This window comes from Notamacropus eugenii, chromosome 3 (assembly GCF_028372415.1).
Source record: "Notamacropus eugenii isolate mMacEug1 chromosome 3, mMacEug1.pri_v2, whole genome shotgun sequence".
NCBI classification, from domain to species: Eukaryota; Metazoa; Chordata; class Mammalia; order Diprotodontia; family Macropodidae; genus Notamacropus; species Notamacropus eugenii.
The window spans coordinates 417,314,089-417,458,267 of NC_092874.1; the positions used below are offsets into that span (position 1 = coordinate 417,314,089).

A 144,179-nucleotide genomic window follows, 5' to 3' on the forward strand; every position below is an offset into this window, starting at 1 on the left:
AACACCTAGCAAGCTGTTCATTAAATTACAGAAAACAGGATAGCTTTATTTAAAAGTCTAAGAACATTCAAAGAAAGGAGTCAAAGGCCAAATAGCATATAAATAAATTTATTTCTAGAGAAACTATTGCATTTTGATTATGGACAAGGACATTTTTTTCTTTGAATTTATGGATAAGCATTCGCATATAAATACAGTTGCATTTGTGTATATAACATGACAAAATGCATATATGCACAGAATGAATATATGTAAATTTATATGTGTGTATAAATACATAGAGACATACATACACATATGTATGTATGCGCATGTACCCAAATATGCATAATAGTCCAAAAACCTAATTGGCTTAACTTGATTTGTTCTAAAAGAATATAGGTGCATCAGATCTTAGAACGCTGTCTCTTTGTCACTTGAATATTTTCTCTGTTTCATTTTGATAAAATATCTGCATTTGATTCTGTGTAGCCATGGAATCTGAACTAATTTCTCTGAAGGCAAAAATTTCTTTCCTTAGTGTTCAAGGAGGCCTCTGAGTTTTCAGTGATCCATAGAAGATGACAGCTTCTGCATTATGTACCTTTCTCTTTGATTGAATACCAAGAGAACCCCTGGGTTGCACAAGACTCTGTAAGTAGAATTCTGTCAAAAGGAATATTCCAATTGGCACAGGGATATTTGAAGTAAGTCCACTAAAGACTGAGAGAGTTCTATTTTCTGGTATTCTCAAGCACAACACTAGATAATTATTTTTTTTCCTTTCTGACTGCTCAGGAGTGTTGCATGTAATCTTACTTTATAAAGGTGTTCAAAAGAATGAAGTAATTTGATGTTTTTATTCTTTGTTACACTGTGGTTTGTGGTATTTATTTTGCTTTCTATGAGCTGATGTTTGTAAGACATGAGTTAAAGAAAATTATTCAATGGAACGGCTGCTAGAGCAATATAAGTGACAGCTTCCAGGGCCCCCAAAGGACTATTTTCTGCAAGCCTCACTCTATCCTCCTTCACTAGTGCTGCTTGAGAAAATACACTGACCTCCACACTGTGACAAATTCGTATGAACACAATTCTTTCAGACTTGAAGAGAATTTCACTTAACAAAATACATACTTTCATGTGATGCAAAATGAATGCTTTCTGTTAATAGAACAGACCCTTTTACAATAGATAGTACATTTAAAAGAAGTATATTTTAAAATAAAACACTATGAATAATAACATAAGTTAAACTTATAAATTCTCTACTGAAACTGAGAAGGGATAACAGATACTGTTTGTTCTCAGGGCGAAATCCATGACTCCGAAATATTTTCCCTGGACATGTAGGATATCTAGCACAGAGGTCTAAAGGAAGAAGTGATTCTCTATTAATTATAAGGTTGTTCCACGCTCCTGTTTGCAAGATGTCATTTTATTGATGACAAAAGTTCAAGAACATTGAACTAAGTGGTACTCCTAAAATGATACTCCTAAGTGGTCCTCCTAAAGAATATTATGTAACTATCCACTTTGGAAGCCAAGTAGATGAAAAATGTCTATACTTTACACAATGACAGGAAATTGCATGTGTAAACCATAGAGCTCATCCATTAGCACTTCTCTACGTTGAACACATGCAGCAAATAAATTAAGAGAACCACTGGGTTGCACAGGACTCAGTAAGTAGAATTTTTTCAAAAAGGAATATTCCAATTTAACAGAAAAGAAGAGCAGAACTGAAGGAGATGCCTTTCTAGAAGTAACAAATGTTTGTTTGTCCATTTCTTTGTATTTTAACAACCTTGTGGTTCTGTGTACAACAATTGCTTTTTAGCAGCACGTCTTTTGGTCTTGCTGAATTGCCGTGTGTCATGGATTGTCACAGTCTCTGAAAAATTAAGACTGCAGACATTGCAAAGAATAATGGAGACAGTTTAATAGATATTAGCAGTCACAACATATTACAAATAAATAATTTTGTGGGATAAATATCATGAAGTATTAAATTAATGAGATTCAAGAGCAAAAGCAAAAAAAAAAGCATGTGCTTGTCTGGTCATATAGTGAGAGCAAGTAATAACTAAGAAAGAGCCTTTGAGCTCATATTGAAGGAGTCCAAGGAAGTAATCTAGAAATATAGCAACTTAATGTGTGGACGCTCATGGAAAAATTTTAGGAGAAATTGACAACGTTAGCATAGGTCAGAAAAATATGAGATCCATATCACTGGAAGGAGTACCCACATAAATGACATCATAGATACATTAAAGTAAAATAGGACCACTGGGAAAGGAGAAAAAAAAAACAACTTCTGAAGCTTGTCTAGCCATTTGAAATAAAATCTGTATTGAACCAAAAGTTCAGCTTAAGTTTGGGGTAATAAGATCATTTGATCATTTTAGGTCTACTTGAGCTATTAAATGAGGATTTTCAGATGAAAAAGTTAATTACAACAAATTTAGAATTACCAATTTGTTGATTATCTGACCTTTTTGTAACATCTTGTTATTTCAATATAAATCATAGGATTCATGTTCATCATTCAGATCCAAATTTCTTGGTGCTTTCAATATAGCTAAGTCTTAACTGTATATCATAAGACCTATAACTGCTAGAAAATTTGTATAATTTTTGAAGTGTTGAAGGGAAGAGGAATTAAACTTTACCTAGCACCTACTATGTATCAGGTACTCTGCTAGAGACAACTACAAATATCTCATTTTAGCTTCAGAGAAACCCAAGAATTAGGTGTCATTATTATTTCCATTTCAGGAAACTATGGCAAACAGAGGTTGAGCAACTCACCTAGGGTCAGGCAGCCAGTCTGTGTTCAAGGCTAGATTTGAACTCAGGTCTTCCTGTTTCCCAACTCAGTGCTTCCAGATGCCTTATGTTTAGAGTTAGAGTTAATTCCCTTATATACTTGCTAAGAGAAATAGAAATATGTTTTATTATTAGAACTTCATGGATAAAATACATATACAATGCAAATAAATTTCAATGTGATAAAAAAGGTCTTTGAAGAGTGTTGTTAGTCATATATACTTCATTATCAAGGAGCACTGTGCCCTGACATGAGATACTCTAGGAAGTCTGTTGAATATTTTTTCAATGAATGGAATTCTTATTAAGGGAAAGTAGAAAGCAATGAAGAATGCTGAGTGTCTGAAGGGAAATTTGGTGGTAGCGATCGAAAAAGGAGAAAAAAGAGTAAGAGGGAGATCAAGAAAGCCATTTTTAACTACTTTGTAGTTTTTTATTATGTCTGTCACCTTTATACTGATATGGATAGTTTACAAATATTTATTATAGTAGAAAATTTCAATGTGGCAAAATTGGTTGCTGTATTGCAAATCTCAATATTAATGACTGTTTTAGTCATTTATTTTCCCCTAACACCTCATATCTTGCTTGTGAACATAGTAGATCCTTAAAATACATTTAGAAGAAAGGATCATTAATATACTGCTAGAATTTAAGAATTTTTCTTTGAATTATTTGACTTGTGATTACATTCTATCTTTTATTCATTTCACCTTAGAATATAGTGGCAACTAACACAAACTCTGTATTCATATCTTAGATGTGATTTCTTAATCGCTTTCCTATCCCCCTCTAACATAAAAAGGTCCTGCCACTGAATATGACCTCAAGCAAATCACTTAACTGTTCTGAGTCTTACTTAAAAATTAGAGAGATAGATTAAATGATTCATGTACTGTATAACCCTAAAATTCTGAGAAGTGAAATTTTGATATCATGTAATATTACAATTCAAAGAAATTCCAGTATGATTAAATAAATTTGTGCATATATATATACATAAATTATATATATATATATAAACAGGACATGTAATTTGTTACTACAACTGTTTTTTGAACATATGGAGAATCACTAAAGAAGCTATTGATTTATATATTAATATTATGAGTTATTTATAAATATTTGAGTAACCATTGATAAACCCAAAACTTTAGGATGTGTTTTGCTATAAGATTTAATTAAACAATGATGACAATTTATATTAGATTTATTAAGATGCCAGGAAAACAAATTGCAGATGACACATAAGGCAATATAAATGATTATATGAGGCTGCATCTAAATACAAATGGATTTAAGTGACATTAATCAAGACAATACCTAATCACTGAAATTCTACTAATTTTTGTGGACTTTGTAGAGTACTACTCCATTGTGTTATGAGTTCTGGCAACTTTTGCTTCTCAAAAAATATATCCTTAGGCTAGGTAAGGCAAGAATGATGAAACTGCTTTGAGTACAGACCATGAGGAGAAACTTATTCCATTCAAATCAACAAACATGAATTAAGCTTAAGATTCATCCTCAGGTTCACCTCAGTATGATGAATTTTTCAGGTACACTGTGTTATAAAGACCTTCAACAAATTTATAGAGAATGCTCATGATCCATATCAGTAGTGAAGGGAGTACACACCGATAAAATCATGGATCCACTGCCATAGAGATGCCCTGAAGTGGAGACATAAGATAAATCTTTTTTTTTTTTTGGTTGTATTCAAATTATATTTCATTACCTAATTCTAGGAGTTCTATTTACTGCTGTACATCTCAAATGAAGCCTTACCTACTGAAGAGAGGGCTTACCATGACATCAGGAAGACCAAGGTTCAAATCCTGCCTATGACGTATCAGTTCTGTCATCAAAAGCAAAACAATTTAACCTTTCAGTACTACAAGTCATTCTCCAAAACTGGGTCAAAGGATATAGGTAATATAACAATTTGTTGAACATAATTCCAGACTGCTCTCCAAAATGGTTGGATCATTTCACAGTTCCACCAATGATGAACTAATTCTCCAATTTTTCTATATACTCTCCAACATTTGATACTTTCCCTTCTATCATTTTAGTGAGTCTGATAGGTGCAAAATGAGATCTAATGGTTGTTTTCATTTGCATTTCTCTAATCAATAATGATTTAGAGTATTTTTTTCATTACTATACACTGTTTTAATTTCATTATCCAAAACCTCCCTGTTTATTCTTTGACAATTTATCAGTTGGGGAATGACTTGTGTTCTTATAGATTTCACAAAGTTCTAATTACTATTTGTGAATTTCACTTTCTTTCCCCCTTGCTCTCTTATTTTTTTCATATTTTATTCACATTAGTAAAATGACTGGCCTTTGGAAATATTTATGTTATCTACTTTTGTCTATAGTATCTAATTAATATGTAGAGTGTTCAAATGATTTCTCAAACCAGTTAGGGCTCAAAAGTTTTTGAACAAGAACACCCAAACCGGACTGTTTGTAACTTGCACCATTTGACAGAAATATATGAGTGGATGAGATCAGGAATTCATTAAATTGCTGGAATTGTCTTTATTCCTCATTCTCACTCAATAGAATATGAATTAGAACTAAAAGAAGTATTAAAGATGTTACAGTCCTAGACATTCACTTTATAAATAAGAAAATTGAAGTGAAGAGATCATAACACATTGTAATTTGTTACCTTTTTTTGTGAAACAGAAAAAATATCTTGAGTTTTGGCATCTTAAGAGCAGTGCATTGTCTCCTTGGAAAAGCATTTGTTGTTCAGCATGTGATCTTATACTTTTTGGAGTGAACTAGGCAGTGCACTTAATCCTTTGCAAAGTGGTCAGTTTATTATATTAGGAATGTGAGTCTGAAGAAAGTGGAAGGCATTATAGCTATTAGGTTGTGAAATTAAGTCAAATGGAGAGTAGATATAATTATAAAAAGATATCAACCCCAGGCCCCTCACTGATAGAGAGGGTAGAAAAATATGTCAACTATCCAGATATAGTTTCCATTTCTGTTAATAACATCAGATAATTTTTAATCCTCTATTCTCTTTTATCTACATAAACACTGAAAGGAGATTAAGGTTCCCTGTGTGGTCTACAATAAGATGAGATTGCCACAAATTTCCAAACCTAATATGACAATTATTTTTATCTTGTACAATTATAACTTACCCAAGAATTTCCAAACATAAAATAAAACAAAGGCAACAAGTATTTTGATTGTCATTTTAATTTTCTGATTAGAAATATCAGTCTTCATAAGCACTTATTTAATTTATTTTAGTATTTAACAATTAAATGCCCTCAAAGGCAAAAGTTTGACCTAGAGGCAGCATGAGGCTTAATATTATTTAGTGACAAATCTCTCTGGTGAAGTCTTAAATACTGAAATTTTTATCTTACTTATTATATAAGAAGATGGCATTTTATCCCTCAAGACAATTGACAAAAAGGCTATGTAATTACCCTACTCCCTTGGCACAGTTACTCTTTCTGATGCCTATAAAAAAGGTTCACCTGTGATTTCTGATTCATATCTCCTTCTATTGCCACAGATAAATTCGTTTACTGTAACCAGAGCAATTTCAGCAGCTATATTTTTTTTAAAGAAAACAAAAAATCAAAAAACAAAAAGAAAGAAATAGATTATAGCAAAGCTTACCTTTCTTCCTGGAGTATTCTGAAGATAAATACAAAGGTAGAGTGATTTTAGGATTTGCAGACGATTGTATAGATAAATATGAACGCTTAGGAAGGAACTCTAATGAGGAGACATGGGTTTTAACTTTACCTTAAGCATTGAACTGCTTTGGGATTGATGGGGTACAGACTCTGGGAACCTCCTTGAACTCTTCTTGAATATTTCTACTTAACTGGTTTTCATACCCAAATCTGTTACCCTTAACCTAGCTTGATCCTCCATTATCTGTTACCTCAGGACTGTCCCACTGACTTACCACCCCAACCCTCAGTTGTCAGATACCTCTGATTGCCTCCAACTGTTTTTCCACCTTTGATCAGTTACCCCAGTCCCATTGAGAACCTCCTGGGACTCCTCATCAAGATCCTCCTTAAATCCCTCCTCCCATCACCTCAGACTACTAGATCACCCATATATACCTCCCACAGTCTTTCTGTATATAAATTCCATCTTGTCTCCATGAAGGTATTCAGATTCAATCCAGCTCTAATTCTGTCTAGCTGAGATTCCATCTGACTGGTTTGTCCATACAACTGACACAAATGCTTAGGCTCCTTGAGAGTCAATCTAATATGGCAAATCTTTGATACACTATGTTGTTTTTTGGCTGAAAGAAGACTTGGGTTAAATTCATTAGGGTAGGAACTGGGATTTCAGTATTTCGGGGTCCAAGTACCCCAAATCTCAATATTATAGTTCCCTGACCTCAACAGGATCATGTGCAAATTGCTTCCTCTCACATGTGGTCTGTGATGAGTAAAACAAATTATCTCTCAGTGTTGTTAGTAAAATACTTTTCATATCTTTTTCCATATGGAAGAAGAGAAATTCGGTTCCCCTATTCCCCTCCTGCTTTTCCTTCCCTTCTTCCCTCTCCTCCTTCTTCTCATTGTCTTTCTCCTCCTCACCATGGCTGAAGTCATAATATTTTCTGTCCTATTCTTACTTTTATGCTACCTTTTATTCTTTAGGGGGAGGGGCTGCAACTAAACCTAATGCCTAATTCTCCCACTTTTGCAGATGCCAAGAACAATCAGTAGATTAAGGGAAAGAAGTAATAGTAGATGCCTTTTTGTTTTTGTTTTGTTTTGTTTCCTTGGGGATGGGGGAATAAAGAATAAGAACTTATAGAGATTCCTACAGGAACTAGGTAATGGAACACCACTGGATTTGAGGCCAGAAGACTTATGGCAGTTCTGCCAGATAGGTGATCTTGGGCAAAATGTTTCATCTCTCTGGATCTCAGTTTCCTAGTTGATAAAATAAGGTAATTAAATTATGTTGTTTCTAATTTCTGGCATCTGTGAAGAGCATGCTCTAGTGGTAAGAACTGGCTTAGGAGGCAGGGAAATAAATCCCACTCAGCTCTACCACTTGTTAGTGGTTCCTTTCCTATTCTAGTCCTCAGTTTCAATTTATAAATTACACAAGGAAATTGGACTAGATGACCTTAGTACCTTTTCCAGCCTAATATTCTTTGATTGCACTATATTTGTAGTTAAAGTTACTGGGTGAAAAAAAATAATATAAATCCAGCCACTACCAGTGTTTTAACTTGGGATAAGCCATTCCAAATTGAAGTTGGACATGTTTGGTTGTTGTTTCTTCATTTCCACTACATTCACAGGGGGCTTTGAAGCCAATGCATTTCCTTGCTAGACATTTTTAAAAGTGTCATGTTTGTTCCTCAGAGATACTGTCTTTGCATCAAAAAAGAAAAAAAATGAAAGAAAAAAGAGATTGCATTTTACCCCAATACTTATAAAGATTTTGTTGGGAATCTCTTAAGGATATAGAACTAAAACAGAATTAGATCACCTGTCAAACAAAGAATTATTTGATTCATTTATCCTTGGTATCAAAGTAACGTAAGTAGTTTTATTTATGAGATTGATATTACCAGGCACTGAGGCTTGAGAATGAAAGGAAGGTCCCTTATGCCACCAAAATGTCTGTTAACTGCAGTGGGGGTTGGTTATTAAGTGGTAGTATACTCTCAATAGACTTTTAGAGGATGAGAAAGCTGGCCTTGGAGTTAGGAAACCTGGAGTCAACTCTGATCTCTGACACTTATTGACTAGGTGATCCTGGGATGTCACATTAAGTTTCCATGCCTCAGGCAGCTCTTCAAGATTGCAAATTGGAGAAGAGTTATTGGTCAGTGTAGGTAGATGGAGATTTTTCACCACAAATTCCCTGTGGAATTTCACATTCCACAAATTCATACCGTTGAAATTATAGGTCTAAACAACACTAAATTACTTGAAGAAAGAAAACCTACAGAAGAAAAGAAATAAAGAAAAACAAACCAAAACTTGTTAGAGGACAGAGAGAGAGAGAGAGACAGAGAGAGAGAGAAACAGAGAGAGAGACAGAGAGAGAGAGAGACAGAGAGAGAGAGAGAGACAGAGAGACAGAGACAGAGAGACAGAGAGAGACAGACAGAGACAGACAGAGAGAGAGACAGAGACAGACAGACAGACAGACAGAGACAGAGAGAGAGAGACAGAGAGACAGAAACAGAGAGAGAGAAAGGGATTTCAAATGACAATTGTAATTAACTTCAAAAATTTATAAAGGTGGACTTTATTTAAATGTATTTCTCTCCGAGACCTCAAAGACATAATGTTTGGTTTTAAAAAAGAAGACAGCCTTTTTTTTAACTTATCCTTATTGGAAGACAAAAGGAAAACTGAAATAATTTCTGAAGAATCTAAAGATACACTGAATTTTCTGTATTACTTCATGCTAATTCTATACAATAAAAGAGGAATTTGAGATAAAGAGGTGATAAAGAGAGAATAGAAAAGCAAGCCCAACATTTTACAATAAAATTTGTTCTTAATTTCATTAGATAAATACATTTTGCTTTTTGCTGTATGTAGAGGAGCCAAAAGGCCATGACAAAAGTTAAGGTTGAATTTCAGTTATGGTTGTTGATAATCCCTTTAGGCTAATTCATTCATGAAGTTGATACTGTCCAATAAGGTAATAATTTTAATAATTTCATCAAGAAAGTTAAAAAGTTTACACAACTGAGGCAGAAACATTTCTGTGTGAATAACATATATATTTATTATGTATTATATGTATATAGTGTTATCTATTATATTAAACACATATATAAGTTTTATATAACCTATATTACATACAGGATATGTTTGTGTGTATATGTGTGTGTGTATCACAACAATTTTCAAAGATCATATACAAAGTCATTGAGAGGTTGCAATCTCTGTGGGTAGAAGAAATACCTGCACTGAAGAAATACACAAGGATCTCTAATGTATTGGAGCATTGAAATGGTATTTGGGGAAGATGGGAGAGTAAGTCAAAATTTTCCAAGTTCTTCAAATTTCCTCTACAAACAGACAGAAAATCACCATGAAATGAATGTAGAGCAGCAAAAATAAAGGGGGTAAAGCAGTTGTATTTCTAGGACAAGTTGAAAGGACCTCAGAGAAGACTGTAGGGGTTGAGGTTTGGTCTGAATGAAATGTAATTACCTCCAAGCACACTCCACTGAATCAACAAATAGCAGGCCCTGAAAAAAGCAGTCAAGACCTGCCTCAGTAACAGACTGCAAGAAATTTCACCTCAGGAACTTTTCCTCAAAGCCTCAGGAATTTTTCTTTATAAACAGCAGATGACTCAAGGATCCCCTGCTGTTTCTAGATGTCAGGTCTAGCCTTGCTGATCAGATTTTATCCAATGTTGTGATTGGACACAAGCCTGGTGAATGTGGCAATACAGGGAGGAAGAACATTTTTGGGACAATGTGGTTGGGCTGGGGCTTAGGAAAGAAAGAGAGTCATCCCTGAGGTTGAATACCTGGACATAATTCAGAAAATAACAGATAGGACCCAAAGCTGAGGACAACACTATCCACAACTTGGGATTAAAACTTAACAATAATAATAATGTTAAGAAGCTGAAAAATTATAAGACAAAAGAAAAATGAGTAAGCAAAGGAAAAAGAAACTGACCATTCAAGGCTATTTTGATGTAAAAGAAGATATGGGGTCATATTCAGAGGAAGATAGTGAGGTTAAAAAAAAGTCACTCCTTCCCTAAAGACTAACATCAATTTATGGAGAATAGAAGAATTTATGACCAAAAAAAAGACAGAGAACATTATAACATGCAAAGTGGATAATTTTGATTACTTTAAATTGAAAAGTTTCTGCACAAACAAAGCCAATGCAACCAAGATTGGAAGGAAAGCAGAAAGGTGGGAAACAATTTTTACAGTCAGTGTCTAAGATAAAGGCCTCATTTCTAAAATAATTAGAGAACTGAGTCATATTTATAAGAATACAAGTCATTTCCCAATTGATAAATGGTCAAAGGATACAAAAAGGCAGTTTTCAGAGGAAGAAATTAAAGCTATCTATAGTTACATGAAAAAATGCTCTAAATCGTTATTGATTAGAGAAAAGCAAATCAAAACAACTCTCAGGTACCACATCACACATATCAGATTGGCTAACATGACAAAAAAAAAAAGGAAAATGATAGATGTTGGAGAAGATGTGGGAAAACTAGAACATTAATGCATTGTTGGTGGAGTTGTAAACTGATCCAACCATTCTAGAGAGCAATTTGAAACTATGGTCAAAGGGCTGTATAACTATGCATACCTTGGACCCAGCAATAACACTTCCAGGTCTATATTCCATAGAGACCACAAAAATAGGGTAAAAGACTCACACATCCAAAAATATTTGTAGTAGCTTTTTTGTGGTGCCTAAGATTAGGAAAATGAGGGAATGCCCATCAACTGGCCAATGGCCAAACAAGTTGGGGTATATGAATGTAATGGAATACTATTGTGCTATAAGAAATGATGAACAGGCAGATTTCAGACAAACCTAGAAAGAATTATATGAACTGATGCTGAGTGAAGTGAGAAGAACCTGGAAAACATTGTACACAGTAAGAGTCATATTGTGCAATAACCAACTTTAATAGACTTACTTCTTCTTAATAATGCAAGGGTATATGACAACTCCTAAAGACTCATGATAGAAAATACCATCCAGATCCAGAAAAAACTATGGTTTCTAAGTGCAGATCAAAACATATTATTTGCCCTGTCTCTCTCTATCTCTCTTTGTTCTTTCTTGTGCTTCCTCCAATTAGTTCTAATTCTTCTTTACAACATGACTAATGTGAAAATGTGTTTAATATGAAAAAAAGAATAGTTGAATCAGTTCCAAACTCCACCAGCAGTGCATTAATCTCTCTTTTTCCCCACTTCCCCTCTACTGTTGGTCATTTTCCTTTTCTCTCTTTTTAGTCAATTTAGTACTATGAGGTTTTAATGTATATTTTTCCCATCAATAGTGATTTAGACAGTTTTTTATCTATCAATAATTTTAATTACTTCATCTGAAAACTGATATCTTTTATCATATATCAATTGGGAAATGGCTCTTATTTTTATAAAATTGACTCAGTTCTCTGTATGTTTGAGAAATGAGGTCTTTATCAGAGAAACTTGCTTCAATTTTTTTTTCAGTTACTAATATTAACTGTATTTCCCTCCTTCCTATTTAATATCCCTCCAACTTATTCTATTTTCTCTCTCTTGTCACCCTCTCCTTCCTCAAAAGTATTTTGTTTCTTACTGCCCACCCTCTCCCCCAATCTGCCCACCCTTCTATTACCCCCCATCCCTTTTTCTTTTCCCCTTTTCTCCTACTTTTCTGTAGGTAAGATAGATTTGTATACCCAATTGTGTATGTATGTTAATTGGCTTTTTGAGACAATTCTGATGAGACTAAGGTTCACTCCTTCCCCCTAAGTTCCCCTCCCCCTACTCCCACTGTATTAGATTCTTCCTGCCTCTTTTATATGAGATAATTTGCTCCATTCTACCTCTTCCTTTCCATTTTTTCCCAATACATTCCTTTCTCATCCCCCCTTAATTTCATTTTTTAGATATCATCCCTTCATATTTAACTTATACCTGTGTTCTCTGTCTACTATATATATTCCTTCTAAGTACCTTAATAATGAGAAAGCCTTAGCAGTTAAAAGTATCATCTTCCCATGCAGGAATGTAAACAGGTTAACCTTTTAAATCCCTTATGATTTTATTTTCCTGTTTACCTTTTTACAATTCTTTTGAGTCTTGTATATGAAAGTCCATTTGGAGGTAGTCTTTTCATCAAGAATGCTTGGAAGTCCTGTATTTCATTGAATTTCCACTTTTCTCAGAATCTTGGGTATAATCCCAGTTCATTTACTTTCCAGAATGTCATATTCCAAGACCTCTGATATTTTAATGTAGAAGCTGCTAAATTTTGTGTCATCTTGACTGTGACTCCACAATACTTGAATTGTTTCTTTCTGGCTGTTTGCAATATTTTCTCCTTGACCTGGGAGCTCAAGAGTTAGGCCATAATATTCCTGGCAGTTTTCATTTTGGGATTGCTTTGAGGAGGTGATTTGCTGATTTTTCAATTTGCTTTACCCTCTGGTTCTAGAATTTTCATAAGGTTAGTTTTCCTTGACAATTTCTTGAAAGATGATATGTAGGCTCTTTTTTTTTTTTAATCATGGATTTCAGGTAGTCCAATAATCTTTAAATATTCTTTCATGAATCTGTTTTCTGGATCAGTTGTTTTTCGAATAAGGTATTTCATATTTTCTTCTTTTTTCATTCTTTGGGCTTTATTTTATTGTTTCTTCATGTCTCATAAAGTTTTTAATTTCCATTTACTCAATTCTAATTTTTAAGGAATTATTTTCTTCAGTGATCTATTATACCTCCATTTGTATTTGATCAGTTCTACTTATATGTAGTTTTCAATTTTCTTTAGTGAACTTTTGTGTCTCTTTTTCCATTTGGCCAATTCTGCTTTTTAAAGAGTTCTTCTCCTCATTGGCTTTTTGGACCTCTTTTTAACATTTGGCCTACTCTGCTTTTTAAGTTGTTATTCTTCTCAGCATTGTGTGTGTGTGTGTTGTGTGTGTGTGTGTTTGTCTTTTTTTCCAAACTGTTGCCTTGTTTTCCATGGTTTTCTTGCAGCACCCTCATTTCCCCATTTTTCCTCTCCCTCTCATGCTTGATTTTCAAAATCCTTTTTCTGCTCTTCCAGGAAATGAGTTCACTTCATATTATGCTCGGAGGTTTTGGATGTGGGAGATTTTGCTTTGTTATCTTTTTCTGAGTTTGTGTTCTGATCTTCCTTGTCAACAGAGTGACTTTCTTTGGTTAGATTTTTTTTTCTCTTGTTTGCCTATTTTCCCAACTTATTACATTATTATTAACTCTTTATTAAAGTAGAGTTTTGCTTCCAGGGTGGAGAGTGCACTGTCCCAAGCTTTAAAAATTTTGTGTAGCTATTTTCAGAAATACTTCCAGAGACCTGTAAGTTTTCAATTTTTCCAAGGTGGTATGATCCAAGGAGAGGTGTTTACTAGTCTCCTGGAATGTGATCTCATCTGTGAGAGACCACAAGCACTCTTTTCTACACTGGAACTGTGTGAATGGTCCCCCCTTCACTGTGTCCACAAACTTTGGTGGGCTAGTTTTCCTCCTCACCCTGAGTCTGCCATCCAGGACTGTGATCTACATCTGAGTATGGGCAAAGCAACTAAGTCCTGCCTCAGTGCTAGGAAAGAGATGTCTGTAATATCCTTCTGACCAGTTGTTCTGACCCTTACTGTCTGTAATGTGAGAGCTCCAGGAGCAGCTGTTACCACAGTTCATTCAATGGCTTCCAAGGCCTACTCCTCATTGACCTGGTGTGAGCTATGTTCCATTCTCACCTAAGTGTGACAGACCTTTCCTGCTGACCTTTCAGTTCTTCTTGGGTATCTGTGGGCTGAGAGGTCTGGAAACCACCACTGCTGTCACTGATTCAGTCTCCCAAAGGACAGCTTCAGGTTTGCTGGGGCCAGCACTATGTTAAGTTGTCTCAGGCTGTAAAATCTGTTTGATCTGTCTTTTTTGAGTTCTGCCACTCTAGAATTTGTTTAGAGTCACTATTTAAAGGTATTTAGAGGAGTTTGTGGGAGAGCTCAAATGAGTCCCTGCTTTTACTCTTCTATCTTGGTCCACCTACTAGAAAGGCATTTTGAAAGAAAGATTGTAGCTAAGTTGTGTATGATCAGGTGATTCTAAAAATAATTGAGTAGGGAAAGGTAAAAAGAAGCTATTATTTCATAAAAACAGGGCATAAAAAAGAACTAATACAGAGGAAAATGTTGGACTGAAGGCTAGTAGTGTTGGAGTCTTGCTCTGATCTGGGTTGAAGTGTCAGCAAAGTGAACATCTGAAAAAGTTGAGAAGTCTTCTGAACTTCTAGGGAGGTAAGAAAATTGAGGGATAAGATGAAAGAGGGACTTTCAAAAGCATGCATAGACTAAGATTAGGAGGGTGGGAGGAGAAGATAAGGGAGGGAATTTTAGAGAGGTAGGTAAAATAAGGAATAAGAGTGTAAGGAGAAAATATTACATAACAGAATGGATAAAAAGAGAGGGTGAGAAGGAAAATAGTGAGTAAAATAATATGGAGAGAAATTCACAAATAGTAATTAGAACTTTATCAAATCTACAAGAATATGAGTCATTTCCCAACTGATAAATGATAAAAGAACATGAACATGCAGTTTTCCAATGAAGAAATCTAAGCACTTTTTGTCATATAAAATGTTGCAAACCACTATTGATAGATAAATATGTGTTAAAACAACCTTGAGATAACATTTTACATCTACCAAATTGACTAAAATGACAGAAGGGGAAAGTTGGAGAGGATATGGAAATATTGATAAACTTTCATTGCGTATGGAATTTTAAAATGACCCAACTCTTTTGGAGAGCAACTTGGAATGATGCCCAAAAAGTTATTAAACCACCTATACCTTTTAACCCAACCACCACTTGGTCTATTGTCAAAGATGATTAGGGAAAAAATGAAAAGAATCTATATGTTCTAAAATATTTATAGCAGCTCTTTTTGCTTTGACAAAGAAATGGAAATTGCAGGTGTGTTTATTTATTTGGGAATGTCTGAACAAATTGTGGTCTGTGATTGTGATGGAATATCATTGTGCTATAAGAAATGAGGAGCTCAAATATTTTAGAAAAAAAAAAAATGTGGAAAGGCTTCCATGAAGTAATGAAGAGCAAAAGGTGAAGAATCAAGAATGTCTTGCAGTGAATAAGTCGTTTTGTCTATTATAAATACCCAAATGACCTATAAGATACATATGAAGAAATGCACCCAGAGAAAGAACTGATAAATAGATATATGTATGGATTAATTTTACATGTATGTATGCATATGTGTGTGTGTTTGTGTGTGTGTGGCCTCCACATGTTGTCTAACCTCATGCTTTCTAAAGAAGAAAAAAGAAAAGGACAACTAGCTTTGGTTTACAATTAGAGCAGAAGAGGTATTATCCCTTTCTATTCTCAAAAAATTTAGCTGAGAAACCACTAAATAGAATTAGTTTCACCCTGATAGGTCTGACATTTTAACAAAGTGCCAAAACAAAGTTCTCCTGCTGAGAAATATCAATTAATTTGAGTACAAGCACTTATAGGAACTCCCCCCCATCACCACCACCCCCAAACTCACACAACTTTATGCAACAGGAAAATGGAAATATTTGGCATCTCTACCTGCTTTAGGTGTTTAGAAGACTGGTGGATACTAAGGACTGCATTATCCGGGAAGTAGAAAAGATCATTAATATGCCCTTGATTCACTAGGTCCTTCCAAAAATCCTAATAATGCTTTACATGCAGATAGATAAAGCATCTGTCTTTCTAATTCTGTCTTCTAAAATATATCATCTATTTATCTATGGATCTATTAACTACTTACCTACCTATCTATTTATGTATTCATTGCGTCTCAGCATACCCTAACAATCATAATGCCTTCCAGGTCATGGCACTCTTCAGATTTCAAAGCACTTTCATTTCCATTACTTTATTTTATGGCCTAGATGTTTACAATGCATTTCTTATTCCTTTCTCACTAGTGAAAAGCTTTAAACTGTGACAGATCACATAATTACAAAGACAAAGGTCACACAGGTAGGAAGTAGAATCAGTTTTATATATTTTTTTTTTTATCTTCTCTTTGACTTTTCTCTCTCCCTTGCCTTTCATAGCCTGTACTGTTACGGAGTTCTGTCTAAAATGCACCATCTCTGATATCAATCTTGTCTGTATTTCCACTGTTCCCATTCTAATTCAGTCCTGGATTTGCTTCTGCCTGAGCAATTTTGGCAGCTCCCCAACAGTTGTTACAATTTCTATTTTTTCTCTCCTCTTATCCCTACTTTAGACCATTCTATCTTTCCTTTTGCATAGATCTACTTATTCCTCCCCTCCTCAAAATTGTAATGTTATTTTTTAGTGATTACTGTGTAAACTTGAAACCCGTTTTGCTTGGCCAAGGACCTTCATGATTGCTCCTAGACTACCATTCTAATCCAATGATGTTCGTTGTGTATTTATATCCAGTAAAGAGGCTATTCTCTCCATTCTGAACATATCCTGTGTTTTTGCACCTTCAGACCAATTACTGACACTATTGGTCATGCCTGGAATAGTCTCTCTGCTTTGAGTTGTCTATTGAAATCTTACCACTTTCAATTCAGGGATTCTGAAACTTTTCAGAATAGCAGGATAAAATGTATAAAATTAAATACACATATTATATCTGAAGACAGCTTAGTGAAAATAAAGCTATGTTTTTGCTTCCATTCAAATTCACGGTCACCATGAAATATACTCACAGGCTTCTTTAGGGTTTAAGAAATCTTAAAAGAAAAAATGGTCAAACAACAAGTTCTCATTAGGGAGTTAAACATCGTAGTGGAGAAAGTGATGAGTTTGACATCAGGATTATCTGAATTTAAATCCAACCTCAAATACGTATTAGCTATGTGATGCTGGACAAGTAGTTTAATATCTCTCATCAATTTTCTCATTTAATAATAGTGCCTTCCTCATAGGATTGTTATAATTATCTGATGAATATTTTATTCGTTCACCTCATCTTGTAAAGCTCTTTACAAATCTTACAATCCTATAAAAATGTTTGCTGTTATTTTTATTATTAGGCATCTATTATGTTGCAGGTGCTGTACTAGCTATTAATGATACAAATTCCACCTCTCCATGGAGTCCTCTCTAAACCCTAATGCAGATAACATCTTTCTATCTCTTTCCTCTTCCCCTCTTTTCCCATTGTAGTATGTTTGCATGTCTCTAATACACTTAAAAAGTGTTTGAGTGGTAATGCTTGTTTATGTATGTGTCCTTTCAGTAAAGTTTATCTCTGTTCCCAAATATATATGAGTCTGTGTTCTTGAATGTTCAATTCCAGTAATACATAAACTCCACAAGTTTTTTGGTTTTTTTTTTTTTTTTCAGGCTAGAAAAGGATTTAAATATAGGTCTGTCTTCTAAAGACTTGTCTAGCTATGTTCGGTCAAGGGCAAGCAAAACAAGGGTTGAAACTATCAAAAGTTTACTATAAACTGTGTGTGTGTGTGTGTGTGTGTACACATATACCTACATATATACATAGTATATGTATATATATATGTATGTATATAGATATGTATAGACAGAGACTGTATATATGCAGACTGTATACACATAACACACATACACACACATATACACACATATACAGAAAGTGAGTGTATATTTCATATATATATGTATATATATATATATATATATATATATATATAGACATAGAGAGAGAGAGAGACAGATGTAGACTCTGTGTGTGTGCATCTGTGTAGATAGCTAAAAAGATCTTCCTTCAATACTAAGAACATTCAAAGGGACAAAATCATTCATATCTTAAGTTGAAGTTGAGCAAGTACATGTTTTATTCCATTGTTGTTCAATGATTTAAGTCATGACCAATCCTTGGTGACTCCATTTTTGAAACTTTCTTGGCAAAGATCCTGGAATGGTTATGTCACTTCTTTTCCAATTCATTTTATAGATGATAAAACTGAAGCAAACAGGGTTAAGTGACTTGCCCAGAGACAAATAGGAAGTGTCTGAGGCCAGATTTGAACTCAGAAAGATAAGTTTTCTTGATTCTAGGATTGGTATTCTATTCATTGTTCCATCTAGCCAAAAGTCATTAAGTTATGTAATGATTTCCATTGTGTTTTACCTAGACTTTCAATCATCCCCAGTAGTATAGCAGAGTTCACTTCAATTTAACTTAATACAACAAACATTTATTAAAATCCTACTGTACTGAGATAATGGCTGGATGCAAATGTAACAAAAAATAAGGCTCCTGCCTCCAAGGACTATATACCATGATAAAAGTTACTGTGACATAAGCATGAGTAAAGAGAATTCAAGGCAGCATATAATATTAGCCAAGGAGAAAAAAAAGAAAACCTGTTCTTGTAGAAATTTGGAAATCTAAGAGGTGTCTGTGTGTGTGTCTGCATGTGTATAAGAGTGAGAGAAGAGAGAGAGAGAGAGAGAGAGAGAGAGAGAGAGAGAGAGAGAGAGAGAGAGAGAGAGAGAGAGAGAGAGACAGGGACAGGGACAGAGACAGAGACAGAGACAGAGACAGAGACAGAGACAGAGAGAGATCTCAGGATTCAGAAGTGAAAGAAAAAAAGCCAGGATATTTTATGGAAGGGTCTTGCCCTGGAACTGAAAAAAGACTGTATTCCCTGTCTGTAGATATTCTACACCAATGTATAACAATGGAAGAAGGCAGCGTGTAGGACAATATCTGTCCAATTTACCTAGAATACAAAGTATAAGGTAAAGTTAAGTTGGGAGAAAAGCTTGATTGGAGCCAAGGAATAGAGAATCTACATTTTATTTTATGATCACTAGAGAGTCATCCGATTTTTTAGCAGGACAACAGAGTGATGAAAATCATCTAATAGGAAGATTATTTTTGGCATCTCTGGGAGGGAAGGATTAGAGGGGAAAAAGATGATGATGAGATCAATTGGAGGCTATTAAAATAAAAGGTGGTGGGAGCCTGACCTAGGGTAGTGGCAGTATAAGTAGAGATAAGATGAAAAATAAGCAATATGAGAGATATTGTGTAAGTAGGGTCAAAGGGGTTTAGGCAATGGATAGAATGGAGGAAGTGAGGAGGAGTGCAGAATCAAAATCCTGAAATTTTGAGTCTAAGTGACTAGGAGCATAGGCTGATTTGGGAAGGATAGGTCTAGGTAGGGGCTGAAGATCTGAGTTCATATTTAAATCCAGCATTGTGTTTGAGATGCTGGTAGAATAGTTAAATAGGGATCTCTAGGTGATTATGAGAAAGGAAGGCTTGGAGCTATTGATAAAGATTGAAACTACATAGTTTTAGGATTAATATATAGAAATATGTGTAGCGTCAATGCAATAACTACAGTAGCCACTATGGATATACAGGTGTATTTCCAGGGTAAATTCACAAAATATAAACTCTCTTCCTCAAAGATGAAACCATGACATTTACCCAAACACCAAAAAGCCAAATCCATCAGAGTAACAAAGAAATTCATCATAGTAACCAAGAAGTCTATATACATTATCAGGCTTTCCCATAAACCAACTTCCTCAAGCAAAATCACTCCTTCTCTTGCTCCCAGCCAGCTGCTTCCTTCATCTCTTTTTCCCAGCTCTGTCTTACTTCCTCTCAGCTCTGCTCCACCCATTCAGTAAATTCCTCCTACTTCAGGCTTCATGTGACTCAAACTCGTGTGACTTAGGTTTCCCTGTGACTTAAACAGGTCCCACAGGCCTGTTAATGGATGGGCAAGATCTTCCCATTCCATTGACAATACAATATGGTAACTGCATTCATGGGAGTTAAGATCATTAAGGAAGGAGCTCTAAGAAAAAAGACTAAGTACAGTTATGAGAGGGATCAAGATTTAAAGTAAGATGAACCAAGAGATCATTTCATTAAAAGGAAAAAGGCTAGGAGAGAGTTTTGTCATAGCAACCAGTTCTCTGTACACAATAATTTGTTTACCAAATTGTTTACCAAATTTAATTTTTCAAAGCAGAGATGAAAATCAAGATATTCTTAGCCTTTCTATTTCCATCCAGTAACTTTCTTTTGATTATTTAATGGTGCTTTTTTTGGGGGGAGACATGTGAGTTTAGGGTTTATCTTGTCATCATTGTGGATAACATGGGGTGATCGACTGATAGTCCTTATGGAAAGGATTGATAATTTTGTAATAAGACTGATAGTGCAATTGAAATACTTTAAGGTTAACCAAGTCACTTCCTTAAGACTTACCTATCCTATGATGCTGGTGGTACAAATCTTTTGATTGTTCCCATTTTATAGATGAGAAAACTAACTCAGAAAAAGTAACCTCCCCCAGGTCATGTGGCTATTGTATACTCCAAGGAGATAAACAGAGATGAATGAATAAAAATAATTGTTTTGGAATTTATTTCCTAATTGTTTCTAATAAGGCTTATTCTCATTAAGGTCAATACATCAATATATATTTAATGTGGGAATTCCCTCTTTCAACAAGTATTCTAACCATCTGTCAGAAGTAGTTCACAATATGAGGCCTAAGGGTAAGTTAGAGTATGACTTATAAAGTCAGAACTGGGAATTTGGGAGCATTAGTACAGAATGTAACCCATCATTGGGAGAAAAAAATTCAGTGTGTTACCCTTACTCTCCCCTGCCCTCCACCCACTCTAGAAATCAGTTAGTATAGGGAAAAATTACCATAGTTTTTATGAGTTAAAGCCCTGATTACTTGTTCAGGTTTCATATCTAGTAAATATCAGAGGCTGGATTTAAACTCAAATCTTCATGTCTCAAATTCCAACACTGTATTCACTTTGCTATGGTGCCTCTTTACTTTTACTTTAGGTAGGTTTAAAAAAAAGAATAGTGTTAAGAGAAGATAACCTTAATAATGTATCCTAAGTTACAACTGTTAAAAATGTTCCTTTTATCATAAAAATATGAACAATTGATTACAGGTTCAGGATTGACCTGTTTTTCGGTTGCATTCAAGGGCACTTGAAAATAAGGGGATGCTTCCTTATCTTTACTTGCACATAAAAATCATGGCATGTATTATAAAGTTATATGCTGAAAAAAATACCAACCTGCTGAAAAATTGTAGCTATTACACTCTTAAACAGGATAACAAAACTCTACAATGTTATTGTATTCCAATGACAAGGCTACGAAAGGTAATACTGAAGGGATTTAATGATAAGAACTGATATGTTGGCAGAGAAACTATCTTGTAAACATATTGTTGATTTGTGCAAGCTATCAAATGACCATGCCTTATGTTTCAATCTCTGAGCATTTTCAGACTCACTTTGCTTTTATCTGTAAAATTCACATGTACATTTGCTATGGCAATTCAAACTATTAAGCATCCTACTATCAAATCATCCATGAAGGGTTTCTTGGAGAGACGTTTTTTTTTTTTGTTTGTTTGTTTTGTTTTGTTTTTTAACAGCTTCTTACCATTTAGATAAACAGTAAGTTGATCTTCAGGCTTTGTCCTCAAAGTACATCCCATGAAAGGTTCATAGTAAGAATAGCATTTACAAATGGTATCATACAAGTTTTTCATCCAGATGTATTTTCCTTTGGTCTCACTCCAACACTAGAAACACTATTAGAATACTTACTATTCAAAACGGCCCTTTTGTTCCTGAACTAGTCTGAGTTATGATACATTTCAAAAGCTCAGAGAGCTGCAATGAGCCTTAGAAATGTTTAGATTCATATATTCTCTATAGCCCCATTTTACAAATAACACCAATACCTTCATCAGAAATATATAACAACGATAACAGCAATAAGAAGTGTGTCTGTGATACCTTAAAGCTTGTAAAGGACTTTACATATATTGTGGTCCTCAAAACTATGTCAGGTAGGTGATATTGCATGTTACAGAGGAGGAAATTGAGGTCGAAAGAGGCTTGGTGATTTTTCCAAGATCTGATGGTTAGTAAGTGTTTGATGGAGGATCCTAACCCAGATCTTACTGACTTCTGATCTAAAACCTATTTCTATATCTCCTAGGATATCAATTGGCAACATACTTCTATTTGTCGGAACACAACCATACTCTCAGTCTATAGCTATATGCCTCCAACAGGGAGCTAGAATTCCTCATGGCTTTGGCACTCAGGCAATCAGGAAGACCTGCAACCAAACTGAGTCACCCACCTTAGCCAATCAATTCTAAAAGAATCTACAGTTAAAACCTCTTTAGGAAAAGAATAACCCTTATCCTCCTCAGGTTGGGCCTTAGCTAAAGCTAGTTCACCTTCACGGCAGGGCTCTATGAAGCATTATTCCTCCAGAAGATGAGGGAAAATCTTGGGACAGCAGTGCCAGACCACAGATAGAAAGGGTACTATATGGGGTCCATGTCCTAGCTGTTCTTCTGGTAATTTTAGACTTGAAGTAATCATTCCTTTATTATTTCTATATTGTTGAAATAATACAAGTGCTACAAGTACACTCTAAATGTGATGGCTTAGAAGGAAGCTGTTTAGAGATCTTCCATACCAACTATCATTCAGATCATGAACTGTGTCCATTTGAAAACCTTTTACAAGTAGTCATCTCGCATCTGTTTCAAGAGCATGAATAATGGGAAACAGTGGCTAGCAGTGACAGTGCTGTAAGTAACTGGCAGCTTTTCCTGATGTTGGTTGAAGTCCACTTTCCTGTTTCACCCACTGTTCATGTCTCTTCCCTCAGGGACCCAGCAAAACAAGCCCATTCATTCCCTTTTCAAACTGGCAGTCCATCAGATATTGGAATCCTATTATGACTCGACTAAATCTTTTCTGCTCTAGGTTATGCACTTCTGTATCATTTACCCTGTCCTCCTATGGCATAGGTAGAAGGGGCTTCTTCACTTAGGTTAGTCTCATCAGGATACATGTTCGTCAATGTTATTCCTTCTTAAATGTGACTTCCTTAACTTTACACAGAAGGAAGTTTTTGTAGCATTGTTGTTGTTTAATCACTTCAGCCATGTCCAACACTTCATGACTCTATTTTGGGTTATCTTGGCAAAGATACTGGAATGATTTGATATTTCCTTCTTCAGCTGATTTTACAGAAGAAGAAACTGAGGCAAACAGGGTGAAGTGACTTGCCCAGAGTCTCATAGCTAGTAAGTGTCTGAGACGAGATTTTAACTTGCATCTTCCCGTCTCCAGGCTCAGGGATCTATCCACTGCACTACCTAGTTCCCCTTTAGTTACATTATATGGGCTTAATAATCCAAGAGGTTATTTAGAAATTTATATGAAGGATATGGAAATAGAAATATCATAGTATATCAGTTGGGGGTACTTGTAGAACTGTGAAAGATAAGAGAAAATCAATGAAGTACTGAAAATTGAATTTCTTCTGAATACATAACAGATTTATAGATTATATGGAAAAATAAGATTGTGATATTCTTTTCATAAATGTGATGTCCTTTTGATAAAATATTATGTATAAAACCCCCAGTTGGCTTCAAAGGCAACTAAATTGATTTTATTTAGCATTTTTAAACACCTGCTGTGTGCTCAACAGTGCAAAAGCCACCATTAACTGCAAAATGGCTGATCATATGACTTATTACCGTTAAATTACAACCATGAAGCCTGAATAAAAGTAATGAGATATAGTGTATTGTGTAGGATATAAGAACCAGTATCATTTTATTAAGGCAGGGATTACTAACCTGTTTTTTAAATCAAGAATCCTTTTTTATTTATTTTGAAAAAGTTTACTGGCCCCTTCTCAGGACAATGTTCATTTACTGACATTTATAATCATAGGAAAAGCTAAATTTCAGTTAAAATTTATTGCAAATAAATGTGTATTTTTCCCATCCAAAATCATTGACATCCTGAAGTTATGGACCTGAATTTAAGAAACCTTGATTTAGTAGCATCCTGGAATAGTGGATAGAATGCTGGATTACAAAAGGTTTCAAATATTATACCTAATGTAACAAATTTGTAAGTGATTTAACTTCATGGAGTCTTGATTTGCTTATGTGTAGAATGAGAATATTAACTTTTTCACCTACCTTATAGGCAGAATTGTGTTAGTAAATGTTTATCAAATGGTTATGTGTGTATACATATATGCACATATATAAATATACACATATATCCACATGAAATATATTTAAATCTTCATTGCTAACATTTTCCACATCATTTTCTTCACTGTAGACAATCAAAAAATACTAAATCAAATACTGATTTTTAGTGTTTGCTCATTTCTGAGGTGTAAATACACTGAAAATTGTGCTTTTGTCACTCTGATTTAAACTAGCTCCAACGCTCACTACAGCAGAGTTTTTGTAAAATTCCAGTGAGAATATTTCTGTATCATGTCTTAAAAAACAACTTAAAGTGCTCTACAAATATCCATTATAATCATAGTCACACTGTTTTTGTAGTAGTAGTAGTTGTAATTGCAGTCATAACCATAGTAATGATAATCTAAAATTAGAAAAAGACCTTAGAGTTCATGGTACAAAGATACTGAGGCTGGAGAGAACCAATGGTTTATCAAAGCTAGTAACTAAGAAAGGAACGGAAATCAAGCAAGTTTAATTTGTTCTCACTATATATGTTTGCCATAACTGAATATGACTGTAGAGGTTTGGGTTTATGCAATAAAAAGAAAATATGATAAGAGCTAAGCCTGAAAGGGCCAGGGTCTCCCATTGCATTCTGGGCCATCTCCAGTCATCCTGATGAATATCAGGCCACTGGACCCAGATGGCTCAGGAGAAGAAAGTGAGGTTGGTGACCTTGCACAGCCCTCCCTCACTCAAATAAAGGCAACTGCAAGTCATGTCATCAACTTGATGTTATGGTCCTCTTTGAGAATGAAGGAAAAGCACAACCCGTGAGTGAGTAAGTAGTAGCTCCTCTCCTCCTCCTCCTTCTTCTTTTCTCTGTTGTTCTACCCAAGGGAAGGTACACTCCATGTCTTAAAGCTGCCTTTTTTCCTTTAGGTTTACTGGCTATGTTTCTTGCTCAAACACCAAGCCTTAGACTGAATTCACTGTGGAACTCATAGACTGGAAAATATATCCTCATCCACCTAGCACAGAGGGGATTTAAATACTAAGTAGTAATTGTTTCTCTTTAACCCAGGAACCCTGAGGGTCTTACCCTCCCAGTTGGTGATCTGTGTGTGTTCATCCTTTGTACCTGAAGAAGACCTTGCCATCAGAGAAATAATAACATGACTTTCACTTGACTTTGTTTTTGAGTGAAGGAGGACTGTGCAGGTTACCAGCCTCACTTCTCCTACAGAACCATCAATACAGTTACCAAATATTCATCAGAATGACTGGAGATGACCCAGGATGAGGCAACTGGGATTAAGTGCCTTGCCCAAGGTCACACAGTTAATATCAAGTGTCTGAGGTGAGATTTGAACTCAGATCCTCCTGACTCCTCCACTGGTACTCTATCCTCTGCACCACCTAGCTTGCTCCAGTATGTGATAAATACTTTTGAACTATATCTAAGAGAAAAAAATGGAAAACCAGTCATTTGATTAGTCCTGATTTCCTGGATCTTTTTGAAACAGTACTAAACTAGAAAATTCTGCAAGCTTGTTGTGAAGCTCAGATAACTTCAAATTCTTAACTTTTATGTCACTTTATTCCATATGCTACAGAGATTCAGAATTACATGCCCAATTCAAATCCACAAAACCAAAAATATATAAATCATTTTATTAGCCCTGTGGGTATGCTGATGAATGATGGCACAATTGACTTCAATGGAGCTTTTGATTAAGTGGACAATGGTTCCCATCTATAGAGTTTGGTGGCTGGCCTAAAAGTCAAGGGAACTTGAGGTCAATACATCCCTGGCATATACTTCCCAGGTGACCCTTGGCAAGACATTTACCACCTCTGTTGTCTAGATAATTCTCCAAGACTCTAAATTACAGAATAGGTGATGTTGTTTATTGGTAAAAGGAATTTTCTCACCCATACGTCTCTTTAACAATGAAGTCAGAGTTATAGTGACTATACATATTTGTACAATATTTTGCTTATTACAATTCTATGAGGCAGGTTTCTTTTTCAGACTAAGAAAGAGATCTAAAGAGCATCATGGATTTTCTAGATATTACACATATAATAAGGACAAATATGGGGCTCAAAGATATATCTTTGAAACCCAATTATGCCATAATCAGTTTTAAAAATTTAAAGTAATACAGAGCAGTAATAGGAAAGGTAATGTTTTATAGTATAATTAATTCATTTCACAGGTATTTATTACATATTTGATTAAATTAACTGTTTATTTCTCTCACTCCACTATAATACTCTTAAACTTTAAGCAGCACAAAGTAGACCAAAAGACTAAGGTCTTCTGATAATCAGAAAGAATGTTATTGCTAGGTTCTTAAATTTATTTTTACTTTTTTATGTGATGATCAGTCTCATGTCAAAGAAATTTGTGATAGACTGGGAAATCTAAAATAACAAGGTCTTGTAGTCAGTTAGTATTTCAGTCTAGAAGTATCCTTTGAGCATTTACAATGCATCTTTGGTACTGGGAATGTAAAGGAAAGTAAAAACGTGTTCCCTGTTCTCAAAGAGGTCATATTCTAATGGAAGAAAATAGGATGAAATTACTTCTTACGTACTCACACACCCACAAACGCATACCACATAGATAGATGATAGAGCTATATAAATATAAATGTGTGTATGTACATATACACACATAATATGTGTGTGCATACATACATATTGTATGCATACATACATATGAGAGAACGTAATCTCAGGGGAAGGCACTTTTATGAGGGTATCACTGAGAAAGGATTCTTTTCAAGTTTTTCTTATAAAATTAGATGGAACATCTACATGCACTTATAGAATTACGGAATTGAAAGGAACCTCAGAGGTCATATACTTCCTCTTGTTCATGAATAAGCAAATCCCTCTACAACATCCATGACATGTGATGTCTGATGTTGGAAACACTTCCAGGAACAGAGAGCTTATCCCCTCACAAGGTAGCCCATTCCACTTTCATACAACTATTATTGTGAAGAAGTTCTTTCTTAGAAGGCAACAAAATTTGCCTCCACATTACTTTCACTCATTGGTAAGCATTTAATCTCCTGGAGTAAATATGACAACTTTGTCTATCTATCTAATCTATCTATCTATCTATCTATATATCTATCTATCATCTGTCATCTCTCTATCTACCTATCTACCTATCTATCTAACTATCTATCTATCTATCTATCTATCTATCTATCTATCTATCTATCTATCTATATCTATATATCTATTCATTCATTTATTTCTCCACCTGGCAGCCCTTTAGAGTCTTCTATTTTAGTAGTTAATACTATTTTATTTTTCCCAATTGTACATCAAGACAATTTTTAGCATTCATTTTTATAAGATTTTGAGATCTAGATTTTTCTGCCTCCCTTCTCTCCCCTCTTCCTAAAATGGTAGGCTTTTTGATACAGGTTATATATGTACAATTATGTAAAACGTATTTCCCTATTAGTCACAGTTGTGAAAGAAGAAATAGATTAAAAAAACAATAAAATAAATAAATAAGTAAAGTAAGTGAAAAAAGCTATGCATTCAGAACACACCAGTTCTTTATCTGAATGGGGACAGCATTTTCCATCATAAGTCCTTTGTATTTGGCTTGGATCATTATGTTGCTAAGAACTGAGTCACTCATAGCTGATCACCATAGGATGCTGCAGTACTGGGAACAATATTTTCCTGGTTCTGTTTATTTCACTTTGCATCAGTTCATACAAGTCTTCCAATATTTTTTTGCAAAAATCTTCCTGTCCATCATTTTTATTTACTTTTTTGTTTGTTTTTAGATTTTTTAGTATTTTACTTCCCCCAGTTACATATGAAAACAATTTTTAATATTCATATTAAAAACTTTGAGTTACAAATTCTCTCTCTTCCTCCTTTTCCTTCTCATCCCCATTGAGAGTGATTCTCTACACGTTATGTATGTGCAGTCATACAAAACATATTGACAATTGTCATGTTGTGAAAAAAACTCAAGAAAATAAAGAATTCTTTTAAAAAAAGAGCTTTTTGGGGCGGAGCCAAGATGGCAAAGTAGAAAGACGCACATACACATAGCTCTGAACCCACAAAACACAGAACGGCAGAGGGGACTAACCCAGGGCGAATTCTGCACCCAGAGACCACGGAATATTGGAGAGAAGGAGATTTCTGTTCCGGAGAGACCTGCAAACCTCTTGCGGGGGGTCCTTCTCTCCGTGGACTGGGCGCCGGGGCGAGAAGCAGAGAGCAGCCCTACCGCGGCAGCGACAACGTGGGAAGAAGATCCGAGAGGGCTGCGAGATGGGATCTCCAGCGGCCACGCGGGTCCCCCCACCCACAGAGGGACCTGCAAACCTCTCGCAAAAGGTCCGTCGCGCTGCAGACGCGGCGCCCAGCCCGGACCTGCGGCGGCGGCCATGGCCGGGGCTCTGAGAGGCACAGTCCTAAGAGGGCTCCGGAGGCGGGATCTTCAGCAGCGGCACGGGCCCCCCCACCAACAGGTGACTGACGGGGGTAGGTGAGAGAGTCTCTTTGGCGGGTTGAGAGGGGAGTGAGGTGCCCCCATGGCTCGGGCTCCCCAGGAGGTGGGGACTGAGAGGCGGCTGCAGAGGATGGATCTCCAAGCGGGCGGGAGCCTGGATCCATTGTGGAAGGTCTGTGCATAAACCACCTGAGGGAATTGAGCCAGAGAGGCGGCCCTGCCCCTGACCACCTGAACTTAATTTAACACTGAATAACAGCCCTGCCCCCGCAAAAAATCCTAAGGAGGGAAGCAGCATTTGAATCTCAGTCCCCAAACGCTGGCTGGGAGGACCAGGAGGCGAGGTGGGTGTGAGGAGAACATTCAGAGTTCAGGCCACTAGGTGGAGAATATGCCAAGAAAAGGGAAAAGAAATAAAACTATTGAAGGTACTTTATCGGAGAGAAAAAAACACTTCCTCCCCTCCTTTCTGATGGGGAGGAACAATGTTTGCCATCAGGCAAAGACACAGAAATCGAGGATTATGTGTCCCAGCCCACCCAATGGGCTCGGGCCATGGAAGACCTCAAGAGGAATTTTGAAAATCAAGTTAGAGAGGTGGAGGAAAGACTGGAAAGGGAAATGAGAGGGATGAGGGAGAAGCATGAAAAACAGATCAGCTCCCTGCTAAAGGAGAACCAAAAAAATCTTGAAGAAATTGGCACTTTGAGAACTAGCCTAATTCAGCTGGCAAGGGAGGTGCAAGGGGCCAATGAGGAGAAGAATGCTTTCAAAAGCAGAAATAACCAAATGGAAAAGGAGATTCAAAAGCTCACTGAAGAAAATAGATCTTTCAAATCTAGAATGACACAGATGGACGCTTTGGACTTTTCAAGAAAGACAGATATCTCAGAACATACCGCGCAGATTCGAAAAATGGAAGATAAGGTGAAATATCTTATTGGAAAAACAACTGACCTGGAAAATAGAATCAGGAGAGACAAGGTAAAAATTCTGGGACTACCTGAAAACCATGATCAAAAGAAGAGCCTAGACATCATCTTCCATGAAATTATCAAGGAAAACTGCCCTGAGATTCTAGAACCAGAAGGCAAAATAAATATTCAAGGAATCCGCAGAACACTGCATGAAAGAGATACAAAAAGAGAAACTCCTAGGAGCATTGTGGCCAAATTCCAGAATTCCCAGGTGAAAGAGAAAATATTGCAAGCAGCTAGAAAGAAACAATTCAAGTATTGTGGAAATACAATCAGGATAGTACAAGATCTTGCACCTTCTACATTGAGGGATAGAAGGGTATGGAATAGGATATTCCAGAAGTCAAAGGAACTAGGACTGAAGCCAAGAATCACCTACCCAGCAAAACTGAGTATAATACTTCAGGAAAAAAAATGGTCTTTCAATGAAATAGAAGACTTTCAAATTTTCCTGATGAAAAGACCAGAACTGGAAAGAAAATTTGACTTTCTAACACAAGAATGAAGAGAACCATGAAAAGGCGAACAGCAAAGAGAAGTCATAAGGGACTTACTAAAGTTGACCTGTTTACATTCCTACATGGAAAGACAATATTTATAACTCTTGAAACATTTCAGTATCTGGGCACTGGGTGGGAGTACACACACACACACACACACACACACATGCACACACGCGCACATACATAGAGACAGAGTGCACAGAGTGAATTGAAGAGGATGGGATCACATACTAAAAAAAAAAAATGAAATCAAGCAGTGAGAGAGAAATATTGGGAGGAGAAAGGGAGAAGTTATATGGGGCAAATTATCTCTCATAAAAGAGGCAAGCAAAAGACTTATTAGTGGTGGGATAAAGAGGGGAGGCAAGAGAAAAACATCACAATCCACTAAAGGAAAGAATATAATGCACACTCATTTTGATAGGAAAACCTATCTGATAATACAGGAGAGTGGGGGACAGGGGCACAAACAGGATGGGGGGGAGGATAGAGGGGAGGGCAGGGGGAGGAGAATGCAATATGAGGTCGACACTCATGGGGAGGGAAAGGACCATAAGAAAATAGAAGTAATGGGGGACAGGACAGGATGGAGGGAAATATAGTTAGTCCTATACAACACACCTAGTATGGAAATAATTTGCAAAACTAAACAGATATGGCCTATATTGAACTGCCTGTCTTCCAAGGGGAAGGGGTAGAGAGGGAGGGAGCCAAAGAAGTTGGAACTCAAAGTGTTAGGACCAAATGTAATGTTATTACCACCGGGTAACAAGAAATACAGGTTAAGGGGTCAAGAACGCTATCCAGCCCTAGAGGACAAAAGAGAAGACGGAGACAAGGGCAGGGAGGGAGGATAGAAGAGAGAGAAGATAGGTCACAGGGGCAATTAGAAAGCTTGGATCTGGGGGGAGGGAGGGGAAAAAAGGGGAGAAAATTTGTAACCCAAAAATGTGTGAAAATAAATGTTAAACGTTTAATTAAAAAAAAAAAAAAGAGCTTTTTAATCTGTATTCAGACACCATAAATTCTTTCTGTGGGAATGGATAACCCTTTTTATCATAAGTCCTTCAGAGCTGTCTTGGATAGTTGCATTGCTGAGACTAAGTCATTCACAGCTGATTTTACTACAAGATAGCTATTACTTTCTTCACAGTACATTTCATTTTGCATCAGCTCATGTAAGTCTTTCAAGGTTTTTTGGAAAGCATCCTGGTCATCATTTCTTAGAGTACAATAGTATTCCATCATAATTACATAACACACCCTGTTTAGCCTTTCCCCAGTTAATGGACATCCCCTCAGCTTTTACCCCTAGAAAAGAGCTGCTATAAATATTTTTGTACATATAGGTCCTTTTCTTTTTTTAAAAAAATCTATCTTGGGATACAGACCTAGTAGTGGTATTGCTAGGTCAAAGGGTAATTCATGGTTTTATTGTTCTTTGGGCATAGTTCCAAATTAATATACAGAATGGTTGCGTCAGTCCACAATTCCATAAATAGTGCATTAAAGTCTCATTTTCCCACATCCCTTCCAATATTTGTCATTTACCTTTTCTTTCCTTTTAACCAGTTTAATAGATATAAGATAGTAATTTAGAATTGTTTTAATTTTCATTTCTGCAGTCAAAAATGAGTGAAAGTTTTTTTCATAGATAGCTTTGATTTCTTCATCTGAAAACTGCTATCTTTTGATCATTTATCAATAAGGGAATGGCTCTCATTTTTATAAATTTGAGTTCAGTTCTCTGTATCTTTGAGAAATGAGGCCCTTCTCAAAGAAACATGCTTCAAATTTTTTCATACTTACTATTGCTAACTTTATTTCCCTGAAGCCTATCCCCCTGTTTATTCTATTCTCTCTCTCCTTTCAACCTTTCACTCTTCAAAAGAGTTTTGATTCTGACCACCTCTTCCCCCAATCTGCTTTTCCTTCTGTCACCAGCCTTCTCTTATCCCCTTCCTCTACTACTTTCCTAAACAATAAATATGACATATTTCTATATCCAAATGAGTGTGTGTGTTATTCCTTCTTTGAGTTAATTCTAATGAGAGTAAGGTTTAGTCAATTCCCCCCCACCTCCTCCTGTTCTTTCCTCTGTAAAAGCATTTTCTTGCTCCTTCTATGTGAGATGATTTACCTCATTTCTCTTTCTCTCAGTACATACTTCTGTCCTTCCTTAATTTTATTTTTTTTAGATATCAACCCTTCATATTTAAATCACACCTTTGCTCTTTGTCTATATGTACTCCTTCTAATGACCCCAATAATGATGAAGGATTTATGAGTTAGAAATATAATTTTCCCATATAGGACCATAAACAGCTTAACCTTATTATGTCCCTTATGATTTCCCTTCCCTGTTTACCTTTTGATGCTTTTCTTGAGTCTTATATTTGAATGTCAAAATTTGCTATTCAACTTTGGTCTTCTCATCAAGAATGCTTGAAAGTCCTCTATCTCATTGAAGATCCATTTTTTCTTTTGAAGGACTATACTCTTTTGCTGGGTAATTGATTCTTGATTGTAATCCTAGCTACTTTACCCTCTGGAATATCATATTCCAGGCCCTCTGATACTTAATGTAGAAGTTGCTAAATCTTGTGTTATCCTGACTGTTTCTTTCTGGCTGCTTGCAATATTTTTTCTTTGATTTAGGAACTCTGATATTTGGCATAATTCTGAAAATTTTCATTTTGGATCTCTTTCAGGAGGTGATTGTAGTATTATTTCAATTTCTATTTTACCCTCTGGTTCTAGAATATCAAGACAGTTTTCCTTGATTATTTCTTGAAAGATGATATCTAGGATCTTTTTTTTATCATAGCCTTCAGGTAGTCCAATTATTTTTAAATTATCTCTTCTGGACCTATTTTCTAGGTCAGTTATTTCTCAATGATATGTTTCACATTATCTTTTATTTTTTCATTTTTTTGTTTTGCTTCTTTTGGAATTTTTAAATTATTTCTCATGAAGTCATTAGCTTCCATTTGTTCCATTCTAATTTTGGAATTATTCTCTTCAGTGAACTTTTATACCTTCTTTCCCATTTGACCAATTCTGTTTTTTAAGGTATTTTTCTCCTCATTGTCTTTTTGGACGTCCTTTACCATTTGGACTACTCTGATTTTTAAGATGTTATTTTCTTCAGTATTTTTGGTGTGTCTTCTTTACCAAGTTCTTGACTTGTTTTTCATGATTTTCTTGTATCACTCTCATTTCTCTTCCAATTTTTCCAATACTTCTTGCACTTGATTTTCAAAATCCTTTTTTAGCTCTTCCATGGACTAAAACCAATTCATATTTTTCTTGAAGATTTGGATATTGGAGATTTGTCATCTTCTTTTGAATGTGCATTTTGATCTTCCTTGTCACTATAGTAACCTTCAATAGTTAGGTTTTGTTTTTTTTTTTTTTCACGTTTGCTCATTTTCTCAACCTATTAGTTGACTTTTAACTCTTTGTTAAGATATGGCTCTGCTTTCAGAATGGAGGGCACAGTGTCTTAAGCTTCAGGGGTTTTGTGCAGTTGTTTTCAGAGATACTTCTAGGGACCTGTAAGTTCTCAATTCTTCCAAGGCAGTATAATCTAAAGATAGGTGTTTACTATTTTCTTGGCCTGTGCTCTTGTCTATGAGTGACCACAAGCATTTTTTTTCCCTGAAACTGTGAGGAGGGTCCCTGCCTCCACTGTGGCCAGAAGGTCTCTTGTGCCAGTGCTCCCTCTCACCCTGGGACTGCTATCCAGGATTGTGACCCAGATCCAACTATGAGTAAAGCAACAGGCTTCTGCCTCAGTGATATAAAAAAGACTCCTGTAATCTCCTTCTGATCAGTTGTTCACTCCCTTACTGTCTGTGGGCTGAGGGCTTCAGGAACCTTCAGCTACTATTGTTGATTCTCTAATTCTCAAGACCTGCTTCTTGTTTACTGTGTCCCAGTGCTGTACTGGCCCAGCAGGGCTATGCTCCATTGTCACCCAGGTGTGATACATCTTTTCTGCTCTCCTTCTAAGTTGTCTTTGTTTTCAGACAGGTCTGCAAACCACCACTGCTGCCACTGATTCAGTGACCCAAGGCCTGCTCTAGGTTTGCTGTCTCTGTCCTGGTACAACCTATGCTAGACTGAAATCTTCCCTCACTGTGGTGCAACAGAACTTTTTCTGTTAACCTTCCAAGTTGCCCTAGGTTGCAAATTTATTTCACTTCATCTTGTTTTGGGTTCTGCTGCTACAGAATTTGGTTAGAATCATTTTTAAGTTATTTGGAGAGGTTTCGGGGAAGAGCTCAGGTGAGTCCCAGCCTTTACTCTGCCATATTGGTCAGTCATTTAGATTCCTAAGACCAATTAATATATCCAAGCCTTTTTTCTCTACTATTACCCATATCATCTTTATCACCAGCCGTTGGATACATTGCAGAATGCTAATATTCCTCCTAAAATGTTTTGCTCCTAGTGAAACATAATGTTCTAAATATTATCTAAACAAGAAAGAAGACCAAAATTCTATTATATCTCTTGCTCTGTGTGACCTACTCTTATTAACAAAGCCTGAGGTCACATTAGAGTGGGCATAGAAGAATTAAGATAGAGAACAATTTAATCTGGCACCTTGGGAAGCAGACACCATGAAGGTGTCTTTTATAACCATGATGTCATCCACAATATTTGCCATTCAAATGATAGTTTATTTATTTCAGGGAAGAGTGTTAGATGATAACATAGAAGCCTCACTTACTGGCTGATAGGTATGTGTGAAAATATTCATTCTGAGACCTTTCTGAACTTTTCAATAATGTTAGTCTAAGAGGTTTAACAAAATAAATATTTTGTCTTCAGGACCTAGGGATCTCATGTAATAAAACAGGTGAACTCTGGTACTTAGGATCTGGGACAACTTTACATACCCTAACCTATAACAGTGTAGATGCTGAGATTTCAGAGAAACCAACTGATTTCTTAAGGGAGATAAACTTCATCATGGATCAAGGGTTTGTTGCCAAGGTCCACTTGTTTTGCAAAAATATCATGAAGAACAAGATGTACAATGTTTGGCACATCCTGATGTCTGGAAAAAGCTGTCACTACCATATTGCTTTCCTGTCTTGTGGAGCTGAGTATGATGATACTAGCAGGACAGAATTTGGCCTCTCATGACATGATAAACTTCTCTGAATAACTAAAGGTAACTAGGTGGCCCAGTGAATAGAATGCTAAGACCTGAATTCAAATCTGGATAAGACACTTATTAGCTCTGTAACCCTAGGGATATCATTTAATCTCAGCCTCAGTTTGCTCAGCTGTAAAATCAGGATAATAATAGCACCTACCTCCTAGATTTTTTGTGAGAATCAAAATGTGATCAGATCATATTATAACTTTTAGCTCTTCTGAAGAAGATAGGCTCCCACCCTAAAGTCAAATATAACTAAATGAAATGTATTGTTGCTCTCTTCTGTTATGAAACAGAGACTCCAATAACTCTCTTGAGAAAAAAAAGATAACATTCTTTACCTTAGGGATAAGGACACTCAAATATAAAACAATTGCTACAAGTCAAATATCCTCTTTTGAAGATTTCAGGCTAGGTTGCTTATACCTTTTAATAAGTAAAATCCCAGGTAATTCATAGCATTCAATTCAACAGATTATATTAGCACTGACATTTTAATAGTATGATAATTGGGCAAAAATTTGACAAGATTTTTCTGATTATCTATTTTGTGAGGATAAGAAAAAAAACATAACCTGAGAGAAAATATGTTGTTTCTGTGGTTTTGTTGTTTTTGTTTTGTTTTTCAGGCAAAGGAAATATATTAATTCAAATTTCCCCCATTAAAATTCTCGAGATAAAAAAGATTGAAGCCATAGACTACATCTTACGGTAAGACAGAGTGAAAAGCAATAATTCATCCATAATTTCTGATTTTGTTTTCCAGTTCTCTACAATTGTTTGGTAGATTTGGTCCCTAAAGTAGCCTATGGAAACCTACTCATTTTGTATATTCAAAAGCATTATAAGTGCATGGTGAGATAAATATAAAGAAAGTTTGTTAATTTTTTGAAATTTCTTCATTAACCTTTATTTTCAGGCCAGTCATTTCTGGATTATTTTTATTTCCTCATATCCCATATTGAACCCTCCTTGTAACAAAAGGAAAAGAAAAATAAGCAAAAATCAAAATAAAACAAAACCATTACAGTGACTAGAGATGACAGTGTAGGCAACATTGTGCCCTAATTTCTTTCCTTTCATCCCTGAAAAGTTGTTTCCTTGTCTTTTACTCCTTTTCTTTCTCTAGGTCTTCAATACTATCATCAGCTCTAGTTTGTTGTTCACTACTCTTTCCTGTATGTATCACTGGGAACAAGACCCTCATGTAATTCACAACACTGTCCTATCACTTAAGGCCCTCTTTTTCACATGGTCATTTGCCAGGCCTAGAGGCCTGTGGGCTACCCGAGTCTTCTTACCTCACCTCCCGAGGTCTTCGGTTGGCCAAACTGGATGCTCGTATGAGAGAAAGGACGTTCCAGAGTCGAACAAGGGTTGAGCTTTATTTCAGGGTCTAGTTACAAGTTCAGGGGAATTCTTCCTTAGGAGGGAAAGAGAAAGATCTCCCAAGGAGGCAAAGATCTACAATAAGAGATTGGAAGTAGAAGTATAAGTGGGGAGAGAGGGGGAGGGGAGAGAGGAGAGAAGAAAAGCGGAGCCTTGTTGTCCTGTCTGCTCCACGCCCCTCCGCCCAAGAGCACTTTCAGGCTTTCCTGATCCTACCTAAACTCTCCAGCAGCATAGTTTGCATCTGAATACCGTGCTGTTAGATAACAATAGTGTGCCCAGATCTGGGACTATCTCGAGGGCAGGGAGAGCTCTCTCCCATCATGTTTCTCACGGGAAGAGGCGGAAATACACGAGATAGCTCGGTTCACCTCGATTCCCAGCCGTTTCCTGGGGGGTCTCGTGAGAACTCTAAGATTTAGAAGTTCCCACCTTTACCCGCCCGAGACTGTCCACATGGAATTGAGCTTCCATCCCCAGCAGTCATTGTCCATTTGCCTGTTCATCAAATGATGTGACCCTTCTAATGCTACTCACTGAAGACATTCTCCAGCTAGAAGTCATTCTGTTGAATTTACTATATTACTTCGTGCATCACGAGACCACTTTTCCCATCTTCTAAGTATTCTGCATAATCTCACCATATATATAACTTTCCATCTATAACTTTCACTTTAACCCAGAACTACATCAATCTCCAGAAAAGCTGACTTCACCAAAAAATAAACTTGAGATTTCAACCTGAGATTATAAAATGCGTGAGGACTTCTCCATATCCCTACTAGGCTACATATGTCCCTTTAGACTCTCTAGGGCAATTGTCTTCCCTTGATTTGTAGCATCACATTATTCCTAGATTCAGAGGTGTTCAAAAAAGACTAGCACCCCTAGTAGAACAGTTTGCTGAGATAGTTCCAGGGGTGGTGACCCACTCTTTTTTGTCTTCCTGGACTTTAATTCTCACCAGTGGCTCCAAGAAGCTGTAGCATGCACAGCAGCCACATTTTCAGTAAACTGTCTCAGTAGATGGGCTAAATAAGGTTGAGGGTATCCAATGGGCTTCAAACCAGGAAGTGAGGTAGGCAGGTGTCTACCCCAAGCATGTGAAGACTTGCCCCTGAAGGATGAGAACAATTTGTTCCAAGAGCCATGAAGGTGGCTGAAGCAGACACTGTGGAGCTTGGTCAGATATCAAAGGTGCCAAGGTGACCCATTACCTCCCAGGCCATTGCCTGCCACCCTGACTTTTGTCACTGAAATTTCATGACTCATAGAGTGGGGCTAATGACTTGGGTAACTCCACCTCGTTTAAATCTAATTTATAAACCACTAATGTCATTTGTCCTCTTCATAAATGAAGGACATACAACAACATTTCTAGGTCCTAACATAACAGAAGGATAATTCTTGCCCTAGAGGAAGAAAATTGAAATGGTAGAATCTAAATATCACTAAAAAGCAAAAGTTAGGGGTTTTTTGGGGGGGAGTGAAGACAAGGGAGTTAAACATTCCTTTCTTTTTACTTTCTTAAGAATGTACCATATTACTTCGATTACTATTTTCAGATATGGTAAAACTGTTTTGTCATTCATTTGTGTGATTATACATGATTGCCTATGTTTGAGTAGTTTTTCATGTCAGTGGAACTTGTGAAACACATTTCTTTCCTGCATTGGAATGTTGATCTTTTTGCTACATATAAACACAATATTTGTTAGTTGTTTTTAAGTACCTGTGTGTTGAAAAACGCTCAACTGTAGGCAGTTTCAGTATTTCTAGGTTTTTCTTTGTACTAAATCTTCAATAATTTGATCTCTACTGAAGAGTGAACACATTTGTCATAGTAAGTTAAACTTGCACTATTTCAATTGCAAGTATCCATAGCAAATTCCCTCAATCATTATTAAAATCTTTGGTGACTGTTAATCTCTCACAAAGTTGAGTGTTTGAGTTAGCAGAGATGTTGAGATTGTCCATGTCCAGTAAATGAAAGAGGAGATAATATTCCTTTGTACTCTTTTTTGTTGCAATCATAATACTAAATATTTCACTTAGAAATAATTTCTTATATTATTCAAAGAATACTGAGTCTCATAAGGAAATGCTCAGTGGACCAGTAATTTCCTCAGTATATAGACCTCTTCAAGCTTTTGTCACTTTAGTGATTTAACTCAAGTAAGAAACTCTGAAAAAAGGAATCCCTTGAGGAACAGAGAGGGAGGAGAGTGAATTATTCCCCCCCCCCTTAACTAGAGGAGGGACTCATGGACTTTTGAGGCTCAGAAGTTTGGGGACTTTGGGATATTTATCTTAGCAATATTCACAAAATAGTTGAACCCCAAATGTCTACTTCACTAGCCAAGGCATAAAAATAGTAGGCATTCTAATAAAAGGAAGATTTAAGACTCCACAAGGAGATCAGCAGAAATACACATACATACATACATACATACATACACACACACACACACACACACACACACATAAACACAAACTTCATGGCTACCCCAAGAAAGGGACAAAAAGACTTCCAACTTTCAAGAAATGAGTTAACCCTTTGTCAAGTATTTTTTTTTTATTTTGAATGATTTTCTCCAGGAATTTGGGTGTCCTGGTGGAAGAATGCCACCTACACTTTTGGGAAGACATTTTGTTCCAACTCTGCTTATTCTACCACCTTAGTACATACTTTAATAAACTTTTTGACAATGTATTATCACATAAGGAAACTCATTAGTGGAGGCTAATAGCATTAAAAAACTACCCCTAATCCAACAGAATTGCTATTAAAATTCTAAGCAAAGGGAAGTAGTAACTACATTCTGGAGACCTACCCTGCCAATGAGACTATGGAGTTGGAAGAATGGTTCCAGAATATGAGCCACATATAGCTAGGGAAACAGGTAGTGGAAAGAATGATGGATTTGGAGTAAGAGGAATTTAGTTCAAATTCTGTTTTTGTCACTTGCTGTCACTGTAACTGGAAAAGCCACTTAATCTTTCTGGTTTTCAGTTATTCATCTGTAAAATGAGGAGTATGCAGCTCTAATAAAGGATTCGTTTACAAACATGTCAAATCTTAGAGCTTAGCTCCAATGTTTCTTCAAGATCTGAATCTATGGAAATATAATCACACCATGCCCAGAAAGAATAAGTAACTCTGTGAGAGGTAACAAATAAGAAAATTTGTTCTTCTTCAAAGATTCTCTGATTTCAAACCCTGTACTACTGCCATTTCACCAATTCATGTCACCAAAACTAACTTTACTTGAAAGAATCTATCTGATTTCACAGTCTCTTTCTAAGGTAAGAAGTTTACGATGGTAATCTATTTGTAACCTACATATCTCCAAAAGTTGCTCGTTGAAGAGAGGATCTTACAAATCTTGGGGCAAAACAAGTCATTAACTATATGACTGACTCTCAGGCTCTGTGTGTGTGCGTGCGTGAGTGTGTGTGTGTGTGTGTGTGTGTGTGTGATCAATAAACTCATGCTCTTGTTGTTGTTCTTCAGTTCTCATATTAACTACTGTCGATTCTTTAAATCCCTTGGCATTTACACACTGGTAAGAATTTTGATGACTTTTGCTATAACTCATGTCTTGATGTTATTCAGTTTCATCTCAGTCCTTTAGTTTACCTTGAAATTTAGGTTTATTGCCACCAAGTGATAGAAATGTACTACAGTCATCAAGCGAAAAAACTTCTGAAAGAAAAAAAAAAACTAGAAGATGCATGAACTGATAGAATTTTAGAACTAGCATATACCTTAGAATTTAATGCACTGTTTTAATATAAGGAAACAGTCTTAGAGAGGTGAGGTGACTGGTTTAAGTTTACATAGCTAGGTAAGGAGAGATACCAAAAGTAGGAGCCATACTATCTTAAACAAGTTGACTGGACATTTGCCCTACATCCATGTCTTGCTTAAAATTGACCTCTTAAACTGAAGGGAGTATGATTGGGAAAGAGAGCTTTTGTAAATCTTTCTAAAGAAATGTTACCTGAGTACAACTTTAAAGGATTTGTAAAACTAAGGGGAAAAAATAATCTGCTTTGGAACAATATTCAAGAATATAAATATTGGAACAATGTTATGTGAAACTTATAATGATTACCTAAGGTGAGTTTTCTCTTTTTCTTCCCGTTTGAAAATTTTTCTTTCACGATGATCTGAATTTTTCTCTCTGTTTGAGGGAAAAATAATTATCTGGATATAGATTTGGGATAAGTGGTATAACAGAGTACATTACTTTCACATGTTCCTCTTCTTTCTCCTACTCCATAAATTAGAGTAATCCCTCTAGTTTTATAACTTGATCTCTGGAATTTTTGTGTACCTTTATTCTAATAATTCAATTTCTCATGCAGCTTCAGCTTATGTATTTCCTAATAATTCTAAAATTTACATCTCTAGTTCCTTCTTTACCTCAAATGTACTGTTGTATTTCGAAATGTTTATGAAAATCTCCATTTTCATGTTCACAATATTTTAATCTTAATATGTCTGAATATAAATTAATAATTTTCTCTCAAAACTGGTTTCTCCTCCTAATGGACCTATGACTGATACTAGTACCATCATTCTCTCATTTGGTTAGGCTATCTTTTTTCTTCAATCAGAATCATTTTTATTATTTTCGTGCAATATAATTTCAACTCCCTTCCCCCAAGTTATTTCTATGAGGAATGTTACTTGTTGCAAAGAAATGATTTTGAATAATTAATCTGGTTTAGGGAAATGGATTGATGTGGAAAGAGATTGCATGCTTGAAGAACAACCAGACGATTTATTAAGATAGTTGAGACATTAGGTAATAAGTACCTAAATCAGTCTCTTATTTCTTCTCCATATTTAGGACATATAGCTTTTGTATAAAGTTAATGAGAGATTTCTGACTTCTATATTTAGAAATTTTATCATCAGCATCAGCATTCATTCATTATGTTTTAAATTGTAAAGCAAAGAAAAGTACATTTTTTTTATAAGTACTTGAGGCATGGAGAGGAGGGTCTTTCCATAATAATCATATCTCTTTCCATCCCTTGTATTTATCTTCTCCTGTCAAAGAGCTGCCATAGCAGCTGGTATTAGTCAAGGAGAAATTGTTCTACATCTGTTCTACAAGCTAAGTCTCTTCAGTAATGGGCAGATGGCCAAATGAGAAGAACCTTTTCTCTTAATCTTATGTTGGAAGGACTTCATGTGACTGTCTAGCTAAAATATGTAGCTCACTCCTTGTCATTCTTTTATCATATTATTGTAATCTCAAAATTAGAAGGCATATCAGAGACCCTCTAGTCCAACCCCTAACAGTCATTAATCCTTTCTACAGTATCTCTAACTGGGAGCTAGGTAGTGCAGTTGATAGAATTCCAGGTCTTTAGTCAGGAAGACTCATCTTCTGAGTTCAAATCCAAATGTGGACTCAGACACTTACTGTTTTACCCTGGGCATGTCACTTAATCCTGATTGCCTCAGTTTCTTCATCTATAAAATGAGCTGGAGAAGGAAATTGCAAACTACTGTACCATCTCTGACAAGAAATCCCTAAAAATGGGGTTAGGAAGGATTGAAAATGATTGAAAATACTGAACAAGAACAGCAACATCCCCAACTAATAATTATCTACCTTCTTCTTGAATTTAGTGTCAGATATTTGGGATGATCACTCTTCCACCATAACCTACCCATTTAGTCATTGCTGTTTTCTTCATTTTCCAATTTCCTTTTACTGATTTATCTGCTCATATATCATATATTGTCTTTGCTTCCTTCCCCCAGTAGAGCATAAGTTGACCTAAGGATAGGGAAGAGTTCCATTTCTTTATCTCTAGCACCACATACAAGACCTTGCACATATAATATGCAACTAAGTATAATTTGAAATCAGATTTAAGTTCATCATCTCACAAGTTCGTCAATTCCATTTTAGATGCTTCCAATTATTAGGATATTATTCCTTACATCAAGCCAAAAGTTTCCTCCTTGTAATTTTTGATACTTGTTCTTAGAACTGCCCTCTAAACCTTTAAACTTTTTTATATATGAAGACTTCAGCAATCATTTCCCTCCTCTCTTCTCTTCTTCTGAACAAACTTGAATAGTCATAAAATCCTCATAGATCATAGTTGTTCCTTTTATTTCTATATCAGACATGCTAGGTAGATTGTCAATACTCAAATTAATCTGTGATGTCATAGAAGTGAATGTTCCCCCTAACCATTCAAATCACAACCCAAAAATGTCTTCCCATTATGTATGTAGCTTTTCCATATTTTTCCCTAAGATATTGATAGGTTCCACCCAACGTGAGATTGGTTTTCTTTGCTTTTTTCCTTTTATTCTATGTAGATTGATGAAGTTCATGGGCTGATCAGTGTTTATCCTAAGTCTAATCATCTTATTTTTTTTTTCTTCCATCATGCACTTCTGCAGTGCCATTGAGTGTCAGGCCTAGACTCAGGAAGACTCATCTTCCTGAATTCAAATCTGGCATCAGACATTTATTTGTTGAATGACTTTGGGAAAGTCATTTACACACTTCCTCATTTGTAAAATGAGATAGAGAAGGAAATGGCAAAACATCTCTAGTATCTTTGCCAAGAAAACCCCAAATTTGGTCACAAAGAGTTGGACATGACTAATTAAACTGTCCATTAACAATACAAAGATTTTAAATTCCTTAACAAATATTCAATCTGCTCAAACTTACTGTATTCTTCTCCATTGCCTGGTATGATATTAATTTTTAGCATCTTCATAGACTCTAGTTTTCATGATTTAGAGAAATATGATTATAATTCTGCTGCTTTCCTTCCTTCAATGGACACCTCTCATTCTGTAGGAGACAACCCAGGAATCAGTCATTCATTATTTATTAAGCACCTACTATTGGCCAGGCAGTGTGCTTATCACTGTGAATACAAAAAAAAAAAAAAGTCCTTCTCCTCAAGGTACTTACAATCTAATGGGACAGACAACATTTAAATAAATATATGCAAAGTAGATCCCTTTCAATACCATTCAAATGAAAGGTTCTAAAGTTTGATATATAGATTGTCAGTCATATACTGTTATCCAATATTATAACCTTACAAAAAATTATTGAACAAATAAATAATGACTAGGAGGAAATGAGCATGCTTGTATTAGTCATAATTTCATATGTAAATCTTTAAAAAGACAGTAACAATCAAAATACCATCAAGCAAATGTCAATATTTTTAATAGAACAGAATAATAAAGCTGGAAAAGATCTTCTAGACCAATCCCCTCATTTTTCAGAGAAAGATAATGGAACCTGAAAGGTTAAGAGGCTTTCAAGATGACAGAACTGCTTAGTAATAGAGATAGAGTTCCCAGTCCAAGGTTCTTTGACCTTTGTTAGGTCAAGGCAGTCATAATTACACAGACAATTCAAGCACAACTATCTATTTCTGTATAATTTCCCTGGATCATTAAGGAGAAAGATGATGGGGAAGAGAGGAATGTTTGATTTTCTGACATGCTTACTTGAGCTTCAGTTTAATTTTGTGCTTTGTTGACCTGGCTTCAATTCAACAGGTATTGACATAAGGCACTGTTCCACGAGGCTGATATTTTTAGAAAAATCATTTGCTTCTCTCGGTTCATAGTAAACATGGTGATGAACATCTGATCAAAATCACTTGGATAGAAGGAATTTTAATAAGCAGAAAGAAAAGAATTTGAATTAAAGCTGCTAAATGATAATTCTGAATCATTGTTTGTAAAACTGATATTTTTGTTATAAGAAAAAGTAAGGAAGATAACTGATTGTTTTCAAAAAATTGGCATCAATTTATTTTTGTATCATTCAAAAAGCATTGTGTTCTCTATGATGCTTTGTTTCCATAATAATTCTCTTTTGTTGAAAGTATAGTCTTTTTTTCCACTCCTATTTCAATCAATAAACATTTATTAACCACTTACTTCGTGACAAACAGCATGATAAGTGCTGGGGTTACAAAATGAGGAAGAAGTCCCTACTCTACACATTTAAAAGTACTTTTTCCAACTTTAAAAATATACTCTATCTGTAAAAAGAGATACATTTTATTTGAATACCTAAGTAAGTCACCACCCCCAAAAGAAAACACCACTTCCATACAGCTTATTCATCAGAAAACGTAATAATGTGTGTTAAAATACTTATCATAGTGAGAGTGACTGATAGGACATGTAAATGATCATTTTTGTTATTTTCCACTTATTAACAGAAAGGAAGTGGCTTTGAGCTATAATAAATTTAAAGCAATATTGTCCATAAGGATTGTCCACCTTCTCTTTGTTTCCTGCTGATTTTGCCTTCATTTACATTATAGCAGTTCTGTTATTTTAATTCAACATATTTTTAATTGTTAAAATAATTTATTGACGTTTTAAAAAAATACTATTGTCCTTTGTTAATCCTTTCCCACTGGCCCCACCTTTGGTATGTTTTTTAAAAAAATGTATACTTAGTTATGAAAAAAAAACAAACAAATAAAATATGACATTATGAATAGGGTACCAGATTTTACATCATGAAAACCTGAATTCAAATTCTGTCTCAGACATTGTGTACAGATATGCAAACACACACACATACACATATACACATATATACATAGTGTGTGTATGTGTATTTGTGTATATATATGTATATATATACATATACATATATACATGCATACATATACAAGTGTGTAATTAGATTTAATGTCCTCTATGACCCTTAGTTCTAAATATGATATGAAAATGTCTGATATATCATCTTTCATTTTGCTCTTCTAGTCCAACCATCTCTAGTGAGTAAATAGATGTGCATTTCACTACCAGTCCTCTTGAATCATGATTATTCTTTGAATTTATGTGAATCATTTTGGGGGCATTTTTCCACTTATCTCATTATAAACATTTTTTTCTTGATTCTTTGACATCACTCTACATTTTTGCAAACAAATCTTGCTTATTTTCCTGAATTTTTCATGGATCATTCCTTGCAAAGCAATAAATAAGCAGCATGGTATCAAATGATATAAAGCTGAATTTGTAGCTGGAAAGAATTATATTCAAGTCTACGCTATGATAATACTGAATGTGTGACCCTCAGCAATTTTATTTTTAATATCTTTAATATCTTTTTAATATCTTTAACATCTCAAGAAACTCCCTTAGACTTAATTTCTTAATGAATTCTAATTTGCATTTGAAGATGATTATTTTCTGGCCTATATTAAAACAGATGGCTATTGTAATAGTAACGCTAATTCAAATTATCACATGACTTCATTCTAGAGAAACGCTTCAACCTACAGCCTTTTCTTCTGATTCATTAGTTCTTCCTAGAACTTGTGTTCTAATAAAAGTGCCCAAGTCAGCCATGTTCATTCCTTCATTTTTCTCTTGTTTCCATTCCTGATTCCCAAGAATTCTTCCTCCACCATACCTATGCTCAGATATCATTTTGCAACCATCTTCTCCTTTCTTCTTATTTTTATGTGTTGTATTCCTCCATTAGAATACAAGTTCCTTGAGGGCAGGGATTGTCCTCCTCTTTGCTTGTATGTGTTTTCCCATTGCTTTCTTTCAATTCTTGGAAACATAACCCACATTTAATAAATATTATTTTTATTTGAATCAATTTCTGTTTGTATTGATTATAACTTTAGTTTTAGGGTATTACTTACATTTTCATTATGGTTTAAATATAGTCTCTTAAATTTCATCTCTCTGAATATATCTTTTTTGTCATAGAATATTATATGATATTTTACATATATACAAATTTGTTTCCTTTAAAGTAGAAACAACAGTCCAAGCCCTATCCTTATTCATAAATGTATGTTGCAAAATTATTTTATATCATATTAATAACCAATTATTAAATTAAAATTAAAGCTTTTTCTCTTCATTTCCTCATTCAGGGAACTGCTCCTATAGGCCAGTCAGCCAATCTCTGAAGGACAAAGCTGACGCATAAAGTTGCTCAGATCTTTGGGGAACATGCTGTCTAATCTTGGGTAGGATCCAACCCAACTAGGAGACCTTACTTGTGGGGTGTAAAGGGGGTCAATCTAAGGGGGTGAATTTCAGTCCTAAAGCATTAATCCTATGCCCTTGCATGATTTCATTAGAGTTTAGGGTGACCCAGCTCATGAAGAAAAAACCAACCAGAGTAATCTGGGTAGAGATCATTCCTTTGTCCAGATTTCTGAAGGTGGCTGAGTCTCATGATCAAGCCATGTTCTTGGAAGGGGAAATTAAATTGATTGTTCACCTCTCATGGTTGATTTCTCCCTTAAGGGGCATTCCCTTTCAAAAAATATTTAAGGCCTTGAATGTTTCCATTAAGTGTAATTGGTTACCAAGAGAATCAACTGACCATCAGTTTATTGATTATCAACTAGGTTAAATAATAAATTGATTATTAATTACCCAGAAACTCTGTCTCTCAGGCTTTTCATTCATCTCATGTACATGTATGTATATGCATAAAAAGAAATAAGATTTCTTTCATGTGTCACTTTTATCAAAGCCTTCTGGCTCACAGTGGCTCAATATTACTTCTATTCATTCTCTTTCCATACCTAAGCAGTGTTTCCCTTGCTTATATTAGTATTGTTAATTTGGGTTCATGGAGAAGAAATGCAATCTGAAGTGAAAGTCCCTTTCAATATTCTGTTATTTAGCTGAGATTGACCTTCCTTTCTTCCTTCCTTCTTCCATTTCTTCCCTCCTTTTATTTTTCTTTCCTTCTTTTATTACTCCTTCCTTCCTTCTTTCTTTTGAATTTTTTTCACTCCTCTTACTCTCTCCCTCTTTTCCTTCCTTCTTTCTGCCCTCACTCTTTCTTCCTTTTTCTTTCTTTTCTTCAATTTGTTCTTTCATTCTTTTCCTTTCTACTTCTCTCCCTTAACTCCTTCCTTCATTCATTTGTCACTTGCTTCCTACTGCTTTCCAAAGCATTTTAAAATAATAAAAGGGCAAAGATAGCACCTTCTCATGGTAGAGATTTGTAATTACTGTTGCATTTTGAAAATTCAAATTATAAGTACAAATAAATCAATTCCATAAATGTGAAACATTTGCAGGAATTTTCTTATATATGATTTGCAGCTGAAATCATATATTAATGTGATTTCATATTACTATTGATATTATTCTTTTTTGCTCATTTTTCAATCAATATGTCACTGTGTTTTGATGTTTTGTGTTATATATATATATATATATATATGTATATTATCTCCCCAACTAGATTACATATAGTAGAACGGTAGAGACCATATCTTATAATAATTTCTGTTCATATTCCTCAGAATGGGAAGCAGCATGACAATGATTCTGGAGTTAGAGGCCAATCATTAAATTCTTTACTGAAATATTTTAAATTAAATACATCTTCAAAATTTCTATTTGCATATTATTGTCAGAGGTATCTATCTTACTTTTGTGTACAACTTATGATTTTCTCAATTTACTTTCCTATTTAGACAACAACAATAGAAAATACCTGGCACAGTCTCACTAGCTTCCTCATAGCATTTTCTAAAAGGATATAGAGCATTGTTCTTGACTTTGCTTTGTTATTTTTGGATCTTTATTTACATATTGATTAACTCTCCTGCTGTTGACTTGGACTTTCCTTATCTAGAAGAGCACCAAAGAAGTTTATTTCATAATAAGTTATTAACCACAGCTCAGGTAAACAAATCCATTTCCCATCTTTAGTTACTCCAAAAGCAAAATGAGTGTTGCCCTTTAGCAGTGCTGTTGTTATACTAAATCAAAATTCAGTTGTCTGTTCAAACAAAGAAAACCAGAAATTTGCTAGGTTGGATAAAAGTTGGGAAGGCCACTCAGGAAGAAGGTCATGGAAAGAATAAGGAAGATGAGGAGGGCCATGCTGTAGGGTTCTCTGTTATCTGAACATATATACAGTACTGATATCTGCTTTTTTCTCTGTGGCAAATAGTTAATTAAAATGAATGCTCTAACTCTAAGTACCTCAAACAGAAATAATTGCATCTTCAAAACCAATTTATCTTCAAAAGTTTCCTATTTCTACTGATAGAACAACCACCATAGCAATTATCTTATTGAAATCTGTAAAATTATACTTGCCATTTACCTCAAATATATAATAAATCTTTATTACATCAGTCAGTCAGGGGAAAAAAATAACATTTATTAAGCACATACTATGTTTCTCTCAGTGTGTTAAGTATGAAAAAAAAAAGCAAAAGATAATTTCTACCCTGAAGGAGCTCACAATCCAATGAGGCATCCAACAAGCAAACAAATACACAAATACAGGATAAACATGATTTAATTAAAAAAGGAAACGCATAAGAGGATTTGAGGAAAACTTCCTGTAGAAAGTGGGGTTATAGTTAGTACTTGAAAGAAACCAGAGAAGCCAGGAGGTAGAGCCGAGTAAGGAGATTTGCACACAGAGGAAAAGATTACAGTCAAGTGATGCACTGTCATGTTCTTGGAACACCAAGAAAGCCAGCATTACTAGACCAAAGAGTAAGTGGTGATAAGAAAGGTGATAGAAGCTTGTAGGGAATGGGGGGTTGGATTATGAAGGGTTTTCAATGCTAGCTAGAGGATTTTGCATTCGATTCTAAAGGTGATAAGGAACTATTTTGCTTCTACTTCTACAATAATTCTTTCACTAATGTGACTGGCATTCCAGTTCAATATCTTATAATTTCTTACTTATACTATTGTAATGGTTACCTAAACAATCACCCTCCCTAAGAGATCTGCCTTATCTATTTCATTCTCTGTGTAGTTATCAGTGATATTCCTCAAGAACAGCTCTGACCACACCAGCAAAATCCCTGTGGTTTTCTATTACATCTAGGATCAAATAGAACTCCTCTGTGTGGCATTTAAAAGAAAAGTTATAATCTGGCTCCAACCTATCTTCCGAGAATAATTATACATTATTCCTCTTCATTAACTCTTAGGTCCAACCAACTGGATATTCTTTTCATGTTCATCACATGCAGTACTCTGTCTTCCATTTCCATGTTTAAAAAAAAAAAACTCTTGGAAAAATTGGAAAACTAATGCAGAAAGTAGATATTGAACAACTTCTTACACTATGTGCCAAGACAAGATCAAAATGAGTACACAATTTAGACATAAAAGGTGATGCCATAAGTAAATTAGGAGAAAATAGAATAGTTTATTTGTCTGATCTCTGGTTAAGGGAAAAACTTAGGACCACTTAAGATATAGAAACATTACAAAATGTAAAGTAAATATTTTATTCCATTCAAAGTAAAAAGTTTTTACACAAACGAAACTGATGCAAAAAAATTAGAAGAAAAACAGAAAACTGGAGGAAACTTGTACAGCAAGTATCTCTGATGAAGGTTTCATTTCTCAAATACAAAGTGATCAGAGTCAACATTATAAGAACACAATTTATTCCCTAATTGATAAATGGTCAAAGTATATGAAAAGGCAGTTTTCAGACAAAAAAAATCAAGTCTATCTAGAGTCATACAAAAATGTTCCATATCACTACTACTTAGAGAAATTCAAATTAAAACAACTCTGAGTTACCACCTTGTAACTATCACCTTGATTAATAATATGAAGAAGGAAAATGATGCACTGTTGGTGGAATTGTTAGCTGATCCCATCATTTTAGAGAGCAATTTTGAACTATTCCCAAAGGGCTATAAAACTTCATACAGTTTGAACTAGCAATGCTACATCTAGATCGGTATTCCAAAAGTGATAAAAAACCAAAAGTAAAAGGGCCTATATGTACAAAAAATATTTATGGCAGCTCTTTTTTTTATAGAATCGTTGGGAATCAAGAGGATTCTCATCAACTGGAGAATGGTTGAACAAGTTGTAGTATATGATTGTGGTGAAATATTATTGTGCTATTAGAAATGATAAGCTGGCAGATTTAAGAAAAATCTTGAAAGACTTACATGAACTGATGCAAAGTAAATTGAACAGAAATAGGACAGCACTGTACATAGTAACAACAATATTCTATGATGATCAGCTGTGAATAGCCGCTATTCTCAGCAATAACATGATTCTGGATAATCCCAAAGGACTGATGATGAAATATACCAACTTCTTTCAGAAAGAACTATATTGTCTGAATGCAAACTGAAAAATACTATTTTTCCCTTTCTTCTTTCTTTCACTTTTCATTCATCTTATTATTCAAAATATGCAAATCTTTTACATGATTGTACATGTATAACCTATGTTCGATTACTCACCATCTCAGGGAGTAGAAATGAAAAGGAGGGAGGGGACAATAAAATGTGGAATTCAAAACTTAAAAAGTGTTAAAAATTGTTATAACATGTAATTGGAAAAAGAAAATATTATTTATTTCAGTGTCTTTTTTTAATGGCTGCCCCAATATCTGAAACGAACTCCTTGTATACTTTTGCCTCCTTAGAATAATTAATTTCCTTCAAAGTTCAACTTATATATGCATCCCAAATACTGGCATAAGAACTTTCTTGATCTCCTTTCCTACATTGCTAATGTCTCCACTTAGAAATAATATTCTGTATTTATTTAGTAGAAGTTTATAAATAATTGTTTTGTTTAATATCCATGTTTTCTTGCCTTCTAAAATGTAAGTTCCTTCAGGTAACCAGATGTTTCTTTTATGCCTTTGTGTCCACAATATCTCATATAGTTGACATTTATTAAGTAGGTAATTAATATATACTTTTTTTATAAACTGATTGATTGGAAATCAGAATTAGAGGAAAGGGATCTTTTTTCTTTTTTTTTTTATAGTTTTCTTTATTTTTATATTTTGACATTCATTTCCACAAAATTTTCAGTTCCAGTTTTTTCCCCATCTCTTCCCTCCCCCCGCCCCATAACACCTTGCATTCTGATTACCCCTTGCTCAATGTGCCCTCCCTTCTATCACACTCCACCCTTCCCTTATCACCATCTTCTCCCTTCTCTTGAAAGGCAAGACAGATTTCTATACCCCATTACCTGTATTTCTTATTTCCCAGTTTTATGCAATAATAATTTTCAACGTTCATTTTTAATACTTTGAATTCTAACTTCTCTCCCTTCCTCCCTCACCACCCATCTCAACTGAGAAGGCAAGCAATTCAATACAGGCTATATATGTGTTGTTTTGCACAAGACTTCCATGATAGTCATGTTGTGTGAGACTAACTATATTTCCCTCCATCCTATCCTATCCCCCTTTATTCTGTTCTCTCATTTGACCTTGTCCCTTCTCCAAAGTGTTTACTTCTAATTACTCCCTTCTTCCAATTGCCCTCCCTTCTATCATCCCCCTCACCTTACTTGTCGTCTTCTCCCCTCATTTCCTATAGTGTAATATAGATTTTCATACAAATTGAGTGAGCATGTTATTCCCTCCTTAAGCCAAATGTGAGGAGAGTAAGCTTCTCTTTTCCCCTCTCAACTCCTCCCTTTTCTCCTCCATTGAAAAAGATTTTTCTTATCTCTTTTATGAATGATAGGTTGACCCATTCCATTTCTCCCTTTCTCCTCCCAATACAGTCCTCTCTCACCCCTTAATTTTATTTTTACAGATATCATTCCTTCCGATTCAACTCAAACTGTGCTGACTATATGCATGTGGGGGGTGGGGGGTGGGGGAGTGTGTATAATCCCTCTACCTGCCCAAATACTGAGAAAAGTCTCAAGAATTATAAATATTTTCTTTCCATGTAGGAATATAAACAGTTCAGCTTTAGAAAGTCTTTCATGATTTCTCTCTTCTGTTAAGCTTTTCATGCTTTTCTTGATTCTTGTGTTTGAAAGTCAAATTTTCTTTTCAGTTCTGGTCTTTTCATCAAGAATGCTTGAAAGTCCTCTATATCATTGAATGACTAATTTTCCCCCTGAAGTATTATATTCAGTTTTGCTGGGTAGGTGATTCTTGGTTTTAGTCCTAGTTCCTTTGACTTCTGGAATATCCTATTCCATGCCCTTCAATCCCTTAATGTGGAAGCTGCTAGATCTTGTGTTATCCTGATTGTATTTCCACAATATTCGAATTGTTTCTTTCTAGCTGCTTGCAATATTTTCTCCTTGACCTGGGAACTCTGAAATTTGGCCACAATATTCCTAGAATTTTCTCTCTTCAGATCTCTTTCAGGAGGTGATCAGGGAGTTCTTTCAATATTTATTTTGCCCTCTGGTTCTAGAATATCAGGGCAGTTTTCCTTGATAATTTCAGGAAAGATGATGTCTAGGCTCTTGTTTTGATCATGGCTTTCAGGTAGTCCCATAGTTTTTAAATTTTCTCTCCCGGATCTATTTTCCAGGTCAGTTGTTTTTCCAATGAGATGTTTCACATTATCTTCTATTTTTTCATTCCTTTGGTTTTGTTTTGTAACTTCTTGGTTTATCATATAGTTGTTAGCTTCCCTGAACTCCACTCTCATTTTTAAAGATCTATTTTCTTCAGTGAGCTTTTGAACCTCCTTCTCCATTTGGCTTATTCTGCTTTTTCAAATCTTCTTCTTCTCATTGACTTTTTGGACCTCTTTTTCCAATTGAGTTTGCCTATTTTTAAAGGTGTTATTTTCCTCAGAATTTTTTGGTTCTCCTTTAGCACACTTCTAACTCACTTTTCAAGCTCTTTCATGGTCTGAGCCCATTGTATATTCATTTTGGAGGTACTGGATGTAGAAGCTTTGACTTCCTGTGACAGCATACTTGGTTCTTCCTCATCTAGAAGGATGAAATAAAATACCTTTTCATCAAGAAAGTAACCTTCAGTGGTCTTATTTTTTTCCCCTTTTTGGGCATTTTCCCAGCCAGTTACTTGACTTCTGAATCCTTTGTCAAAAGGAGGGGCCTAGTGCTCCTCCTCACCCCAGGAGCATGCTCAGGGCTGAGGTCCAGATCAGCTGCTCAGTTCTCCCAAGGGCTTTATGCTCAGTGCTCCAAAGATGGAACAGTGTATGTGCACTGCAGCCTGCCTGCCATGGCCACCAGAAGCCTCTGCTTTCCAGCCTCCACCCTTTCCTCACGCCAGGGTCAGGGGTGAATCTTGCTCCCTTCATGCTGTGATTGAAAAAGCCCTCTGATTGTCCTTTGGCACCTATGTATTGACGGATCTGTGAATTACTGCTGCTTCTGGGGATTTCATTCCTGAAGCCTGCTCCTGTCCTGCTCCTCCCAGAGTCACATTGCCAAGGCTGTGCTGGGCTCAGCTCTGTGTCCTTTGTGACATTGGCTTTCCAGGTCACCCTGGGCTGCAAATTTCCTCCACTCTGTCTTTCTGTGACTTCTCAGGCTCTAGAATTTGGTGAGAGTCTTTCTTTACAGGTATTTTATGGCTGTGGGAGAAGAGCTAGAGCATGTACGTCTGTGTACTATGCCATCTTAACTCTGCCCCTGAAAGAAACATTTTTCATGACATTATCTATGTTGCCCCCTAAGCACTCAGTTTCACTCTCATTTTGAACCAAAATGCTTATTGGAAATGATTTTAGATATGTTGTAAAATTTGTTGTCATAATTTATATATCTATAAATTAAACATTAATGCTAGTCATGATCTACTTCCTGGGGATACAATGAAGATTTCCTAATGAATCATTTTAACAAATGTAAACAAGTGAAAATTTGTCACTTATTAATATAAATTTACTACATTTTGAGTCAAAGATGTATAGGGAACCCTTTATTTCAATGACCTCCTTAGGCCATATATCTCAGTAAATCAAGGTAGATAGCATTTATTAAACACTTATTATGCACTATGCAATGTATTTAACACTGGGGATACAAGTAAAACAAAAAAAAAAAAAAAGAAAGACCCTGCCTTTATGGTGTTTGCATTCTAATGAAGGGAGTGAGAGAAGCTGGGGGAAGATGCTCACATTTTTGTATGGTATCAAAACATGGAAAGTCATAAGTTAAGCTTGGAGTGGAATAAAGTTCCACTGCCCTTTGTCCCTCCCCAAATAGAGAATCCAGGAGGAATTCGCCAGTGAGAGAAGGGTATTTTCGTGGCAGATGGAGTCCCTAGGCACTGAGGGAAATTCCAAAGTTGGATAACTGCTGAGATATCATGTAAAATTCTACAGTCAGAAGCAGAGTAAAGAGTGAAATCTTTGGATAAAAAGGTATTTTATTCACTATATTTGCATATTTCTTAATTGATTTACACCCACAATTCACTAAGGCATCTATCTTTTTTAGCTCCTCAAACATTGATTATTTTCATCTTTTGTCTTCTTTGTCAATTTATTGAGTGTGTTGCAAAATACCATAGTTGTTTTGATTTGTATTTCTTTTATTTATATTGATTTAGAGCATTCTTTGACATGGTTTTTAATAGTTGCAATTGTTTCTTGAGAAATGGTTTTCGTTCATTTACCAATTGCATAGAAATTTTTGTTTTCCTTGAGTTTTTTGGGAATTTCTTTAACAGACCTCAGCTTTAGCTCTAGTTACCATAGATTCTTCTTGATCTCCAGTGCATATAGATGGTAAGCTACTGAAAGTTAGAGTTCTGCAACTGTAAAAGACATTGACAGCATCCCAGCATGAGCATGAGTCTTCAAATTCAAGCTTCCTATTCACACTGATATAGATTCCCTGCCAGTACTGGGTGGGTATTGAGACACATGTATGGAACTATTCATGAACAAAAAAGCCTACACAACAATGTCACTTTACTTACTATATTCCAAAATTATTTTTCCTTCTTAGGCTAGAAAATGAAAAAGAATCTATTCTGGAATATGTCTTTGGTCATCATGAGTATCTCCCAATTTTCTTACAACTTTGACCATGTCATAACATAATCAATTAATTATTAATTAATAATTAAAGATGAAAGTGTTTAATGTCTTTCTGAGTCTTAAGGAGTTCCTGCTGCTCTTTGATGCACATATGCTTCTAATACAGCTCCAGCACCATGTACCTCTGACATCACACTCAGGAACAAATTTATGTCAACCAGTGACCAGATGTTAAACATCCTTAAAGGATATAAATTTCAGGGTTTCATCTGGAGACTCCAAAACTCTGATGTCTTTGATAATGTGATGAGAAATGAAATGAAAGTGATGCAAGAAAATTATGAAAAGAAAATTAACAGCTTGGAAAAAAATGCACAAAAAATACTGAAGAAAATAGCACCTTAAAAAAATAGAATTGACCCAATGGTAGAAGAATGGATCGAACGCCATCAACAATATGTTGTTTACCAGAGATACACTTGAAACAGAAAGACAGTCAGAATTAAAATAAAGGATCAGAGCAAAATCTATTATGCTTCACCTGAAGGAAAAAGTCAGGGGTAGTAATCATGATCTCAGACAAAGCAAAACAAAGTCAGACCTAATTAGAAAGGGTTAATCGGGGAAATAACATTTTGCTTAAAAAACACCATAGATAATGAATTGATATCAAAACTTTCACAACAAATTTCTCTGATAAGGTCCTTATTTTTCAATTATATAGGGAAATGAGTTGAATTGATAAAAACTAATCATTCCCCAACTGATAAAGGGTCAAAGAATATTGAGAGGAATTATTCAGAGGAAGAAATCAAAGCTATCTATAGTCATATGAAAAGATGCTCTAAATCTTTATAGAGTAGAGAAAGCAAATTGAAACAACTCTGAGATACCACCTCAAATAATCAGAAATGACAAATGTGATAGGGCATGAGCAAAAATAAGTACAGTAATAAACTTCTGATGGAGTTGCGAATTAGTTCATCCATTCTGATGAATATTTTGGAACTTAATTCAAAAAGCTGTAAAATTGAACATATCCTTAGATTTTATAGTATCATTAGATCTGTACCATAAAGAAATCAAAGAAAAGCAAAAAGATACACACACATATTATACATATATATGTAAATACACATATACATATATTTATATGTGTATATATATACATATATACATTTATACACAAAAATAGGTATATCAGTTTTTTTGTGTGATGGCAAAGAATTTGAAATTGAGAGGATTCTTATCAATTGGGGAATGGCTGAACAAGTTGTAGAATATGATTGTAAGGGAGTACTATTATGCTATAAGAAATGACAAGAAAGATGTTTTCAGAAAAACACAAGAAAGATAAATAAGATAGATAAATATCAATATTTATCTCTATGTTTATGTATGTCTCTATATGTATATGTGAACTAATACAAAGTGAAGTGAGAGGAAATAGGAGATCATTGTACAATAACAGGAATATGATAATGATGATCAACTTAGGAAAGCTTGGCTACTTCAATCAATATTATGATCCAAAACAGTTCTATAGGACTCAAGATGAATAGGTATTATTTACTTCTAGAGAAAGGAGTGATGAACTCTGAATACAAACTGAAGTATAGTTTTCCCACTTTATTTTTTATTTCTGATATGGCTAGTATGGAATCATATTCTACATGATTTCATATGTATAATTGATATATTTGCCCTCTCAGTGAGTGGAAAAGAAGTGGGAAGGAGGGAGAGAATCTACAGCTCAAAATTTAAAAAGAAAACAATGATAAAAATAAATAAATATTAAAAATGAAAAATACAAAAAAATTTTACATCTCAGAAAGCATTTATTATTTTGTAGTGAAAAGAGTGGCAGAACTGGATTAAGAGAACGTGGAGTTCTACATTGTCTCTGCTGCTTACTATCTATAGGATTCTTTGGTAATTTATAGGTCCTCCTCATTCTCATTTCTTTTTGTTTTCATTTGTAAAATGAGGGGATTGGGGTGAGTGGCCTTTGCCTTTACCTTTTCCAGCTCCAAATCTATTGTAATTTTGATGTGATTAGGGAAATATTCTACTACCTCTGTGACCTTGGACATGTGATTTAATATTGCTGGGCCTCTGTTTCCTCATCTGTAAAATGAAGGGTTGAATAAGGTGGCTTCTGACTTCCCTTCCAACTCTATGATTCTGCAATTATCTGAAAAAAATTGCCTCATTATTGTTTGTTTTCCCTTCAGTAAATATAGATTAATGACATCCATGTATATAAAGTAATGATGTTGAGGAAGATGATGATGATGATGAATTCAATTCAAGTCATTTCCCTATATAATTGAAAAATAAGGAACTTATCAGAGAAATTTGTTGTAAAATTTTTGATATTAATTCATTGTCTATGGTGTTTTTTAAACATGTCTTACTTTGACAAATCCGTCGATATCAGCAAACGTACATAAAGGAAAATAGCTGTGCATCCTACTTGGCAACAAGGATTTGTAAAATTTCTACACTTTTCTTTGACTGTTACATGATAAAAGAATGAGAAAAAAAATAGCTGACACTTACATGTGCAATATGGATGTTGAGTACAAGACTTTCAAAATCTCAGTGTCTTAAAACTACAGACCCTCTGGCTATGAAATCTTAATATATGGTTACTACCAGGCTCCCTACCACTTTAGTACTCTGATTTCCCAAATGGCTCAAGCATGCCCTTGCATTGAGTGAAACATCTCCAACTATCTTTCAAAATCTAACCATGTAATTCTTACAACTGAAACTTCCTTGTACTGTTTCCATAAACTATTGATTTTTAAAGTACTGCCTCAAAAGTCATTCCTGCAAAAGATTCATGTCTCTGTTATGCCAATAAAAGAAGGATCTATAATGGCCTCAGGGTTAGAAACTCCTACTGTGTGACCTCACTCCACCAATATCCTTTGTGATGAAACTGTGATGTTAAGAATATGTCTTTGTCAGTTGCCTTAGGCACCCAAGGCAAAATGTTTTGACCAGGGACATACTATTAGAATGTTAAAGAGAAAACTGGAAGTAGAAACTCCTGACTCCAGGACTCAAACTCTATTCACTACATTTCAATTAATTCTATCAATTATAAAATATATATATATATACACACACACACACATAATATATATATATTTATATATAATTATATATATATATTTGTGTGAATATGTTTTTTCTCCAATAGAATGTAAACTTTTGAAATCAGAATTGTTTCATTATTTTCTTTGCATTGCCATTTTTAGCACTGTGCACATAAAAGACAATAAATAGATGCTTGTTCATTGATTAAGGATATGAAGTGTATAATGAAGTAATAATGGAAAACAGTTATTCATTCACAAAGAATCTGAGAATGTACTTTTATTTAAGGGCCACTCCAGGGAAAGTTTTAACCCTTGATTATTTCATGATTTAAGCTGCTGGAAAAGTATAAATATCTTTTTAATCCTCTTCTTTCCTTCTCTTTTGTCTTCTAACACCTTTCCATACATTGACCCTCATATTTCCACTCTCATTATTTTCATATATAAAAAAGTAAAATTGAATCATGTTCATATATACAATCACTTATGATGATGATGATGATGATGATGATGATGACGATGATGACAGTGGGTGGAAATGGGTTAATGAACTAATGCCTTAGGCAGATAAACTAACCACTCTATATTCCCATGTATTGATCCTCTGGATAACCTAGCAAGGAGTGTGCAAAACTTTTAAATAGGATACCTTTTCTAAGTGTCTAGTAACAAATGTGCTCTATTATCAGTTTTTAACATTATAAGTATCTCTCTATTATACGTATATTAATCAGTTCCTCAAAACTAATTGTTTTTTGTTGTCTTTTTTTTTTTTACTTCCAGGAACAAGAATACAATTCTAAATCATGTGGCTTGTGTTCAGGATTTGAGACAACTCACTTGTTACAATCTGATGGCTCTCTCTTCTATGCTTGTCATAGCTAACATAAAACTTTATCACTGCTCATAAAATTATCCAACCACAATATTTATTTAGCTATCTTGCTGTAGTGGTGAATTCTGCAAGGTGACTATGCATTAGGACAGAAGGAAATAATGTATTTTAATCCATTCGCAATATGTGTCCCTCTAATTTCATTCGGTGTATCCATGAGCAACTTTCTACTTAGGTGTGCAGGGAACCAAAGCCATTCATCCCAGTCCTTGAGTCAGGGTGCAACTAGGTCAACTTCTAGATGTCAGCAAATTAAGAAAGTTATTTAGTTATTTTGGTTGTAGACGTTGTTATCTGGTTCTTTTCATTTTTTTGATGGAGATCAGATAGAAATATTTGGAAGAGAAGTTAATATCCTGCTATTTATATTCATCATCACTGAAAACTATTGCATAGATGGATAAAAGAAATGATTTTTGTAACTGAATGGGTATTCAAATATATGGCCATGTTTTGCATGCATATTTAAAATATCATTGGAATAACTCCAATAGAATACAAGACAACAAGGATGACTCAGAAGTCTTCTCAAATGGTTTCATTTTCTAGGTCTATGTATTTTGAAAACTTCTCATTCCATTCACTTAAGAGGTTATTAGTATAAGGCATAGTGAAATTTATTAAAGACATAGTTCTTCTTTTCAGAAATCAATGTTATATATGGGTAGTTGTGAGCTATTAATATGGCCTGTCATGATCACTATATTTTTTAGTAGTTTCTTTTTTGATATCCCATAAGGCAATATATGTCCCACTAGGCTGTGAACTCTTCAAGGACAAAGGTTGTATTTTGTCTCTGTAACCCCAATTCCTGAAATGTCATTTTGCCGCATCTGCGGCTGCTGTTGTTTAAGCTTCAGCTTCAATATTTGACATTCCAGTGAATAGCCTGAATTAATATAAGTATTGATTGGTTTGACCTCCTTGCTGTCCAAGGGACTCTCAAAAGTCTCTAGGACCACAGTTTGAAAGTGTCAGTTCTTCATTACTCAGCTTTCCTTATAGTCCAACCGTCACAGTCATACATTGCCACTAGAAAAAAGCAAAAACAAAAGCATAAGCTTTGACTATATGGACCTCTGTGGGCAAGGTGATATCTCTGCTTTTTAGCATGCTGTCCAGATTTCTCATAGCTTTCCTCCCAAGGATCAATCAACTTTTAATTACATTTTTGCAGCTGCCATCTGCCCTGATCTTTGAGTTTAACCATATAAAATCTGACCCTCTGTTTGTTAGGAAATGATGCAACCAGTTGCAAAGATCTAAAGTTGTTTTATTTTTTTATGTTAAGCCTCAAGACCGTTTTTACACTCTCATCTTTCACCCTTATCTGGAGGTTTCTTAATTCCTCTTCACTTTCTATTTTCAGTAGGGTACAATCTGCATATATGAGATTGTTGATGTTTCTCCTGACAATCTTAATTCTTCATAGAAGTTAAATAAATAAAGCGACAGTATCCAATGTTGTCATACTTCTTTTTTCAATTTTAAACCAATCAATTGTACCATGTTCAGTTACAACTATTGCTTCTTTGCTCATATACAAGTTTCTCAGGAAACAAGTAAGACTGGTACCTCCATCTCTGAGAACTTGACACATTTTGTTGTGATTCACACAGTCAAAGGTTTTAGTTTAGTAGTCAATGAAACTCCCTTGCATTCTCCATTATATAGCAAATACTGCAAATTTTGTCTCTAGTTCCTGTTTCTTCAAAACCCAGCCTACTCTTCTGGTTGCTCTCAGTTCACATATTACTAAAGCTTAGCATGCAGAACTTTAAGTACAAGATTATTAGTGTGAGATATGAACACAATCATTTAGGAACTTGAGCATTTCTTGGCATTGCTTTTCTTTATCATTGGGACATAAGCTTATCATTTTCAATCCAGGGAATACTGTTGCGTTTTTCAAATTTGCTGACATTTTGAGTTTAGCCCTGTAACAGCATCATCTTTTATAGTTTTAAATAGCTCTGCTAGAATTCTATCACCTCCACTAGCCTTATTGTTAGCAATGCTTCCTAAAGCCCATTTGACTTTATTCTTCAAGATGTCTTTCTCCAGATCAATATTCACACCATTGTGGTTATTGATGATATTAAGATCTTTCTTCTATACTTCTTTTGTGCATTCTTGCCACCACTTAATCCCTACCATGTTGTCTTTTATCATGCCCATTTGTCCATGAAACTTTTCTTTGACATCTCTGATTTTCTAGAAGACATTTCTTGTCTTTCCTGTTCTATTGTTTTCTTCTATTTTTTACCATTCCTCATTTAAAAAAAAACTTTATCTCTCCTTACTGTTCTCTAGAATTCTGCATTCAGTTGGGTAGGTTTTTATCTTATTCCTTACATTTTTCTTTCCTTCTTTCCTCAGCTATTTTAAAAACTTCATCATACAGTCATTTTGCTTTCTTACTCTTCTTTTGCTTTGGGATATTTTTGTTCCTGCCTCCTGAGCAATATAGCAAGCCATTGCCCAAAGTTTTTCAGGCACCCTAACTACCAGATATAATCCTTTAAATCTATTTGCCACCTCTACTTCATATTCATAAGGAACATTGTTTGGGTCATACCTATATGGTCTGATTGTTTTCCCTATTTCAATATGTCTAAATTTTGCAAAATAAAACTGATGATTTCATCCACCATCAGCTCCAGGTCTAGCTGTAACTGACTTCTGCACCTTTCTCTATAAAGCATATAATCAACCTAATTTCTGTATTGACCATCTGGTGATGTCTGTTTGTTATGGCTAATGAGTTATTTTGAAAAAACTCTATTAGTCTCTGCCTTGCTTCATTTCATTCTCCAGGACCACACTTGCCTATTATTCCAGTTATCTTTTGATTTCCTATTTTATGATTAAAATGTCCTATGATTAATGTGACATCATTTGTGTTTTTTTTAAAATTTTTTTGGTGCTAATTATAGAATATTTTTAGGTCTTCATAGAGCAGGTCAATTTTTACCTCTTTGGTATCAGTTGTTACAGCATAGATTTTTATTAATGTGACATTGGTTCCCCTGAATTTGAACAGTTTTCATTCCATCATTTTTGAAATTATCCCCAAATACTGCTTTTCTTACTTTATATTTGACTATGAGGGCTGTTTCATTTCTTCTAAAGGATTTTTACACACAGTAATATATATGTAATGAATCATAATTTCAATGAGCTATGCAAGACCCTCTGCCACAACAAGGCAATGATCCAGTGTGGTCTGATGTATATTAGGCACTTAATTAATCATTATTGACTGACTCAGTAGTTTCAGAAGGATATTTTATGGATGATACTCCAAAGATGTGTTGTCTGTTAGTTCATAAAGGATAGCTAATATTTATAATATATAATTTTGAGTATATAACATATATTTTTATCTACCTGATGTCTTTCTAGATGATAATCTTTCATGGCTTATAATGTGATGTAACAAAAATTCTATCATGTCATTGCATAACCTACCTGTATCAATAAGTCTGAACTCTGAAAGACTATCTTACTACAAGTTTTCATATCCAAAATCTCACTTGAAGCTTCTGTTTCTGTAAAGAAATTATCAGTAACTCAGTCATTTGTTGGATACATCTTTATCATTATATCATTGATTTTTAATCCATGTGGATATAACCCTTAACTCTTGATTCTAATATCAAATCTTAATTGTTTCATGGACTCCACTAAAAGAGAAATTACTTTTCACTACATTCCATGAATGCAGTAGTGCGTACCTGTTATCAGCTCTTTGTATTTCTTTATAAAGTGAAGGATCCTTGACACAAAAGTTTTCTGTACATTTACTTTATTTATTATGTGCTCTGACAACAGTTTTTTCAATCATCTACTGATTTTTTTAATGAAAATTTGTCATTCTTTCCATAAGTGCATTGAATTGATAAGTATACTTTTTCATTAACAATTTACAAGTTTTTATTTGGATTTATCTATCCATTTTCATTCATTTTACTCTGCTAAAAGTATGAATTGCACTGGGATAGCATAGTTGTTCATTTTTTATGTGATTTTTTTGAATTTTGAGTTATCATTTGACTTGTGAACAACAATCAATCTTTTAAAATACTCAGCCTCAGAAATCTGCATAACAGCCTTATGCTTGATGTATTATTACTGAGGAAGACTAAGTTATTTGCGAGTATTGCATTCATCCATTTGTTCAATTTGATCTCCAAGCTGAAATTCAAAACTGTCAGTTTCTACTCTTCATTGTCACATATTAAGAAATTTACTATTATTAAGTCCACAATTCCATTTTATATAGAGAAAATTTCCTTAGGTGAAACTCTTCTATAAATTAATATCTCTATATATTAATATGGAGAGCATGTATATCTATCATTTCTGTCATATATATGTGTATGTATGTATACGTATACACACATACATGTGTGTTGGTGTGTGTGTGGCCCCAGAGGAGCTACACAACTTAATGTCATTCATGGACATCAAAAGATCAATATGATATTTGGGTTCTACTCCCTCTTTGACATACCTAATATACCCAAATACATTCAGTAATTCATAATATGATGAATTTGATAATAGGCATAGCCAGAGGCAGATAAATGGCTTAGTGCATAGACTGCTGGGCCTAGAGTCAGGAAGACTTGAATTCAAGTCTAGCCTCAGAAACTTAGTATGATCTTGGATAAATATTAAAGTCTTTTTTTGCCTTATTTGGGAAGGAAATGACAAACCGTTTCAGCATTTTTGCCAGTAAAACCTCATGGATAGCATGGTCCATAGGGTAATGAAGAGTCAGGCACAACTAAACAACGCAAGAACAGTGACAATAAGAAGAGTTGGCTGAAACAATTATCCTGGGAGATAATCTTATCATTATAGTATTTTTGTCAAGTTTTAAAGAGAGAAGAGATTTCCATGTGGATATCTAATTCTTTTTAGTTCACCTTATTCTTAAATATATTTTACATATTTGTTTTATATGACTAAGCCATGAGTACAGAAATGAATAAAAGGTTTTGAAATAATCAGTAGAGGAGTAGTAAATATTTGTGACATTTTACGGTAGTTTATTTAAAAATGATTGACTTAAAAGTTGTCCTTTGTACGTTGGAATTTGTTGCATGTATATGTGTATGTGTGTGTTTATACATATTCTTACACTCATACACACATGCTCCTCAGTCAATATGTAGACTCATTACACATATTCATAGGTTTTTTAAAACTATACAATATGCCTTAGTATTATGAAAATATTTTTGGCTTTATGGTGAAAGTGTCCAGGTGACTCCTTAAAGTCTTGACACAATATATTAGGAATACTTGATCTAAATAACTGGAATTATCAGTTGTTTAATTTTTATCAAACTAAAAAAATGGTATTTCAAATTGTTTTCTTAGTGTATCTTTCCTATTCAAAATCACTAAGGACATATTTTTTGTAAAACATTTAATGTTGAGATAGCTCACACATAAGTTTGTGTTAAGTGAAAACTTTTGATACTATTGTTTTCTTCCCCTTTTTTCCTTTCTTATTCAAGACATTTATTTTCCTTAATGAAATAATATGTTACATTATCCTGCTCTGATCTGTAATATTCAGCTTTGTGGTATGGAATTCAGTATATATTTTTTTCCTCTTCTTTATTTCTTTCTTTATTTTTTTATTTCACTTTTAACATTCATTTTCACAAAATTTTGGGTTCCAAATTTTCTCCCCTTTAGCCCCCTCCCCCAACCCCAAAACACTGAGCATTCTAATTGCCCCTATCACCAATCTGCCCTCTCTTCTATCATCCCTCCCTTCCCTTGTCTCCATCTTCTCTTTTGTCCTGTAGGGCCAGATAGCTTTCTTTACCCCTTTACCTGTATTTCTTATTTCCTAGTGGCAAGAACATTACTCGACAGTTGATCCTAACACTTTGAGTTCCACCTTCTTTACCTCCCTCCCTCTCCACCCCTTCCCTTTGGAGGGCAAGCAATTCAATATAGGCCAAATTTGTGTAGTTTTGCAAATGACTTCCATAATAGTCGTTTTGTATAAGACTAACTATATTTGTCTCCATCCTATCCTGTCCCCCATTACTTCTATTCTCTCTTTGGATCCTGTCCCTCCCCATGAGTGTCAACCTCAAATTTCTCCCTCCTCCCCATGCCCTCCCTTCCATCATCCCACCGCCCCACTTATCCCCTTCTCCCCCACTTTCCTATATTGTAAGATAGGTTTTCATACCAAAATGTGTGTGCATTTTATTCCTTCCTTTAGTGGAATGTGATGAGAGTAAACTTCATGTTTTTCTCTCACCTCCCCTCTTTTTCCCTCCACTAATAAGTTTTTTGCTTGCCTCTTTTATGAGAGATAGTTTGCCCCATGCCATTTCTCCCTTTCTCCACCCAATATATTTCTGTCTCACTGCTTGATTTCATTTTTTTAAGATATGATCCCATCCTCTTCAATTCACTCTGTGCACTCTGTCTCTGTGTGTGTGCATGTGCATGTGCATGTGTGTGTGTGTGTGTAATCCCACCTAGTACCCAAATACTGAAAAGTTTCAAGAGTTATAAATATTGTCTTTCCATGTAGGTATGTAAACAGTTCAAATTTAGTAAGTCCCTTATGACTTCTCTTTGCTGCTTACCTTTTCATGCTTCTCTTCATTCTTGTGTTTGAAAGTCAAATTTTATTTTCAGCTCTGGTCGTTTCATCAAGAATTCTTGAAAGTCCTCTATTTCACTGAAAGACCAATTTTTCCCCTGAAGTATTATACTCAGTTTTGCTGGGTAGGTGATTCTTGGTTTTAGTCCTAGTTCCTTTCACTTCTGGAATATCCTATTCCACACCCTTCGATCCCTTAACGTAGAAGCTGCTAGATCTTGTGTTATCCTGATTGTATTTCCACAATACTTGAATTGTTTCTTTTTAGCTGCTTGAAATATTTTCTCCTTGACCTGGGAACTCTGGAATTTGGCCACAATGTTCCTAGGAGTTTCTCTTTTTGGATCTCTTTCAGGCAGTGATCTGTGGATTCCTTGAATACTTATTTTGCCCTCTGGTTCTAGAATATCAGGGCAGTTTTCCTTGATAATTTCATGAAAGATAATGTCTAGGCTCTTTTTTTGATTGTGGCTTTCAGGTAGGCCCATAATTTTTGAATTGTCTCTCCTGGATCTATTGTCCAGGTCAGTTGTTTTTCCAATGAGATATTTCACATGATCTTCCATTTTTTCATTCTTTTGGTTTTGTTTTGTGATTTCTTGGTTTCTCATAAAGTCATTAGCTTCCATCTGTTCCATTCTAATTTTGAAAGAACTATTTTCTTCAGTGAGCTTTTGAATCTCCTTTTCCATTTGACTAATTCTGCTTTTGAAAGCATTCTTCTCCTCATTGACTTTTTGAACCTCTTTTGCCAATTGAGTTAGCCTATATTTCAAGGTGTTATTTTCTTCAGCATTTTTTTGGGTCTCCTTTAGCAGGGAGCTGATATGCTTTTCATGCTTTTCTTTCATCTCTCTCATTTCTCTTCCCAATTTTTCCTTCACCTCTCTAACTTGATTTTCAACATCCTTTTTGAGCTCTTCCATGGCCTGAGCCCATTGGGTGGGCTGGGATACAGAAGCCTTGACTTCTGTGTTTTTCCCTGATGGTAAGCATTCTTCTTCCTCATCAGAAAGGAAGGGAGGAAATGCCTGTTCACCAAGAAAGTAACCTTCTATAGTCTTATATTTTTTCCCTTTTCTTGGCATTTTCCCAGCCAGTGACTTGACTTCTGAGTGTCCTCTCCACGCCCACCTCGCCTCCTGATCCTCCCAGCCAGCACTTGGGGTCTGAGATTCAAATGCTGCTTTCCAGCCTCAGGGCTTTGGGCGGGGGCAGGGCTGCTGTTCAGTGTGAGATTAAGTTCAGGTGCTCAGGTCAGGGCAGGGCTGCCTCATGGGCTCAGTTCCCTCAGGGGGATTATGCAGAGACCTTCAACAATGGATCCAGGCTCCTGCCTGGTTGGGGAGCCCTGGTCTGCTCCCACCTCCGCTGCTACCTCCCGAGGGGGCCTGAGTTATGGGGGCACCTCACTCCCCTCTGGACCCACCAAACACACCCTCTCACTGACCCTTGTCACCTGTGGGTGAATGGACCCGTGCAGCCCCTGGAGTTTCTGTCCCTGAAGCCTGCTCAGATCTGCTCCTTTTGATGTGGCGCAGCCTCTGGGCTGGGCTCCGCTCCAGGTCTGAAGCATGATGGACCTTTTGGGAGAGGTTTTCAGGCTCTCTGGAACAGAAATCTCATCTGCCCCATTGTTCTGTGGCTTCTGCTGCTCCAGAATTTGTTGGTAGTTCTTTTTTACAGATATTCTATGGGCTGTGGGTTCGGAGCTAGTGTATGTGAGTCTTTCTCCTTCACCATCTTGGCTCCGCCCCCTCAATTGAGTATATTTATGACAAAATGAAACACTATTTACATGCCTGTAATTGATAATGTTTACAATTTTGCTATGATACAATTTTGGTATGTAAGAAAACATTATAGTTTCAGTAAATTATTTGCACACTAATAGTTTCCCAGTGGCAGTGATCATTTTTATCTGTGCTGAAGCCTTTCCAACACATGATCCCATTCGTATTTCTAAATAGCTCCCACATAATTTGCTTTCTGGTTATACCAGAATATAAAGAACCACATATTGTGCAGTGGTCAGTATCAAGTTGATCATCAAGATAGATACAAGCAAAGCAAATCTGCAGTCCTATATCATCATCTCTATTTCTTAGATTCAAAAGAATAAGTATTACCACACTTGACAAGGTAACAACCCAATCATTGATGTCACCAGAATACAAATGGTCTATCAGTCCTACACATCATTGAATTTCGATTAGCTATTGCCCAGCCATCTTTTTCTTGTTTTTCCATTCCTTCTTACCCTACTCACAAAAGGAATAATGGTAGATGGTTTTTATTTGGTATGGTCATAATCACTAGCATTATGACATAATCTAAAACATAAAGGATGTAGGCTAAACAGTTCAACATCTTGTGGGGAAAAAAATGCTAACTATGAAACCAGAAAATACAGGTTCAAACTCCAGGTCTGATAGATACTATCCCTGTGACTTTGAGAAAGTCACTTAAATTCTTCAGGCCTCAATTTTCTCCTCTGTAAAATAATGATATTGTTCTAGATTAAAATGAGGTAAATTAAAAAAGCATTTATTAATTACCTTCAATGTTTTAGACACTGTACTAGGCACTACAGAGACAAGTAGAGAAAGAAAGCTATCAAAGCCCTCGCAGCCATTATACTTGTTACATTTCTTTCAGGTTTAAATATGTGAGTTTATGATTTTGTTCATGAATTATAAACCCACTATTAAATAGCATTTTCCTCAATTTGGTTCAAGAATATCTTGCTACATAAGCTTTAAATAATTGACTCTGAAAATTATGAGTTTTTAGTTTATAAAGATAATTACATGAGAAATATATAATTACTTATTTTTAAATTTATTCATGCTAATTGTTAACCTGACTTTAACTTCCTTAGAAAAAGGAGATAGGGGGGAGGAGCCAAGATGGTGGAGTAGAAAGATACACATATGCTAGCTCCAAACCCACAGCCCATAAAATACCTATGAAGAAGAACTTCCAACAAATTCGGGAGCAGCAGAAGCCACAGAACAACAGAGCAGAGGAGATTTCTGTTCCAGAGAGACCTGAAAAACTGACCCAAAAGGTCCCTTGCTCACTGGACCTGGAGCAGAGCCCAGCCCTGGCTTGGCCAAGGGGCACCGAGAGGAGCAAATCTGAGCAGGCTTCAGGGACAGAATCTCCAGCAACCTCATGGGTCTCTCCACCCACAGGAAACAAAGGTCCATGAGAGGGGCTTTTCAGTTCCCAGAGAGGGGAATGGAGTGCCCCCATAACTCAGGACCCCTCAGAAAGCAGCACCAGAGGTGGCAGCAGACAGGGGCTCCCAGAGCAGGCAGGAGCTTGGATCCATTGTGGAAGGTCTCTGCATAAATGCCCTGAGGGAACTGAGCCATGTGTGGTGGCCCTGCCCCCACCTGAGCACCTGAACTTAATCTCACACTGAAGAGCAGCCACACCCTGCCAAAGTTCAAAAGCTGGGAAGTAGCATTTGAATCTCAGACTCCAAGCTCTGGCTGTGCAGAGGCTGGGTGGATCTGGAGGTGAGGTGGGTGTGGAGAGGACACTCAGAAGTCAAGTAACCTACTGGGAAAATGCACAGAAAAGGGGAAAAAAAATTAAGACCATACAAGGCTACTTTGTTCCTGAACAGATATCTCCTTTCCTTTTTGATGAGGAAGAACAATGCTTACCATCAGGGAAAGACATAGAAATCAAGGCTTCTGTATCCCAAACAGGCAAAATAAATATTCATTGGGCTCAGGACATGGAAGAGCTCAAAAAGGATTTCGAAAATCAAGTTAGAGAGATGGAGGAAAAACTGAGAAGAGAAATGAGAGAGATGCAAGTAAAGCATGAAAAGCAGCTCAACACCTTGCTAAAGGAGACCCAAAAACATGCTGAAGAAAATAACACCTTGAAAAATAGGCTAACTCAATTGGCAAAAGAGGTTCAAAAAACCAAGGAGGAGAAGAATGTTTTCAAAAGCAGAATTAGTCAAATGGAAAAGGAGATTCAAAAGCTCACTGAAGAAAATAGTTCTTTCAAAATTAGAATGGAACAGATAGAGGCCAATGACTTTATGAGAAACCAAGAAATCACAAAACAAAACCAAAAGAATAAAAAAATGGAAGATAATGTGAAATATCTCATTGGAAAAACAACTGACCTGGAAAATAGATCCAGGAGAGATAATTCAAAAATTATGGGCCTACCTGAAAGCCATGATCAAAAAGAGAGCCTAGACATCATCTTTCATGAAATTATCAAGGAAAACTGCCCTGAGATTCTAGAACCAGAGGGCAAAATAAGTATTCAAGGAATCCACAGATCACTGCCTGAAAGAGATCCAAAAAGAGAAACTCCTAGGAGCATTGTGGCCAAATTCCAGAGTTCCCAGGTCAAGGAGAAAATATTGCAAGCAGCTAGAAAGAAATAATTCAAGTATTGTGGAAATACAATCAGGATAACACAAGATCTAGCAGCTTCTACATTAAGGGATCGAAGGGCATGGAATAGGATATTCCAGAAGTGAAAGGACTAGGACTAAAACCAAGAATCACCTACCCAGCAAAACTGAGTATAATACTTCAGGGAAAAAATTGATCTTTCAGTGAAATAGAGGACTTTCAAGCATTCTTGATGAAACGACCAGAGCTGAAAATAAAATTTGACTTTCAAACACAAGAATGAAGAGAAGCATGAAAAGGTAAGCAGCAAAGAGAAGTCATAATGGACTTACTAAATTTAAACTGTTTACATACCTACATGGAAAAACAATATTTGTAACTCTTGAAACTTTTCAGTATCTGGGTAGTGGGTGGGATTACACACACACACACACACAGCACAGAGTGAATTGAACAGGATGGGATCATATCTTATAAAAAATGAAATCAAGCAGTGAGAGAGAAATATATTGGGAGGAGAAAGGGAGAAATGGAATGGGGCAAATTATCTCTCATAAAAGAGGCAAGCAAAAGACTTATTAGTGGAGGGCAAAAGAGGGAAGATGAGAGAAAAACATGAAGTTTACTCTCATCACATTCCACTAAAGGAAGGAATAAAACGCAACTCGCTTTGATATGAAAACTTATCTTACAATACAGGAAAGTGGGGGATAAGGGAATAAGCAAGGTGGGGGGGATGATGGAAGGGAGGGTATGGGGAGGAGGGAGCAATTTGAGGTCAACACTCATGGGGAGGGACAGGATCCAAAGAGAGAATAGAAGTAATGGGGGACAGGATAGGATGGAGACAAATATAGTTAGTCTTATACAACACGACTATTATGGAATTCATTTGCAAAACTACACAGATATGGCCTATATTGAATTGCTTGCCTTCCAAAGGGAAGGGGTGGGGAGGGAAGGAGAATAAGAAGTTGGAACTCAAAGTTTTAGGAACAACTGTCGAGTACTGTTCTTGCCACTAAGAAATAAGAAATACAGGTAAAGGTGTATAGAAAGTTATCTGGCCCTACAGGACAAAAGAGAAGTTGGGAACAAAGGAAGGGAGGGATGATAGAAGAGAGGGCAGATTGGTGATAGGGGCATTTAAAATGCTCAGTGTTTTTGGGTGGGGGAGGGGATAAATGGGAAGAAAATTTGGAACCCAATATTCTGTAAAAATGAATGTTAAAAGTTAAATAAATAAATTTTTAAAAGAAATGAACATTTGATGAACTCAGAGCCTTCAATTATTTGTAACAAAAAGACCAGAACTCAATGTAAAATTTAACATAAATGATTTGGGAGAAAAACAAGAAAATCTTTAAGGAATAATTATAAGGCACTGATAAAGGTTAGACTGTTTACTTATTACATATGAAAATGTTATCAGTTTTCATAAAACTGTTACCATTACTAAGGTAGCTTGAAAGAAAAGTTGTGGCAACGTTGTATAGTGGTGAGGGCTCCTGATTATTCATATTAAAAACACTTGTCTTTTAGCGTTAAACATAGAAACTTGAGAGGAGACTTTGCAGGAGCTCTTGGGGGAAATTTGCCTGCCAGAAACCAAAATGAAACCAACAACTCTTTTTTGGATTTACAATTCTTTCACATTCTCTATTTAGAAAATGCTTACTCCATAAACCATTGCCCAAGGCTGACAGACTTTACAACTACTTTACAACCACACCCACTGTAGTAATCTTAATTTCAGAGATAATAGAAAACAACTATTAGGGAAATGAATCTCTTGTATCAGTGATAAGGTCTATTACTTTTCTCCACCTCCTACCCTGACTGTGGTAAGGATTGCACTGAACCTCATATCTCTACCTCCCCAACAAAATAAAACTGTATCTAAGACTTGTGCCTGATTATGTAAGTACTGTGGTTTGAATCCGTGGCCAGTCAGTAGTGCAGGAATGATTCCAGAATGGATAATGCAATGAATTTCAATTTTGTTTCTCCTCTCAAGTTTGAAGGGAAGGCTGTGGAAAGGTTTTAGGGTTATTGCTTTTTTTTTTCCAGCTAGACTTTGGCCCTAAAATGGTTCAAGGTGTCACAGTCCCTACGGATAAAGACGATGCTTCAACCTGGGGATAGATCTATTTTTGACAAGCCAACAGAACACCACCAATCCTATTTTAAGGCAGTTAATTGTTGCCCATCTAGCCAGGACATAGACTAAGCCATTTGGTTCATTTGTTATAGCAGTGCTGCTGTCAGAGTCCTTAAAGATAGGAATTTTTTAAAAATCAGCAAAATTCCCAAAACCATATTGAGATTTTAAAAAATAGTTGTTTTTAAGTCTCTCAGCAATATGATTTTTTCTTTGCAGGTCTCTAAATCTAAGAGACTGCCTCATTATTTTCTGCTCTCTAAATGCTTATATTGGCCCCTGAATTAGCAACACAGTAAAAATTGTTCTCCTCTGAAACTTTAGAAGGAGATAACAAAAGATTTTTGGGTTTTTTAATTTATTTTATGTAATGTATATATTGCCAGCTTTGTCTGTTTTTCTTCTGTTTCCAAGTAAATTGGGCTGGCTTTTTTCCACTATTGCCCAAACAACCAAAAAAAGGGGGGAAAGAATGAAAAGGATGAGAATTCGTCAACCAAAAGTTTCAGAGCTTTCAAAGGTTGCAATCATCTCTCTATATCCTAATTTTGACTAAGTTGGGAATGGAGAGACAGAGACAGAGGCAGAGGCATAGACAGAGAAAAACATTATGCCCTATTTGCAGATATTTATGGTATTGGAAACTAAAGCGACAGGTAACTTCTTATTAACATGTAATCTATTTAATGTAGATGTCAAAATAGGTAGGTTTATGGTTTAAATATTTTTTATATGTGCTGAAATATTCTAATGAGATTAGGGGGAAAGATGTAGGTTCAAATGTAGAGACTAAAATTTGTATATGAATTCACTATAATGACTCCCTATATTACTGCAAGGGTGAAAAATTCTATTTCTTTATCTTTAGGAAAATATGAATAATTATACAGCCTCAGAAAACACTCAGTCCTAAGAAACATAAAGCCAGTTTAAAAGCTTTACCTCAATTTACCCCAGAAGTCAAGGTGGGGGTGGTGAAGTAGTTTTACACTTTGAATTTTGGAAACTTCTCTGGTACCTCAAAGTCACCTGCGTAGAGATAAAATCTCTCCAACTTGAAAAGAAAAAGGCTTGTTTAAGTGAAAAGGTAAATAATTTGGAGAAAAGCAAAAATATCACTTTAAGAGTATGCCATTGTGGTCTTTTATGAATGATCTAGCAGAATTTAATTACCAAGATAAATTGGAAAGAAAGTCACTTATCTGAAAGGAAATTAAGAATGAAAAAAATAGAAGATGATTCAAAATGTCTCACTGGAAAAACAACTCATCTAGAAAACAGAAAACAGATCTAGGAGAGAGAATTTTGAAATTATTGAACTACCTGAAAGTCATGATCAAAAAAGAGCTGAGATATCATCTTTCAAGAAATTGTCAAGGAAAATTACCCTGATATTCTGGAAAGAGAGGGTAAAAATGAAGAGGAAAGAATCCACCAATCTACCTCCTGGAAAAGATTCCCAAATGAAAACTCCCAGAAAATTATAGTCAAATTCCAGAGTTCTCAGGTGAAGGAGAAAATAATGCAAGCAGCTAGAAAGAAACAATTCAAGTTCTGTGAAGCTACAGGCAGGATAGCAAAAGATTTAGCAACTTCTACATTAAAGGGTCAGAGAGTTTAGAATATGATATTCCAGAGGGCAAAGGAGGTAGTATTACAGCTAAGGATCTCTTACCCAGCAATAATGAGTATGATCCATTTGGGGGAAAATGGATATTCAAAAAGATAGGGGACTTTCAAGCACTGTGGATGAAAAAACAAGAGCTGAATAGGAAACCTGACTTCAAAACACAACACTCATGAGAAGCATGGAAAGGTAAATAGAAGAGAGAAGAAGTATTCAATAACATTAAACTTTTTATATTCCTACATGGGAAGATGATACTTACCACTCATAGAAACTTTTTCATTATTAGAGCAGTTAGAAGGTATATCTGTAGAGAGAGGGCACAGGCATCAGTTGAATATGAAGGGGTGACATCAAAAAGTAATAAAATTAAGGGGTGAGAGAGGAATGTACTGGGAGAAAGGAAAAGGTTGAGGTAGAAGAATGGGGTAAATTATCTCAAGTGAGAGAGGCAAGAATAAGTTTTTATACTGGAGGGGAGCTATTCTCCAATTGATACATGATCAAAAGACATAAATAGTCTACAAATGAAGTAATCAAAGTTATCTTTAGCTATTTGGGAAAAAAAGCTCTAACTCACTATTGATGGGAGAAATGTACATTAAAACCACTCTGATTTACTATCTCATACTTATAAGATTGGCTAATAGGAGAGAAAAGGAAAATGACAAATGTTGAAGAGGGTGCGTGAAACATGAGACACTAATATAGTGTTGCCGGGGTTGTGAACTGATTCAACCATTCTTTAGAGCAATTTGGAGCTCTACCTCAAGGGCTATAAAACCATACACTGGTTTTTGACCTAGCAGTGCCATTATTAGGCCTGTACCCCAAAAGAGATTTTTAAAGTGGAAAAGGACTGAGAAGTACAAATATAAAAATAAAGCAGCTCTTTTTTGGTGTCAAAGAATTAGAAATTGATGGAATGTCCATCAATTGGTAATGCCTCAACAAGTTGTTTCTTATGATTGTGATGGAATACTATTGTGCTATAAAAAAATAATTAGCGGGATGCTCCTAGAAAAACCTAGAAAGATTTACAAGAGTTGATGCAAAGTGAAGTGTGTTGTGTATAATGGAACAGCAATATTGTAAAATGAACCAGCTGTGAATGACTAAGCTATTCTCACCAATAAAATGATCCAAGTCAACTCTGAAGGATGTATGATTAAAAATGCTATCCATTCCCAAAGAATGAAATGATGATGCCTGAATACAGATTAAAGCATACTTTTTTATTATATTTTTCTTGAGGTGTTTGTTTTGTCTATGTTTTCTTTCACAACATAATTAATATGGAAATGTTTTACATAACTACATATATATAGCCTATATCAAATTGCTTGCTTTCTTATTGTGCGGTGTGGGGAGTGAGGAAGGCAGAGTATTTGGAACCCAAATTTTAAAAATGAATGCTAAAAACTGTCTTTATCAGTAACTGAGGAAAAATAAAATACCAAATAAATTCAAAAAAAGAAAAGAAATTGACAATATCACAAAAAAGTGAAATAATGAAACATTTTTTAAAATTAATGAAATTATGTTATTTTCAAGACTCACTGGTTTAATTGGTCTTATGTAAAAGAATAAAAAGGGGAAGGTTTAAAAAAATAGAGGTAATTTACACTGATATAGTGCAGACAGTGTAGGATCAATTGAAAGTCACTGATAAATACATAAACCTGCTTCTAAAAGTAGGAAAATTTAAAATGCAAACCAATTTTTATTTCCCAGCAACACAAATGTAGAACTAATGATTTTGTCATTTGAACAGAAAAGAAAAAATGAGACCCTCATCTTAGTCAGGTCCCAAAATTTCCAAATTGAGCCCAAGAAAAGCCCAAGACTTTGGAGAATTTTTCAGGAAATTCAAGTAAGTTTTATATTTCACTGAAATAATGGTAGAATAGAAAGTTTTTCAGCCCCATAAAGCTTAGAACTCCACTTGCAAACCTGCTTGTTTCTTCCTTGGGAAGTTGGACTTGCTTTTGAGATTTCTCATGATACCTAAGTCTAATTTCAAAGATGCTGGAACTCTTGTGGATGTGGAAAATTAGTTGAGACTATTAAACAAGTTTTATAACTGAGCAATTAAAGATTTAGATTTATATTGGGTTTGATAGATTAATTAAGTGTAGGGTGTGTTCAGGGAGGACCAGAACCTTTGGTGTGATGGCTGGGGAGCCCTTTTTGTGGCTCTTTTCACCTTCGGTGTCCACCTAACTCTCACTGTGGCTCCAAGAAGCTGCAGCATGCATAGTGGCCACACCCTGGTAAACCATTTTGGCAGACAGGCCAAACCAGGTTGAGGGTAACCAAGGGTTCTCAGACCCATTGATGAGTTGGGAGGGTGTCTACCTACCCCAAGCACGTGAAGACTTCCTCTCGTGGAATGAGCAGATAAGAACAATTTGTTCCAATGGCCGTGAAGGCAGATGAAGCAGACAATGTTGAAAGCTTAGAGTTTAGTTAGACACAGAAGACACCAAGGTTACCCACTGCATCCTGAGCCATTGCCAACTATCTTGACTTTGTTCTGCCACTGGACCTTGAAGATGCTGGAGGAGAGAGTGAGACTGAGAACTTCTTGCAACTTTGCCTCACTTAAATCCAAGTAGGCATGAAACAAAAGACATCACCCGTACCATTTCGCTATTATGCTTCAATATCCTATGGCAACAGGCAAGTGATGAAGCAGCAGATGTGGATACACTGGGAGCTGTAGTCACAACCCAGCACACAGGCGACCCAGGACATAGGGTCGTTTCTCACTGGAAGTAGTAGTGGGACTCGGCAGCCCCCTGGGCATCTGAGAAGCCTTTTAAGGATCACACTGCTCACCCCCTGGTGTGAGGAAGGAGTCTAGAAAAGGTGCCCTAAACATTGTCTGCTTACCCAACCCTGCCCTGATTACCGCAGCAGGCAGGGAATGCCACTATGTCATCAAAATACTAAAAACAAACAAAAAAATTCACAAAATATAAGAAAACATCTGCAAAGGTGATTCCACTCACCATTGGCTCATAGAACGTGTGCACACTGATAGACAACACAAAATCCAGTAGAGCTGAAAGAAAAACTGCTCTTGTTGGAAGAGAACTCAACAGGTATCTCATCCAAATAGCAGCCCTGAGGGAAACAAGGTTGGCAAATGAAGGCCAGCTTACTGAAGTTGGAGCTGAATACACCTTTTTCTGGAGCAAGAGCAGTGAAGGGGAGCACTATAACACTGGCATAGGTTTTGCCTTAAGATGTGCCACTTTACCATCTCCCTCCCCATCTGCTCTGCCCCAAAACTTATGTGGTTATGTTTTTGAGTAAGCTTTGAGTCAAGAGGCTAACGTTTCAAAGATTTTTCTTTTGCCCTAAGAGTTACATGCAGTGCATTAAACTCTCAAAGTCAACTGTAACCAGGGTCTTTTGGGGGTTTTGAGTGCATTCACATTATATGTAAAATGCAAGAATGTGATTATTTTCTTAATTTCTGATTTTTTTGCATCAAAATATATTAAACTAAAAAAGAATAACTGCTCATGTTTTTGGAGAGGTATCACATATTCTTTATAAGTGCTATGGAAATGTAATTTTTAAATTTTTATTTGTTTTGAACTTATTGATACTATGGTGTTCTTGGATAACAACTGTTCCTTGCCACAAATTATGAGTGGAATTTGATAAGTGAGATAGAACCTCTTGGGTTTGTAATTTGTTTTCCTCTTAGTATTGAATCTAGTTACACCTGCCTGAATTATTGCTAAACTAGTACTCTACCATTCAAAGGAAAACTCTAGAAGTCACTTAAAGGAGCACCACCTCTGTGTGCTACAGGAAGATAGAAATTTCTGAAGAGTTACAAAGGGAGTGACAGGAGCTTTGACTTAATTTCTCCATTCTGCTATATCCTTCCTGAGCAGAAGTTTTTCCCAGTGGTTAGACTGTTATCCTGACTATGAGACTCATTGAATAATTTGGAATTCTGTTGCATAACTGGCTGTTGCAAATGTACTGATGGACTTAAGTCTGATTTCTTTTTTTCCCTGTCAGATTTGTTATGATGTCTAATATTTGCTACTTAATTTTAAGGGAAGATTTTTCACTTTTACTGATTTATTCCAAGTTTTTCAGAGCTATGTCCATCTGTGTCCAATACTGTCTTTCATATCCCAAAAGGTCAAGGATTCATTGGATCATTGTAAAGACATATTAAAGTAGAGTGTTATAGAGAAGACAGATAAAACATGAGTATTGTGAGTATAGGAAGTGTATTCTCTCCAGAATAGTAAGTTCTGAGGCCAAGGAAAGAGAATTGTTGGGTTTGTATTTTACTTTCCACTGTATAGGGGAAAACAGGATGAATAAGAATTATTCTATTTTGAAAGGGACCTCCTTTATTTTAGAGATTTACTGCCTGACTTAGGGGTGACGGTGTCAAATAAAGTGAGTAGTCAAACTGAAATGAAAAGAAATATGTTAGAACACAAAAGAATAATTTTCAGATTGGTAGTATCTTTAGCTTTTTAGGGCACAAACTTTTTAAAAATAGCTTTTTAAGGTTTTCTAGAAAACACAGCCAAGCAGTGGCATGCTGTGGTAGAAGAGGAATTGGGGAAGTTTGCAAGTCTTAGGGTGACAGGAGTTGCTAAAAGTCAAGTTGTTACCTTTTGGCAATGATTTTCACTGTGTTTAGTATTGTCAGAATTCCTTGTGTTGGCAGCAAATCTACTAGTATGTGTGAATTTCCCTGGGGTTTCAAGGAAAGCAACTAGAATTCTCCCATAACTTGCTGAGGGCCAGGATGGAGTGTGGTTGACAAGTTCAGGGTAGACCTTCAGGGAAACTGTTCTTTGAGACTATGTTCATTATCATCCAGAATGGCTCTCCATGCCCCCTGGATGTTGCTGTCTCAGTGAGATAAACAAGAGAACTACAGAATACAAGGGATATGTAAAATAGATGCTCTCTAGGCTAATAGTCTTTAAGACAATAAGACTGGCCAAATCACTAGGACTGGAGACAAGTAGAATGTCATGTAGATTTGCAGTTTCTGCACCATCAGATCAATAAACACAGTTGCCCTATCTTCTTCCACCTGCCCCTGTAGCTTTCTTTTTCACTGCTGTCACCGAGCCATGTAGGGACACAGGCCGTCCACCACAATAACTACTCACAGCAGATACCTGAATCAAGTGTGCTCAAACTCTGAGAGCCACCTGTGGTCAAAGGTAAACTCACTGCTTACTGGATATCTTGTTAGACAATCAGCAGACATTTCCTATGTTTATCATCTATTTTGATCAAATGGTCAAAGAACTTCACTTCTATTAAATTTATTGAGGACATATTTGCTCCAATTTTATGCCTTTGCTTGCTTATTTAATTTAATTGAAATGTTCTGGCCTCATGTTTTCACATTAATTGGAATGGATGTTTCCACACTTAATTTTATAATAGACTAAAAATAAAAGTTAACAGAGACTACTTCAAAATATTAAGCTACAAATATTTTTTTCTTTATAGAATATTATCATACAAAATCTAGATCCTATTTGTAAATATGTAAAAATTAGAAATTAATTTTATCTTATCTCAAATAATAGTTAAATATGTTTAACAATTTTTAAAGTATCAATACAGAGTGGAACAGCTAGGTGGTACATTGGATAAAATGCCAGACCTTGAGTCAGGAAAACTCAGTTTCCTGAGTTCAAGTATGGACTCAGATACTTACTATGTATGTGATCCTGGGCAAATACTTAATGCTGATTGCCTCAGTTTCCTCATTTCTAAATGAGTTGGAGAAGAAAATGGCAAACCATTTCAGGTTACAAGTTGGAGTTAATACTCTGTAATGGAAGACATTACATGGATAATCAGAATCTAATCTAGAATTGTAGAAAAATGTTTATAATTATTATAGACTAAAACTTCTTAGCTCTATAAAAGCAGTCTTTGGAATTGTAAATGTTTTCTTTTTCTTTTTTTTTTCTTTTTTCAATTTTTTTATTTAACTTTTAACATTCATTTTCACAAAATTTTGGGTTCCAAATTTTCTCCCCCTTTGTCTCCTCCCCCCACCCCAAAACACTGAGCATTCTGATTGCCCCTATCACCAATCTGCCTTCTCTTCTATCATCCCTCCCTTCCCTTGTCCCCAACTTCTCTTTTGTCCTGTAGGGCCAGATAACGTTCTATACCCCTTTATCTGTATTTCTTATTTCTTAGTGGCAAGAACAGTACTCGACAGTTGTTCCTAAAACTTTGAGTTCCAACTTCTCTTCATCCCTCCCTCCCCACCCATTCCCTTTGGGAAGGCAAGCAATTCAATATAGGCCATATCTGTGTAGTTTTGCAAATGACTTCCATAATAGCCATGTTGTATATGACTAACTATAATTCCTTCCATCCTATCCTGTCCCCCATTGCTTCTATTCTCTCTTTTGATGCTGTCCCTCCCCAAGAGTGTTGACTTCAAATTGCTCCCTCCTCCCATTGCCCTCCCTTCCATCATCCCCCCTATCCTGCTTATCCCCTTCTCCCCTACTTTCCTGTTTTGAAAGATAGGTTTTCATAACAAAATGAGTGTGCATTTTATTCCTTCCTTTAGTCAAATGTGATGAGAGTAAACTTCATGTTTTTCTCTCACCTCCCCTCTTTTCCCCTCCACTAATAAGTCTTTTGCTTGCCTCTTTTATGAGAGATAATTTGCCCCATTCCATTTCTCCCTTTCTCTTCCCAATATATTTCTCTCTCACCGCTTAATTTCATTTTTTTAAGATATGAGCCCATCCTATTCAATTCACTCTGTGCTGTGTGTGTGTGTGTGTAATCCCACCCACTACCCAGATATTGAAAAGTTTCAAGAGTTACAAATATTGTCTTTCCATGTAGAAATGTAAACAGTTCGACTTTAGTAAGTCCCTTATGACTTCTCTTTGCTGTTTACCTTTTCATCCTTGTCTTCATTCTTGTGTTTGAAAGTCAAATTTTCTTTTCAGCTCTGGCCTTTTCATCAAGAATGCTTGAAAGTCCTCGATTTCTTTGAAAGACCATTTTTTCCCCTGAAATACTATACTCAGTTTTGCTGGGTGGGCGATTATGTTTTCTTTTTCTAACACTGTCACTCTTTTCTACTTCCTGTTTTCAGTTTTCCTTGACTATTGATTATCTATAGGCAATTTTTTCACTAGATAGCCATCAGTTGCATTATCCTTGGACAATGTAGGAGCAATGACCAATAATAAATTAATACTAGTACTGCAATCACTTACCATCAGTTTTTCACATCATCTTTTCCTAAAAAGGGACTAGTAGAAGCCCACAGAACATGCCAGAGACATCATCACAATGAAGGCAAACCCCTCCTCTATGTTTCGAATGAAACCCTAACCCTAACCCTAATCCTCCTCTATGTTTTGAATGAAATACTTGGGAAGGATCAGAAGCTTGATCTTAATTTAATTTTGTAAGCATTTATTAAGATCCTATGTATGCAAACACTATGCCAGTTGTAGAAGATGAAAATGGTGCAGTGCCTGTTCACTAGCACGTCATCTTGTGTCTTAAGATTGACCATGATAAAAAATTTACTTTCTATAATTCCATTCCACCTTGCACAGCCATTTTACAAAGGAATTATTTACATGTGTAAAGGTCAAATCCACACAATATAACACTGATACTAAGTAGAAGATCTAGGATTAAAAACCTTCAAGAAATATTGTAGAAAACTGAATAGGAACTGGGTTCAGTTCCTACCTGTCACATACTGGCTGGGTCACCATAGGCAAGTCATTTTTAACTCACATCATCCCCAGCTAATTTTCTAAAAGAAAAAGTTGCTGAAAAATTTCTAGTCTGCAGTGGTAAATGGGATTATTATTACAAATTCCCTAAAATGATGCCATCACAGATTGCCCTCTCCAAAAAGAGACTGATGATAAACAAGTAAACAAGAAAACATATAAATAAGTAGATAAATAAATGAAAGAATGAAATTTAAAAGTCAATATCAATCTTCTTTTAACATCTCTTCTAAGATCTATCCAAGAGTTTTACCCACTGTTCCTACTTTTGCACTCTAGAATCAAATGAAATAAGTCTCTCCCTTTCATGTGATATTCAAAGCATTTGACTTCTATCTTTTTATCTCTAGATAAAATGGTCCATTTCTTCAACTGAGACAAGTATAACATAGTTTCAAAGTCCCTTGCATCATGATTTTTCTCTCTGTACACAATCTTGCTTGGCATCACAAACGTGGTTCCCATAAATATTTACCACACTCCAGATATATCAGCTATTTTATGGTTTGACCAGGTCAGACCAAATTGAAAACACTGTTCTGTTTATCATGCTGCTATTACTATAGTCTAGCATTGCCATTTGCTCTTTGGACTGTTATGTTGTAGTTACATAAAATCTTTACCCTTTCCCCTCAATGTGAACTGTTACCGAGCCATGCCTTCATGTCCTATACTTCTGCAGTTGACATTTTTCATACTTATATATCTCCTCTGTTCCATTTAATCCTTTTCCATTTGGTTCATCTATTTGTGTCAAGAAGTTTTTGAATTCCAGTTCTATATAAGAATCCCTTCTAATGCTGTTTCCAATATTTTGATAACAATAATTCTATTATCCAATTGGATATCTAACATCCAATATTTTGATGTCTCTTTATCTAGTTATTGGCAAAGGTCAGAGATCAAAATAGGGCCAGTGACAGAGTCCCATGACATTCTACTAATGATCTGCTTCTAGTTTGACTATTCATTAGTAACTACTCTTTGAGATGTCATTCAGCGTGTTCCAAACAAAATATCATCTAGCCCACAAATCTTGATCTATCAAGAGTGATTTTGCTAAATATCTTACAGAAGTCAAGGTGTGCTATGTCCATAGAATACTCCTCAACTCTCTGTTTTATTCTGATAAAGCTAAGTGAGAGCAATGTGGCTTGACATATTTCTAATGCATTCTTTTTTTGTTATTAACAGTACCCTTTATAAATGATCATAAATATGCAATTATGCAATTTTGATAAAAATCTGACTATCATTCTATAACTCAAAGACTATATATTCTTCCATTTTTTGAAAATTGGAAAACTTTCTTTTTTGTCTCCCATCCGCAGACACCAGTTGTGTCATCCTGAGAAAGTTATTTAACTTCTGTCTGCCTTGGTTTCCTTAAGTGTAAAATAGGGGTTACTGTAGTAAAATTGAATATAATTTTGCAGTTCTCATTTTAATTAGCTAATCTTTAATAATGTTATAGAATTATATGAAAATGAAATGGTACCATAGTAGATAAACAGCTGGCTTCATAGTCATTAAGCCCTTACTTCAAGTCTTGCCTCTGACATGTACTGTCTCTGAAACCCTGCTGCAAGGCACTAAATCCCCTAGCCTCCCAGGGACTATAGTTTGTACAGAAGGTGCAAAACTGAATTGGTAGATGAAGTAGCTTTGTCAGAGCTCTCTAGATTGAAGAAATCATAATTGAAAGCAAAATTAAAGAAAACAGTTAGTAAGATACACATAGGATTCTGGAAAGCAGTGAAATGATATTTAAAATATAAGATGGAAAATACATTCTGTACTGCAGTTTTCTGAGGTCTAGGTCCATCTACAGTAACTGAAAGTTTCTACCTTCATAATTCTTGCATCAAAACCCTCCTGTTTTATTTTCACTGCAGGCATCTAAGTGCAGAGATTTATTACTGTATCCATTTCCTGATCTATTATAATAGGCTCAACTATTTTTTCTACTTTTAATTCATTTTACATCTTCCCAAATAGGTCATTCTTAACACAATATATCTCTCTAATACTAAAAAGTTGTGTTACCTCACTATTACCAATTAGTCAAAAAAACTCTCTGTCCTGGAATTTAAAGCACTTCACAAACATTCATTAATCTGAATTTCAAATCTTGTATAACTCTTCTTTCCTTTCTATCATCTATAATTCAGCCAAACTGAGTTAAATAACGTTACATAAACATCCTAATCAGTCAGCCAGTAGTCATTTATTAAGCAAGTTTTATGTGGTTGGTACCTCAGGAATGTTATATTCTACAGTATTGAAAATCAACACGTACATAAAAGTACATATAATACATACAAAGTAAATATACAAATATACAAAGTGTGTCATCTCCTCCATGAAACTTGCATTTATTACAAAGAACATAATTTTATTAAAATATATCTATCAAACATAGAAAAATTCACCATGTCTTGACAAAACTAAAATCATGTTATTTTAAAGTTTATTTTAGCCATCCTCAAGTTTTTGAAAGGCTAATATAAGGAAGAACAGCTGTACATTCTACAGGGAAGAATTAGGAACAATGGATACAGGTTGCAGAAAGGCAAATTTAAATTATATATATATATATATGTATATATATGTGTGTGTATAATATTTATGTGTGTGTATGTATATGTATATTATATATAATGTATAAATGTATATATAATAATGTATATATAATGCATATATAATATATAATAATGTATATGTATAAATGTATATATAATATACATATACACATACACACACATATGTGTGTGTATATATGTGTGTGTGTATATATATATGTATGTATATATATACTCCCTAAAATTAAAGATATCTACCAGCAGAATGGCTCACCTCAGGAAATAGTGCAAAACCTTTTCCAGGATGTCTAAAAGTAGAAAGGCTGGATTATCACCTTTGATTAGGTTTTATATGAGATTCCTTTTTGAGTACAGATTGGAGTGACTAATGTAATGGTAATTTAAATGGGAAGATCCTTCTCATTCATTAATAGGCTCATGTGACCTGCCTGGGTCACACGGAAGTCTGAGTCACATGGAGTCCATGGTGGGAAGAGTTTGCTGAATGGGTAGAATAGGAAGGGTAGAACAGGAAGAGATGTAGTTACAGAAGAGCTGAGGGGAAGTTAGTCTTGAGAGCAGTTAGAGCTAGGAAGTATACAAGCAAGCAGGCAACTAGCTAGCATGAGTAAAAGAGCTTGTTTGTGATTTTGTTTAATGGAGCTGGTTTGTGGGAAGCCTAACAGAAGGAAAGTTTGGGGATGATGTTGTCCTTTGCACTGTTGCATTGTTATTGTTTATAAATTTTTGTTACTATGATGGATTTGGCTTTCTGGTATCTGAATAAATGTTTTGGTTCTGTCCTCCATGTGGAGAATCTATTGTATTTTGTGATTCCAGAATTGCACAGAATTACACAGAGTTGCACAGAATATTCCTGGCCACCATAAGTGCGGTGAATATCACATTTGCACTACAACTAGTCACCAAGAGCCACTGTAACATTAAAAATTCTGAGACTCCATAATTCAGCAATATATATGCCAACATTTATTTTTATTTTGATAAGTAATGAGAAACTAATTTATTACTGTGTTTTGCCTTTCAATGCATATATTATGAGTATTTTCTGAAGTCACAGTGGCTTTCAGGTAGATGGCCATCTTCTAGGTGAAGGATTAGCTTATTAAGGAGGACTGTGGAAAGAATAATGCCAGCAATGATTAAGAGAAAGACTAAGAGAAATAACCCCCACCCTCCCCTGTGATTGCCTTTTATTTTTATAGAGATGGACATTGGAGGTATCCTCCTCTTGTCATATAATCCAAAAAATTTCAGTCAGCTTTTGTATGAGCGATGGACATCCTGATCTTGTAAATCTTAGCTGGAATAGCATCCTCACTAGGTGTTTTGCCAAATGAAAAATGCCTAATAGCATTCAAAATCTCTTCTTCAGTTGGAACTTCAGCTAGGGGAGGGATTGACTTCAACCTGATCAGTGCCTTCAACTTTGATTGACAATGGTCTGTTGAGAACAATATGGAAGTATTCAGCCCATCTCTGTAGGATCATGACCTTGTCACTAATCAATGTGACTCCATAAACATTGAGCAGTTGAGATGCTTCATATATCTTTGGCCCCTAAATAGCATTGAGGGTATCATAAAAGTGCTTTGGATTTTTACTATCATCATGAAGTTGAATTTCTTCTGCCTTCTTTCTGAGCCAAGAATCTTGCATCTCTCTAAGCTTCACTTGTACTTTACTTTTGAAGGAATTAAATACTTCCTTCTTAGAGATAGATGAACTACCCTCCTGGTAAATCCTTTGAAGTTCTCATTTTTCATTTACCAACTTCTCAATTTCCCTATCAACTTTTCAAACCAGTCTTCTTGATGTTTGTGATTGTTCTGACTCAGATGAGCAAATGAAGTGCTGTACACTAAATCTTTGAAAGCTGCCTACTCATTTTCCTCTCCATTGTTGCCAATTCAATGTTGGTTCAACTTTCCCTCCAAGTTAACAATGAACTGTTCCCTCTTATTGAAATGCTCTAATTTGCTAACATTAACTTTTCTCATAGTTTTTTTGTTGTTTGTTTTTTGTTTTTTGGCATGGAGCCACCACTTTTGTTGAATGTGAATATTTAGCTTAGAGAGGATAAGTCTATGATCAGTCCAGCACTCTGTGCCACACATTAACTTTTCCTGTTTCACATCCCGTCTGTCTCTTCTCCTACAGTCACACAGTCTATTAAATGTCAATGTTTGCTACAAAGGTGCATCCGTGAAGTTTTATTGCATTTAGGTAAATGGAAGACAGTATTGACCCGATCATGAGATGCACAAGTCTTCAGTAGTAAATGACCATTACTGCTGCTGTTTTCAAATTCCTTCCTTCCTAAGGACTTTGTCATGTCTGGTAGTCTGTGTCTAGTCTAGTATTAAAGTCACCTAGATTTATAAGTCTGCCCTCTTTTGGCACACTAATGATGAGGTTCTCCAGGTCTTTTATAAATTTTTTATTTGACCTCTGTGTGCTCACATTTTAAGTACCAATGGTGAATGGAATCATCTTTGCAGAAATGTGTGCATCTGTTTGTGTGTGTGTGTGTGTGTGTGTGTGTGTGTGTGCACGTGTTTGTGTATTTCAATCATAGGGTGGGATCCTTGCCTGCCGGGGTAATCTGGTCAGGGTTTGGTAAGCAGACAATTTGGGGGTACCTTTTCTAACCCCTTCCTCACATCAGGGGGTGAGCAGTAAAATCCTTAAGAGGCTCTCAGACACAAAGGGGACTGTTGAATTCCACTGCTTCTTCCAATGAGATGACTCTAGGGACTGGGCTGTCTGTGTGCAGTGTTGTAACTACAGCTCTCAGTTTATCTGTTTCTGTTGCTTCAACACTTTCTTGTCACCACAAGTCTTTAAGATAGTTAAAAATGGTATGAATGAGGTCTTTTGATTCACACATAAATTGGATTTAAGTGAGACAGAGTTGTGAGAAGTACTCAGACTCATTTTTTTTTCCAGTCATCCAGTCCAGTGGTAGGACAGATTTAAGATTGGTGATGGCTTAAGTTGAAGTGGATGACTTTGTCATCTTTGATATCTACCCAAGCTCTTAAGTACTTCACAGTGTTTTCTAGAGCTCCTTTCCTAGCCATTTGAACAAATTTTTCATATCTACCCATTTCACCAGGTTAAGGCTTCATTTGCTTGAGGTAGATACCTCCCTAACTCACTGACAGGTTTGAAATCCTTCAATTACTCTCAAACTGGTTTAGCTCATCTGCTGAAATGGTTTACTGGGTTGTACCTGTTGAGCATGAAACAGCGTCTTGGAGCCAAAGGTGAAAATAAGGTGGATCAGATAGACATCAAAGATAAAAAGCATCCCTGAAAAGGTTTTGGTGGCCCTCACATCAGAGTTACTAGTCTTCCCTGAACACTCCCTACACTTCCTACAGTTTAGGCATCCAGCACCAATTATGTTTAATAATGATGTCACTTTAATGTGTGATTACTTCTTTCAATAAGTGGAGTTTTTTCAATAATAAAGGATATATAGCCACCTACATCCTCATTACAAAACAACTGTTACATTTGTCTTCAAAGTATAATTATGAGAGTTAAATCACTAGACTATTTAAGCAATAGGATTATAGCATTTTAAATTTAGAGCTAGAAATTGCCTTAGAAGCCAACTAGCCTAAAATCTCAATTTTGCAGTTGAGTAAAATTAGACCCAGGCAAATTAAATTATTGGGGCTACTCAGGTAATAAGGATCTGAAGTAGGATTCCTCCCAACACCTTCTGACTCAATAACCAGGATTATTTGAATATAAAATAAAAATGAATGCCCACGGCCCTGAAATTAAATATACTAACTCAAGATTGATTCTTGGGATGCAGGATCCAGTGAAATATAAGTAGGTAGATAGGAAGCCAAATAAGGGTCCCTTATAATCTCTTTCTGACCACTTGCCAGGTCTTTTTATTGTTTCTGGTTTGAGAACTCCAGAAACTGTTGCTATTCCTATTACCTAGTCCCGTTGCTACTATTTTATCCACGTAGGCTCAGAGCCAGCCTCCATCCCATTGACACAGATTTCTCTTTCTGACTTCCAAAATTGTCTTGGGCTGAAAAAAAATCTCACTTTGAGCTTTTGTTGGCTACACCATTCCTGAATTCTATTTGAGGTGTCATTTTAAAGTTGTTTGGAAGGAAGTGTTGGAAGAATTCTGCTGACTACCTTCCTTATTTGCACCACCCCTGGAAGTTTCAATGCTTAATAAAGGATCTACTTTTGCAGTTTGGTTGTGTACAATGGAAAATTTTATTAAGGCTACCAACAGCTTCATCTTTAATCAATTACTCAATCAATCAACGGTTCTTTATAATGTTCCAGACTTTTTTTTCAATCCAGTAACAAAATAATGTTCCCAGACAACCAATTGGAAGGGGGTATCAGTTCAGAACGTATTGTTAAGCCATTCAGTAATAAAAGGGGAATAGGACTCTTTGGGGAATAAGGTAGATTATATCCTGAATTTCTCAGTAAAGTTAGAGAGATTGGGCTTAATTAATATAATGTTCTGTGACCAAGACATTGGTGAACCCCAAACTCATGTAAAAAGGGCCTTTTTTTTTTGGTTTTAAATTACAGCTATGCAGACACACTAAAACTTCTTAGATGATCCGTAGAAAGTCCATGTTCATTTTTTCCTTGAACATGATGATGGGGCTAGGGACCAACAGAAAAGAATTAATGATTAGGTAAGAGTTCATCAGATTGCTCAAGGAAATAACAGACTGAACTATAATGCTACTGAGTTTTTCCCTTTCTTCATTTCTGAAATATTACATGTGCTGAAGAAAATAATGTCTACATATTTATTTAACAACTCAACTTCTACCAGTTTCATTGCGATCAAGTCTTCTACTTCATATTTATGTCTCTGTCAAAATTGACTCTTCTTTCTAGTTCTCTTGTTTTGAACAGTTATCCCTGAACTAATATTTCTGCCCCCAAAAAGAGACTTTTGACTCTGTCCTGCTGTCAGAGCTAAGACTTCCCTTATGCCAAGTGTTTTCCTGACCCTCTTCTCTTCCTACTTATTGCTGCATTACATTGAACTGTGTTTAGTCCACTGCCTGGACACACTTATCTGTTCAGTTCACTGTTATACCTTCACAATACTTTAGTGGCTGCCCCTTCTTCTACTCCCTGCCCCAGGATCTCTTCCTCTTGTTTCCTGTTTTGCTCTATTTACATCCCAATCACTTGTACAGATTCCTTCTTTGTAGTTACTGAAATTCAATGTGGCATCTTGGTTAGAATGCTGATAGTTATCAAAATCTGTATTCAGATTCCACTTCTGATGAGAATTTGCTGGAAAGCAAGTGCATTTAATCTCTCTGAGCCTCAGTTTCATCAATAGTAAAATGGAAATACTCTCACTTATAGTGTCCATCTCAGAGAAATTTTTGTGAGGCTAAAGGAGATAATTATGCAAAGTGTTTAACAAAGCAAAAAAAAATACTATAAAATTTTTAACTCTTATTATCACTGCTGGGACCTCAGAAGCGAACCACCAATGAATACTTACATGCATATTGCTTTAATCTCTCTTTTTTTTCCTGTCCACAGAGCCACACATTGTCATCAGAAAAATGTAGGTGCTACCAACAGAGCAGAGAAATGCTCTCAAAATTTCTGTAATCAAGCAGATAATGAAAATTAAAGCTTTTGTTGAATCTCTTGTACCTCGATAAATTGTGCCTGTGGATGAGAATACCATCAAATTTTAAACAGATTTACCTACCTGTAGGTAGGTCTGATACTTTTCATATTTTGCGTTAACGTGCGTTCCTACCAGTATTTTGAGTGGACAAAGACATGTAGCTCAGCATTGTGGATACTGGGAAGACACATATAACAACACAAAAAAAAAAAAAAAGATTGATGATGTTTAGACACTGTTTTTTATCAAAGAAAGAATATCACATCATGTGCAAAAAAATATTACTAAATAGGATTGATTTTTGAAATGAAAACAAATCACTGATTGTGAGTAAGGAAACACCTAAATTTGGCTAAATACAGTTGTATGATTTAGCACTGTATAGTATTAATATGAAAATGTATAATTTCAAACTGAATGCACTATTTCTGCAGTTACTTTTCCTTCATATTTCAAAAGTTAATCCATGGGTAGAAGGAGAAGATAAAACACTGGGAATTTATTTAATTACAGTACTTAATGTATCTAGAACTTTCAAAAATCACTATAAACTGAATTAAAGGGCTAGTGACTATACTATTTCTATCCTAATTTTTCCTGTCTGAAAGTGGATTATAAATTCCCTTCTGTTCCATATGGTCAGATCAACTTTGGAGTTATTCATTCATTTCTAGATATAGGCAAGAAGATGCATATTAGTTACCAATTCCAAATATAAATGAACTGAGCACAAAGTTTTCTGATTTGTTTTACAAACAGATATTTTTAAAATCATATATTCAGAGAATACCAACAAAAAAAGAATGAGTATTACATATTTAAGTTCCAATTCTTCCCTCCAGGTAAATGTTAGGCAGAGAAAATGCCTCCAAGGAAAGGTTTGCAATTATAGTTCTAACAAGCCCTGATGTTCAGTCCATCTGGGGGATGCAACAAAATCTTAAGTAATGGAGGTTCAGAATCAAAGTTATTATCTCATCATTATCAGTGCTATAATGCTTCCTTGACCACAATAGACTGGAACTTTTTAAAAGGCCAAGCTCAGAGAAATGAGAAATGAACACTTTTATCACTATGTAAAGGATAAAAGAAAACTGTAGAAATGGAATTAAGTAGCAAAGGGAAAATAGGTATATCTTATTTAGACTTTCATAACAATTTAATTTTGTTCCAAAGACAGTTTGTAATAAGACAAGATGGCACAAAAATAATTTTTAGAAATGTTGAAATTGAAATTGGTACAATTTTTAAGCAATTAAAAATTCAAATGAAATATTATATATTCAACTTCATTTAATGTGACCAGCTTTAATGTATTTTCTTTCAAGAACCTGCAAAATTAAAGGAGTAAGAAATTCACTATTTAATTGGACTATGGGTGTCACTGACTTTCTTTTGTTTATACCTGTGTTTTCATTTGCATAGATATCTTCTTGACAACACAATTCCTTCAACCAATACAGATCAATAACTGTTCTGTAAGTTATAGTTTTGGAGATTTCCCTGAGGCACTTGGGTTTAAGCAATTTATCCAGGATCATAATTCAATGTGTACCAAAGGAAAGTTTTGAACTCAGGTTGCCATGCCCTGCAAATGAACTTAATAAGTAATTATATATCTCTTTCTTACTAATACAAGTCCTAACTCTATTTTTATTTTTTTACTTTATGACTTCAGGCAATCACTTAGCCTTTCTGAGTCTCAGTTTCCCTCTCTATAAAATGTGACAGAAAATATTTACCCTATCTGACAATGCTGCAATGCAAAGCAAATAAGACAATATATGGGAAAGCACTCTGAAAAGTGCAAGGTATCATATATAGAGTACGTGTTTAATAAACACTTAAAGAAGTGTTTAATAAATTTATATGTTGATTTTAATATATTTAATAATATATTCAATGTATGTATTGAAGATACCTAGTAGATTGATTGATAGATTGATCAAAAGTAGATAATAAGGATTATGTGGCAGGGGATAATTCATAGATTTGTCTTGGAAGAGACTTTAGGGTGTCATCTCTGGCATTATCAACAAGAAAACTGAGAATTGGATAATTTGCCAAAAATAACAAAGCTAATAGTTAGCACAGATAGAAGTCTAACCAATGTACTCTGGTTCCAAATCTAAAGTGCGTTCTTCTCATTTAATTTGCTTTCAATTTGCCATAGTTATTCTCTGGATCTAGGAATATGTGTGTGTATATAAGGTGTGGTTAAAGATTAAAAAACAAGTAACTATTTTTGAGAATAAGTTAGCTCACACATAACGACTAATTTGTAAAGTTCACTCACATTTTACTCTGACTTAAGACTTTGATAACTAGTGAAACAGCAAGAGGTTTTATAGATCTTCACTATAGAAGACAAAATAGGACATTAGCCTAAAGGCACCTGCTCCTCGACTCCAAACATGATATGATGAAAGTAAAAGCAGACAGCAGAGTTTTATTTCTTGCAACATATGAAGTGTATTGGCAGGACTTGTCTTCATGATGACTTGCGGTGCTTGCTATCCAGCTCCTTTCCACTGGTGCTCAAAGGCATATGCTATTTGCCAGTTACTGGAAAATTGGACTGGAAGCAATCCAGAATCAATTTTTGCTTCTAAATGTGAAAATTGCAATAGAATAGATAGTGTGATAAAGACTTTAGAAGCAGAGTTAATTGTTTTAAAAAGTCCTTGATATAGACGATAGTCTATTTTCATAGAGCACTTTTGTATATACCATTATCTAAGGCAGTTAACTTTATAATGTTAAACTAATAATTGGTTTGCCCTAGTAACTACCCAGCTACCTGCCACTTTTCTCCATAGTGAGATTTATAACAAAGGCAAGTGGTAGGGGACCCATATAATACTGTGCAAATATATGTAGCAGTACAGTGATTTCTGGGTAAACTTAAACTTTAATAAAGAGAGAAAGTGAAAGAGAAGACAGTGACCTAAAATGGACCACTACCATTCCAGATCAACTCGTGGTCTAGGGAATTCTGAAATTTTGAGGCAGTTTTAAAGAAGTCAGTATGGACTGTGTAATGCTCCTGATACAGCTGAGCATCTCTAGAAAAGGATATTTTCTTTTTCGAATCATGTGCATCTGTACCCAATTTCATAAAATAAACTATATTTTTCTTCCTATCAACAAACCTGGTAGTGATATTGCCAGATCAAAGGATGCCAACAGTTGTCTGGCTGCTACTGAGTAAGTCTATATTGATTTTATAAAATATCTTACTAATTTAAAGGTGGGTCCAGTTATTTCAGTCATGCATAACATTCGAGCAGTGACAGATAGATTTGAATTACTTCCCATCACTTACCCTGCTTATCTCTGTCTTCTTCTGTTCTCCCTTTTATCTTGTGGTCTCTCTTTTCCTTACCTTCTATTAGGGCAAACCTGATGAGAGCATCCTGTTACTTTAAATTTGATTGGAGGATGAAATCAGATCTTCAGACATCCACCTAGTCAAAGGACCCTTGAATGCACAGAAATAGGACTGTTATATAACATTATGTGATCAGGAAAATGTATTAAGAAAGGTAGAAGACAATCAATTGGTAAGTTAATAAGGTGGTCTTTTAAGTGTCTACTATGTGTCAGGCACTGAGCTAAATGCTGGGGATACAAAAAAAAAACAAAAAACAAAAAACAAAAAACAAAATCCAGTCTTTTCCCTCAAAGAACTCATAATCAAGGAGACAACAAATGGGTAGGTATTAACAAGTTACACACATATACACAATATGATAAAATTAAAAAAAAAGAAATAAAATCCATTTAGCAGTGGTTAAATGGAGGATGAACTGGAGTGGGGAGACTTGAGATATGCTGACCTACAAACAGGTTATTGCAATAGTATAAGTATGAGATAATGAATGCCTGCATGAGGGTAATGACAGTGTCAGAGGAGAGAAGAGTGTATTGGAGAGAAATCACAAAAATGGCAAAAGGCCTTGACAACAAAATGCATGTGAAGGGTGAGAGGTTGAGAATGACACCTAGGTTATAAGTGTGCAACTGGTCCACAAGACAACTATTTTGCTTTTGGAGAAAACATCCTTGTTGAGAGAAATGGGGATAGGAGTAAGGTAATGGAACATTGGGCTTATCATACCCTCCTTTCTTTCCTTTTGTACCCTTTTCCAATGGCTCCAGTGGGTAAGGTGATTCTCAAGAATAAGTATCAGGAATAAGTAAATTAGACTGACTTTTCAATAAATGAGAAAAAAAAATGAAAGAGTTTCCTTGATGATTTCTGGTTCCAAGCATTAAAAACATACATAGACTTCAGACTTGAATCTAAAAGAGCTAATTTAGTAAATCCAATTAACTTTATAGAGCAAGTGCAACATATCATTAATGCTATTTCCCCCATTCACTTAATGGACTGCCTATTTCATTTAATATGAAAAATTTTTTAAAAGAAATAGAATCAAATGTTGAAGAATTTTATTGAAGAAGAATTTAATAGAGAAGACATGATACATTAATTTCTTAATATTTTAATGACAAAACAATGATATGAAACCAGCCTCATAAATTTCAGGAATCTTTAACTAGAGTTGTTTTAAACATCATCAGTTCAATTAGGCAAAGTATTGTAGAGAATTAGAATTCTAACTCTTGGAGATGGTATAAATCTTTTACTATAGCAAGATACACACGGTCACATTATACATAAAAACATGCTGTCTATCCCTTGTGTCCAAAGTTATATATTTTCTTTCTGTTTTCAAAATGGCTTTCAATAAGTTTTCTCACTTGATCTGTTAAACATGGTGAAGTAGAGAGAGTGAGCACTATTATATTCATTTTATAGTTGAGAAAATTCAAGACTAGAGAGGTTAAATTTTGTGACTTATTTAACACAGCATCCAGCATTTCTATAGTACTTTAAGATTTGCAAAATCGCAGAAACCCTGGGAATTAAATACTATTATTATTATCTGCATTTTACAGATGAAGAAATTGAAGAAAATAGTTAAAGTGACTTGTTTCAGATCACACAACTATTGAATATCTGAGGTCTGATATAAACTCAGGTCTTCCTGACTCCAACTTCAGTATTCCATTCACTGTGCTGGCTAGCTACTTCTTTATCAGAGATGTGGGTTTTAACTATAGAAATCGTGATCCCAAAATTTGAACCCAGGTCCTTCCTCTGGAGAGGAAGTTTATACAATGCTTCCCAATAGTAAAGATTTAGAGAGGGTGTGGAGTGAGGGAGGCAGTCATGGATAAGACAGAGTGTCTCCATCTATAAGATTACAGATCCTTTGGAATAATAATTTCCCAACCCCTATGATTCTCCCTCAGTCACCATTATCACAATTATCTACAGACATTTCTTGAAGAATTTTCCTCCTTGTGGAACACTCCAAGACTCAGGAGAGTTGCAACTCAAAGTGGGTGCAAGCCATGGTCTCTATCCTTAAATGGTTGATTATTTACTTAGAAAGATAGCACATACACAAAAGTAAGGGCATAGTAAAATAAGTGTAGCAATACACAAAACTAATGGAGACTTTAAGTCTGAGAGAAAAAGAATGCTGGATTTAAAATTTCAAGAAAAGGGCTCCAAAAATTTCTCTAATTCATTCCAGTCTGGGGAAGTGGAGAGCATGCTAGAGTCACTCTTGGAAAACCTGGGTTTAAATACTGGCTAGTAGTCTAACTATATTACTATAATTATCAAGGTCTCTGAGTCTCAATTTTCTGTTCTGTAAAATAGAGATAATAAACATTACTTGCCTTACAGGATTACTGCGAGGATCATTTTTTTTTTTTAAAGGAGGTAAAGTGCTTTTCAAACCAGTGTCTGGTGTGGAGATTCCCAAACTTATTTGACCTATTGCCCCCTTTAAAAAATACTCAGCACTCCCCTAGAAATCTACTTTCTTTTTAATCCTTTAATTTCTCTTTGAAATTTGGTCATTTCAAAAAACTATATATACATATGTTTATATGTATATATATGTGTATATATACATATATACATTTATATATAAAAGGACACATCTTAAATTTAATAATTCATTATAAATTTCTGGCTTTTTTCGGACATTGAAATTTTGATGACACCATATTGTATCATGTAACTATATAGGGTCATATTGAGTCATTATACAAACATATTCCTGCTGATGCATGCTGAACTTTCTGGCTATTTGTGACAGTCTGGACTGCCAACACTTGTTTGCTAAAACATGTTGGACTTTGTTACACAACAAATGAAATATGTACGAATGATTTTTCAAAATTTTCTTCTCTTCTCTTTCGTTATACTTCCATCACCCCTTTATTTTCATTCAATGCCCCTCAATTGCCAAATTCCCAAATCACTGTGGTCCCAGGCAAAGCCTTTTGGTCACTGTTTGGGGCCTGATTAGCTCAGAATGAATCAAAGTAACAACTGTTTCTGTTTTGGCCAGAAAATCTGAGTCTCTTTCCCTCTCAGATCTTTTCTTTTTTAAAAGAGACTGTTCTTTGACTCATTTTTTATGAAGCCGTAATCACAGAATAGGAACTGCCACCTCAGTCAAAGTGCAATCTGTTGAAGACCTTATCTTGAAAAGGCCAAGGTACCTACTTGACATCCTGGGTCATCTCTAATCCACATCTGACCACTGGACACAGATGACTCTGGAGGAGAAAGTGAAACTGGTGACTTTGCACAGCCTTCCCTCATTTAAACCCAATTCACTTAAATGTCATAGCATCACCTCCTTGATGTCATGGTCCTCTTCAAAAATGAAGGACAAACAGCAAGGTAAACCGCATGCAGTTTTATGGCTCTACTTGAGACAAATACATGTTTTTTTTTCATTAACTAAGGTGTGATTCAATAGCCCTCCCCAATAATGGGTGGAAATTAGAGTTTTCTAGTCCTTTCACACTAGATCTATACATTCCATGCATAGATTGTCGGAGAAATATGAAACCATACAGAGCCAACTTTAGACCTTCACATTTACGCATGCAGAAAATAGGAAGTAATATTAGACACATAATTATGTATGAATGTGCATATGTACATGTAAAAGTATACATATATGTTTATATTTATATATATTTTAATTTGTATATATTTATATTTTTATATATGTTATATATGTGTAGATAATCGTATTATTTACATGTACGTGTATATATTTATGTATATGGCTGCATACATGTATATCTTATCTATATCTTATTTTTTACTGTTTTGTCTTTAAGTAATATCTGTTATATGATATGGCTCTCTGAGAAGGGGAAGGCAAAAGTATACGAGGAAAAATTATTATTGGAAAAGACATCAATAGAACCTCGGTTTAAAGAAAGAATCAAGTTTAGAAATGAACTTAAAATGTGAATCAAAATTGCCCTGAAGTTTCACATTAAGATCTGGAAATTGGCAAAAATAAGAAAATGTGGGAAGAGCCAATATTGTACAAAATACGGGAAGATAGTCACAGTAGTGTGTTTCTGGTGAAGCTATGAAAATGGTTGTATGTAATATCAAAAGCAATTATTTTTGTGCTTAGCCTTCATTCTCAAAGAGGACAATGACATCAAGATGATAACATGACTTTCATATGACTTTGATTTGAGTGAGGGAGGGCTGTGCAAGGTCACCAACCTCACTTTCTTCTCCTGAACCATCTGGGTCCAGTGGCCTGATATTCATCAGGATGACTGAAGATGGCCTAAGATACAACGTGAGTCCCTGGCCCTTTCAGGTTAAGATCTTATCACATTCCCACTTTGAGTGAGACACCAAAATTAAGGGTGAAAGGAAAAAATATTAGAAAACATACCAACTCCCATTACTTGAAAGTTCACAAATATTGCACATTGCACATATTTTCAGGCTTTTTCCACGTACTGGTCAGTTATAACTACTTTTTCTTATTGTTTTACTGTTTTGTCTTTAAATAATATTTGTTACATGGTATGGCTCTCTGGGAAAGGGAAGGTAAAAGTGTACTAGGAAAAATATTATTGGAAAAGACATCAGTAGAACCTCTGTTTAAAGAAAGAATCAAGTAAAAAAAATGAACTTCATCGAGTTAACCTTGTTGATTTCCGTTCTCGAGCAGCCTGCGCCCTATGTTTTTGGCTTTGCCTCAGGCTTTTTCCTTCCTCTTTCCTTCAGGTGTGTGTGTGTGTGTGTGTGTGTGTGTGTGTGTGTGTGTGTGTGTGTGTGTGTGTGTGTGTGTGCAGGCCACAATTCCCATGATGGAATTGGTTCTGATTGGAACCCTTGGTGCAAATGTAGTGTACAAATTTGTGAACTGTACTGTTTCGAAGGGTGGGGTCAGGGAGGTGTTACATGCATACAGAAACTGAGGTCTGAAGACTCAAGTCACTTGTCCAAGGTCATGTAGGTAGAAAGTATCAAGAGTAGGGTTTGGAACACAGCACCCTTAACTCTAAATCCAGTATTCGGAGTCTTGTAGTATGCTGCTTGTTCATTCCATTTCCATCTAGGAAACACATCACATCACAAGTTCAAAATGTTTGGAGAAAGAAACATTCTGCATTAATGAATTTTCCAAATAAATGAAGTTTATTCCTTTAGAGAAAGAGACTTATTATCTTCCACTCCCCAAACCACTGCCAAGGTGAGTGATGGAAATTTTTCTATTTCTCCTCCCTCTGTTTGTTGTTTGTTTTGACTTGTGCTGTTATTTCAATGGTACAGGGAATTCCTTTACCAATATAGATGTGCATCTACTCTTCAATTTGTAATCTTATAGAATTGCCTGTGGGTCCTGCAAGTGTAAGTAATTTCCTAGAAGTCACACTGTGAGATGGGGTTCAAGCCAGCTCTTCCAAGTTCTGAGGACAACACACTATTCATGATAGAAAACATTTCTATTCCTTGCCTTTGTAAATAGAATATAGCTTTATTATATCTAGCTAATTCATCATCATCATCATAATTATATCTGTTATTCTACTATATTATAATACAGTGACACCTTCAAGACCTGTGGCCATTTGCTACTGAATGTTTCTAGGCTGCTAGTCAGTTTTAGATGGTTTATCAGCTTTCTGGTCAAATGACAGCTTCTATTCAGTTTTTTTTTTTTATTTAAGATTTTCCTTTCACATAAGTATTTTACTTCTGAGAACACTCATTTTTTGTCTACTTCCTGTAGTACTATCTTCCACTTTCTCATTCCTGTCTTTGTCTCTCTGTCTCTCTGATTTGTTTCTATTTCTGTCTCTTTGTATCCCTCTGTATCTCTCTGTGTCTCATTGTCTCTGTTTCCCTCACTCTGTTTTTCTCTCTCTCTGTGTTTCTCTCTCTCTCTCTCTCTCTCTCTCTCTCCTTCTCCTTTCCTTTTTGTCACACTTTTAAATTTGGACTACAGGAGAGCGTAGGCTTCATAATCATCCTCAGCCAATGGTAATCTCCTTCTAGTCTCTGTAGGAATCTATGTTATCATTTGTATTCTCTGTGTTGTTTTATTTAGTACTTTTGTTTCAGAATGTTTCATAAACCTGAAAGTTCTATATCAAATGTGAACAAAGCATGTACTCTGAGCCCTTTTTGATAATACATTTACACATATGCACATATTTCAGAAAATCACTAATACTGGTAATTGGGAACTTGAGGTATTTTAAACTTCACTAGAAAGTCTGGTAAAGTAAATAGACAGATGGACAGAGAAGGTTCTGAGTTAGGAAGATCTGGGTTTATATCCTACTCCTGATAAATAACATCATTGTAACCCTAGGCAAGTCACTGGAATACTTTGTGGCCCAGGAGTTTCCCTATAAGTTTCAGAAGAGTTACTTAACTGAATGGAGAGAAGCAATTTCATTGGCAATAGTGCTTTATACTAATAAAATTGCAGATCATGATAAGGAAAAAATGATACAGCCAATTCTGCTTCTGTCAATTCAATTATTATATCTGCAGTTTATAATTCAATCAACTGACCATGGAATAATCGATTCAGATTTTAAATGGATTACAGAGTTCATCTAATGCACTAGTCTCATTTTAAAAACAAGAAAGCTCAGATCCAGAGGAAGGGAAATGACTTTTCCAACATCTCACACATGAAGAGTAAGGATTTGAAATCAGAACTTCATACTCCAAATCAAGTACTCTTCAGTTGTTTCACAGTACCTCTAAATAAAGACATTTGTACAATCAGAATTTTATACAATCTTTAGGAACTGCATTTTCCTTATTATTCTTTCCTTGTATATTAAAAAGTATGTTGGAACAGAGAGTAACTGTTTTAATACCTTGTGGATGGTAAGTTTAAAAGTATATTGAGCTACTCAAAATACCAAACTCCAAAGTATAGTCATTTATCTTTCTGAATAAGGATGTTACATGAATCCATGAAGAGAAAGGGTTCAGTGGGAGTGAATAAGACTCTCTCATATATTGTTAATGAGTCTGCAGACCATTGCAAACATTTCGGATGAAAAAATGGAAATATACATTGTTCAAATATACATTTGAACCAGATGCCTTTACTAGAAGCCTATTTCAGCAACATTGTAAAAAAGGAGAGAAAGGAATGTAAAAGTATAAAAAACTTCATAGCATATTTTTGTATTATAGCAACAAGAATAACGCTAAAATACTACTTGGAAACCACCTTTATGTCTAAAACCTAGAAACATATTGAATAAGTAAGTTATAGTATACTGAAGTAATGGGATATTATGACATAAAAATGACGAATATAAAAAGGTGATAAAATCTGTACTAAGTGAAACATAATGAGATCAGTAAAAATAAGACATCATATACACTGATTATTATTATATGTATACATATATATATACATATGTAATTTTATCAGCTATCATCTGTTCAGCTATTGCATATATGTGTGTAAATATATGAAGAGAGAGAGAGAGAGAGAGAGAGAGAGAGAGAGAGAGAGAGAGAGAGAGAGAGAGAGAGGAAAGGAGGGGAAAAAGAAGAAGGAGGAGGAATAAAATATGAAAAATAAGCTAAAGATGGAACTTTAACCAAGCCTAGAAGAAAACACAAAACACAAACGTTTGCTTTGCTAGATTGTTGTTTGTCCATTTGTTTTAATCTATCTGAGGATTAGACTTCACTTCTTCTTTTGCATACTGATTTGTTATGTTGTTTCTTGTGGTATCCTGCCACAATTTTGAAAAGTCTGGAATTAGTTGATCCTGTAGACCAGGACATAGAAGAATTATAGGATTGACCTTTCTTTGGATTCTGAAAGCTTCCTTTGAAAATTTTGAGCTCAATTTGAAGCTCCAAGCTTGAAGCTCAAAATTATAGAGAATATTTGTCACACAAACATAAATCATACAAGTTTCTCACACACCAAATACAATCACTGCTATAAACTTTAAAAATAGCTTCTAAAAAAAGGGCTTAGGAAACAATGGCAATTTGAGATCCACTTCCTTAAATAGGAATTTAAAAATGCTGCATTCTCTCTGTAAAGCCATTTAGCCATAATTATAACAGATGGTGGATCTATTCATCTGATAATTACATGATATAGGTCTTCTTTATTTTTTAATTCTTTTTATTTTTAATGTTATTAGTATTTTGCTTTTTCCAATTATATGTGAAATAGTTTTCAAAATTCATTTTTGTAAAATTTTGAATTTCAAATTTTTCTCCCTCTCCTCACGAATGCAAACAATCTGATATAGGTTATACATATCCAAACATATTTCCATATTAGTCATGTTGTGAAAGAAGAATAAGAAAAGAAGGAACAAACTATGAGAAAGAAAAAAAAGACAATAAGGAAAAATTGAAAATAGTATGCTCTGATGTGCATTCAGATAGCACGGAATTGGATTGCGGAACAAAACAGACCATTTTGTCTTGTGTTATGTTTTGTTTTGTTTTTTCCTGGTTTTTCCCATTCATTTTAATTCTTCTATGCAACATGACTAAGGTGAAAATGTATTTAATAAGAATGTATGTGTAGAATCTATATAAGATTGCACACTGTCTTGAGGAGCAATGGAGTAGGGAGGTGGAAAAAACCTAAGACATATGGAAGTTGATAGCATTTTCCATCAAGACTCTCCTGGAATTGTCTTGGATCATTTATTACTTAAGAAGAGTTAAATCTATCATAGTTAATCTTTGTGACAATGTTGCTGTTGCTATGTACAATGTTCTACTTGTTCTTACCAAATTTCTTTTCTCTGAATTCTGCCTGCTCATCATATCTTATAGAGCAATAGTATCCCATTACATTCATATAACACAACTTGTTCAGTCATTCCTAAATTGATGGTCATTTCTCTCAATTTCAAATTCTTTGCCATCACTAAAAGAGCTGATACAATATTTTTTAATGCGTGAGTCCTTTTTCACTTTTTTATGTTCTCTTTAGAATACAGACTTAGTTGGAAAATTGCTCAATCAAAAGGTATACACAGTTTGATTGCCCTATGAACATAGTTCCAAATTGTTCTCCAGAATGGTTGGATCAGTTGACAGTGCTACCAACAACGCATTAGGGGTATATCAGTTTTCCTAACTCATATCCAACATTTATCATTTTCCTTTTCTGTCATATTGGATAGGTATGAGGTGGTACCTAAGAGTTGTTTTAACTTTTATTTTTATACTCCATAGTGATTTAGAACATTTAAAAAAATTAATTAATTTGTTTTCAGTTTTATACAATCACTTCTATATATCTTAGATTTTCTCCCTCCCTACTCCATCACTCCCCAAGACAGTGTGCAATCTTATATAGATTCTACACATATATTCTTATTAAATACATTTTCACCTCAGTCATGTTACATGGAAGAATTAAATGAGTGGGAAAAACTGTGAAAAACAAAACAAAACATAACACTAGACAAAATGGTCTGCTTTATCCTGAGATCCAATTCCATAGCTTTTTCTCTGGATATGGAAGGCATTTTACCTAAAGAGCCTACTGGGAATTTTTTAGATCCTTTTAATGCTGTGAAGGGCTAAGTCTACCAGAAAAATTCCTCACACACTGGGGCTGTGGTTGTTGCTATGTACAAAGTTCTCCTGGTTCTGTTCTTTCCACTCAGCATCAGTTCATATAAGTCCTTCCAGGCCTCTCTGAAGTCTTCCTGTTAATCATTTCTTATAGCACAATAGTATTCCATTACATTCATACACCACAAGTTGTTCAGTCATTCCCCAGTTGATGGGCAACCCCTCAATTTCCAGTTTTCAGCCACCAAAAAGAGAGCTGCTATAAATATTTTTGTACATGTGGAACCCTTTCTATTTTTATGATCTCTTTGGAATATAGTCCTAGGATTGATATTGCTGGATCAAAGGGTATGCACATTTTTGTAGCCCTTTGGGCAGAGTTGCAAATTGCTCTCCAGAATGGTTGGATCAGCGCACAGCTCCACGAACAATAAATAAGTGTTCCATCTCCCCCATATCTTCTCCAACATTTATCATCTTCCTGTTTTGTCATGTTAGCCAATCCTATAGGTGTGATGTGGTACTTCAGAATTGTTTTGATTTGCATCTCTCTAATCAATAAGGATTTAGAGCATTTTTTTCATGACTACAGATAGCTTTAACTTCATCCTCTGAAAACTGCCTGTTCATATCCTTCAACCATTTATTAATTGGGGAATGACTTGTATTCTTGCACATTGGACTCAGTTATCTCTTTATTTGAGAAATGAGGCCTTTATCACAGACACTAGTTGCAAAAATTCTTTCCTAGTGTTCAGCTTCCTTCCTAATCTTCGTTACATTGGCTTTGTCCAAAAACTTTTCAGTTTTATGTAATCAAAGTTATTTGTTTTGTTCTTCTTAATGTTCTCTATCTCTTGTTTGGTAAAAACTTCTCCATTCTCCACAAATCTGACAAGTACTCTATTCCTTGCTCCCCTAATTTGTTTATATTATCAGTCTTTATACCTAGATTATGTATCCATTTGCACTTTATTCCTGTGTATGGTGTCAGGCATTGGTCTATGGCCAATTTCTGCCACAATGTTATCCAGTTTTCCCAGCAATTTTTGTCAAACATTGAGTTCTTACCCCAGAAGCTAAGGTCATTGGATTTATCAAAAAATAAATTGTTATAGCCATTGACTATTGTGTCTTGAGTACCTAAGCTATTCCACTGGTCTACCCCTCTACTTATTAGCCAGTACCAAGTGGTTTTGATGATTGCTGTTTTATAATACAAATTGATATCTGGTAGGGGTAGGCCACCTTCCCTAGCATTTCTTTTCACTAGTTCTCTTGCTATTCTGGACCTTATGTTCTTCCAGATGAATTTTGATATTATTTTTTCCAAACTCTATAAAGTAATTATCTGGTTGTTTGATTGTGTTTCTCTCAGTAGTAACTGTTGCTGTTTCCCTTCCAGCCTGATGTCTTTATCTTGGCCTCATTAACGGGGCCATACCCTGGCTAATTCTTAAACAGATCTATTCAATGAATGGGCATTGCCTCAACTTAAGTAAGGGTTGTTTCACTGGTATGGCACTGAATAAGTAAATTAATTTAGGTAGAATTGTCATTTTATTATATGATCTCAGCTTGCCCATGAGCAATGATGCTTTTCCACTTGCTTAGATTTGATTTTATCTGTGCAAAAATTGTTAAGTAATTATGTTCATATAGTCCTTGGGTTTGTTTTAGCAGATAGACCCCCAGATATTTTATAGTGTCTACCGTAGATTTAAATGAGATTTCTTTTTCTATCTCTTGTTGTTGGGCTTTGTTAGTAATATATAGAAATGCTGATAATACATCTGGGTTTATTTGTAACCTGCAACTTTGCCAAAGTTGTTTATTATTCCAAGTAGTTTTTTACTTGATTCTCTGGGATTCTCTAATTATATCATCATATCATCTGCAAAGTGTGATAACTTAGTTTCTTCTTTGCCCATTCTGATTTCTTCAATTTCTATTCTTTTCTTATTGCTGCAGCTAATATTGCTAGTACCATGCTGAATAACAGCAGTGATAATGTGTTGGGACTGGAAGCTCAATTCCGTGTGGACAGTCTCGGGCAGGTAAAAGTGGGACTTCTAAATCTTAGAGTCTTACGAGGCCCTCCATGAACAGCGGGGGTTCGAGAAGGTCAGACCGAGCTAGCTCGGCTAGCTCGGGTATTTCCGCCTCTCCCCCGGAGATACCTGATGGGTGGAGTCTCCCTGCCCTCGAGGTCGTCCCGGATTGGAGCACACCTAGTTACCTAACAGCATGGTATTGAGATGCAAACTGTGTGGCTGAAGATTAAGTAGGATTGAGGAAGCCAGAAAGCTCTTAGCACGTGTGGAGCCAAAGAGAAAAGTAGGGCTCCGCTTCTTTTCTTTCCTCTCTCCCCTCCCCCTCTCTCCCCCGCTTGTACTTCTACTTCCATTCCCTTAAGCTTAGCCTTCTTAGGAAATCTCCCCCTCTTCGTCCTAAGAAAGAAGAGCCCCTGCACTTGTAACCGAAACCCTGTAATAAAGCTCAACCCCTGTTTGACTCTGGAACGTCCTTTCTCTCATATGTGCATCCGGCGTGGCCAGCCGAAGACCTGGACAGGTAAGAAAGACTCGGGTAGCCCAATACAGGCCTCTAGGCTTGGCAGTTGGCGTCCCAACAGGGATTGGGAGCGTAGATAATCCTGGGTGCTTTTGGGGTACACCCGGAAGGGGCTGTGAAAGAAGCGAGTCCCGAATCCTAGATTCGGAAGGAGAGAAAGGGGAGAGAAGCTTCCCAAACCCCTGGGAAAAGGGCGGAGATGGGGAATCTATTGCCAGTAATAAAGCCAGAGGAACAGGAGGTCTGGGCTGAGACACTTCACAGGGAATGCAGGGAGGCGGGGGTCACAATAGAGTTAAACGACCTCCGAGAATTTTGTAAGGAAGGGCCGGAGAGGCCAGGGTGGGATTGGAATAAGAGTGGAAGCGGAGAGAGGGGAGGGGAGGACCCAGGCAAGCAGAAAGTTAAGCGGAAAGTTAAGGAGCGTAAAGAAAAAATAGACCCGGAGCTCCATCTAGTGGATGGAAAAGGCGAGGCAGGGGAGAATACGCCGTGCCTTCCCTCTGCGCCTCCTTATAACCTGCTCCATTGGTCAGACAGTTCAGGGCCACAGTCCAGTTTGGAAAAAGGAATAAGAAAGGCTATAGAGAATGGAGAAGATGTAGGGACATTTCCTGTGTTAGAAATAGCGGACCCCAGTGTCCCCGGTGGGGTTCGGAGGAGCCACATACCTATAGAGTGGAAGAGAGTGGCGACTCTTAAAGAGGCTTGTACCAAGCATGGCCCTAATTCACCCTTTGTTATAGCCATGCTTGAAACTCTCAGCGGTCAGTTCATTCTGACTCCTAATGACTGGAAGAGCTTAGCTAGAGCCTGCCTTACCCCTGGGCAGAAAGAAATAAGTACAGGGAGGGGCCAGGATCAGCTTCCCATAGCTATTGCCCTTCCCTTAAGGCACTGGAAGCTTAAAGAAAGCCAGAGACCAGTGTGGGGAATAGGAGGGTGCCAAAATACCTTAGAGACAATGCACCCAGTAAAGTGGGAGGCAGAGGATCGCCAAGGGACCGTATGGCCGTTGGTGATTCCAGGACTTAGTTTTAACATCTGGGGCAGGGACATTATGAGCCGCCTCGGGATGAAGCTATCAAATTTTTAGTAAGGGCCATTGCTGTTGTACTGGAGTTCCCACCCTTGAATTGGAAGTCAGACACCCCGATTTGGGCCTTGACTCCAGAAAAACTCCAGGCACTACAACTATTGGTTAAGGAGCAATTAGCACCCTGGAATGCTCCTGTGTTTGTTATAAAGAAAAAATCAGTAAAGTTCAGGTTCCTTACAGATGTTAATCAAGCATTTGTAAGCACCTGGCAGCAGCTATACCTAAGTAAAGAGCCACTATGCATTCTTATCAATTTTACCTTAAAGGCGATCCTCGCTAAACAAAGAAGGGGAGATAGAGATCGCCTAATACAATCAGAGCCAAGATCAAGAGGCCTAATACAATCAGAGCCTGATACAGCTGTCTCAAGGAGCGCACATACTACTCCAGCTATGAGACATTTTAAGATACTAATAGGGGGTCGAGGGTATGTTTGTGTCTCCACAGGAAAAGGTGATGCGTGGATTCCCATTAGAAGGATCCGTAGGTGGGAACCGAGGTCGGAGACGACGGAGACGCAGGAGGCGGAGACCCCGGAGAGCCCAGAGACCCCGGAGAAGGATCATACACCACCTGAGCCTGCTGCTGACAGCTTTAACCTTGCTGCCCAGAGAGGAAGCAGCCCTCATCACAACCGCAGACACTGCTGCTGACAGTTTCCCATCTAGGCATCCTTTTTTCGCCAGCTGAATGAGGACTTTGATATCACAAACCCAGGACACTTGGGTGGGGAGGAGGTGACCAATTTTCCACCTGTATAGATCCATTTGCAAGATTAAGGGAGTGGTGGTGTAAGGCGCCTACACCACCTGCTTCTCTTAAAATATGCTTTGGGATTTTAGTTGATTGCACTTCCCCAGTTGTAACTCAGCCATTTAGTTTCATCTTTGTTTTATTTGATGCCTCCCTTTGTCAGTTGTGCTAGCTGCAGATTTCTGTGTGAATGAAGTCTTGTTGTAAGGTACTCATATGCTAAAGGCCTTCCTAATCCACTCAGCCTCCAGCCACTGTTTGCTCTAGAGCCAGGTGCGCTCCGCGCATAACAAAGAAGGGGATATGTTGGGACTGGAAGCTCAATTCCGTGTGGACAGTCTCGGGCAGGTAAAAGTGGGACTTCTAAATCTTAGAGTCTTACGAGGCCCTCCATGAACAGCGGGGGTTCGAGAAGGTCAGACCGAGCTAGCTCGGCTAGCTCGGGTATTTCCGCCTCTCCCCCGGAGATACCTGATGGGTGGAGTCTCCCTGCCCTCGAGGTCGTCCCGGATTGGAGCACACCTAGTTACCTAACAGCATGGTATTGAGATGCAAACTGTGTGGCTGAAGATTAAGTAGGATTGAGGAAGCCAGAAAGCTCTTAGCACGTGTGGAGCCAAAGAGAAAAGTAGGGCTCCGCTTCTTTTCTTTCCTCTCTCCCCTCCCCCTCTCTCCCCCGCTTGTACTTCTACTTCCATTCCCTTAAGCTTAGCCTTCTTAGGAAATCTCCCCCTCTTCGTCCTAAGAAAGAAGAGCCCCTGCACTTGTAACCGAAACCCTGTAATAAAGCTCAACCCCTGTTTGACTCTGGAACGTCCTTTCTCTCATATGTGCATCCGGCGTGGCCAGCCGAAGACCTGGACAGGTAAGAAAGACTCGGGTAGCCCAATACAGGCCTCTAGGCTTGGCAATAATGGACATACTTGTTTCCCCTCTGATATTATTGGGAATGCATCTAACTTATCCCCATTACATATATTGCTTGCTGATGGTTTTAAGTAGATACTGCTTATTACTTTATTTAACTCTTCATTTATTCCTATGTTCTCCAGTGTTTTCAATAGGAATGGATGTTGTATTTTGTCAAAAGCTTTTCTGCATCTATGGAGATAATCATATGGTTTCTGTTAGTTTTATTAATGATATGATCAATAATGCTGATAGTTTTCCTAAAATTGAACCAGCCTTGCATTTTTTATATAAATCCTACCTGATCATAATGTATTATTCTCATGATAAGTTGCTGTATTCTTTTTGCTAAAATATTATTTAAAATTTTTGCATCTATATTCATTAGAGAAATTCATCTACAGTTTTCTTTTTCTGTTTTGGCTCTTCCTGGTTTAGGTATCAGAACCATATTTTTATCATAAAAAGAATTTGTTAGGACTCCTTCTTGACAATTTCCAGAAGTAATCCATATAGCATTGGAATTGACTGTTCTTTAGATGTTTGATAGAATTCACTTGTAAATGCATTTGACCCTGGAGAATTTTTCATAGGAAACTCAATGTTGGTTTACTCAATTTCTTTTTCTGAAGTGGGGTTATTTAAGTATTCAATTTCCTCTTCTGTTAAACTGGGCAATTTATATTTTTTAAAATATTCAATCATCTCATCTAGATTGTCAAATCTATGGGCATACAGCTGAGCAAAGTAATTTCTAATTATTGTATTTATTTCCTCCTTATTAGAGGTAAGTTCACCTTTTCACTTTTGATATTGATAATTTTTTCTTCTTTCTTTTTAAATCAAATTGATCAAAGGTTTATCAATTTTATTTTTTTCCATAGAACCAACTCTTAGTTTTATTTATTAGTTCAACAGTTTTCTTAATTTCAATTTAATTAATTTCTCCTTTGGATTTCAGTATTTCTAATTTGGTATTTACTTGGGAATTTTCAATCTGTTCGTTTCCTAGCTTTTTCAATTGTATGCCCAATTCATTGATCTGTTCTTTCTCTTTTTTATTCATGTAGGTGCTCAGTGATATAAAACTTCCCCTACAAACTCCTGTAGGGCAAAATAGATTTATATACTACATTGTCCGTATATCCTAATTTCTAGTTGCATGCTAAAACAATTTTTAACATTCATTGTTAAACCTATGAATTCCATATTCTCCCTCTCCCTCCCCATTCACCGACACTGAAAAAACAAGCAATTCAATACAGGTCATACATGTGCAACAATGCAAAGTACTTCCATAATAGTTATTTTGTAAAAGACTAACCACATTTCCCTCTGTCCTACTCTGCCTTCAATTTATTCCATTCTTTCCCTTGAACTGTCCTCCCACAATAGTGTTTGCTTCTCATTATCCCTTTCCGCAATTTGATGTCCCTTCTATTATCTTCCCTCTCCTGTCCTTTTCCCCTTTGCCTTCCTTCCTGCAGGTTAAAATAGATTTCCATATCTAATTGAGTGTTTGTTATTCCACCTTAAGTAAAATCCTTATGAGAGTAAGTACTTCCTTTCATCTCCCCCCTCTTCCCCTCCATTGAAAAAGTTCTTTCTTCTCTCTTGTATGTCAGATGATTTGCTAGAGTCTACCTCTTTCTTTCTCTTACTGCTAGTACATTCTATTCAAGTGTAAATTTTATTTTTTTTAGGTATTTTTCCTTCATATTCAGGAAACCCTGTGACCTCTGCCTATGTATGTGTATCTATCTATCTATCTATCTATCTATCTATCTATCTATCTATCTGTCTATCTATTATCTGTCTATCTATACACATAGACATACATACACACATACACCCATGCACATATTCATACTTATACATATATAATACACACATACATACATACCCATACACACCTACATATATATATATATATGCCTGTATGTATGTACACACACAGAGACACAGACTCACACATAAATATATATACACATATGTTCCCTCTAACTACCTTAATACTGAAAAGAGTCTCATGAGTTACAAATAAGATATTTCCATGGAGGAATGTAAACAGTTCCACTTTAATGAGTTTCTTAAGGCTTTTCTTTCCTGTCTGCCTTTTAATGTTTCTCTCGATTCTTGAATTGGAAAGTCAAATTTTCTATTCAGTTCTTGTTTTTTCTACAACAATGCTTGGAAATCCTCTATTTCATTGAAATTCCATTTTTCCCTGAATTATTATACTCCATTTTGCTGGATATGTAATTATTGATATTAAAACTATCTCGTTTCATATCTGGAATATCATATTCCAAGCCTTTTGATCCATTAGTGTAGAAGATGATAAATACTGTATTATCCTGATTGTGTTTCCATAATACTTGAATTGTTTCTTTCTGGCTGCTTGTAACATTTTCTCCTTGACCTGGGAACTCTGGAGTTTGGTTATAATATTCATAGGAGTTTTCCTTTTGGTATCTCTTTCAGGAGATGATTGGTGAATTCTTTCCATTTCTATTTTACCCTCTGGTTCTAGAATATCAGGGTAGTTTTCCATGATAATTTTTTGGAAGATTATGCCTAGGGTCTTTTTTTGATCATGGCATTCAGGTAGACCAATAATTTTTAAATTATCTCTCCTGGATCTATTTTACATGTCAATTGTTTTTCCAATGAGATATTTCACATTGTCTTCTCTTTTTTCAACATTTTCGTTTTGTTTTGTAATTTCTTGGCTTTTCATACAGTCATTAACTTCCATTTGCTCCATCCTAATTTTAAAAAAAATTTCTTCAGTAAGCTTTTGAACCTCCTTTTCCACTTTGCAAATTCTGCATTTTAAAGCATTCTACTTCTCATTGGCTTTTTGGACCTCTTTTGCCATTTGGATTAGACAATTTTTAAAGCTGTTATTTTCTTCATTATTTTTTGAGTATCCTTTAGCAAGCTGTTGACTCACTTTTCATGATTTTCTTGCATTACTCTCATTTCTCTTCCCAATTTTTCCTCCACTTCTCTGACTTGATTTTCAACATCTTTTTTTTAGCTCTTCTATGGCCTGAGACTACTGCATATTCTCTTTGGCAACTTTTGATGTAGAAGCCTGGACTTTGATGTCTTCCTCTGATGTTATGCTGGGTTCTTTCTCATCCAAAAAGATGCAAGAAAATATCTTTTCACCCAGAAAGAAACCTTCTATAATCTTATTTTCCCTCTTTTTTGGGGCATTTTCCTAGCCAGTTAGTGGACTATTGAGTCTTTGTCAAGTGGAGGGTATAGTACGCTAGGCTTCAGAGGCTTTGTACAGCTGTTCTCTGAGATATCTCAGTTCATCCAAGGTGGCATAATCAAAGGAGAGGTGTTTACTCCTCTCCTGGACTGCACTCTGGTCTGTGAGCAACCACACACACTCTTTTCTGCCCTGGAATTGTGAGTAGGCTTCCCTCTCCACAGCCATCCCTAGTTCTACCACTCTTCCTCACCCCAGGACAGTCACTCTGGGCTGAGACCCAGATCAGTTGCTTGATTCCCCCAGGGTCTTTAGGTCAAGGGTTCCAAAAGCAGATGCTGCTGCCACAGTGGATGCTAGCCCCCTGCGGCTAAAGCTGGGGCTAGACCAAACTTCCCTCTTACTCAGGTGAAAAAATCTTTCTTACTGAACTTTGAGCCTGTCTTTGATGTTTGTGGGTTGAGAAATCTGAGAACAGCAGCTGCTATCCAAGATTCCATGCTCTGAAGCCTGCTGCAGTCCAGTCCCTACTGCCTGGCCCCAGATGGGCTGTTCTCTGCTGCAAGCCTGGTGCAATAGACCCTTCCTGTCAGCCATCCAGGCTGACCTGGGCTGGTAATCTGTTTCACTCTCTCATTTTGTGGTTTCTCCTGCTCTGGAATTTGTTTAGAGTCATTTTTTTACATGTATTTTATGGATAATGGGGGGAGAGCTAGAGCTGGATGGTCTTTCTACTCTGTCATCTTGGCTCCACCCCTAAATATTATTTATAAGACCCTTGATTGAAGTTAAAGTTATAAGTGCCAAACGTTTTGCTGAGTTCAATTCCCTGGATAATGCAAAATGTGTGAAAGAGTAATAATAAATATATCATTACAGTTATTACAATTTACTTCAAAACTTAGGGGTATCCTTATAACATAAGATAACTCATGATGATTTTCTGAAAAATTAATTTAAAGATCATTTCAACAAATATGTATCAAACAATTACCAAGTAGAGGTAACTTTGCTAAAGACTATTGATGAAACAAAAATGAGAAAACAGGTCTCCCGAGTATAAGAGAGATTAAAATCTAATTTTACCCTGAATATAAAAATCCTTGTTTTTCTTTATGACTGAGCTGGCTGGCACCTTTCCAAAGAACCTTTCTTGTTGCCCCACTTCCTTTGTTAAAAGTTCTCTTCCTCCTCAAATCTTCTTGTGTTTATTCATCTTTGTGCATGATATGTCTCTCCAGAGAGATATAACTTATAAAATGCTTAGCACAGTACCTCACAGTCTATGGTTAATAAGGGCTTATTTTCTTCCCTTTCCACCTTTCTGTTTTCCACTAAAATGTAAACTCCTGGAGTGCAGAAACTATTTTTTTTATTCTTTAATCCACAGCACCTAGCATAGTGCTTTAAACATAAAAGATGCCTAAGAAATGAATTGAACGTTTGGAACCTAAGATCTTCCTCTCTTCATCTTTCAAATTCATTCAATATTTTCACCCAAGGACTGAGCAGAAAACTGATCTGAGAAAATCTGAATGAGTCTGGGTACAGTGTTAATATTGTCAGTTTTGCTGGAGATGTTTCAAAACAGCAATTCTATAGTTTCCCAAAGAAGGTTCCTTGGAATGACACAAACCCAAAAAGGAGGATCAGCTCAAATCTGGAGATTATGATGTCCAGTAAGGATAATATATTTTGCTGAGTAAGATTTATTATGTATTTTTGCCATCTCTATGAACTATGTTTGTTGACTTAGGTGACAAATATATCATTTTTCACATCTCATTCCTTGAGATGAAATTGTTTTAATTTTATATTTATATATTTTAATTTCATTTCATTTATATTTTCCCCCTAAAATGCATATTAGTTATTGCTGCACCTTTATTAACTTTTTTTGGTGCAATGACATTTTTTGAGATCCAGTGACAAATTAGAAGCTCCTCGTTTACCTCCATTATACTGATTTTTAGCGATTTAAATTTGGTCTTACTTTATACTGATGCAATACCTTAGTATTGTCCTAATTATTTTTTTTTTAATCGTGTAACTAACTTATAGTATTGCTTTCTACTTCTAGGGAACATCTCTGTTGTGCCAGTGCTCCTTCTTGCACTGGGAGTGCCAAACCGGTCTATTACCCAGATCCAAATACAGGAAAACAAATCTTCTTCTGATCAGTTGTTCGAGCTCCTTACCATCTGTGGCCTGAGAGCTCTAGAAGCAATTGTTGCTGTCACCAATTCAGTGGCTCCCAAGGTCTGATGCTGTTTTGCTGGGGCTAGGGCTATGATGGCGGAGCTTGTGCTAGACTGTGTCTTCTGTAAGCCTGGTGGGACAGACCTTTCCTTCTGACCTTCTACATTATCTTTGGTGTCTGTGGGCTGAAAGGTCTGGAAACTACCACTGGTACCACTGATTCAGTTGCCCCAATACCTGCTCCTGATTTGCTGGGTCAGTGCTGTGCTGGCAGGCCTGTGCTGGACTGCATTCCTCTCTCACCCTGATGTAATAGACCCTTGCTGAAGATCTTCTAAGTTGTCTTGGGCTAGAAAATTGTTTCACTCCATCTTATTGTTGGTTGTGCTGCTGTAGAATTTGTTTGGAGTTATTGTTTAAAAGTATTTTCAGAGGCTTGGGGGAGAGGTCATAATAGTCCCTGCCTTTTCAGTCATCTTGGTTCTGTCCACCTGTCTCAGTTTTTCCAATGAGACGTTACCATTGAAGGAGGTGTTTTGTTTGTTTGGTTTTTCTGAAACATATTTCCCACTGTTTGGTCATGTTTCTCTGTTTTCCATCTACTTTGGAGCACCTCATCTTTTCCACTTTCCACCTCTTGTTCTGGAGATTTTAATCAAAGCAACACTATGGTTGTTGCTTTTGGAAACATCTCGTAAGTTCAGCCCTATTCCTCAGATGAAAACACCCTTATCTGATCACAGCATGTTTATATGCATTGTCTCCCTCTGTCAGAATAAAATGTGTTTGAAGGCAGAGGGTGTCTTGCTTTTGAATGTGAATTCCCAGTACTTAGTACGGGGTCTGTAACATATACTAAGCAATGTTTTTGTTTTTGTTTTTGTTTTTAATTCATTTATTTATCAGTTAATCAATCAGGTAGTCATTGGTTCATTCAAAACTTTGCCACAAACCTTAGGCCAATTCATTATTGTTGGCTTCCCCACCCTTTCCAGTTGCAACATTTAAACAATTCTAATACAATATAACAGTTTTAAAATGCAATTACACAATATTTTCCTCACAGTTATAAAACATGAAAGAAATATTACTGAACATGAACTGATTCTCTGGATGTAGGTTTCTGGATAAATCTGATTAATTTAATTTCTTGACACTCATCCTTCTTTTCCCCCAAAAAATATAGAAATACAATGTAATCATTTAATGCACTAAGGTTTTGAATTTAAGATAACTGCTGTCTTATTTTTTAGGAAAATACTCAATTGGAAAAATATCATTTGTTGTTGTTTAGTCATTTCAGTTGTGTCTGACTCCCAATTGATGTTTTCTTGGCAAAGATACAGGAATGGTCTGCTCGTTCCTTCTCCAGTTCATTTTTACACATGTAGAGAGAAATGCAGGGTTAAATGACTTACACAGGACCACATAACTAGAATCTGAGGTCATATTTGAACTCAGGAGGATAAAGTCTTCCTGTCTCTACACCTGGCACCCTATCCACTGTGTAATCTTCATAGAATCTTAGAAACAGAAAGAATTTTTAGAATCCATCTATTCAGACTCCTCATGATATTTCTGAAAAGTGATCATCTAGTATTTTCTAGCATAGTCTCATTATTGGGCTATCACCAAATACTAATATATTACTCTTTTATTTATTCTTCATGAAGTGTACTCACTATTCTGGGACACAGTGTCAATCACATTATAAATTATCAATAAAAATTTTAATTGAAGTGAAATGAAATATTTTTTCATTACTTTCACTTTTGTAAATTAACCAAATTATATTGCATTTCAGATCAATAAACTATTTCCAGGTGACCTGAAAGAGCAAATCTACCTCTCTAAGTTACTAACTTCATAATCTAGTATGATACCAAACTTGCAGGTGGGAGGGAAAAGTAGAGCCATTATCTCATTTCTGGGAACTGATGTCAAAAATATTGTGTTAATTTTTAATGATGTCATTTTTCCTTTGGCATCGTTGTATGAAGACATCTGCTCATCTTAAATATCAAGGACACATTACCACATTAGTTTGAATTTAAACATTGATGAAATAAATATGTAATGTAGAATATGATTCCAGTTGAAGTTTGCAGGAGTGAGTAAAGCACTTAAAAATAACTCAAATAAATACAAATGGAGATTAGTTTGTTTTGGGTCACATTTACTCTCTTTTTTTCAGCAGCTTTCCAAAACCCACAAAAAAACCTGGACACCTTTTCTCCTGTATTACAAAATTATAGTACTATCTTGTTATCACAAAGTGGGAATAAAATAAAAATAGCATCAAAGCATGTATTCCCATAATATTGTATCATTAAAAATTTGAGAATCTAATGTAAACTTTATATGCCCGTTTTCATTTCTCTTTCTTTTTCTTCCTTCCTTCCTTCTTTATTTCTTCTTTAATTCTTTCTTTCCCTTTTTCAGATATATATTGACATTATTTGGAAGGGTTTTCATTCATTTATTTCTTCTTTAGTTCAGACTTTTCTGGTAAGGAAGGCCTTAGCATGGAAACTCTCTTCAATTAATATAGATTTGAACTAATATACAACTTGTCTTGAAGATGGAACTATAGTATTCAGAGGTTAAGTGACATGCTAAGGGACACACAGCTTGTATCTAACAATGGCTTAAATACAGATATTTCTGATTCTAAAATTGACACCTATGCCATTTTCTCTATGATTATATGTGATTTTCACCAGATATATGTGATTTTTTCTTAAAATGTAAGAACATATCAAAAAAATTAAATGTCAGTGACAGTCTTTGAGGGTGTTAAAAAAAATTCTTATCTTTCAAAGACAGAGAGATAACAGCATAATATGATAGCTAGAGTAATGAACTTTGAGTCAGAAAGATGTGAGTTCAAATCTTACTTCAGAAATTATTGGCTGTGGAAACCAAGGAAAGTTCAATAACTTTTTTCTACCTCAATCTCTTATCTGCAAAATAAGCAAGTTATTTTAAATATACTCTTAGGTTTCTTCCACTTCTAAACCTGTAATTTACACACAGAATTCAAATATATCTGTTCCACTTAGTTATATGCATCTTTAATATATATGAACAATTCAATTGAAGAAAGTGACAGGAAAAATGTATTTGTGAGAAAAACAAAGCAATTTGAGATAATTCAGGGAACCAGATTTGGGGAATAGGAAGAGATAAATGTATCCTGATGAACACTCTATCAGGACCTGTTAGAAAGTAGTTCAAAAGTAAGAACATTCAATACCCGATATAAGTATGATAGCAGCATGTTTTTGTTTATCAGCTAAACTACATATGACTTTGTTAAGTTTTTTTTTTTGAGGAATATAGCTATGAAACTATAATTCAAAGACCTATTTGAGGACTACAGAAAATTTTATTTTGTCAACTATGTTGTACCTCGTAAGGGTATAGATTTAGGGTTTTTCAACTTGAATTAGAAATGGTTTTCTACTAAAAAGAATGCCATGATTTAAGACATCAGAAGTCTGAGAACTGATCTGAGTATAATATGAGAAGCCAGTAATCAGAAGAATAAGACATAAACAGCCATCAGAAGAGAAGAGCTATAGGAGAGAGCAGAACAGAGGAGAGCAGAGACTTTCTAATACTACCTGAAAGCAACAGAAAGTAGAAGAAACAGAAGAAAAGAACAGCTCCTTCAGGCTAGATCAGCTGAAAGACCTAACAGAAGCCAGCAAAGGATCCATACCTTCTGGGAGCAGAAACACTGAGAAGATGACTGTATTCATTGTGGTATGACTACTCTCAAGGGATTGCAGATACTTAAGCTAATTTTTTAGAGCTGTAAATTGCTGTGGGCATATAAGGGTCAAAACTTTCTATGGTTGTATACTTAATCTTCCCAAAACGCATGGTATATTTTGGGTGGTAGAGGGTAAACCAGGTGTAACAGTTGTCTCATATTTCAATTATCTCTACTTGTACCTTATATTAAATAATGCTATAATTATTCTGGCTTTTTCATTGTCATTTCTTAAATGTGCCACGTTTAAGAGCCAGTGATTTAAGGTCAGTTAATTATTTGTACAAAGTAGAAGCACAACAGTGAGGGCTTAGGACTTAGCATAGTTAGTAGTAGGAATAAATACCTCTACACACACAAACACACATACACACAGAGTTAACGTGAGTAGTAGCAGTGTTATCACAGTGATGGAGAGGTTTACCCCTTGAATGATCTGTTGTCTTTCATTAATCAGCATGAGCACAACTTGGTGTGTCATCCCAGAGAGGAAGAGACAGACAGAGGTACTGCTTCCATGTCAGAAACCATTTCCTGCCCAATGTACTATCAATATGTGGTCATTGGTGGCCATGCCTTTTAAACATGCCACACTGAAATATTTTTTGATACTCCAAACATGGAAATATATACATATATATATATATGTGTGTGTGTGTGTGTGTGTGTGTATGCATTTGCTCATAATTTGTTCAGGATTGTTTTGATGAAGGCTATGCTTTATTTTTGTAATGCTTTCTTATACAGGCTATGATATTAAGTTTACTCTTGTTGAAAATAATATCAATCTCATGTCCTGGTTGCCTGCCTTTTGTCCCTTTACTATAGGATAAGAGAAGTCAAATTTCGGTGACTTTGGAAAAGTCTCTGTACTTTGCTGTTCCTCACTTTTTTAACTGGAAGATAAGGATGTTAGATTAGGGTAATTGGTTATCCTTTTCAGCTCTAAAGTGTGTATGTATGTGTCTGTGTCTGTGTGTGTGTGTATGTGTGTGTGTTGAAATATAACCAAACTATACGTTCACTGTAGAGCTTGAGGTGGAAGTTTACAGAGGGAATTCTATGTCTCCTAGAAACTCCTGACCAAATTTGTGTGTCTCTATAGTATCCTTCTCCATAAGAAATATCTCCCTTCCACTAGAGACAAGTGAGTCTGGGTCTAGTACATAAGAAAGTCAAGCAATGTAGAAAAACTAGAGCAGAGGTGGGGAACCTTGCAGAGTCAAGGCCACACCTAGTGGGCCACATGTGGCCTCAAGGTCTCAGGTTCCCCACCCCTGGGCTAGAAATCGACATAAATCATGCATGTTTAATACCATTAGTAAATAAAAAATGAAGCAAGTAAAACTGAACCTTTTTAAATGAATGTTTATCTTTTCTTAATGTTTGGCAAATTAAAGGGATTTAGTTATATCAAAAATGGAATGATTATTTTAAATATTTTTAAAGAAGAATAATTTTCAAGTCAATAAATAACTTTAAAAATGCGGCATTTTGAACATAAAAATAGATCTTTAGAAATAACTTATTTAATCTGCTTAGTTTAAGAAAATTAAGAGATGACATATCTGGCAGCAGGTTAGTCCACTGAATGATTAAAGTCTTGCAGAACATCCAGATCATATATTTTTGCATTTGGAAGTTAGAACATTTTACAGAGTTTTAATCTGCTAATACATTCTCTGGGTGGGATACAGCTTTGCAGAAATAAGAATTCAGGAGTGGTGTCTGTAGCTCCACTGACTTCCAGGAGGTCAGTCGGACCGTGAACGCTCACATAAGAGGATGCCCTTGCGGTGGATCAGTCACATTTTTTTTTCTCCCCTCTTCCTGGGAGGCTAGGAGAAGGGGTGAGAGCTTGCTGGGAGACTGCCAAGAGGGGAATTGGGGGAGGAAATCTTAAGGAAAAGCTACTAGTGTTCCATTGTAACGCAGACTGACCTCAATATAATCTAGAAAAGTAATTTGTGAAGGGGATTTCTAAACAAAAAAAGGATACGCATTTTCTGGTCTGCTAAGTCTCAAAGGTAAAAGAGACAAGGAATTACAGCTCCTCTCCAGCCAAGCCTGGAAGGCTCTGGGTTCAGCGATTGGAGGCCATGGACCTGGACACACCTTCCAAAGCCTTATCTGGAAGGGACTCAGTTGGCACTGCGTTCTGCACCCGAAGCTGATCACTGCCACCCTGCCCCTCAACCTATTCTGGCCCCTGAAGTGGACTCTTTACCCATGTTCAGCAGGAAGTAGCTGTTGAAGACAATGACCTTCACTTCTTTTCCCCAAAAGAATTCTCCTACCTCGTGGTTGAGTGGGGAATTGGTATGGACAGAAACAGTGCCCTAAGAGTTAAAATAATATTGATTGACTTTATAAAGCCCTAAAGTCTCCCCTTATCACAAAACTTCCCTTTATCCTGGACCATATAGTTCCCTGTCCCCACCCCTCATCCTGGAGAATGGGATTTCCTTATCTTGTGATAGTCATAGTCCTTACTCTGTGACTTTATCTTGCAAGATTTCTTTATCTTGTAAGACTCCCCCACAAGGAAACCCTAAAATCATCCTATATAAGTTTGACTCTTTTCCTATATCACTGCCTTTGTTTAACTCCTTGCTAAATCTCAGGCCCACTGCTTTTGTGTTAATAAAACTCCCAATGGCTACAGAAAAAAAAAAAAGAAAAGAAAAGAAAAGAAATAAGAATTCAGTCCTAATCAGGAAATTTCCTAATGAAAAATAAGGCTTCAATACCAATTTTGAATAAATACCAATCAGCACAACACAAAACTGGTAGGGGTAGGGGTGGAGATTGGATTAGAATATCTCTAAATTTGCTTTTAAAACTAAATACTAGTGTGCATCCTTTTAAAATTGAACCCTGCAAATATTCTTTATCAGTAAATTGCATTCTTGCATGCCTGAAACTACCTTTATCCCAGGAGTAAAGAAATTTTTTTTGTCATCTTTAATCTATAAAATTAGCTATGTGTGTGTGGGGGGGGGGGGATTATATAGCCTCCCTGAGCATCAGTTTTGCCAATAGAAAAAAATATAAGGTACAATTCAATAGAGATTAATGTAAAATCTTATACATAAGTACCAAAAATTGACTTCATAAGTATACGGTGAGAAAGGTGTGATTAGCCAAAAGTTGTTTTGAATAAAAGATCTTTTGGAATTAGTGGAATCCAAACTCAATATGAGTCATCACTGTGCTATAACAGGCAAAAAAAAACCTAATGTGATCATTGGCTGCATTTAAAAGAATACAGCTTCCAGGGATAGGGAAGTTACAGTCGCAATATATTTTTGCCCTCATCAGACTTCATTTGGTATATTGTGTTCAGTTCTGAGTTCCATATTTTTAAGAAGGATATTGAGAAGTTGAAATGTGTCCAAAGTAAGATGATGAAGATGATGAACAGCATTGAATGTATGTCATATAAGTGTCAGTTGAAGAAACAGGTTAGCTTTAGCCTGGAGAAGATGTAGAAGGAACATAGCAGCTATCTTTAATTATTTGAAAGGATTTCAGATAGAGGAGAGATTAAACTTGTTCCATTTGGTCCCAGAGAAAAGACTTAGGAACAATAGGTAGAAATTTCCAAAGGGCAAATTTCATTTGATGTCAGGAAAAACTCTTCTGATAGTTAGGACTATCCTAAAGTTTGATGGACAGTTTCCATAGGTGATAAGGTTTACCGTCATGTTGTAAAATGAGTTTACATAGATGGGTGCTAAGGTGACTTCCAACTCTCAAATTTTGTAACGTTGGCAAATAAGGGAGTTGCATTTGATCTTGGGGTAATATAAAACCAGAACAAACTATAGGTAACTCTCTGAGAATATAAGTTGCAAAAAAGAGGTTGTAGTTTGATAGAGGGGCTTTTCTCCTCTGAGCATTTTCTATACCAATGATTTCCTAAGTCTAGTCCCTAAACATATTCTTGTTGCCCAATACAATGACCAGTTCATAGAAGTTGCTTAACAAATATATCCTAATTGACTAATTGATAGTCAAATTTATATTCATAACCCTCCTTTTCCAAGTGACCACAAGTTTAAGGTGAGGGAGGACCAGGGGCCCACTATGTTTTCTTTTATCTACTTGTAGCAACATCCTCTATGCTAATCACTTGGAAGCACACAGGTGAATAGGAAATGCGCAAATTATTTTACAGAGACAATCATTTTTTCCATAATTTCATCATTGTCCAATCTGGAAATCATGTCTCAACAGATGTTTGGTTCTAAAATATAGTGTGAAAATAAAAAAAAAAAAACATGGAAAATATATTTAATTATTATTGAAGTTAACTTTTCAAGATCTGGTATTTATGGAAATGTTTTTATCCTTGCATGCATATTTAGAGATTTATACATCTTCTTTTGTGTCCTTTCCACTCTCAGTGACACCACCTAATTCTGCTTCTGAACTCTCCTCTCCTGGATTATTTTCAATATACTTCAAACTTTTTATTTGCTGTCTTTCTTTTCTTGCTTGAATCTATCTTTTATCTCATTAATGGGCTGTTCCAACTACATGATTTCCTTGCTCTAAAACCTTCATTAGTTTCCTATAGATTCTATAATAAAGCAAAGGCTACTTCATTTGGCATTAAAGACCTGACAGGATTTAATTAAATCATCTATTTCAAGCCTTGTATCAGATTAATCTTTTCATAAACTCTACCTTGTAAGCAAATTGGACAACTCTCTAACACTGATGCTTGTCCTGTTTCCTATTTGAATGTGTCTGTTCTCATCAGTCTCTCCAAAATGGGATGGAAATCCCAGTCATATATATTTGTGCTGAAATTGTTTCTTTCAAGCCAACTCAGGTCCTGTACTTTCTATAAAGTCTCACAAGATCTGGAAGAGATCTGTCTTTTGTGATATTAGACCATCTTTGAATGAACAACATTTCCATTATTTTTTATTTTGCAATATATTGTAATTATTTGCTACATACATATCTTATCTACCCTACTAGACCTTAAATTCCTTGAGGTCAGGAACTTTGATTTCTTCTCTATAATCCTAGTGTCTAGAATAGTGCTCTGTTCAGAGGAGGTGGTTAATTAATGTTTCTTTCATTGAATTTCTTTGTAGTGATTTTACTGTTACTTTCTTTTCACACAAACCTTGTAAAAGTGGGTGCTATGTTCCTTTCCATATACTATGATTCCATACAATATACCTATGTATCTATATACACAGACATATCCATATAAAAGCACACATATATACCCATGAAGCATATAACATGGTGAATGAAGGCAAACTAACATATCCCACTATAACATCAAGTATGCTCTTCATATGCCATTCACAGTTATCAACTTCAGATTTCAGGCCATGTGACTTGTCATGTACCTTCACTTCCACTTGCTCTGTGAAGACCAAGTCAATATTAATGTAATTTATGGAAAGGTATGTGCTCAGTGTGTGTTCTTCCTTCATTGCTGAAGAAGACCATGCCATGAGAGAAATAATGACATGAATTGCACTTGACTTTGTTTTGAGTGAGAGGGCTGTGCCAGTCACCAGCCTCACTTCTCCTCCAGAGCCATCTGAATACAGGACCATATATTCATTGGGATGACTGGAGATGACCCAGCATGAGGCAACTGGAGGTAAGGGACTTGCCCAAAGTCACACAGCTAGTGAGTGGAAAGTGTCTGAGGTGAGATTTGAACTCAGGTCCTCCTGACTTCTGCTTTGGTGCTCTATCCACTGCACCACCTAGCTGTCCTTATGGAAAGGACATAGTAATTGATTGCCTTATGAGTCTAATTACCATGATAATGTAAATTTCTTTCTCTGCCCACCTTTCTCCTATATGTGTTGTCTCCTAAGTTCTCTGAGAACATCCTACTTTACTTTAATATCTATATCTCTGGTACATATAGTAGGAAGTTAATAAATACTTATTCATTCATATATTCTAATAGTTATAAATTAAGATGTGTGTATATATATACATAAAATGTATATATATATATGTATATATATATAAGGAGGTATATAAATAATAGTACATAATTATTGGTAACTGTGGAAAATCAAGGTGTGGAAAAGAGGGCTGTATTATGCAACTAAGAATGCCTAATGTGCAAGAAGAGGCATAATTTCTTGGGGTAGCTAGGTGGCACAGTGGATAGAGTGCTGGGTATGAAGTCTGGAAGATGAGTTCAAATCTAGCCTCAGATACACATTACCTGTGTGACCCTGGGTATGTCACTTAATCTCTATTTGTTTCAGTTTCCTCATCTGTGAAATGGGGAGAATAATAGTGTCTTCTTCCCAGTGCTGTTGTGTGATCAAATTTGATCTGTGAAGTGTTTAGAACAGTGTCCAAAACGTAGTAAGTGCTATCTAAAAGATATTATTATTATACATCTTCCATGAAAAGCATGTTTAGAAACTTGGTTAAATTGATCATTTAGTAAGAATTAGGGGTGCATACAAAAAGACTACTCAGTTCACACACTGTACTGGTTCCTTGAAATATTCTGGAAAGGATAATAAGTTGGACATAACCCAAAATAGGACCACTAGTTTGATTGGGAGCCTTGAGATGAAAGGATAGTTTAAAGAGGCCCACAAACATTTGTGGATTGTCATGTGAAAAGGTATTTAACTTATTCTATTTGAATTCAGATTTTTGAAAAAATGAATGGGTAGAATGTACAGAAAGGAAGATTTTTACTGTTTATTCCGGGGAATTTTGAGGGAATGAGAGCTATCCAAGGATGGAGAAGAATGCATTAGGAGATAATGCTTTCTCTTTAATTGAGGAATTCAAGAAAAGGATAGGTGAGAATTTGTTGAGTTTAGATGGGAAAGATACCTTATTAAGGAACAGGTTGGACTTTATGATATTTGGGCTCCCTTCCAAATCTGAATTTTTGTAATTCAATTACCCAGATGAAACTCTGCAACACACTGACTAGGCCTTCAGTGGTGAAGGGTGTAAGGGCTGAGATGTGTCCAATTAAATGGAATATCCATGTTGATAAGATCAGAGATCTATTGAAGGCAGGAATACATGCACTTCCATAACTTCAATATACCAAAATTCATTCACATTTAAGAAAAATAAAAATGATGCAGTCATATGGCAAAGCATATAAAGAACTAGATTTGCCATAAAGAAGGGAAGTTTGAATTCTACAAGAGATTGTAATTGTGAGACCTTCAGAAATTTATTTAACCTCTTTAAGTCTAAGTTTCCTTATCTGTAAAAATGAACAATTTATACTCAATTGCCTCTAAGGTCCATCCCAACTTAAATTTGTGATAGAATGATCCTATGAAATTATAGTTCAGTTGCAGATATGCATTATTAGACAGCTACCACAATTAGTATTCTCTACACCAATAACGGCACACATCTGGGAGGAAGGTGTTTCATGACACAACCACATACGTGTGCGTATATGCATATAAGTGAATATTCATATGTATGTGTGTATATATATGTGTATATGTATGTGTGTATAGATACAGATATAGATATGAATACTCACATATACCTAACAACCTACCCACTCATGTACAGAGACAGATCAAGAGACAAATGGAGGCAGAAAGACTGTATAAATGTGATTATAAATATTATGTGGAATAAGAACAAAGGCCAAAAAAACACAAAAATGTCATAATTATGGATATGGTAATTTACTTATTAAAATACAAGAATATTTTGTGTACCTTTCTTTAGCATGAAAGGAATTTTTTGAGTAAACATCTTTTTTTGGAAAATGGGAAATAAATCACAGCTAATTAAAATGAGACAATAGCAACTCTTAAAGCTTAAATTCATTTTAGGGTTCATCTGTTACTTATGAGACAAAAAATGTGCTACATACATGCCAGTATCAAATACCATCCAGTATTTTAGATAATGCCTGATGTTTCCATTGAAAAGCACTAATTGTTATATATGTTAGGTTTAGATTTTGTCACCTAAGCTGAATACTGTAGAGAGAGAAAAAAAGTCACTTTAATTATGACTTGGGTCATCCTCAATTTTTGATTTCTGAGAGGGTTTTAGTTACCGTTGAGTGATAATATGATATAATGAGAAATGAATTAGATTTGTAAATAGATGCCTTGGCTTTGAGTTTTGGTTATAATGTTAACTAGCAATATAACATCAGTTATCCCTCAAACAGGGCTGTTGGGAGGCTGTTGGGAGTCAATGCATGTAAAGTGCTTTGTTGTCATCAAACTTTACATGCTATTGGATGTTTTTGTTATATATAGTATGCTATTACTGATAGTTATAGTAATGATAACAAATGTTCTTTGAGGGTTAGTTAAAAGACAAATAATCCCCATTACTCAGTCTATATTCCTTTAAATATAACAGAAGTATCTCAGTAATGCATTACCGTGTATGTCAAACCCTATAGTCAGTCACTCAAGGAGCATTTTAGCAATCAAAGATACAGAGGAAAACAGTGTTTTGAATAAAAATGGGTTTAACACATATTTGTTACCTGCCTATCATGTGCAAAGTCCAGCATTAATTGTGATGGATATAATGACACAAATGAAAGGGGTTAGTAAATGCAAGATAATGTCAGGGGAAGTAAAAGAGAATGTTGATGATTTTAATAATTAGGAAAGATTTCTTTTAGGATATGCCTGAGCTGAGTTTTGATGAAAGCCTAGAATTTGAAGAGACAGAGATGAGAAGGGACTAAACTCAAGAATGCTTGATTCCCAGTGTAAAGTCATGGACATTGGCAATGGAATATCGAATTAGAAGAAAAGCAAGGTATGGAATGCATGACAGAGTGTAAGAAGAGGGAATGAAGGTTCATAAAGGATAAATAACTTCCCCAGGATCACAGTTAAGAAGTGACATAAGATATTGAAGGGCTGCCTCTGAATCTCTCTTTCTTTTACCATACTATTGGCAGATGGCAATCTGATTGGGGAGATCTTCAAATGCCAGGCTGAGGAGTTTATATTTTATCCTGTGGACAACAGAGAACTGCCAAAGTTTTGGAGTTGGGGAGAGACAGAGTACAGCTTGTGTCTTGGCTGTATTAATTTGTTATGTACTTGGAGGATAACTTGGAGAGGATAGTGGCTGGAAACAAACTACTCAATTAGGAATGTATTTACAATAATACAAAGAAGAGATGAGGATCTTAACTAGGTTAGTGGTCATGTGAATAGGGAAAAGGGGATGGGTATGAATTTAATTAGGGGGATGGGTATGAATTTAATTAGGAAGTAGAATAAACAAGATATGGCAATTAATTGGATATTAGGAATGAGAGATTGGAAAGAGGCAAGAAAAACTACAATGTGGAAAACTCAATGACAAAAAGGATGGTAGCACTCTTCATCTAAATAAGAAAGCTTGATCTGACAGCAAAAAACTTCCCTATCAAACACACCCTCTTATGTTTTAGCCTTGCCATAGTCATCTTTAATTCTGTCTGTGGAAATTTGTCTTTTATGCCAGGAAATTGTCTTTTCTTTATACTCCTTTTTTGCCTGTTTGGTCCATGTTTGCCTAACCTCCTTGCCAGATTTTTCTTTTCCAGAGTGCAAGCCATCAGCTTCCAGATGACAACTCAGGCTGTGTACCTCTTGAACAACACTCTTCAAGGCAGGGATAGCTCTATGCCCCTTGCCAGCAGGAACCAGTTTCAGAAGCTGAGATCTTCACCCTTTACTCCAAGAGAATTTGGGTCCCATTTGTTTGAGGGGAGAATGACAGAGTTCAGATTCTGGAAACCTCCTTGAACTTTCCTTGAATCATCCCACTTAATCTGGACTTTCATACTCAAATCTGTTACCCCTAACCAAGCTTGGCCCTCCATGGTCTATTACCACTAGATTTTCCCACTTGCTTCCCACCCAAGCTCTCCATTGTCTGATACCTCCCAATTGCCTCCAGCTGTTTCCCACTCTTGATTACATCTCTAGTTACCCTAGTCTCTTCAAGATCCTCCTTGGACCTTCCTCCCAGACTACCAGATCACCTCCAGATCTTTCCCAAGTTCTTTCTCTATATAAGTTCCATCTCCCCAGGTTTTTAGATTCAATCTAGCTCAGACTCAATTTACTTCAGATTATATCTGGCATGCTTGTTGTTACAAATGCTTAGACTCCTTAAGAGTCAAACCAACGTGGTGAATCTTCAGTAAACTTTGTTTTACTTTGGCTGAAACAGGTCTTCAGTCAAATTCATTTAGCGGGACCTGGCGTGTTGGTATTTTGGGGCCCTCAACACCTCAAACCTCAACATATCCACTTCACCACCCAGGTACATCACAAAGGTACATACATGTTTTGCAAGTATCTTTATATTTGTATATTGCTCCTTGAGGTAGATTGTAAACTCCTTAAGAGCAAGGATGTTTTTTGCCTTACTACCTTCATTGCTAAGCCAGTGCCTGATACGTAAATGCCCTGAAAATGAAAAATGCATATTTGATGTGCATAGAAACAGTGCCTTAAAAGTTCAAAATAATATTTATTGACTTTGTGAAGGCCTTTGTGCCCTAAAGTCTCTCCTTGCCCTTACTCTTGACTCTGGACCATAAGATTTCCTGTTCCCATCTCTCATCCTAGGGAATGGTATTTTCTTATCTTGTGACATTCATAGTCCTTATGGTATGCCTTTATCTTGCAAGATTTTTTTATCTTGCAAGACTTACCCTAGATCTCCAACCCCCATAAGGAAACCCTAAAATAATTCTATATAAGTTTGATCCTTTTCCTATATCACTGCCTTTCTTTAGCTCTTTGCTAAATCTAAGGCCTGCTGCTTTTGTGTAAATAAAGCTCCCAATGGCTACAAAATAAGTGAATGAATGAATAAATAAATGAGAAAGTTTGAAGTAGGTTCAATGGTTGGTGGGGGCAGGGAGTGACATTTATTTTGTATAATCTGAGTTTGAAATGTTAATGAAATATCCAGGTAGAGAATCCTATCCCATACTTGATCAGGGAGTTTAACAGAGAAATTAAGGCTGAATTCAACATTCATCATTGTAGACACAGTTCCATTATACCAATGCAAGTTGATAAATGCACTGAGGAAGGAAGTATCATGACAGAGCTTTGAGGATGGGAAAGGGATGTGCCACAGTTAGTTGGCAGGAGATGGATGCTGAATCAGGAAAGGAGGCTGAGGTTGGGTGAGTATAACAAAACGACAAAATAGTAATATGGAAACCAACAGGAGAGGGTATCCAAGAGGAAGGAATAATCAATAATGTCTTAAGTTACAGAAAGGTGAGAGAGAACCAGACTTTATAAAGAGATGATTGGTTTAATAGTTGAAATTTTTGGTAGCTATAGAAAGCAGATTTAGTAGAGTGGTGGGTGTGGAAGCTATTTGCAAATAATTGTTGGAAAGTGAGGAAATGGAGGCAATGATTTTGGGGTCGGTATTTCTAGGAGTTTGTCTTTGCAAGGAACAAGAGATATGGGAAGAGAGATTGAGAGAATGGCAAAGTCATTTGAAAATTTTAAGTAGGAGACCTGGCCATATATGTAGATGGCAGAGGAACCCAGAAATAAGAAGTAAAAGAAGATGAGAGGGTGATGGGGAATGACACAATATCAAAGATCTTGGAAAAAATAAGCAGCAAAGGGCGCATTGCAAAAATACCGGGGTTGATCTTGTCAAGGAAAAACGTCTCCTCTTCCTCAAAGACAAGGGGAAGTAAATATAAAACACTACAGAAGGATTCTGAAGCATGAATGAGCAGAAAAGAGGGAGTTCCTGGAGACTGTCTGTTGTTTTCTGAGGAAGGTAGGAAGCAAGGTCCTCTGCTAAACAAAGAATAGGCAGTGTGGTTGGAGTGAGATGGCAGAAAAAAGACAGAATTGTACATGGTGCTTGAGAAAATACAAAAGTGTTAGGAATACATAATGTAGGGAGGATGAGAGAGAGTCAACATGTGAAGGATAAGAAGATTGCCATGCCAACATGAGGACCCAGTTGTGATTAGAGAGATACATTTAATTTAGAACTAATATGTGCGGTTCAACGATCTATGGTGTAGATTGTTTATATGGGGAGAGGAAGTTTATATATATATAGAAAGATTATAAGTATATATAAATATGCACATCCATGAATAAATATATACATACACACATATACATGGATAATTCATGATTGAATTGAATCGTATATTAATAAATGTATATATGTATATATATGTAAGCATATATGGATAGCTACACACATACAGAGATATATTATACATATGTGTGTGTGTTTATATAAGTGTATACAGACACACAAATACATATATATGTGTGTATATTCTTTACAATAATGAATTTAATATCTCTTCAACATTATCATTCCTTCCAATGTCGCACATCCCAACATATCCACACCAAAACCTTAGTGTTTCTAGGGTATATGCTTTCTTAAATAGAATATTTGCTAAATGTTCAAAGGGTGTTTCTATAGATCATTTGGCAGTCCTTTGTATCCAGAGCAACATTTGGTCTGCCACGTATCTCTCATTCTTGCAAACAATCATATCTTTTCCCAAGCATATATTATTCAAATATTATCATTTATGTTATTTCCTGTCATCTCATGTTTGACAAAATTTTGCAATATAAATAGATTTATGATATGTAACTATTTTCTTTTGGGTCAGCAACCATTTTACTTGTTCAGAAATTATTCGGCCTAGAGGCCGATGGACTACCCGAGTCTACTCACCTTCGCAGGTCTTCGGCGGCCAACCGGATAAATGTATTGAGAGAAGAGACTTTCCAGGGTCGAATACCGTGTGTGCTCTCAGCCCCTAGCTAATCAACAACAGGTGTGCCCAGATCACGGGCCAATCTCAAGGGTGGGATGCTCTCCCCAGCAAGTTTCCCACTGAGAGGAGGTGGAAATGCTCAAGATAGCCCATGTTTCACACCTCAATCCCCAGCTGTTCCCTGGGGGGCCTCATGAGAACTCTGAGGTTTAGAAGTCCTCACTTTGACCTGCCTGAGATGGTCCACGTGAAAACTGAGCTTACACCCCAACAAGAAATAAAATATTTCTATAATTTTCATATATACATATAACATCCATTTTTTTTTTTGCTATACTTTCAAGGATCTTAAGTATTCCTTGATATAGAAATCCATCTTCTTTTTTTTTAAAGCAACAATATTCTTCCTATCCTGCTATGTGGTTGTAAATCTTGGAAGACCACGTTATTTCCCAAACTGAAATTGCTCTTTATCAAGAGCAGAATGAAAGCATATATAGTAGGCAACAGACAGTTGTTTTATTCATGATGATTCACACACACAAATGACATAAGATATCATACTTGTAGTGTATGATCAGAAATGGTGATGGAATTGTCAAGGCACAGTAGCTAAGAGCATGGTTCTCTACCTCCGGTTCTCTTGCAGAGTGCTTAACTTATAATAGGTACTTAGTAAATGCTTAATGAGTTGATTAAATAATACCTCCATTTCACTGGACTCTACAGAGGACATATGTTTGTCCTCTGTTTTCAAAGAGGACTAGTAACATCAAGGGCTGATGTTTTGACTCATACATGAAATGAGTTTAAGTAAGGCAAAGTTGCACAACATCATCAGTCTCTCTCTTCCAGAGTCATCAAAGTTCAGTAGTAAGACAAAAAGTCAAAATGATTGCAGATGGTCTGGGATGCAGCCGATGACCTCAGCTTCTTCGATGTCTGACCAAGATCTAAGTACTCCACAGAGCCTGCTTCAGCCACCTTTATGGTTATTGGAATAAATTGTTCTTCTCTGCCCATTCTGGTGGAGGAAGTCTTCACACACATGGGATACCCAGCCTGCCAACTCATTGATGAATATGAGGCCTGTCAATTACATCAACATGGGTTAGCCCATCTGCCTAGACAGTGTATGCAAATACACACATACGTAGATGACTTTTAATACATCTCTATATAGCTGTATAGAATATACATGTGACTATATATCTACACATCAATATTTCAAAATGAAATTAAAATTCACAAATGCTATTTTAAAATATGAAGAAAGAAAAACATTTTAATAGTAAAATCTCTACTGTAGGGCATAATTTGCCTTTGGAATTTCAGAGCAATTGTCAAATTATAATATTACAAGTAGATAATGTACACTTTGGGAACAACATAATGAGGTTTTTATGGCATCAAAATCTATCACTCCCTAAAAGGGAACTAAAGCTCAAATAATCCCCAAATCACACTAGATGCAGTTAAGTCACTTGAGTTTAAAAGCTAAATAATTTGATAATTTGGAACTTAACTGCTAAAGTTAAATTTACTCTTAGTAAATTACCTACTGCAAATATATGTCTGTCTTTATAACTAATTTTATCTATTAAAGATATATAAATAAATAAAGAAGACCTTATGGCAGATATTGAAGAAAATATTGTTACACATAAGATTATTCCAAAATAAAAGGGCAAAAAAAGGAAACGTACATTTTTCCACAGGAGAATTATCTTATTATTTTTAATCAGGAGAAAATTTATTTTCTTACATCTTCTCTGATATGGACACCTCTGTTGCCAAGTCCTGCCTGACATAAGCTGGATTCTAACTACTACTACTGTTACTACTACCGTTACTGCTGCTGTTGCTGCTACTGATAATGAGATCATTTATATATTGCTGCAGAGCTTGCCAAGAACCCTTTAACCATTCTCTTTGAGCCTCACAATGACCCTGTGAGGTAGTTACTAAAGTTTTATTTTCCTCATTTGACAGAAGAGGAAAATGATGCTCACAAAGGTCAAATCACTTGCCCATAGATACTTGTACGAGAGTTTCAGAGGTGAGATTCATATCAAACCTTCTCCTTATACCATATCCAATTTTTTTCCACTGGATGTCAATGCTTGTAATTGATATGGGCTTAAACGAAGTTGTAGATTGGAAGGAAGAATACTTACTCCCAAGAAGTTAACATTTATTAGGTGTGCTGTATCATAATGCTACTCTTTAAAATATAGAGGAATGACTTCTGTGACATTGTTATAAAAGCTTCAACTAAAAATGGCAAGAAACACATTATCACAAAATTTGCATTACATTTAGGTTGACCTCTGGCAACCACTCTGAGTGTATGGTGATTTCCATCATAATGTAATTGATTTCATGCATCTGTCCCTGCAAACTTTTGAAATTCTGTAATTCTAGCATGATAGTTTGATGACAGGTAGAACAGAGCCAGCCCCTTCCCCTCTTCCATGCCAATAAACCTCACCCCATTTTGGGACACTCTGCACAAAGTGGAACAAATAACTGAGCCCACCTTCACTCGAGACTCCTTCTTCTGGCCATCTCATGTTCTAATGTATCTTTGTCTCTGTCTTTCCAAAATGGATGCTGCTGAAATCATCTTCAGGCACTTAGAATAAAATAGAATTGCAGGTCGATGACCCATACATATTTACCATATAAATATGCTATTTATAAGCAACAGTCTGCTCTGGAGCTTTAAGGCTAACACTGGGGGCTATGATAATGTAAGATAGGCGTCTTAAGTTGGAGAAGCCAAAGGCTGTTGAAAGCCATACCACTCCATGGAGCACTGCTACTAAGAAAACATTTTCAAGGAAAGTTTCAGTTAACTTGAGGTCATTAATCTAACTTTTAATGGAATTTTCTGGAGAAAAGAGAGAAGCATTTATCATTTTTTTTAAGAGGGGGAAAAGATGTAAGATTATTTTTTTCTATAGATATTCATCTGAGTATGTCAATTATGAATATAACTAGAACCAGAATGACTGGAGAATCCTAAAATAAAGCAGTATTTTCAGTGACTGGAGCTGTGTTTGAAAGAAGAAAATAGAATGTGTCACACTTCTCTGCAGTGCACAAAAGGATTATTACCCCTGTACACCTTGAAGTTTTGCCTTTTAATGAAACCTTAGCTGTTGTCTTTCACTAGTATTACACCTTCACCATGATCTATTTTTCAAGCTATCTGATTGTTTATTTGTCCAGATAAACAAAATTAAAATCCCCACCTTGCCTTGAGTTATCAAATTGAGTACATAAAATGGTTGCATGAAATGTCCCCAAATTACAAGATAGTCATGTAAAACAATGTTGCTCATAAATTTTTATTTAAACATGGATCCAAACAAAAAGCAAAGCAAAGCAAAACTTGTGATATATGCTAAGATAGAGTAGATTCAAGTTTATGGATTCTGTTCATAAATTACTCATTCCTCACAAATGGAATTCAGTTATGTTTTTAAAGACCTCCAGAGAAGTCAATTCTCCAAGCTCCATCAAGAAACCATCCCAATGTTTAATAATGTTCAGTCACTGGATTTCAAAGTTAATGATAATGCTACTGTGTTACATTCTTCTAATAAGTGAACCTGGTGAAGAGGGGAGAAAATGAATGAAGTAATGACAACTTCCATGTACAGATAAAGCGAAATTACTATCAAATGAAAATGAACAATGATGGACCTATGGGAAAAATTGCGATTTAGTCAAATTTTCCTTTGGTATATTCTTTCCCTTTTTATTATTCAACACCTTTCTTACCTTTTTTAGACACCATTATCCCTTTTAATGCAGAGCAGCATGGTATAATGTAGAGAGTTAGAACTGAAGGCAGGATCAGAAGTTCAAATCACAACTCTTACTTGCTTACTACATGTGTGACCATGGGCAAGTCACCTAATTGACCTGAGTCTATTCCCTCCTCTGTAAAGGAGGTACTATCATCTTTAGTACTTCCATCTTTGATTGATATGAAGCTCAAAACTGAAAATATATCAAAAAGTACTTTGTGAAGCTAATATTAAGTGGTGAGAGAAGTGCCAGTTATTATTATGCTTCATCCTAGCTACCTAAACCCCTACTTTCCAATGTTCTCTTGCACCTCCCACCCCCCATTTAGTCTCTTCAGCCCAGAAATCAATTAGTTTTATGTCCAAAACCTCCTCTGTGATCAAATGTTTCCTGATACCTGCCCCATTCTTTCTTAACTAGTTATCAAGTTAGAAAGAAAACTATGAAGCTAAGTGCTGCTGAAGTATTAATGAAAATAACTTAATATGTTACCCTTGTTTGAGTGGGACATAGTCATTATTTTACAGAAATCTCCTGGAGACACAAACTCGTATCTGAAAGTTGATGTTTAAAAAAGTAGTTGATGTTTCAGATAGGACAAGAAGCTAGTTTTTTGAGGCATGGGTAGGAAGATGTATACCAAAAAATTATTTTGGCATCCTTCATATCATACCATACTGGTTACTCTGTTAGCTACAATACCTATATTGGGAAAAAAATCACTTCATAGAGGACAAAAGGTCACATAAATCAATTAGAAAAATCAAATGATTATAATAAAATGCAGGAATCAGGGAACTGGAAATAGGGGAGGGTAATAATAGAGGCATAACAATGAAATCTGTGTGAAGTCAATACAGAGCTGAATTTTGAAGCATAAAGACCTCAATTCAAATCCATCCTCTGACATTTATTAAACACAAACTGTAAGCAAGTCATTTGAACTAATTGTTCATAACTTTTTTCATCTGGAAAGGTCTGGGTAATAATAGCACTTAGTAGGGTTGTTGTAAGGAAAAAATGGGATAATATTTGTCTAATGAAATATTTTTAAAGCTTCTGCAAATCTTAGAGTGTCATATAAATGTAAATTATAATAATAATTAATATTATTTTTATCATTATTAGCTAGTGCTTTAGAATGAAAATCATTTGAGACTGAAAGGTCTCAATTAAGTAGTTATATTCCACAGGCAGCCTCTGTATCACTTAGAAGGTTCTCTCGTAGCTAAAAGGAAGTCTTCCTTATATCAAACCTCATTTCCAGTATCTTCCCATAGTCCTTTTTTATCTGCCTTAGTCCTTTTTCCTGGGGACAAAACAAAACAAACATAATCCTTTCCCTAATGCTTGCTTTTAAAATATTTGAAAGCAGCTATCATTCCTACCATCTCCCCCTCCAAATTCTTCTATTATTGAAGCTAAACATCCCCAGTTTCATCATATGATTCTCTGCTTCTGAAAGGGCATACACTCCAGGTCCTTCACTTTCTTTGTTGCCATTCTCTGGATACTCTCCAGCTTATCAACATTTGTTTGAATACAATGCTCAGAATTGTACACTTGACTTTATCAATGTCTGCTAAAATTTCACGCCCATAATTAGACTCAATACTCTACAAGGAATTTCACCAGGGCAAGTTGCAAAAGAAATATTGCGTCCTTACTCCCAGAAGTTTTATTTCAGTGGAGCCTAAGCTGTTCTATTTCACCATTATTACAACTTCGTTATGATCTATTTTTAACACCAAATGAACCTTCAAATATGTTGTGAATTAAGTAGGAATTTCTAAGCCTCTGGGAAAGAGAATTAAAGTGATTAAATGGTAGCTATTTTAGCTATTAGATACCCCAACCCAAAATGTAGGGAGCTAAGGAAAGTTAGATGTCAGTTAATATCATAGAAAAGTTCTGTATGGTAACTTAAAAAATGGAATTTTGGAGGAGGTCAGGGGAGAGCCAAGCTGGCAGAGTAGAAGGACGGACCTGAAGAGGCTCCCTGCCCATAGCCCATAAAGTACCTGTAAAAATGACTGTACACAAATTCTAGAGCAGAAAATCCACATGACTATAGAGTGAAAGAGATTTCTAGTCCAAGGCAGCCTGAAAGGCTGACAGGAAAGGTCTGTCATATCAGGCAGGGAGCAGAGCACAGCATAGCTTTGGCCACACTTCAGCAGGGACAGGACTGGAGCAGGCTTCAAGGTACCATTGGCAGCAGATGCAATTCCCAGATTCTTCAACCCACAAATGCCAAAGAAAGCTTCAAAGGTCAGTGAGAATGCTCTTTCACCTGTGTGAGAAGGGAATGCTGCAGTCTAGCCCTGGACCCAGGCAGCAGCAACTTCCATTGTTGGAGTCCTGGTCTAAAGACTCTAGGAGAGTTGAGCTTCTGATGTGGATCTCAGGCCTGAGTGGTGGCCCTGGGGAGGAGAGAAGCACTGACTGGTGTGGTAGAGCTGGTGGAGTATCTGGAGAGGGAATTCTACTGGCAGATCTTGGACAGAAAAGAGTGCTTGTAGTTGCTCCCAGACCAGAGTGTAGGGCAGGAGAGGAGTAAAATCCTTTCCCTTGATTGTGCCACCTAAGAGGAACTGAGATCTTACAGGTGGCCAGAGTATACCCTATTCTTGACAAAGAACTTAAAAGTCAAGTAACTGGCTGTGAAAATGCCCAAAAAAGGGAAAAAGAATAAGACAATAAAAGGTTGTTTTCTTGGTGAGCAGGTATTTTCTTCCATCCTTTCAGATGAGGAAGAACAATGCATATCATCAGAGGAAGATCTAAAACTCAAGGCTCCTGCATCCAAAACCTTCAAAACAAATAGGTAATGATTTCAGTCAGGTAAGAACTCAAAAAGAATTTTGAAAATCAAGTAAGAATGGTGGAGGAAAAAATGGGAAGGGAAATGAAAGTGATGCAAGAAATCACAAAACAAAACCAAAAGAATGAAAAAAACAAAACAAAACAGAAGACAAAGTGAAATATCTCATTGGAAAAACAACTGACCAGGAAAATATATCCAGGAGAGAAAATTTAAAAATTATGGGGCTACCTAGACATCATCTTTCATGAAATTATCAAGGAAAATTGCCCTGATATTCTGGAAACAGAGGGTAAAATAAATATTGAAAGAATTCACCAATCACTACCTGAAAGAGATCCAAAAAGAAGCACTCCTAGGAATATTGAACCCAAATTCCAGAATTTCCTGGTCAAGGAGAGAATATTGCAAGCAGCCAGAAAGAAACAATTTGAGTATTGTGGAAATACAATCAGAATAACACAGGATCTGACAGATTCTACATTAAGGGATCAAGAGCTTGGAATAGGATATTCCAGAAATCAAAGGTACTGGGATTAAAACCAAGAATCACCTACCCAGTAAAACTGAGTACAATACTTCAGAGGAAAAAATGGTCATTCAATGACATAGAAGACTTTCAAGCATTCTTGATGAAAAGACCAGAACTGAAGAGAAAATTTGACTTTCAAATATAGAGGCATGAAAAGGTAAACAGAAAAGAGAAATCATAAGATATTACTAAAGTCGAACTGTTTACATTCCTACATGGAAAGATAGTATTTGTAACTCTTGAGTATGCATGTTATTTATTTCTTGAGCCAAATGTTATGAGAGTAAGCTTCACTTCTTCCCTCTTACCTCCCCCCTATTCCACTCCATTGGAATAGCTTTTTCTTGCCTCTTCTATGAGAGATATTTTGCTGCATTCCAATTATCCTTTTCACCTCCCAATATATTCCTCTCTCACCCCTTAATTTTGTTTTTTTGATATTATCCCTTCCTATTCAACTCACCCTATGCTCTCTCTGTTTCTCTCTGTCTCTCTGTCTCTCTCTCTGTCAATATATATACATATATACACACACATATATATGTATATGTGTGTTTGTGTGTGTGTGTGTACATATAATCCCTCCAACTACCCAGATATTGAGAACAGTTGCAAGAGTTACAAATATTATCTTTCTGTGTAGGAATGTAAGCAATTCAACTTTAGCTGGTCCATTGTGATTTCTCTTTCCTGTTTACCTTTTCATGCTTCTCTGCTATGTCTTGTGTTATCCTGATTGTATTTCCACAATACTCGAATTGTTTCTTTCTGGATGCTTACAATATTCTCTCCTTGACCTGGTAACTCTCTGAAATTTGGCTACAATATTCCTAGGACTTTCTCTTTTTGGATCTCTTTTAGGAAGTAAACAGTAGATTCTTTCAGTATTTATTTTGCCTTCTGGATATAGAATATCAGGGCAGTTTTCCTTGATAATTTCATGGAAGGTGATGTCTAAGCTCTTTTTTGATCATGATTTTCAGGTAGTCCCATAATTTTTAAATTGTCTCTCCTGGATGCTTTTTCCAGGTCAGTTGTTATTCCAATGAGATATTTCACATTATCTTCCTTTTTTTTTTCATTCTTTTGGTTTTGTTTTGTGATTTCTTGGTTTCTCATAAGGTCAATAGCTTCTTTCTGTTCCATTCCAATTTTTAAAGAACTGCTTTCTTCAGTGAGCTTTTGAACCTCATTTTCCATTTGATTAATTATGCTTTTAAAGCCGCCTTCTTCTCATTGGTTTTTTGGGCCTCTTTTGCTAATTGAGTTAGCCTATTTTTAAAGGTGTTATTTTTCTTCAGCATTTTTTTTATCTCCGTTAGCAAGCTGTTGACTCTCTTTTCATGATTTTCTCATTTCTCTTCTCAATTTTTCTTCCACCTCTCTTATTTGATCTTCAAAATCCTTTTTGAGCTCTTCCATGACCTGGGACAATTGCTTATTTATTTGGGATGTTTTTGAAGCAGAAGCTTTGACTTTTATGTGTTACCCTGATGGTAAACATTTTTCTTCCTCATCAGAATGGATGGGAGAGAATACCTGTTCACCAAGAAAGTAACCTTCTGTAGTGTTTTTTTTTTCCCTTTTTGGGGGCATTTTCCCAACCAGTTCCTTGGCATTTGAGTCCTTTTTCAAGAGTAGGGTATACTCTGGGGACCTATAAGGTCTCAGTTCCTCCAAGGTGGCACTATCAAGGGAGGGGAGTTTACTCTCTGTGGGTGGGGGTGGGGCGGTCCTGGATGAGATTCAGATCTGCTGCTCAATTCCCCCAGGGGCTTTAAACTGAGCACTCCAACCGTAGAGCAATGGACACTGACTGCTGATATGTTGGACACCTACACTGCCCACTCCTACTGCTGCTGCTGCCACTGCCTGGGCCCAGGGCTGGGAGAGGACCCTGCTCCCTTCTCACTGACCTTTGGTGCCTATGAGTTAAGAAATCTGTGAACTGCTTCTGCTACTGCCAGGAATTCTGCCCCTGAGGTCTGCTGCTCTGGCCCTGCTCCTCCTGGTTCGTGTGGACAAGGGTGGGCTGGGCTCTGCTCTGTGTCTGGTGCAACAGACATTTCCCACTGACCTTCCAGGTCACCCTGGGCTGGAAATCTCCTCCACTCTGTCATTCTGTGGCTTCTGTTGCTCTAGAATTTGTTCAGTGTCTTTCTTTATAGGTATTTTATGAGCTGTGAGGAAAGAGCTAGAGTATATGTGTCTTTCTACTCCACCATCTTAGCTCTGTTCCTCTTGATTACTTCTTAAAGAGGCCTATTCACTCAATGGTAGTTATGTCCCTCAAAGTGAGTACCTGAAAATACCAGCCTAAAAAGTCCAAGATTTCCTATTGCATCCTGGACCATCTCCAGTCATCCTGATGAATATCTGGTCACTGGACCCAGGTGGCTCAGGTGGAGAAAGTGAGGTTGCTGACCTTACACAGCCCTCCCTCCCTCAAAACAAAGACAACTGCAAGTCACGTCATCATTTCTCTGATGTCATGGTCTTTGGAAATGAAATACGAAAACAATGACAAAGATATTTACAAATTAGACATGTAGTGATAGAAGAATCAGAGCAAAAGAAATAACCATGAGAAAGAAAAAACAAAAAGTGAAAAGAGTATGCATTGATCTACATTCAGACTCCACAGTTGTTTCACTGAATGTGGAGAGCATTTTCCATCATGAGTGTTTTGGAATTATCTTAGATCATTGTTTTGCTGAGAAGAGCTAAGACTATCATAGTTGATCATCATGCGGTGTTGCTATTGTTACGTACAATATTCTCCTGGTTCTGTTCACTTCAGTCAACATCAGGTCATGTAAGACTTTCCAGGTTTTCTCTGAAATATGTCTGCTTATCATTTCTTATGGTATGATAGCATTCCCTTTCATTCATATACCACAACTTGTTCAGTCATTCCCGAAATGATGGACATCCCCTCAATTTCCAATTCCTTAACACCACTAAAAGAGCTGCTTTAAATATTTTTGTGCATGTGGACTCTTTTCTCTTTTTTTATGATCTCTTTGGAATATAGATCTAGTGGCGGTATTACTAGATGAAGTGGTATGGACATTTTTAGAGCCTTTTGTGTATAGTTCAAATTACTCTGCAGATGCGTTGAATAGTTCACAACTCCACCAACAAAGCATTGGTATTCCAATTTTCCAATATCTTCTTCAACATTTATAATTTTATTTTTCTGCTGTATTAGCCAGTCTGATAGGTGTAAGATGGTACCTCAGAGTTGTTTTAATTTTCATTTTTCCAGTCAATAAATATTTACAGCATTTTTATATGACTATAGAAAGCTTTAATTTCTTCATCTGAAAACTGCCTATTCATATCTTTTGACCATTTTTCAGTTGGGGAAGGACTTGTATTCTTATCAATTTGACTCAGTTCTTTATATATTTTAGAAATGAGGCCTTTATCAGAGACTCTGTCTTTAAAAATTGATTCCTAGATTTCTGTTTCCCTTCTAATCTTGGTTGCATGGGCTTTTGTGTGTGTGTGTGTGTGTGTGTGTGTGTGTGTGTGTGTGTGTGTGTGTAAAACCTTTTTAATTTAATGTAATCAAAAATTATCCATTTTACATTTTATAATGTACTATGTCTCTTCTTTCATCACAAATTCTCCTGGTTTCCATAAATTTGACAGGTAAACTATTCCTCACTTCTAATTTGCTTATGACCTCACTTGTATATGCCAGTTTTACTAACACATGAGGCATCTGAGTCCCAGACACAATAACCGATTGGTCTGATGTCTCATAGTTAATAAAAGGCAAGGGTGAAATTAAAATACAGGTCATATTCTAAATGAAAATATAGTGGGGTTTTTTTTTCATTATAAATCAAAAATAGTACTGAATTTGTAGTCATGAAATACTGAGTTCAAATCATGCCTTTGGTACTTACTATGTGTTAATCGGCAAAGTATTTAAATTTTCTGAGCCTCAGTTTCTTAACCTAAAAACATGAAAATCATTTTGAGAACTACGTTACACAATTTTATAACATTTTGCAAATCTTAAAACATGACATAAATGTTAACTGTTATTATATCTCATGTTTTAAATGGTCATTTCAGGCTTATTTTTTGTTGTTGTTGTTTAGGCTCATGCAGTGGATAGAATGCTAAACCTGGAATTAGAAAGACCTGACTTCCAAGCTGATCTCAGTCACTTACTAGCTGTGTGAAGCCAGACAAGTCACTTAACCTGTTTGCCTAAGTTCTCTCATCTTTAAAAGAGGAATGATAATAACACCATCTTCCCAGGGTTGTTGTAAGATCAAATGAGACAGTAACTCTAAAGTGCTCAGCACAATTCCTGGCATGTAGTGTTACATAAATGGTGGCTATCGCTATTTTTGTTGTTGTTATGCCTGGCACCCTACATCTTTTCTCTTAAAGAAATGATCCATAATCTTTACAGAAGACTTGTCTGTAGTCTATAAGCTCTGACTCTTTTTCATCTTAAATCTTATGCCATATTTTCCAAGATATTTTTGGCATCTTACTGGTATGGACTATTTTGGATTGAAGTCACTAAGTATTAATTTGAAAGGTTATATCAATCTCTTCATAAACCACTCTGTCTTTGTAAGCTCTGAAACTCTGCAATTTCCTTCATGGTTTTCTTTTTGCAAGTTTATTGGGAGCATGACAATATTAAATGTCCTTGTACCATTTAAATGATATTTTTTCACATTGTCATTGGTCACACAATTAAACCAGTTCTGCCTATTCCTCTCTTTTCCTTTCCAAATCAAACCTATCAACCATATTTCCATTTAGTCGCAACTTCTTCTGCTATTTCTTTGCACTTATAACTAGGAGGATGATATTGATATTTTTTCAGGTAAACTGATATTTGATCACTGATTGGTTACTGGATAGGATATCACTTTGGTAGGAACTATAGTTAAACTAACACTTGGAATCTGTCTAAACACTACGTCATTAGCACCCTCTGCCACTCCATTCACATCTTTGAAGATTCAGCAGGGATATTATGTATTTCCTACTGTTTCTTGTGTTCCAAATAAATTCTTCACCAAATGGCCAGGGCAGGTATGGAGCCTCTTTGTGCTTACCTGTACTGGGGCTCCAAACATAGGAGATACTCTATTATTGGAAACATACTTCAAAATCTTTCCAGCATTGTAGGAACTTCAAGAGTTTGTGACTTGTTGACACAACCTTCATGGATCCAGTGTTACATACATATGATGATGACATATCATATTAGAATTTTTGTGGAGGGCCATTTAGATTACTAGTATATTACCCACTCTGGAGTTCACTTCATCAAATTACCGTGTCACTGGCAATTCAGAATCCCCAGGGGCCCTATTATTACTCTACTATGAATGTTCTAAAGGGAACTTAGAAGGACTGCATGTCTACTTTTGTTCTCATGAGCCACCACCAATGTGTTTCCCATTAGCAAGCTGAAGAAAATATATTTACTGAGGTGTTATGTTGAGAGAAATTGGTAGGTACAAAACATACTCTCCAACCCACAAAAAAAAAAAAACAAAAAAACACTCTTCCCACAAATATAGATGATATCCAAGGGGAAAATCAGCTCTCACTTAGAGTTTTAGTTAGTATAGAGAATATGTGTGACAAGCTAGTAACTCACAACTCCTATTTTGGATTTTTTTTCTCAATTAATGGGATTTTCAGATTTCCCCAGGAAGCTCCATGCTGAATGAGATCAACTAGGCTAGTAGAATTCATTCCTTTTTGGAACTAATTCTTAGCACTTTCCTTTCAAATTTAAGAGTTTCTTAAGTTGCTGCTGCTGACTTTCCTACAAAATCCATTGCAGGTATTTCCACTAATGTTGAACATTACTGCTCTGAAGGATATTGTTTTGACTAAAATTCAGCCCTCACTACCAACAGGACTCTTCATGGGTTCTCAAACTTACCAAATTATTTCTGGG

The 144,179-nt window shown here is 35.8% G+C and overlaps 1 long non-coding RNA gene across 3 annotated transcripts; it reads left to right on the plus strand.

The window, feature by feature from the left end:
• The first annotated feature begins 7,677 nt into the window (after positions 1-7,677).
• On the plus strand, positions 7,678-90,871 carry LOC140531732 (uncharacterized). Of its 3 annotated transcripts, none has more exons than XR_011976414.1 (3): positions 7,678-7,774; positions 36,365-36,446; positions 90,696-90,871. It is a non-coding gene; the product is annotated as an uncharacterized lncRNA (long non-coding RNA). The 3 variants fall into 3 exon arrangements; XR_011976415.1 differs by lacking the exon at positions 90,696-90,871 and adding an exon at positions 59,780-60,104; XR_011976416.1 differs by lacking the exon at positions 90,696-90,871 and adding an exon at positions 55,108-55,260.
• Positions 90,872-144,179: the final 53,308 nt, after the last annotated feature.